We start from the raw sequence: 144,179 nt of genomic DNA, 5'->3' as shown, positions 1-144,179 counted from the left end.
CCAAGTAAAGACCACCTGGCTGAGTTCAGTCAGCCTACAGATTCATGAGACATAATGACACCACTATCTTTTGACATAATATTATATCATATATAATAATAACCTATATAACAATAAGTGGGCTTAGCCATTGGGTTATAAAAGGCCAGATAACTGGAACATGAGTTTCCTGCTTCACAAGCTATTTCCTGCCGTATGAGGAATGGTTAAGGGAAGAAACGATATTTAGCCTAGAGAAGGGAACACTCCAGAAAGAATAATAAGTATCCTTAAATATCTGAAACAATGCCGTGTGGGAGAGAGAATGCCTTTACTCTCCAAAGGACACATTGAGGACCAAGATCAGATGTGAATGGTGAAGCAGGCAGCATCAGGTTCCTGGGACAAGCACTGTCCCATAGCAGGGTAGTTCAGAAGGGAAAACCACACTTCATCTTCTCTGGACATGTTCGTGTGCACAGTTGTGACATCTGGTCAGGCTGAGCATTAAAATGAGCCTGGAATCAGAAGAGAGACCAGAAGCTGACGCCAGGGTGCTGGGTCCTACCACGTATTTGAGGGAACTGGCAATGTACAGGCAACTCCCCTCAGTAGGCTTGCTGTTCTCCATTTCTATTGTTAGAAAGTGCTGACTCGTGAGGATTCAAATTCAGGGCCTTGACTCCAATGAACTCCATGCTTAAACAAACAATGCTTCTATTTTTAAGAGGTTCATGGAAGTAGGTGGCATGGATGCTCTTAGGAACCTCTTCTAGTATTTAAGGAAAACACTTTATAGAAAAGCTTTAAGACGGAGAGAAATGGCCCTTAATTACCACTCCAGCTGCCTACTTCCTTGCATTTGATAACTCACCATAGCCCACAGACTGGTCTAGTCATTTCACAGTATTCTCTGATGAATCTCCACCCTGTACCCGGTACTGGGGATTGAACCCAGGTTCTCAGGCATGCTCGGCAGGTGCCCAACCACTGAGCTACACCCCCAACCCACAGTATTCTCCTATTTATGCCACATGAACCTCTATAAGATTAATGTCTTATATTTAATTATATCTTATTATCTTAAATTCCTACTTCACAGATGAAGAAACTGAGGCCCAGAAAGGTTAAGTAAACTGCCCAAATGCACAGTCAGTAAATCCTAAACTATTAACTCCAGTCAGTCCACTGCCTGGGTAGATCAAAGTATTCTTCTTACCGAAAGTTGTGATTTTGTTTTAACTAAGAAGTTCCTGGGGAGCTTCTTCCTTTCTTTCCAGAAACCCTTTTATTTTATTTTCAAGTGGATAATGAATTTGTAGTGTTAGAAATAGCAGAAAAAAGAACAGATTAAGAGTGAAAGTCCTCTCCTTATGTAGTGATGTCCATTTATTTGGGGAGTAGTGGGTGGGTCCAAGGTAGAGCTTAAGAAAAAAATGCTAACAATACTTTCCAGTTTTCTCCTCAAATCAGACAGATTTCACAAATCAGATAGATGCCATATAACACAACGCTCCTCAATGCGAACTAGAAAACCAATTACCCAAAGAGAACAAGATATGATAAACAAAGTCAATCATTATTATTCCTTTCCATTAAGAACAATACACATTTGAAAGAGCCTTCCCTACAAATAACCCAAACTTACTACTGTTATATTTAAAAGTCAGTTTGCCAAACCAGGAAGCCTCAGTATATCTATTCAGAAAGAATGGAAGTTCATTCCTTCAAGGACCAACTCGGGTTTATCATAAGTCTTGATATTGAAAAGTACCCAAAGAGCAATCAATGGGGACTCTGGATGTATATATTTTTAACTGTCTTTGTGCCGTGGGCAGTTGGCTACACGGCTGACTGTGGAGGTGTTTTCTACAGGGCTTTGGATGAAATGACCCTTCAAGGTAGTTTGGTATATTTCAAGTACAGGGCTGTGTTTATACTCAATCCCAGATCAGACAAGCTTCACTAACCACAGAAGTTGGGATAAGAGCCAGATGCATCCCACACATCTCTGTGGTCCTCCTGCCTTCTGGCAAACTCCAGGACCAGATTGGAAAATCTGTGCCCAGTTTGGGGGCCAAGTTTGGTGTGATCCGGGGATGATTTATATGGCTTTGGGCGGAGTCCACATGATATGTGCTACTTTGGCCAAGTTTAGCTTTGGAGTTTCTGACTCATTTGAAATAAAATGTATTAGGTGGGGACAGATGGGCTCCCCAACAGGGACCAACGGAGTTTCCTCCAAATCTTTTGGGGACCAAAAACAACTGATTTTCCCACCTCTTTGATTCAAAGGTCTAAAAAGCATGCAACGCAGGTGGTGTAGGGAGAAGGAGTTGGACGTACAAGTGCTTTCCAGGATTTGCCAAAAATAAAAATAAATTGCTTTTAATTTCTGAAGGGAGAAAGACTGGATTGATTTTACAGGCTCTCCTCTAAACAGCAATTTACATGCTGAAACTGTAAAGCTGAGGGTAAAATATCCCTTCCTGGTGATTTGAAATCCGTTGATTAATTTCAAGTTGATGACCTTGTTCCCCTGCAACAATAGAACTTTAATTCATCTCACTCAGGCTGCCTCTAACTAGTTTTCAACAATCGCTAAACAACCAGCAAGTAGTGGCTATCCAAGGGATGGAATCCCTATTAATAAATACAAATTAAATGAAGCATAGCAAAAGGACCTGATCCCAATACTAAACTAAATAAGGATTTTCTGTGCATTTAAAAGAGAAAAATACAACCCCATCAAAGGAAGAATCTCAGATACTCTACAGCAATGCTGTTCTGTAGAAATAAAATGCAAGCCACGTATGTAATTTTAAATTTTCTGGTAGCCACGTTAAAATGTGAGGTCTCATGAAATTCATTTTTGAAACATGTTTCTCTTTAACCTAATACATCCAAAATATTATTACTTGAACATACGATCAGCATAAAAAATGGATGACTTTTTGCATTCTTCTTTGCATACTGAGTACGTCTTCCACACCTAAGAGCACATCTCAATTTTAACTGCATATTTTGAGTTCTCAGTAGACTCATCTGGCTAGTGACTGCCATTGGACAGGGCAACCTTCAAGTAAAAATCATGCCATATGTATTTCTAAGCAGCTGTAATAGTTAACTCAGAAACCAAGCAACAAGCATGTAATGAACCATTATGATCTCTTAGGAATAACATCTAAGAAGTAGTTAACAGCAGCAGGCTGCCAGGAGTCAGAGATGAACCTTCCCCAAGCTTCAAGACCATGTGCCTCAGTTTCCCCATTGGAAAAATGATGACAAGAGCCTAAAGTATCTCATGCAGCCAAGTGGGTTGAATTAGTTAATACAAGTACAGGGTTGGCACTGTGCCTGGAATGTCATAGTAATCAGCAAATCTTAGCAAGAAGAGGCTGATGAGAATATCTTGAAGGTAAAATTGTTCCTTATTCATCACCACAAGTCCCAACACCCACCACAGTTCTGGTCTACAGAAGGTGGTCAATGAACAATTTATTTAAGATGTCCAGGGCGGTGGGCACTGTGGTGTGCTGTCCCGATTCTACTTTCAGAAATAAATGAAATTTTACTTAGGCTGCAGAGAGTGCCACCAGCAAGCAACCCCTGCTATTATCTCCCTCCAGGGATTGCCCTAGCTAAAGAGCAATAACATCCTTGGGGAAATGCAAATCAGAACCACAACGAGGCATCACCTCACCCCAATTAGGACGGCTAATTAAAAAGATGAAAATTAACAAATTCTGGTGAGGATGTAAAGAAAGGAGAACTCTCACATATGGTTGGTGAGAAAATAAATTAGTACAGCCATTGTGGAGAACAGGATGGAGTTTCCCCAGAAAACTGGAATAAAGCTACCATGTGACCCAGCTATCCTACTACTGGGTATATATCCAAAAGAACTGAAACCAGTAGGTTAAAAAGATCTCTGCACCGGTGTGTTGATTAGGACACTGTACATGATACCGAGTCGATCTGTATCCATCGAGAGATGAAAGGATAAAGAAAATTGAACATACTGCCCTGCCACAGAAAGAAATGAAATCCTGTCATTTGCAACAAGAAGAACAGAACTACGAATCACTGTGTTAAGTGAAATAAGCCAGATACAGAAAGACAAGTACTGCGTAATCTCACTCATGTGCACAATCTAAAAAAGGCGATCTCCTAGAAGTACAGAGTAGAACAGTGGTGACCAGATCTGGGAAGGATGTGGGCAAGGAGGGAGGAGAGAAGATGGTTAACCAGTTAGGAGTTCAGTGGGACAGGAATGACTTCTAATGCTCCACAGCACAGGAGAACAACTAAGGCTGACAACAATTAATGGGATACTTCAAAAGAGCTGGTAGGGAAGATTTTTAATGTTCTCAGCACAAAGAAATGATATATATCTAAGCTGATAGATTGGGCAGTTACTCTGATATGATCAATACACGTTGTAGATACGTATTGAAATGTCACAATGCGCCCCATGAAAGTGTGTGCATACTTCGTGTCACTGAATAATATAAACTAAAAAGGAGCAATGCCTTACCAAATCCAAGTCCCTTCTCCAGGGCTGTTTGTTTATAACACAACGACACTCAGGTAAGCTCTCCCCTCCTTGTGGAAGACAGATGTGAAAGACCATTCCTGCTCCGAAGCTCATCTTGTGTTTGTATCCTTGGCCATGCATCCTGGCCCAACTTCTCCATCTTCTCCCTTCCTCTGGTGTTGATCCCCAAAGCACTTCACAACAAACATCCTGCATATTAATACACAACCCAGAACCTCACCAGATGTTTAAAGAAGAGTTAGGACAGTGAATGGGGCTAGAGGTATAGCTCAGTAGTAGAGAGCACATGTTTAGCAAGTCCTGGACCCTGGGTCCCAATGGAAGGAAGGAAGGAAGGAAGGAAGGAAGGAAGGAAGGAAGGAAGGAAGGAAGGAAGGAAGGAGGGAGGGAGGGAGGGAGGGAGGGAAGGAAGGAAGGAAGGAAAAGAAAAGAAAAAAGCAAGCACCCATGTTCTTATAATAATTGCTGTTAGCCAAATACAAGTGTTTGCCCATATACCTCACATCTGCAACTCTTCCCACCAGGAACTCATATTTTCCAAGATACATGACCAATGACAGAAGAAATGAGAACAGCTGGGAACATTGAGACTCTTTCAAGAAAGCTTCTTTATGCTTTGGGTTATCCAAGACCACACTCTACACCCGGACGCATGCCAGAGTGAGCCCAAACCACTGAGTTCTCTTGCATCTCGGACTTTCAAATTCTTAAATTTGCCCTTTACTTAAAAAAGTCAATGATTTCACCAAGAAAGTTTGATTAGTTTCTTTTACTTTCTGTAATGAAGTGCCATCCTTTTTACACTTGAAAGGATCTTTGTAATAATGCAACATTGATCTTTTGAATACAGATGAGCTAACCTAGATAATAGGATTTAGAATGTGAAAGACTGGACCAGCAACGATATTTAAGGCTCCAGTGCCATCAAGAGGAATCATGGCACAAAACATCTGTTCCCTGGAACATTGTCTGATTCCACAGAAGTGAGTGTAGGATCATATTTCCTTCTGCACATGATTTCTGTTTTGTTCAGCATCCTAAGAGAAGTCAATATGCTGTGTCCCCAGATGTCAATCACCTGATACAAAACAAAAACAAAAACAACAGAGAGTGATTTGGCTCTCGGGTCTGTCTTCTCCAGTCTGCAGCGTTAAGCCTCAAATGTCTGGAACTAGGATTCAAAACTGATCCTAGAAGGTAGTTCTAATAAAACTTCAGACAAAATGGAAAGATGTTCATTTATACAGTGTTTTGCACTGGGGTCCATTAGGAACTGGGGATATGAAAATGGACTAAACTCACACCAAGCCCTTAAAGAACTCACAAGGGGAGATAAAAGAGTGAAACTTTGTAAAGTGAAGTGGATTCTTCAGGAAACAATACAGTATGGTGCTGGTCTTCCATCTCCCTACTCCTTAGGGAAAAAGAAAGAGGGGCTTTTTGCTGGTCCCACCCTCCAGGAAAGCTGAGCAGAGACATCTTTATATGAAGCCTCACATAGGAGGTGGCTCTTGTTCAGTCAGGGCCAATACCATGTCACCTATATATGGAGCAATATTAAACTTCATAGAGCAGCGTGAAAAAGAACCATCACAAAAGTCCCAATTCAATGACAAGTGTAAGAGGCTCAAGGCTACTGCTCTATTTATGGGCATGTCTGAGATTTTCCATTTGTTTAATTAAGTCTAAATCTAGGTTGGAACACAATAATTAATTCACGTGCAATATAAAGTGTTAAGTATGAGATACCAAATATAAAATATTTAGAAAACAGAGAGCTCTGTGTAGAATAAGTTGATCAAAGAAGCCTTTGGGATTTAGGTTAGATAATAACTGATCATTACTGTTCTCTTATTCTATACCAGGTATAAGAGAGCATATCTCATGCATATCATTTAAAACTCTCTAAAGAGTTTACAAAGGAGCTACCCCTGCTATACAAATGAGGAAAATGATGTTGAAAGTTAAGTAACTTACCCAAGAGTTTACCATTGTAAGACAGTGGAATTGGAATAAAAACTCAGTTGGGCAGGCCCCAAAACCTGGAATCTTCAACAAATAAATCATACCAAATACTTGACAAAGAGTTAGGATGGATCAGAAAGGCACAGAGGCATGAATGAAGACTTGGTTGACCAGACAGGCCCACAGGGAAAGGCAAATTGAGAGAAAATCAGTGGAGCAGGGTCATTGGGGGAGACTGGCAATCCAGAGTCCAGCTTGGGGACAGGGTAGGGTGCCAGACCTTCAATGACAAAACACACCAAAGGAATTAGGATAATGCAAAAGAAACCAAAGCAGAGATGCACTTAATGGGATACTTATAAGACAGGATTTGGGTTACCAGGCAAGATGTAACAGCACAACTCTGCAGAGCAACAGCTGGTCTCATGGGTTCCCTCATCATATCCAGCCCAGGAACAGATTAGTTCTAGGGTCTGCCTCCAGCTCACTCTGCCGATGAATTCAGTAACCTCTACTATGATGGTCAGAGCTATATCCTCCAAAACACAGACCATGTGTTCAAACCCATGGAATATTTTTTTAAAAAAGAAAAATAAGGGGCTGGGGAGATAGCTCAGTTGGTAAAGTGCTTGCCTTGCAAGCACAAGGCCCTGGGTTCGATCCCCAGCACCGCAAAAAAAAAAAAAAGAAAGAAAAATAAAGGATAGGAGGTAGGGGGAGAAGGAACAAAGGAAGAAGGAAGGGAGTGGAAAAGAAAGCAAAGAAAGATAAGAGGGAAGGAGAAAGTTTTAAATTCCTAGATCCAAGTAGTTTGGGGTACTCTATATGCAACAGCATCCTTTGAGGGATTTGTCACGTGTATTAGGGTAAAATTCCATTTAAACAAGCCATCATTTTTCAAACTTCTGTGACCACCAAGCCCCACAGGCAATCCCCAGGAAGGAATAGTTTGGGGGAAAACAGGGACACAGAACCCGGAAGGTGTGGATGGTCTGAGAGCAAATGGCATAAAGAAGAACATGGATTAGTCAGGCGTTATGACTGAAAAGAGTTGCCGATTCCATTTCAAAAAATAAGGCCAGATCATAAAGGAACTGCAAAGCCTGAAAGAACAGAGAAAAATTTCCTGAACTAAGGAATCAGCAGCAAAGATGGAGGGACCTAGAAGATCTAAGAGCTCAAAATATACATTAGGAAAAAAAATGTCAGGAAGAGCAGACCAGTGGGGAGGTGGGCTATTTTCAGCTCAATGGCAGTGTATGAAGTAGAAGTACCAGGGTTCTGAAATCAGATGTCCTCATTTGAATGTTAGCTTTTCATTTACCCCCCATGTAACCTTGAGTGCTTAATCTCTCTCCATCCCCTTTCTAGCAAAAGGGAAACTAAATTGTAAAGAAATGATGTAACTTGCCCAACACTGCATAGGTAGAAAATAACACAGCGAGGACTCAAAGCCAGATGTAGCTTCCTCCAGCATCCCTGGTCTGGACCACAGTATTTTCCCATATCTAAGACTTCAGCCCTTTGCCTTCAGCCCTTCCAGGACAAAAAAGTCAGTCACTCAAACAATCCTCCTGGGTTCCCACTGGTCCTTCTGGGTCTCTGTCCTCTTATTAGTAAGCTAAAATCATTTACCCTGGCCCACCACCCCCAGGAAAGATTTTATTGGAATATAAAGTCACATAAGATCTGTGGTACTGTTTTTAAAAATTCACCAAACTCCACCTTTAGGCAACATGTTTTTTAGTCCAAAAGCTAGTTGATATTACAGTTATGTTAGTTCAACCGAACAGATACGCTCAAGTGTAATAGTGGGAACTGTTCAGCAGCAGAACCAGCACCAGTACTTAGAGATATCTAGGTGGCCCCTATTCTTTGTGCATCTGGTTTAGCACCTTTGTGCACAGCAGTAATTACCCAAGGTCAGCACCTGTCAATTTCCATTTTGAATCACCTCACTGTAAGGTTGATTCTGCACTCTAGGACTCGCCAGAACAAAGGGCTTTTTTCCCTCATTTCCCTAATTCCCAAATTGAACCCCTGGAGGCCTGAGGTAAGCAGCCTGGCTCTTCAACAGGGAGAGAACTGGTCTCCATCCGTCATAGCCACTGGGTTATCCAGAGCCAACAGCTGTCACAGCTTCTGGTAGCAAAAGCCCCAGAGGCATTACCTGTAGAGGTGAATGTGCAAAGAAAGCTCTACTGAGCCTGGGCTTTGACTTGTAAACAGAAGCTTTGAGAGAACAAAGTTGTGAGTTTGTCTCCACTAAAGCAAACTTTCTTTGCTGTTTGCTTTGGGCATTTTGCTGATGTATCCACAGAACAAGAATGGATTTCCTGTCTGTTCCTGTAGCCTCTTCTCGCCATGCTCAACTCAGACACCACCTTGAGGCTGGAGAATAGGTGTGAGGAGACACCCAGGTCAGAACTTAGGATTCACAGGGCATTCATCTCGCTCCTCTTCTTTAACCCTTTCTTCCAGCCTAGCTATGCAGTGAATATGTGAATTGCCAAAGGAGTGCTATTTTAGGAGCCTAGTGGAACAGTGACCTGAAAAGTCACTGCTCCTTAGAGGAAGGTACAAAAAAGCCAGGGCATGGCCCATCTTTCAATGCGTGCCCTGCATCCTGCTAAGCAGTGTGCCCGTGTGCGCATGATTGTGAGGGTAAAGGAGGAAGGGATGTCAACCCAAAGCCTGTCAACCAACAAAGGAGCTCTCCCGGGTGCTGAAATCCAAACTCCAGCGGGGCCAGGCAACCTTTCCAACTGCTGTGCTCACAGGTCTACATTCAAACTCCGATTTCTTCAGACATGTTGCTCTAACATTGTATCTTTCATTTGTTCTACTTGGAGGCAGGCATGAGTATTAAATTCTGTTTCCCTTTTTATTGTGACAAAAAACCATACAAAGGCAAAACAAAAGGGGGACTTGTGTGTATGTGGTGACCACATAAGCCACAAGGAAGGAGGCAACCTGGCTGTTACCAGGAGACTAGCAATACCACAAAGCCCAGTGTTTCAAAATCAAGATCTTTAATAAGAACTCTTTGCATTTAAGGGTTACAACTAAGTTTTAAAAACTGTACAGATCAATAGAGCATGACAACCTAAAAATGCCCACCGAACAGTGATAGAACTGCCCACCTTTATACTGAAAGCTGTGTATTATCCCACCTCTGGAAGAGTGAGCTGATTAGCTTTAAGACCTGCAGAACCCACAGGGGGACAAAAGACATGAGGAACTCAGCTGGACTAGGCCCATCTGTGAAAGGGCCACTTTAGAGTTTCTGTGATCATGGGGTTAAGAAAGAGCACACAGTCCATTCTCAGAGAAAGCTTGTTGAAGGCAGAAGAAGATTACATGCAAGGATTTCCTAGGAACGAGATTGAGTCATATCTAAAGGGCACTGGAAGGTTTGGGGGAAGGATGGGTTTATGCATTATCTTTGTGACATTTCCAATTAAATGTAAAATCAACAGAATATTTTCTGTCAGGGTCACCAGTGATACTGAACACTCGCCTCAGCTTGTTAGCACACCAGTCCCTCAAAACAGCAAAAAGGAGGATAAATCAACAGTCTTTGCTACCTTTATCAGCATAAACAAAGAGATAAAAATACGGTATAAAATTTTAACTATCTTTCCCCATCCTACCTGCAAATGTGAAATTCCCCTGTGCTTCAATAAAGGAAAAATACATCCAATGAAGTCTAACAAATGTGCCATCTGTTCAGAAAGCAGGAGGCTGGCATTTGTTTTTACATGTGACACCACTGCCCTCCTGTGTTCAGAAATAATAGTGCAGCTGCTTTCCAAAGGAGTTCTAAAGGCTATCTGAACAAAAACAATACTTTCACAAATATAAATCACTTATAACATGAAGCAAGATACGAAGAGACTTCCATCTTAAATAACACAAATATCACTTGTAATAAAAACTCTATTCAAATCATATCCTGGATGCTGAGCTTTATACCACAGAGTTTTCCCATAGAAGGAAGAAGAGATCAAGAGAAAAATATATATATCATTAGAAAACTGCTGGATATGTAACATAGTGGTCTAGAATGAGCGAGGCCCTGGGTTCGATCCCCAACACCACAAAATCAATCAATCGATCATCTGGATAGCAAAGAAGTGAAAGTCAAGAATACTGAGACCTCAGTTACACATCCCTGGACTCTGAGCATGTACCTGGCTTCCCACTGATGTCTTCCTGCATGATTCCTGCAAGGAGATATAGTAGGACAACACTTTGCTTTCCACAATTATTTATTGGCCCTGCGCCTCTGCATTGACTGCACCATTTATGTCCATGGCGACAAGGTAATCCCACAGGGTATTCCTGGATAGGCATTCTTGGAAGGTCTCTCAGGAACTCAGTGCCTCAACAGAGCACAAAGAAAAATTCCCCCATCCAGGTGAAGCAGATAGAATGGTAACAACAACATGAGTTTTAACTCTACATCAATCATATCTCTGTTTTCTTCTCCCCAACTCCAACTATAGGGTCACTCAGCAGTGAACAACAATTTCAAATGGAGTGTCTATTGACAAAAATAAGGTACCAGGTACATTCAGGATCAAAATGCTTCCAATCCAATTTTTCTGTAAAATGGGGATAATTCCATCTATTCGATCCTTACAATCATCTTGTGGAGGGCTAAGATGTAATCAAAGTTTCTTCTCCTGAGCATCTAAATTTTCCCAAGATTGGCCAAAATCTGTAAGTTATACCATAATATTTCAGATTGAATGGAGGTGCAGGTGCTTGATTTAAATTTTCTGGACATGATGTTCACGTGATAATCTGAAACCTTAGTGACTAACCTCAGCTTGTGTCACCCAATGCAAAATGCAAAGTTGCTTCCTTACAGGTGAAACCAGTTCATCTGGTCACAGAAGAAAGGACTCTTGACCCCTTCTCAGGGAAACTTGACATAGCTCCTGGTCTATGCAACCACCATCAGTGTCAAGGAGTGACCAGTGGTAGGTTGTGCAAGGTACTAACCAAGAAGGACTCAAAGCACTGCTGAGCTCCAGGCTCCTGTGGCCAGGCCAACCCCACTCTCTGCACTTCCCCAGTCCTGCCACAAGGGGGAGGAGGACCTCCTGTCCCATTGGTGGACAGAGCATCCTGGCTAGCTTTGTTTTACAGATATCAGTATGTCTGCGGTTCCGTGTGCAGATTCACATCAAAGGTGGATATTTTAAAAGAGGGGACACAGTGTCTGAGGAATTAGGCTTTGGCATCAGACACACCTAAACTAAAAGCCCCACCTCTCCTCGTATTAGCCGTATGATCCCAGCAAACCAATCCATGTTCTGAACTTCAATCCAACGTGCATTGTGCCCCAACTCCTTGAGCTGAAGGGAGGATGGGCACATGCATGTCACGATTTAGCACAGCTTCTGACCCATGACACGTGCCAGAGGATGATCAGAGGGCTGGCACTGAAAATAATTGAGGCCAGGGTGAAGGCCAGGTCATGTTCGCCTGGGGCAAGCCAAGTCTCCAGGCAGGAAAGCTCCTGCATGCGGTTTTGACTTGGAGACCATGAGGGATGTACACTCCCCAGTGTCAAGACCAGGGGCAGGACTGGAGTCAGAGAGCTTGGCAACATGACCCGCAGCCATTTGTCAAGCATTTACTTCTTCCTCGGAACCTGTCAGGGCACGATGGATGTTTCCCCTCCCTCTGAGCCACCCTAGTGGTTGGCCTGGCCAGCTGCTCTTGTCTATTCACACCAGGATGACCAGCCCTCCTGCCCTGGAGTGTTGCAGATATGGTCCCCCGAGTACTGCTGAAAAGCAAGCCCATGACCTTTACTTCTTCACTGTCAAGAACTGGGAGACAGGTCAGGATTCCAGTCCCCGGTCTCCCTTCAACCTAGTGTCCATCCCTGCTTAGTATTCCAGGCCCTGGTTTAGCCCATTTCTGACAGAAATCTTGGCCCTTGAACCCTCATCACCTTGCCATGAGCCTCAGTCCAACTGCTCTAACAACCCACCATTCCTTTCATTCCTCTCCTTCCACTTTTGGTTTTGTTTTGTTGTTTCCCATTTTGACTTGCCTTGACTATATTCTTTTCCCCTCTCAAATCTGATGTTGCTTAAGGCCCCAGAAGCTGGTATTCTTTTTCAGATACCTTTATTGTGATATAATTTCTATATCATAATATTCACTGAGTTTAAGTGTATAATAAATGATTATAGGAAAATGTTACAGAATACAATCATCACCGTGATCTAATTTTAGAATTTGTCCTTCAACCTAAAACAGACCTCCTATTCACTTCATATTCCCCCCAAGATTCTGAACATTTCACATGGAATCATTTCAAGTGGAATTATAAACTAGGTACCTTTTGTGTCCATGGACTCTATTCCTTTTACCTACCTGGAATCTTAGACATCACCTTGGACAGCTGAAGCCACATACCCCCTGCTCTGGCTCCCAGCCTGTTGGAGAGGGTATCTGCATTTCTTGACAACTCTTTGAGCACTCTCTACATGCAAGCTGCTGGGTTCAGCAAAACTAGACACAGTCCCTTCCTCACAAAGCTATGCAGGTATTTATGTCACCAAAATCAATTTAAAGTTAGCAATGTCATATGTTCTATAAAAGGAGAAGAAGAAAAAAAAATTAACCTGAGATAGCTTAATGCAATTTAAAATATCTGCCTATTACCAAGAGAGTTAGTAAGACTTGAAAACTTGCTGGTGAAAATTAAAGTAATGTTGTTTTTCCTAAAAGTAAGCCATGATATTCAGGGCAATCCCTATGAAAATCTCAACTTCCATTTTTGGAAAAATTGACAAGCTGATCCTAGAATTCATAGATTCTACAAGGATGTATGCAATTGGAACCTTCAAACACTGCTACACATCATCACAGAGATGTGAAATGATGTAACCACTAGGGAAACTGTTTAGTAGCTCCTCAAAATGTTGAGCATAAGAGTTACCATATGATCCAGCAATTCCACTGCTTGGTATATATCTGATAAAATTGAAAACGCATGGTCACATGAAAACTTATACACAGATATTCATAACAACTTTACTCATAGTAGCTGAATGGTAGAAACACCCCTGACAACCCAAATGATAAACTGGTTAGCAAAATACGATATGCCATGTAACAAATATTATTCAGTCATAAAAGGAATATAGTACTAATACATGCCACAACATAGCTGAACCTTGAAACTATTTTAAGTGAAACCAATCAATTAAGACCATTTATTGTATGGTTCCATTTGTATAAATGTCCAAAGTAAACAAATCCACAGATGCATAAGTAGGTTAATGATTGCCTAAGGCTGGGGATGAGAAGTGATAGCTAAGAGTGCAGTATTTCTTGGGGCACTGATGAAAATATTCTAGAATTAGATTGTGGTAATAATTGCACAGCATTATAGATGAACAAAAACTCCACTGAACTGGAGATTTTATAAGGGTATGTGAATCACATCTTAACAAACAAAACGAAAATAAGGAAGGCTTGGTCTTTGTGAACTCAATACAGTGAAGAAGCGCATGGGAGGTGAGCCCGCCAGCGCCCCCTTCCCTTCCTGTGACCACTGCTAAACTGTGGACTCCCAACACCAGCCTCCTCCTTGCAGGTTCCAGCTAGGACCTCATGCCTCACATTCTCACTTGAGGGAGACTAGAAGGCAGGAAAAAAGGGAAGTTCCACTTCCAACTTAATTCTTGTTCTGACAGTGTCACTACAAGAAGGACACTGAGGTCCCAGAAGTGCCCCCCATAGCAAAGGCACTTTGTCCCAAAGCACAGCTAGCTCAGCTCAGCCCCCAGCACCCACAGGACCATTTCCCATGATGCTCCTTTGGAAGGCACCAGCACAGCCAGGCAGTGCTTACTCCTCAGAGGTCTGGTCTCCCCGGATTCACCCCCCTCTACACCCTTTGTTTCTCATTCCTAAGTAGCTGCTTCCCATAGTTACCATCTCTCCATACCTCAGTATTCCCTTCTTGTTCTTCAGCAATCTGTGTAAGCATTTTCCCATGCTAAATTTCTTACATTGAAATATTTGTATGGTTTCTTTTGTCTAAATTGCATCCTGATATATATGTAATCTTCTAACACTTCAAAATTCATATTGTAATACCTACCTACCATTTTCTTTAAATAATGGGATACTATGTAATGACATAACCTGCTTCATATTATAGGTATCTTTATCAATGCACTTCCACGTCATTTTATATACAGCTCAATATATCTTTTTATAGTAATTGAATCCATTGCATCCTCTCACATGATGCTGTTCATTGCTCTAAATTTGTCTCAAGTTATTGGTCTTTTGAGGAACTTTATTGCTCTGATTTCTAATTAAAGTCATTTATTTATTAAGCACCTACTCTCTGAAAACATTATACTGAATATTTGGGGGATATAATGATAAGTTAGACAGGCCCTTGCACTGAGGAGTTGGAATTTATTGGGGAGAGATGAGACAAAGCTGAAACTATTCAATTCCAATTTTAAGACATTTCCCATTTACATAACAACTTTACTCATAGTAGCTGAATGGTAGAAACACCCCAATAACAACCCAACTGATAACTGTTAGCAAAATTTACACCATTTACAATTTTAAGTAATCTGTCCTTTTCTCTCAAATAAACTAATTCTCAAGCTCAAATTTTTATTTTGAAGACAAGCCACAATAAACACAGATCTCCATTCACTCGCTTTCATGCAACTCTTTATCCTTCTGCTCATCTGCCCCATAAAAAAGGGAATTGTATTCATAGTTCATAATGCTTTGAGATAGAAAGACATACTGAGAGTACATGTAAGTTTAATTCCTTCCAGATAGAATGGTTATATTCCAAGGAGGTATAAGACTGATCAAGCTGGAAAACAAACAGTAATATAATTATACCCAACCGCACGCTGGTATTCAGAGTATTCAGAGAATTTTGTGAACCATACTCTTTTTGACCCTACTAGAACATCAACAGACTCCAGTTGGGGTATCAAAAGTCACTCTCTAGACATCCTTACAAGGTCATTTTTTTCTTGGTGAAGATTTTATTCAAGGGAAGATACCAATCCTACATTTCATTTACAACTGGGAGAAGCCCACAGGTCCAGAATGAATTATTAAGAATATTTTCTTTCCATAAGTTCTCTTCAGAAGTCCATAATGTATTCAAAAAGGAAAAAGTAGAATTAAATAAACTTACTAGTCTCACTGAAGGTTTCCAGACACCAGTTCATTATTTTGAAATATGATAGTGACAAGGGGGAAAATGGTCACCACATGCTACACCTTTCTAAGAGGTAAATAAATTTTAATGCAATGAAATAGACTTAGTGAAAGAAAGCTTTTCCTTGCAAAGAATTCCAGTCAATAAAAGTGGAAGAAATGATAAAATTCAAACATCACCATTTCTTGACCTTTATTAAAATACCCATCCAAGCAATGGTCTTTGATTTAATTTCCTGGTACTTCTATAACAAGCTACCTTCAACTGGGAGGCCTAAAACAGCAGAAATGAATTCTCTTACCTGTTCTGGAAGTTGGAAGTTCAAAATCAAGGTGTCAGCAGGATTGTGGTCCCTCTGAGAATCTAGACAGAATCCTTCCTTGCCTCTTTCTTGCTTCTGTCGATAAGCCCTGTCAGTCCTTACTGTTCCTCAACTTTCAGCTGTACCATTAAAGCTGTGTGTCTCTATTGTCAAGTGACGTTTTCCTATTTATAAAGACACCAATCAGGTGCTGCCCATAGTAATCCCAGATATTCTGGAGGCTGTGGCAGGAAGATCACAAAGTGAAGGCTGACTTGGAAAATTTAGTGAGAGACTATCTTTAAGATTTTTATAAAGGACTGAGGATATAACTCAGTACACAAGACCCTGAGTTCTATCCCTAGTAGCATAAAAATAAATAAAGATACCAGTCATGTTGGATTTCAGCCCACGGTAATGACCTCACCTAAACTTGATTATCTTGGCAAAGACTTCATTTCCAAATAAAATTACTTTCAGAAGCACCAGGATTAAGAGTTTCAACCCATTCTTTTGGGATGATAAAATTCAACTCAAAGTCATCAATAGATAATAAAAAGATTATTGAAATGATGGGAAATCTTACCTGGAAGAATAAAATCATGACCATCTGAATTCTGATCAATATTAGAATCACTGAAAGCTAAGCAAGCTAACCTCATCTATTACACAAAGGAATGAAGCACAAGCTATATGGCACCACTATAACATATTCTTCAAAAACAAATAAATAATGAATCAATATGGAAAATAATGTGCCTTTATTTCTCTCTTCTACTTATACAGAACCAGCACCAAGGGGAAGCACTGGCCACATCCAGCATGTGTAATGTTCTATGGGACAATTACCTTGTTTCTTTAATAAGCAAAGACATACGGGGAAAAAAAGGAACAGGAAATGTTCTGGGGGAGTTAAAAAAGGAGTTAAAAGAAAGCCAAGATTTAAGAATAAAAAGCAATAAACAGACCAAATTTGGAAATCAATTCAATACAAAGAAAATCATTTGGATAAAAAGATTATAATAATCAAAGCTATGTTCATATGCATTAAGTATTAGATAATATTAAGGACATCTTCTTACTTACCTGAAGCCTTATTTTGAAACCGTGTTCCTTTTTGAGGTTCTGAAGTACTTAGTGCCTTGCTAACAGGCATACATTATTTACTTTTAAGTGTTCCACAAAGTGGGCATCCTTGTATTGGATGAGCGAGTAAAGGAATGAATGACTGGGGGTTCCTAAGTCTCTCACCTGTGGGTTGGTTCACTCTGCTTTGGGTGTCAAAAGACCACATCCAGGTGAGATCTAAAGATTTCTTTTTACAGAAACAGGTTCAATTACTGAAAATGTCATAGCTCTTTTGGTCATTTGGTACTGACATCATAAACAGGAAAGAAAAGGAGCACAAGTGGAAAAGAAGTCACTTTCTGAGCACCTACTATGTGTCAGGTGCTCATGATGACACACCAACAAGTGTTGTCTCAGTCAGTCCTTCAGACTTCGACATGAGATAAGGATCACCTCAGTTTCCATTCTATAAGAGGAGAAATTGTGGTTTGGGGAGATGGAGTGATTTTCCCAGTGTTACAAAGATAATATTGGGTGTTTTAGTCAACTTTTCATCGGGGGTGACCAAAAGACCTGACAAGAACAATATAGAGGAGGAAATGTTTATTTGGGCTCCTGATTTCAGATGTTCAGTCCATGGTTGGCCAACTCCATAACTCTGGGCCTGAGGTGAAGCAGAACATCATGGCAGAAGGAAAGGCAGCTCAGGACATGGCCATCAAGAAGCAGAGAGAGGGCTCTGCTCACCAAAGACAAAACATAAACCCCAAACTCATGCCCCAGTGACTTACTTCCTCCAGCCACACCCTACCTGCCTACAGTTACCACCCAGTTAATCCATATCAGTGGACTAATCCACTAATTAGGTTACAACTCTCATAATCCAACCATTTTACCTCCGAAAATTCTAGTCTTACACATGAGCTTTAGGGGATACCTCATATCTAAACTATAACACTGAGAGAGCCATTTTTTGAATAGAAATCTCTGTCATGTGCCAACTGGTAACAATAGTGTGGAAAGATAAACTTGGAGGGGGACTTCTTAATCAATAGAATGCTTCGCCAACAAGGGAATAAAAGCATAACATGAAGTATCAGGAGACTTTCAATGAAATTCAGCAGATAGAATGTCTTCCTCACAAAGCCTCACTGTATCTATAGTAAAGGAATTTAAACAGAAAAAGGCATAAACTCATTGGGACAAAGAACAGAAAAGAAAATTAAAATTAAATTGCAGGATCTAGAAAAATTGATTATGGGGTAATTGATCTAGCAAACCGGGAAAAAAGACTCCTAAGCTGGCAGTAGGGAGTGTCAAAAAGCAACCCGTTGACACATCAGGCCCCAAATGCACCTGTGTCTGTGGCCTTAGATACCTTAGGGAGCAATAGGACTAAGACACTAGATAATTGACAGTCTATTTTATAATCAGTTAGATACAGATGGGCCTCCCCCGCACAGCACAGAGAGCCAGTGAGAGTCAGACTGAGTCTCATGCAGGCATCCTTCACCAAAAGCAGGGGACTGAAAGTTGACTTAGAAAAACCTGAGACCGCCCCCCAGTCCTCCTCCTCCACTCAACCCAGATTGTTGGCACCTTGAATAAGTCCTCCAAGCAGAACATGGCAACAACTTCTGTAGGGAATCAGGCCGGCCACAGTAAAAGCCTCACTATAGAAGTCACCCTGCAGTGACACTCAGAGCTGACAATCCCTCCTTTCACTCAGTTTCTGATTTTGTTGCGCTGTGTACTTAAGAATGGCCATAACTGTATGATTCTAGCTATGTGATATTCTGGAAAAAGCAAAACCATGAAGACTGAAAAGAATAATGGTCACCAGGACCTAGGAGGGAAGAAGGAAGGGAAGGAAAGACAGAAAAGAGTCCAGAGGATTTTAAGGGCAGTGAAATCATTCTTTATGATACTAGATTGGTAGATATATGTCATTACACATTTGTCAAAACCCAAAGAATGTGCAATGCCCAGGTTAAAACTTAATATAAACTTTGGTGAGAATTATCATTTATAGTGATAAGACATGTCAGTGTGAGCTCATCAGTTGTAACAATCATACCAACCTAGTGCCCATCAATAGTGGGAGAAGCTACAAGTTGTGAGGGGAAGGGGATATGGGGGAACTCTGTGCTTTCTGTAGTTTTACTATGAACCTAAAACTGCCCTAAAAAAAATTCACTTTTAAAAAATGAGCAGACATTCAAGGATGACCAGACATTTAAGGAAATCTACAGGAAAGAAGAAAACAAGCCAATAAAACACTTGTGTTTGCATATGTAATAGAAATAAAAAAAATAAAGGAAAAGGAAATTTCAAATTAAGCATTTTCACTAGCATCCTTGGCAAACTAATAAGAACTGTTCATGAAAAAAAGTGGGACAATTTTTATTTAAAATTAATAAAGTTACTAAAAACATAATAGCAGAAATAGAAATCTAAACAGCAGGGTCGAAAGGTAAAGTTCAGAAAATCTCCCAGAAACCAGAGAAAAAAAGACAAAGAAATGCAAAAAAAAAAAAAAAAAAGAAAAAAAGAAAAAACAAAGGGGGAGTGGGGAGATAAGAAAATTAGAAGACCCATTCAAAAGAACACTAAAATTTATTTTTTATATTATTCTTCAGAACAAAAGGCCCTAAGTTTCCAGGTGGAAAGGGCTTAATAAAAATGGAATTATACCAAAGGTCACTCTTACTTTCTACCAGAACTTCATGGGGACAATTAAAATTACTTTAACATTGAAGAATTTATTAGAAACACCCTGATTTCTAAACACCCTTCTCAAGCAACAGGAACTAGAACAGACTCCAGGGTTGAGGCAAGAAAAGTCAAGATAAACAGAGAACATCCTGCATCAGAAAGGGTGGAAGTGCTTAAGACAGGTAATGGACATACCAGAATAACAAAGTCGGCCTGAAGGATTCCCACTGAGCAAATCTGGGCACAATGTAAGTATTAAAAATACATGAGGGGCTGGGGATATAGCTCAGTTGTAGCATGCTTGCCTTGCAAATACAAGGCCCTGGGTTCAATCCCCAGCATCATCAAAAAAAAAAAAACAAAAAACAAAAAACAAACAAAAAAAAAAAAAAACATGAGAGTCAAAAGTTGATCATCAAATTTAACTGTAATAGTAATGTATTTTAAACAAGGGAATAAAACAATCCATGAGCCCATACTGATGTTAACAAATGAGTGAATAATTAAATGAGGGAAAATGAAAATACCTCCCTAAGGTGGAAGGCCAGGTAGATGAATCATGGAGTTAGAAAATCACCATTCAGCAGCCATCAAAGAAGAGATGCTAAAATAATGTCAGAAGGTCAGGGAGCAGTGGGATATTTACATAACCTGAGAGTACTGCCTAACGAAGTATCAATTACATGGAGAAAATAACCTTCCAGTGGAGAAATCAGGAAGATCCCTTTAACCTTCACTAAGGAATCAAAGATAACATCACCAGTAACACAAAAAGTCACTACCAAGCTTCTCCTGATAGTGTGTACTGAGAAAGGCAACATGATTTGGTATCTTACCAAAAAATGCATAAACTCAATCTACTTGTGAGGAAGATCTGGATAAGCACAAACAGAAGGACATTCTACAAAATAACTCGCCTACACACTTAAACAATGTTGACACCAAGAAAGATAAACAAAAAGTGGTTGACGGGGTTTTAAATAAAGATACATGACAGCTAAATTCAATGAAAGATCTCACTGGATCCCGCCCCCCTACCCCAAATCACAAAGCACATTCTTGGAAAACTTGTCAAAATTTCACCAGAGACTGGTTTAGATAGGAATATTTTATCTATGTTAAATTTCCTGATTTTGATCACAGCACATCTTTGTTCTCAGGAAATATAAACTACGCGTTTACAGGGTATAAGTGGAGGATGTCTATAACTTACTGTTAAGTAATTCAGGGGAAATTCATGTTTAAAGATTAAAAAAAAAGGAAGGAAGTGGCACAAAAGTTTCACCATGGGTGATTTTGAGTATATGGGAGTTCTTTGTATTATTTTTGCCAATATTTTTGAAAGTTTGTAATTTCATTAAAATAAAAATGGTGGAATGAGACATACATCATTACCCTATGTACATGTATGATACACGAATAGTATGAATCTACATCCTGCACAACCATAGAAATGAAAAGATGTACCCCATTTGTGCATAATGAATCAAAAGCAGTCTATAAAAATAAAAAATAATTTAAAAATTTTTTCAAAATAAAAAATTGCCCACCCTCAAAAAGATGTGTATGGAATTGATGGAAGAGTCAGGAGAGAGAAAGGATTTCAGGGTGAGATGGTTAGGGATTCTGAGATGGGCTTTTAACCCTGTAGCATTGTTTTAAAGACCCTTCTACCTTTCTGGGAATGCTCATATTCAAAGTTGACTTGCTCATAATCCCATAAAACAAACAATTTAGTCTATCAAAGAATTACCCAGCCCCTACTGGAAATATCCAATTATTGGAAAATAAACATTTTGGTTCTCAATGCAAGTGTGTAGAAAGCAATGGAAAAGAGGGAAACCCACAATCTTAGAAGCCAAGAAGAGGGATGTGCTTGAATACACTGTGGTCCAGCTATACCTTGAATTGCATGTCTTAATAAAGGGCATTTCTAAAGGTTTTCTATTTTCATGGGTAAATGTTCATGATCGCATGTTGAGTAACATCAGGTACAGAGAAACCCATACACAGGAACCAGCATTGTGAGTGTTTGTGTATCCTCATGTTGATTATGGCATATAGGAAGTCCGGCATTTTCCTTTGGTGTTTACGTGACACAGTGGTTTCTGAGAAGGGAGGTTAACAATTGCTATCTCTCAATGATTGCAAAGTACCTAATACCTGGCAAATACTCTATTAATTTATTATTAAAACAAAGACTGAATAAAAAAGCTCAAATGTTAACAACGGCTATTTCTGCCTGGTAAGATTGTGACTTATTTTTCTTTGTGTGTATGGTTTTCTTTTAATTTTCTTTCCTGTGTTCTACAATGAGTAGCTACAAGCTTTCTTAAATTTTGTTTTTAAAGACAAAAAAAAAAAACACCTCTCATAACTAGCCTGAGAAGCATCAAGATCCTGAACAGGGACCAAGTAACTGTGTCAAATGACAGTCAGGTCCAAGGTTTTGTCAGAACTTCTGAAAGCTCTCATTTCAGTTTATCATTTCCTACCCTGTCTGTTTAAAGGAAAGAACATAGAATTTTTCACAATTAGGACAACTTCTCCCAGAAATATCCCATGCAAAGTCCTTCAGAATTGACCCAAGCTTTTTTTTTTTTTTTTAAACCCATGAAAATTAATCGTGCCCCATTAAGGAAATAGATTCCACAATCATCAAACTAACCAGGGTTTGAACTTGGACTTCCTAACTCCTTTTCCATAGATAGGGCTGAAAATACATTTTCTTCTCATATGAAGAACATTCATCATGCATGCCAGTTCTCACTTTATTCTGACTTTGTTTGTCAGAGGAAATATTTATATAAGAGTCAAAATAACTTTCTCTGATCACCAAATAAAAGTAGAGTGTAATGAAAATATGCAAAAGCCATCTGGGCCAACACAAACCAATCCTAGATATCATCATTCCCTCTAAGCTTACATAGGTTTGAATTACAGAAAAATGATGAGAAAATCTTCTGAATGTTTAGCAGTGATGCATATAAACATATAAGAGATCATGGAGATTTTATTTTTAGCATTAACAGAAAAGAACTTTGTTGGAAAGTAAACTGTTTCAATGCTCTCTAACATGACCAGAAAGTCACACTTAAATTTATTTCTGAAAACCTCAGTCTTTAATGACCTCATGGGAGCCAGATTACTAGCTAAATAGAAGTTGTTCTATGAATAATCATTTGAAGTCCAATGAGGTACAAGAGCCACTTTGGGGACATGTTTCTCTTCATCTCTTGTCACAGAGCATACACTAGTAGGATTTGTCTCTTTCTCTTGAGATATAAAGGTCCAGTATTTTTCCACAATTTGCAGGCAGTGAGCCTGTGCCTCTTGAAGGGCAGGCTTTGGGTGGCTTCTTTTATTGATTTGCTTGACCCCAGAAATACACAGTAAATAGCATCTGTTCAACTTGAAAAGAGAAACTAAACTCCTGGTACTGCCCATACCAATGAAAACCCTTCATTGATTTAAAACAAAGAAAGAAGGAAAAGGTAACAAGAAAAAAACACAAAAACAATAGATACTCAGTCAAAGGCAAGGTCATTCTAAATGAAATTATCCACTTTAGAAAATAGGCCTGGTCATCAAATTAAATGACTTTGCACAGCAAAGGAAACAATAATGTGAAGAAAGAGTCTACAAAATGGGAGGAAATCTTTGCTGGCTACTCTTTCCATAAGGTATTAATATTCAGAATATATAAATAACTCAAAAAAACTAGCACAAATAATAATAATAATAATAATAATCTAATCAATAGGAAAGCAAACTGTTTCAGTGCTCTCTAACATAAACAGAAAGTCACAATGAGCTAAACAGACATTTCTCAAAAAAAAAAATACAAATGACAAACTTCCAATATCCTTAGCCATCAGGAGAATGTAACTCAAAACCACACTGAGATTTCATCTCACTCCAGTTAGAATGACAATCATGAAAATATAAATAACAATAAATACTGGCAAGAATGTAGGGGGAAAGGGACACTCTCCATTGTTGGCAGGACTGCTACAGCTACTTTGGAAAGTAACATGGAGAGTTCTCAAAAGACTAGCAATGGAAGCACCATATGATCCAGCTATCCCACTTCTTAATAATTTATCCAAAGGAAACAAATCAGCATACAGTAGTGATGCATGCCTACCAATGTTGGTAGCAGCATAATTCACAATAGTCAAGTTATGGAACCAGCCCAGGTGCCCATCAACAGATGGATGGATAAAGAAACTGTGGTGTGTACACATAATGGAGTTTCACTCAGCCATAGAGCATAATGGAATTATGTCATTTGCTGGTAAATGGATGGAACTGGAGAACATCATGATGAGTGAAATAAACCAGACTGAGAAAATCAAGGGTCAAATTTTTCCCTTATATGCAGAAGTTAGAAAGAGAGGGGAGAACGGGAAAGGATAATAAGGGGGTCATGAAAATAGAAGGGAGACCAATCTAGTAGGGGAATGGGATCAAGAGGGAGAGGGGAGAGGAGGACATGGGGAAGTAAGTATTGGGGAGCAAAATCTACTAAATTATGCTATGTCCATATACAAATACACCACAATGAATCCTGCTTGTATAATGATAATGATAATGATAATGCACCAATTAAAATAATAATAGTCGCCTTAGTAGTAGAACAGAGATCACAAGAGTAGAACAAGTAAGTGAACCAGCAGAGGAAGAAGGGAAAGAAAAGGGAGATTGCTGGGGAAGGAGATTGATCAAATGGTGTTATGTGCATCTATGAATATGGCATAATGAATCCCACCACGAGCTAACCCGCCAAGAAGAAACAAATAAAAGAAAAACTAGAATTTGTATTCTCCCTGCAATTTAAAAACGGTCATGCATCAAGCTATCATCAACCACTTTATGTGGTGCCTACGAGGGGACCCAGGAAGAACATCAGTATCTAATTAAGAAGTGCTGGGCTGGGGATATAGCTCTGTTGGTAGAGTGCTTGCCTGGCATGCTCAAGGCCCTGGGTTCAATCCCCAGTACCACAAAAGGGGAAAAAAAAAAAAAAAAAGAAGAAGTGCTACCTGTCAGAGAGCAGGGATCCTTGATCCCCTCCCTGAGCTGCCATGACTAACCTCAGTCTGCTGCTGTGATATTGTGGGGGAACTACGGGGTCTGTAATAGGACAGATGTCCTTCAACTAACAGTAATAAGTCTAGACCCACATAAAGGATTCCTATCATTACTCGGCATTATATCACATATTTATTTTTACTTGCATATTGCCCATGGGCTTCTCGAGAATGGAACCCTTGGAAGACAGGACTTGTGACTCAGGCACCACCTTTATTAATATAGACTGAATTAATTAATATGAAGTTCCTGGGACTGTTGTATTTGCCTTCGCCAAACCTCTAAGGATGAAATGAAAATTTAAGTGGTCCAGAGGGAGGGAAATTAAACAACTACTGCAATCAGAACCTTATCCCTTGATCATTAGGTAAGAGCTAAGGAAAACCAACTGGTGTAAAATAGGGTCTTTTTTGGAAATCATTGAATGATACTACATCCTATCACGAATGACTACATATATAAGCATTATCTGGTTTAAACACACATAAACATTAGATGTCTTTACCCTTATTGCTAATTTTATAGGTGTCTGCACTGGATATGTATTAAGTTCATAATCATAAAGAAACTCAGTAGAATTCAAGGAGAGAGACAAAGACTACCCCACCCTGAACTCACATTAGACCATAGGACTACATTTACTGCTCTCATATCATATTCTCTGATCTTTGGAGACAGACAGCATGGGTCAATGAAAGCAAATTTCTTTTTAGTAATCAAACTGAGAAAACAAACAAAAGCAAGTTAATCTCTTAACTTAGTCTTTTCCCATCACCCTCAGACCCTGATCCTTTTCTCATATGTATTTATTAAGTCTTTCCTCACTGACTCCTATTCATCCAGTATGGATCTCTGGACTCCTTGCAGGTGCCAAAGGTCAGCTCCTGTCACAGGTAGGGCCAAGTCCTTGCTGGTATGGGACCTTATGGCTGTGGAGAAACTGAGGATCTACTGAAAACCAAGTATCTCTTGACAGCTGCTGGCTTATCAATGCCTACACAGAGTTGCCTCAAAGATAACGTGTTAATCTCAAAGTTCAATGTGCTGCGTGGCTGGGGGAGAAGTTTCCAGAGGGTGTCCTTTCAAATGAAACAAATAAGATGTATCTGAGGCAATGGTTACATGATTTTCCAAGACCTTGATCTCAAGATTCTATTTTGGTGCATCATTTTTATTTTCTTTTCTGTGTCCCCGGGTAGGTGCAACGTCCCAACAGATCAAGGCAGCCACAGTACCCTGGAATGTCTCTCTGGCAGACAGAAAAATGGTAGGTCATCATTAACATGCACACAGAATAGCTTTCAAAAGCAATTCTGCTACAAACGGTGCGCAGATCATACTCTGAAAACACTGCTTTCAAACTTTATGTAATTACACCATGCAGATACTGAGATCTAAATTTTACCCCATCTCTGATTGAAAAGAAGTCAGGAGGTTTGCCTCTAGCTGGCTGTAAAAAGGTCAAAGTGATGAAGTAGCTTTTCTCAGCATTTGGGATTTAAATCCCAATTTCTCCTTTTAGGAAAGTGACTGCAATCTCACCTGGGAACTTCAGGCAGTGCTGTTTTACATTTATAGCTTATTTTGCTCAGTAATTATTCACAAAGTGTTTTATAGGGTCTATTTGGTCTCCCCAGCTTGATCATAAACTCCTGGGGTTGTTAGCAACCTTTTAAAAATTAAAAGAACACATGGAAAGAGAGAAATGCTTAGCACAGTGTTGTTTACAGAAGTGCACCCAAGGTCACCGGGGCTAGTTTTCTGCTCTCTCAATCAGCTCTAAATCTGGAGAATGATTCCCTTCAAATTGACCCTCAGGAGTATTAATTTGAGGTGGAGGATATCAACTTCTTAAAGTAAGGAACACTTATAAAAGTTGAGTATCCCATAACCAAAATGTTTGGGGCCAGAAGTGTTTCCGATTTGGGATATTTGCACATACCGGATGAGATATTTTGGGAATGGGACTCAACTCTAAGTACAACATTCTTTTGTTTCACAGACCCCCTTTGACACATTGTCTAAATGTGATTTGTACAACATTGTTAGTGCAACTGTCAGGTGTGGAAGTGTCCTCGTACAGTACCATGTCTACCTTCAAAAAGCTTCGGATTTGGGAGCATTTCAGATTTCAGATCAGGCATGATCATCTTGTATTTTATAATCAGGGAAAGGATTGTTTAAATGCAGTTGTTCTCAAAAACGTGATCTGCAAGAAGCATAATTAAGAAAGAAAGAAACCCAGTCAAAAATGCAAATTCTCAGGCCCCTCCAAAACCTACTAAATCAGAAATGCTGGGAATGGAGCCCAGCTGGGTGGGATCAACAAGTTCTCCAGATGATTGCAATGCAGGTTAATGTTTATGAATATGTTGGAGGTGACCCAGGAAATCTGTTCTATTATTACTTTAGAAACTGAAAGCAAAACAGAATATATGTTGAAGACTAAAAATAGTAAGGCTACCATGTAATCAAAGCATACAATCTGCTTACTAGAAACACTAACTGTAAACTGTCAAGTGTGCATGAAATGTGAGCATGTTCCTCTGTATGCTCACACACAATAAATCAAAAGAAATGTCACCCCAAAATCAAACTATTTCTGTTGCATTTTACAAAGTATTTTATATCATTTGATCTCATGGAGTCTCCTAACTTCCCTGAGATGAAGACTAATTATTGTTATCTTCCTAGTATATAACTAAAAATATAAAGTTCAGAGATGAACTAGGGGATGTCACATGGACACCAAAATCTGCCCACATTCAGCATTCCCTTCCCATTGCCAGAGAATATTTCCCTCTTTTATTAAGACAAATTGATTCCCCAGTTCTCTCACTCTGCTTTGCAAAGACTGGGGTCAGTGATAATTTCCAAAGCCCCTTGCTAATTTGCTTGTTGTCTGCAGACCTTTTTCTTCACTCACAAATTAACAGCTTGTCTCATATTAGCCAGATGGATGGATGCACCTGGCTAGATGGAGCTGTAGGATGGATAAACAGATTAAAGAGCGCAGTGGCTGCAGTGCTCGCTGCTGGCCAGACATAATTGAGAAAGGGGGAGTTTGTAAGTTCCACTGGAGCATCATTGAGGAAAGTCCCAGTCAACTGAGGTCTTAAAGCTGCTTAATTTTCTAAACGATGAGAAGTATTTGCCGCCATATTGGAGGAATGTGGACACTCTCCTGCTGAGAGGACACAAGTGCTGCTCTTTCCCTGTGATGCTTATTCAAATCAATGCTTCTCAGAGTGTATCTGCTGATCATCTATCTCAGAATCATCTGGATGTTTATTTTAAAAATGCAGATTTCTGAACCACTTTCAGGACCCATTAATTTCAGTTTCTCTTATTTGTTTGTTTGTGATGGAGATGGGGGCCAGGAATATGCATTATTTAATAATCTCCCTTTAACATAGAACTACTGAGTTAGAATCCTTAGGTATGTACAATTTCTAAGATCATCCCCAAAGACTGCAGAAATCCACACACATTCTGCGAACAATAACTCTGGTTATGTCTTTGGCTACCAAAGCCTTCAATCAATCAAACCTCCAAACCCCAAACTCTAGATAGAGCAAAGAGTCTATGACTGAAGCCAGGAAGGCTCTGTCTCAGACACCTCCTGAAACACTTGCTGGAAATGCAAATTCTCAGCCTCAGCTCGGTGCTACCAGAACACCAGGGAAAAGGTACTTTCAGATGACTCCGCATGCTGCAAGTTCAGGAACACTGTTGCTGACCCAGGTTATGCATACTTTAGTGCAAAATGAATCACTTGGAAAGCTTGCCAGAATGCAAATTATTTTGGGAAGTTTAGGAATTAAGTGATACTGTCCCAAGTGATATTGATGTTACTGATTCATAGACCACACTTCAAGTATCAAAACTCTAGGTTAATCTTTTACCTAATATCATGAAAGGAAATCTGTATATATATATATATATATATATATATATATATATATATATATATATATGACTCAGACGTAGGTTCCCAGCCTGGGCTAAAGTGACTGATTACTAAACATACTGTAAGCATAGACATGAATAGCTACTGAAATCCCTCAGTTGGCTTTGAGTTGTTAAGTATGAAGGATACATTCAAACTGATTGACCCACATGCCATCTTCCGAACCCCTGACAACTAAGATCATATAGTTTTATGTGCCTGGGAAAAGAGACTTTAAAAGTGGCTTCGCAGGGAGCAAAGTCAGCCTTTTGCCCAATGTTCAAACATAAGAGTAGCCAAATTACTGTCTGTAAGGGACACCGTGTGGACAGCCCTGCTCCCAGCTCCACCAACTTGGAGTGTGTCACATCCTATCACGTAACTGGGGTCTGTTTTCCTCACTTATTGAGTGATGGTCTTTGCCTGCCCTGAACAATCTGGTTCTATGACCCTTCGGTCCTTTATATTATTACACTTGAGCCGTTGCTCTCGGTGCCCGAAGAGTCAGTGAAAGCACAAGGGTTCTGCTCCTTTGAGTCTGCTTCTGTGCTGATTCCGGCATCACAGCCTTGGCGACACGTGTACGAATTCAGACGCTACATGCTTCCTGAGCTTGTACTTTTCACCTTTACCTTGATATGTTTTAAATTATTCATCCTCGATGTTCCATCTCACTAAAATCGCTAATTTGAAATATGGTCACATCCAGGATTAGTTTGCCTGGCTGTCAAGGGTTTACTAAGTAGCTCATGTCCACAGAGATGAGGAATGTGTAAATTAGAGAGTGAGGATTTGCTTATAAGAGGGACCTACCAGAATAATTTGTGCAATAAAGACTTTGAATAGCTAGTAGGTTTATAGAATTTCTCTAGTGTAATTAGGAGAGGCATTGTTGTGTAATGAAGAAAATTAATTAGAACGAAACGTTTAGGGAATGTGTGGTTAGGTAACCAAAGGCATATTTGCAGCCTAATTGTTTTTTTGGCAGCTGGAGGCGTTTTATACCCTTTCAGGATGTTTAGTTAATGGATATTTTAACATGCCCTACTGTTTGCTTTTCCTTAAATTTAAACTACTTCAATATAGAAAAACAGTTCATCAAAGGTTTAAACCAAGTGTATGTTCCATTGGGGAAAAATGCCTCTGCTATCTGGTTTATTTGATCATACTGTTTGTCAAATGTTAATTATTTTTAGAAGTCCAAATTGAAGCTAATTGGCCTGCCCTCCTGCACCATGTAATTACTGAGTTTTACTGTATGCATCTAAGACACAAATACCAAAATGTTTTCTAATGTTGCGCCATTATTTCTCCTAACCTGCAGTCAATTCTCAAGTATTCTGCCTCTCTAGTCCTGTCTGGAACAAAGCAGATTTTGGAAGTTCAGTAAACTTAAAAAATAAGAAGGATTACTTATCCAGTCTGCTGATTGTTTTTATAATATTCATATTCTGAAGTCAAGCAGGCATAATTTAAATCCTCACTCTATGCGATTTTTGGAAAAGTTATTCAAACTACCTAAGACTTGGTTTTCATGATCAGTCATTGAGGATAATAAAGCCAATATTAAAAATCATGGTAGGGCTGGGGAGATAGCTCAGCTGGTAGAGTGCTTGCCTCACAAGCACAAGGCCCTGAGTTCGATCCCCAGTACCGCAAAAAAAAAAAAAAAAAAAAAAAAAAAAAAAAATCATGGTAAAAATTAGACAGGATTTACAGTATACTTTATTAAATTGGAGCTGTTTTAGCCAGGTGCAGTGGCACATGCCTCTAATCCCAGCAACCTGGGATTCTGAGGCAGGAGGACTGCAAGTTCCAGGCCAGACTTGGCAACTTAGCAAGACCCAATCTCAAAATAAAAAATATAAGGGACATATAGTTTAGTGGTAGAATGCCCCTGGGTTCAATGCTCAGTACCAATAAACAAATAAGTAAATAAGGGTATTTTGAGTTTCAGATGAGAAAAACAGCATTAAAATCACTTAAAATGACAACAAAACAGGAAAATAGATTTTTTATATAGAATAACTTTAGAATTCAAAAAAATTGCAATAATATCACACAGAGTTTCTACACTCTTCATCCAGATTCCCCAAATATGAAAAACTTGATAACTGCTATAGATTATTTAAATCCATGAAATTGACATTGGTGAAATGCTCTTTTTAATAATTGTGTGTGTGTGTGTGTATGTGTGTGTGTGTGTATGTGTGTGTGCTGGGGATCCAACATGCTAGGCAAGTATTCAATGCACTGAGATATACTCCCATCCTGATAAAATACCCTTAAACTAAAGACATGATTTAATTTTTGGTAATTGTCCTGTTAATAGTGTCTTTTTCTGGTCCAGCATACCACACTGAATTTAGGTTTTCTTATCGCCTAAGTCTCCTCTAGTCTGAAATACTTCCTCTTTTTCTTGACCTTGAAAAGTCTGAAGAATAATGAACAGTTATTTCATGGAAACATCTCAATTTGAGTTTGATATTTCCTCATGATAAGGACTTGGACGTGAATTTTTGGTAAGAACACCACAAAAGTGATAGGTCCTCCCCAGTACATCACAGCAAGACACGAACATCAACATGTCTCATTGCTGGTCTTGTTAAGTTTGAACACTTGATTGAGATGATTTCCTCACTGTGCCCTTTCTATTTTTTTCATTTTTAAATAATAAGTATTTTGTGGAGTAATAAGTTGAGATGAGGCAAATATGCTCTCTCTCACACTTTCACCTACTAATTGTAGCGTCTATCATTGCCTGCAACAATGTTTACAGTGGTATTTAGCACAAATAAATGGTGGGTTTCTAATTCTACCAAGCAGCTTACATTTATTAATTGGATCTACTGTAGGGAAGAGTTGTTCCATCTCTCTGGTTTGTTCATTCTCTTATTTATTTTTATCAGTGTAGATTCAGATATTTATTTGATGGGCTATAATCCATCACTATTTTTACTTATATTTTGCTAAAAGTACCCCAGATTTGGCCAATGGAATTTTTTTAAGTTAGTTGTGTGACCTTTTGACATGGCCTTTATTTCTGAGCACCTCCTTGTTTTCCTTCTTCTGTTCATCACGTGCTTCCAGGTCTGGGATGAGTCATTTCTCCAAGGACACTGATGTCATCATAAAGTCCAAGGCAGTAAAGCTGACTTCAGGAATGGCTTAATCAAAGGGTTCAACTGATGTCATTAAACATTCAAAGTTTCCCCCCAAATACTTAGCTCTGCCTTTCTCATTCTTAGACACAGGTGGTGGCTAAGATGGTCACTAATTCTTTCCTGACAGCTAGTGTTCCTAAGAAAAAAAAGAGAAAACTCCTTTCTAGAGAGTCATCAAAAGTTCAAATGAGGTCAGAGGCCTACCCCTGATTCAATTTAGCCAGAAAAACTGGGTACCCTGCTCAGGAGATTATGAAATGACTACCCCTTGACAGGCAGGAAGAGAAGTTCAGCCCATGAGTACCACGTGGAATAGTTTTCCTCAAGAGAAGTGGGATTCCACCTGACATAGGTGGGCTTCCAGATCTTTTTAAAATGAAAAGACGAGTGTAATGTCATCATGTGCATGTCTAACCTCTTCTCTATAATGAAAGGTTACTGCAAGTGGCTCAGGGCTACCATTTTAGTTAATACCTGTGGAGGGCTGTGCACGTACATGTGATGCATTATGAGAATGACATTCAGATACAGTTTTCAAAGATTGAGAGGTAGTGTGGCAAGACAGAAATGAAAGGCTTGATATAAAACCAGACCTCAGTTCCAGTTAGGCTACTTGCTGTAAAACTATGGTGGGTTACTTAGTTTTCCCAAGTGTATTTCACCTGTAAAGAATAATATCTACTTTACATGTGAGGATTCAATGACATAATACATGTAAATTATTTGACACAATAGTAAGTGCACTAAAAAAATTGAAATTAAGCATACTTATGAAAAATAGCATGGATTTCATCTTTTTTGAACAATAACACAGCCATCTCAGAATTTCTAAAACATTGTAATAAAAATTAGCTCTAGAGGGCTGGGGATATAGCTCAGTTGGTAGAGTGCTTGCCTCCTAAGCACAAGGCCCTGGGTTCAATCCCATGCACCACAAAAAAATGAGCTCTTGTTATGCTAAAGATGGGAAATTACTAGTTAAAATTTGCTGAGCATGCGATTTCTCTTTTATGTTGCCTTAAGCAAATAAAGCAAAAATGAGACTATCTGGGAAAGTAAAGAATCAACGGAGGAAAAGATAGTCTAGAGAATGGGAAAAACATTTGCAAACCAAAAAGACATAAAGGGTTAATTTCCAAAGTACATAAAGAACTCCTACAACTCAACAACAAAAGCAAAAACCCAACAAATTATCTAATTTTAAAATGGGCTGGGGGCTGGGTTTGTGGTTTAGTGGTAGAGCACTTGCCTGGCATGTGTGAGGCACTGGGTTCAATTCTCAGCACCACATATAAATAAATAAAATAAAGATCCATTGACAACTAAAAAAAAATCTTAAAAAATGACTTTTAAAAAAATGGGCTGAAAAGTTGAATAGAAATTTCTGCAAAGAAGACCTACAGATTACTGACTGGTATATGAAAAGATGATTATTATTACTAAACATCAGGGAAATCCAAATCAAAATCACAATGAGCTATTATTTCCTCATACCTATTAGGATGGCAAGTATCAAAAAAGAGAAAAAAGGCACTGAGTGTTGACAATGATGTAAAAGAATTGGAACACTTTTACATTTTTGGTAGGAATGCAAACTGGTACAAGCACTATGAAAATCAATATAGAGACACTTCAAGCAAACAAAAATAGAACTCCCGTAAAGTCCAGCAAGCTTGCATCTGGGTATTTTTCCAAAAGAATTGAAGTCAGGATCTCAAATAGATATTAGCACTCTCATCTACATTTCAGCATTATTTGCAGTAGTCAAGATGTGAAAATAACTGAAATGTTCAATAAAAGATACAAAGGAATATTATTAGGCCCTAAACAAGGAGGAATCCTGCCATATGCATCAGCATGGATGAACATAGAGAACATTAGGGTACATAAAATAAGCAAGTCAGAAGGCCAGATCTATGTGGCTCATACTGAAGTGGCTAAATAGCCAAACTCACAGAAACAGAGAGTGGAATGATAGCTGCCAGGTGCTGGCCGGAGGGGGAAATGGGGAGCTGCTTGTCAACAGGCATAGAGTCTGAAATATACAATAAGTGCCATTTCATTCAAAATAGTCACAGAGAAACACGTAATTCTGTGTGTGTGTGTGTGTGTGTGTGTGTGGTGATTAAACACTAGCAAATGCTAGGTAAGCACTCTATCACTAAGCTACATTCTCAACCCCTTTTGTTTTATTTTGAAACAGGCCTTGCTAAGTTGCTGAGACTGGCCTCAAACTTGTGATCCTCCTGCCTCAGTCTCCTGAGTCACTGGAATTACTATGTGCACCATTGCACTCAGCCACAGAACTAGTTTCAATAATGTGTCAAACTTGTCTGTCAAAATCTTCAATATTACTAAAATTTTCTCCCATAAGAGTATTTTTAATCAATTAAAATTGATATAAATCCCAGACTGATATGTGAATGATCAAGTTTGAAGTACTTGTTTGGGGTTAAACCAGTAAGGCAATAACATAACTGGTTTCCATACAATGGATACTATGAAGCTACTAAAAATAACAGAGCAGATATATCTGTATAGCTATGAAATGACCTACGAAATATATTGTCCAGTGGTGGGGGAAAAAAAAAATCAAAGAACATTAAAGTATGTACAGCATATTTCTTGTTGTATTTTGAAAATGAATATGTTTATAAACCTATGCTTAATCTTCGCATAGACTACTGCTGGACAGATATCAAAATATTTTGTAGTTTGCAAATAGTTGTTCAAAAATATGAATTATTGATTTGTGTAGCATTTTTACATGTTAGATACTTAGCTCTTAATAGGTTTCAGTACCTAAGGACACTGGTGGTGTTTTATTCTTGATATTCCCACAAGCACAGAAAATTCCATGTGGGAGATACTCAATAAATGTGAATTAAGATGTTCCGATTTACACCTGGTAAAGCCAAAGAAAGAAAGGGATGTAGAGGAAAAGATGTCTGAGCTGATCATGAAAATAATAGAAGAGCTCATTTGAGGAAGTACTTGGTTTCCGCAAGACAAACTTTTCATATTATTAATATCTCATACAAATAAGGACTCCTGAAACATGACAAGAGCTGTAATTCTAATTGCTACTGTGATAACTGTAACAGAAAAATTAAAATGCCCCATTTTGTCCCCCAAAAGTGTGCAAGCTCCTCACGCTCATCCTGCAACCCTGTCTTGTGCACAGCCATCTGCAGTTTTATCTGCCTCTGTAAAATTAATAGACTGTGTGGTTCCCAGAAAAGATCCAGCTTGGAAAGAGAACTTCCCACCACACAGTGCAGTGTGGTTAGAAACAGCTGGCCTCACGGCCAGAGAGGATTGTGACTGCTGCCCAAGCATTTGCTATGGGTCATTGCCCTTTTCAGAATACCAAACCAGCCCACCAGCTCTTCATGATGATACGAAGCAGAAGCAGGAGATTGCAGCTTCACTTCATTTCTTCATTCAAAACATTTTCTGAAGATCTCATTAATAAGCACATGTAAGTGAAACATGAACGTTTCTGATCAAAAATAAGTATGCCCAGGAACATGTGACTTGGTACGATTTCAGAGATGAAACCTTTGCTAGAATGGATTAGAACATTGAGAAATCTACCAACCTGAAAATATACCAACTCAGAAAAAGGCAACAAAATAAAACACTTTCCTCATCCTCCCAGACAAATCAGCTGATTTCATTTGCAATTTATGTAACTAAGGAGAGAACTCTGAGGAGTTAGGGTTACCTAACACCTTAAACTTTCTTAAGCAACTGCTATGGCCATAGACGTTTATTTACCTTCTGTTACTATAACAAAATACCAGAGACTATAAAGATTAATAAGGTAAGAGGTTTGATTTGGCTCACGATTTCAGAGGTTTCATCCATAGTAGTTTGTCCATATTGCCTTCAGGTCCACGGAGACACAATGTATTGTGGTGGGAGGGTGTGATGGAGAACTGTTCCCATCCCTGGTAGCCAGGAAGCAAAGGAAGAGACAGGAACTGGATGAGGTTTCAATAGTACCTTCAAGGGACACCCCCAATGACCTAATTTCCCTCCACAAGGGCCCACCCCTTAAAGGTTTCACCACTCCTGACAACACCACAAGCTGCGGAGCATACCTTTAATATGTGAGACGTTGGAGCACATTTCATATTCAAAATATAGCAACTTTTATGTGGGTTATTTCTGTTTTCTTCACACAAGTATCACTGTTTTACTGCTGAGGACAATAAAGCTCAGAGGGGTTATCTTGCCCAAGGTCAAACTTCTATGATACTATGTGTCAATAGCAGGATCTGTATTTCAACAAAGTTCTCTATGCACCGGAAGCGGGTGCTCTCCCACTCCAAGCCAGCACCAAGCAGCACAGGGTGGGCTTTGTAGCCAGGTCACGGGGCATGAACCCTGACTCCACCACTTGCCAGCTGAGACTTAAACCACACCCTTACCTTTATTTTCATGAGACTCAGGTTCCTGCACTTGTAAAATGGGCACGACAATAGTTAACTATCCTGTGGGGTTATATTAAATAAAAATTGGACTGCTACAAGAACTTAGCTATTTAGTAAGCACTAGCACAGTGTCAACTGATGAATCTGGAAAAAAAAAAAAAAACAGAGAAAAACATATTTTGTTAAGAGAAAGATGTATAATCAAGTAGTAAATCTGAGATGGAGGTAGACATTCTGGGGAGATGTCCGTGTAGGTACCTGTGAGGGTGGAGTGCGGAGAAGCCTGCCAAGAAAGAACCTGGGCCAATGAAAGTGGAATAGAAAATAAATGAAGGCAAACTAAGAAATCAGAGTCATCCTGCAGATAAGACCCTGAAGTCAGCGTTCGTATTGGCTTTGTTGTTGTTTCCGAGTCTTTTAACAAAAGAGACATCACTTTGTTGAACCAATCTCAAAAGGAATTGTGTATAAAATAAAGTCTGTACAATGTGAACTCCTGTGAGGGATTTATTCCACTTGCTCTGCTCAGGCAAAGGCTTCAGGAAACAAAGCACCAACTTTGATTCCTAAATGAGCATCCGTCCCTGTGGTTCGGTTACTGAAAGTTTCCAGCAGCACTGGGCCTAATAGTTCATGCTGCACAGCTGGGTTCTGAGCCTGGGGCTCCCAGTGACTTTTCAGAGAGCTTCATGATTGGTTTGCTTCCATGGGATTTGGATCAAGATGAAAAATGAGCCCAAGGTTATTTGGAAACAGTTCATATTTAAGAGACCTTCAAACACTTCACAAATAAAAATGTGGTCTATAAATATTGTATGATAACCCTATAATAACTTCCCACTTTCTAATGTTTATCGTGGGGAGGGGGACTAGCAATGGGCACACCCATACTTCAAAAGTTAGAAAATTGAGGATAAAATCCAAGTCACTTGGAAGAGTTGAAATCGTTTTACTCAGAGGGGAAATAGCAGTTCATACAGGAAGGAAATTGCATCTGAATTCCCCAGCATTGTGATAAAGGTACTCTATCTAGGTGATAGCTCTTTCTAACTGAGGATCCCCAGCCTCTAGCACCCAACCCACCAAACCCTGCCCCCGCCAACTCATTTTCTATGATCCATGGAATCTGCCTTGTTCTGTAGTGACAAGAATGGGTTTATGCAGATTGAAGAGCATCTGTCTGTCTTCAGTCACTGAGTTGCAATCAAATGCAACCATCTCAGGGACACCTCACAACTAAAATAGCTTTCTGGTTGCCATCCATTACCATCCTTCAGTTTAAGGGCCTTTGTGTTAACCCCTGCCCTTCATTCAGGCCCAGAGCTGCCCTTTCGGACAGACTCTACATTGATGAACCAAGTCAGCCATTTTTCAGTGCAGACCTGCTGGCTGAATAATCAGCATTTACAAAGCAGCTTGTGATCCAGTGAAGAGCCCAGACAGAAATGTAATAAACAATGTTTTGAATTACATTTTGGACATTTAAAAATGCTCTGGGCTCAATTTCATAAGACATTTGCATTTGTAATGAAAGAAAAAAAAATCCATCACTGCGCTTCCAGTCTCAGGTTAACAGGCCCTTTTATGTTGTAAATTTTTTGCAGGAGCAATTACAAATCGTACACAGATCCATTATTTCTAGAGTACTTCATCAGGACATTTCCCCATACATCTAATTTGTCCTGTCTGAAATGTAACTTGACATAAGGGATTTTCTTAATTGCTTTTGAAGCCCTTCCAAGATAATCAACTGCTTTTTGGAGCATGATAAAAGACAGTAGACAATATTGCCAGTCTGTCTTAGGATCATACACTGAAGTTTTGGGGTAAGAGATAGCAAAGAAATGCAGTATTTACCTTTGAAACTATGCAATATCTCCATTTTAATTTCTTTCCCATTTAAATGACTTTGTTGGTGCCTAAAAATAACAAAGAGAAACTGTCCCATCACAATAGCTGCAGTTTGGGGACAGGTAGTCAAATAGTTATAAAAAGATAAAAGTATAATTTTTGTTATTCTCAAAGAATCTTAACCAAAGACTACATAAAGATTAAACCAAAAATAAAATAACTAAATTTTAGGAGAAGGAATATGATTAAAAACTGCTGGTGATGTACTGAAATGTCACACATATCCCAAGTATAATTACTATGTATACATTAAAAACAACTAAATAAAAATAAATAAAATAAGGTATTGTGTCCATCTACAACTAAGAAATATATTTTTAAAAGAAAAGGGGGTGTGCTGGGGTTGTGGCTCAGTGGTTGAGTACTTGCCCAGCACATGTGAGGCCCTGGGTTCGATCCTCAGCACCACATAAAAATAAATAAATGTCTATTTTAAAAACTGGTTGTGTCTCTGCTATCTTCCTTTTAACACATTTAAATAAATGAGAGTAAATTTATTCATTTTAGGAGAATATTTTTACCTGGAGCTTTGAAGTTGCTAATTCTAAATAATTTCACATTTCAGTTACAGGACAAATTGCATTTACTATACATGGTAGGCAGATGATGGTCCTTCATACCCTACCCATCCACACCTCATTCCCAGAACCTGACATGGCAAAATGGACTTTGTAGACGTAGTCAAGTTGATGTAATCAAATTCCTTGAGATGGGAAGATTATTCTGGATTATTTGTGGGTACCCAATTTAATCACACATGCTGAGAATTTGAGAGAATTTCCTGACTGTAGCCAGACAGAGGTAAAACAGAAGCATGGGAGAGTTTTGACGTGAGTGACCTGCTGCCACTGGATTTTAAAGTGGAGGAAAGGGGCCACAAGCCAAGGAATGTGGTGGCCTCTAGAAGTTGAAGTTGGGCACCATCCTCAGTTTATGATCATCCAGAAAACAGGGACCTCATTCCCACAGAATCAAGGAACTGAATTCTAACACCACCCAAGCGCAGTGGAAGTGTACTCTGCCATAAAGAAATGCAGCCTGCAGAACCTCAATTTTAGCCCAGTGAAACCAGTGTCAGAATTCTGAACTATAAATAACACACATGAATTTTGTAAGCCACTCTTTGTAGTGACTGATTAAAGCTACATAGGAACCTCATGCTATCTACACCATAATATCCTGTTCTCATACCCTGAACATTTGTGAAGTGCCCAAACAGAAGAGATAGAATATTAATTTTATTTCATTTGGCATCTAGTTAGCACCACCCTATGCAATGGACATTCAAATACTGCTTGTTAAAATCAAATTAAACCACATTTTATAAATGGAAAATAGACTTTAGTCTCATGTCAAAAAACCACCATTATTAAGAATACTGATTGGGACATTGGGTAAAGGATGAAAATTAATAACTTTGTTTTAGACTCACAATGTTAATATGCATGCTGACCCTTAATCATCCTCTAAGAGTTGCTCTTGGCAGGAATCGGAGAATTGATTGTTCTCTAGTTCAAAGCTTAGCTTTGACAGTCTATAATAAGAAGTCCACAGGAGTTCAAGGAATGTTCAGATCTTTTTAACCAAAGATACTCCAGAAACGATAGGAATCATGAGTAATAACGGCATCTCTTCACCCAGGTGAAGGCAGCCAATATTAATAGCCCAAAATAAAATGGCTAGTTCAGGGCTTCTTTTGTATTACAGGATGACCTTATCTGAGATACTTAATGTTCCGGTTGTAGTTAATTAACTTTCCCAAAGACATAATGGCAAAGAATAGTAATTCAAGGGAGCCAGAGGATCACAAACTGCTATGTAAGGTATCAAACTAAAGAAAACAGAGTTTCAGCTCATAAAGGAAGTCAGGAAGTTCGGGATCCAAGCCCATAAAATCAATAGTGAATAGCATCCCATATTAATGTGGTGAATTGAATACATGTATCAAATTTTGTTTCTTTCCAAAACAAGATTTAGTGGGGGAAGTTTTTTGTTTGTTTTTTTTAAGATAAAATAACAATCAGAGACAGAGCAGGAAAGGAGATGAAAGGAACAAAATTTGGGGAACAGAAAGGCAAGGAGACTATTGGTAAAGGACTTAGCTGACCCACCCAAAGCTGAATTTTAGCCAGTGTGGAGAGCTAGCTAACTCTGCAATGTCTCCAAAGCTCAGAAACATACCTCTGAATGTTGGGTGAAGGGGAAGTGATAAAGAGAAAGGAGTCAAATTAGATCCCCAGAGCTGCTCTCCACTCCTTCAGATGACAGGCTTCTATTCTCTGGAGAGACCGACACAAATGAGGCCTAGACTGGGGTGAGGTGACAGGTGGACTGTCAGGTTGATGTTAGAGATACTGCACTGAAAACAGATGAAGTGAACACATGAAGGCCGAATGCTGATCACAGCAACCTTGAACTGTGTAACTCTAACATTATTTTGCAAGAAGTCCAGCATGGTTTGTCCTGCATCATGGGTCTAGGCCTCCACTGGATAAACTGTAGACTCTTAAGAGAGAAAACCTATTATGTAAAAGATAAGTTTGGTTCTAACAATGGCCCTCTACAGTACTAATTATGGAATCCCCATGGTCTGATCGACCAAAGCAGGAAGACAAGGGTTTGGGAGAAGTCCTGGCTGGTTACCCCCTAGACCAGCTATCTCCTGCCTGTCCCAGAAGCTTAAAGGAATGACAGGGAGATGCTGATGTGCTTTGTTCTATCCTTCCGGCATCATTTTGCTGTGGTCCACCTCTATCTTCTTGCACTCTCACTGTGGGATCCCAGGCTGCTTCTTCCATCCAGTCGCTGGATCTTGGGCTGTCAGACCTTGATCCTGTAGGGAGGGTCTTGGAGGAAACCTGGGGAATTTGATCCTAAGAGGGAAAACTAAAATCTACACTGGTGATTCTGCAGCTGAAGAAACTGCTCACACTATCCTAGAACAGTGGTTCTTAACCAGGGAGATTTTGCTCCCAGGAAACATTAAACAACGTCTTGATGGTTGGGGCTGGAAGACATGACAAACCACAGCTGAGGCCAAGGATGCTGCTCATCATCTCACAATGCACAGGATGGCTCCCGCCCACAACCATGAGCACTGCAACACCTCGGGCTCAGAGATTCTTTTGTCTCATCCTCAGTCCTGAGCAGAGACTGAAAATTACCAGATTGCTATGCAAAGCCAAAACGAAAACAGACCAAAACCAAGCAGAAGCAACTTGGCAAGACCAGATATCCCACAGACCCAAAATATAAACCCCAAAACAACTTCCCCGCCAAAAAAGGCTTTGTCATTAATAATTCAAAGAAATAAGAGAATTCTCACATCTGTGAAACTGATAATGATGACTCTTTTGGAAAAAAACAAAGGAGTCAATAAGAGAACAAACAAAAGTTCTTGAAACTAGGAATTGGGGGAAAAAATTAAAAAGGCAAGGCCATCTTTAAGAATATAGACTAAAAAGACAAAAGAGCTGAAAAATAGGGAATAAAATAAATGAAAATCAAAGCATCAGTGTGCTAGTTTTCTTTTGATGCTATTGCCATCTTGCCAATTAGCATGTTGCCACAAACCTGGTGGCACAGGTAACACGAGTTTATTATCTTACAGTTCTGGAAGTTGTTAGTGTGAAATGGGTTTCACTGGGTCAGAAGCAAGGTCTTCCTAAGGTCGTGCTCCCTCCAGAGAATCTTCTAGCTCTGGGGGAGGCCTGAACCACTTCTGACCTCTTTCTTGCACCACTCCAACCCTTTGCTTAAAAACAACAAAAACAACACACACACAATTATACCACAGGGAACAAATTAAGTTCAAAGATAGCAGAAGGAAGGAAATAGTAAAGATCAGAACAGAAATGTATCTGTATCTAGTAACATACTAGAAACATAGTAGAAAAGATCAATAAAACTGTTTTTTTTTTTTTTTTTTTTTTTTTAAATCTTTTCTAAACTTTATTTTAGTTTTGTATGTGTTGCTGAGGATCAAACCCAGTGCCTCAGGTGTACTAGGCAGGCACTCTACCACTGAGCCACAATCCCAGCCCGGTTTTTTTTTTTTTTTTTTAAAGATAAATGAAATTAACAATTTTATCTAGCATTCAATGCATTTCTTACTTCCTCTTTGATTCCCTGTCTTCCTTTAAAAGGATCCTTGGACATACCAAGATAATTCAGGTAAATCTCATTTCAAGATTCTTAACTAGAGACAAGGGAAAGTCCTTCTTCCTATATATAATAACAGCTGCAGTTGTGGGAATTTAGACAAGGGCATCTTGGGAAGGGGCATTATTTAGCCTACCACGATCACAACAGACGTGATATTCATAAGGTGGAAGAAAGAAGAAAAATCCAGAGTGTTAAATAACCATTTAATAGTGAAGGATTTAAGTTGGAAGTTTGAAGGGGCTTCCCAAGTGCAAGGCAACGTAAAAGCAAACCACTGCAGGGCACCCCAGTGTGGCAAAGAGGAGAGGAAAACAAGCGAGGAGCAAGGAGTCTTGGTGGCTCTGGAGTTTCAAGTAGCAACACTGGAAACACAAACAACGGGGCAGTGTCTTCAATATTTGGTGAAAAAATTATTTTCCAGCTAAAATTTTTTTACCCAGGCACTCAGTTAAATCTTCACATTTTTATCTCATATGGATCCCTTCTCAAGAAGCTACTAAAGAACGTGCAGCTAAAAGAGAAGGCACGAAAAACAGAGAGAGAGAAAATATAGGTAGCAGGAGACCCAACAGAGAGAGACAGGGAGTTTTGGACAGCTGTGAAGGGAGATCAACTAGTCCAGACTGGAACAAAATGACTAGAGAATGAAATGAAGGGCTTTTACCATTGTACCATCTATATGAAGTCAGCTTTTCATGCCGATGACCCAAATACCTGAGAACTTAAAGGAGGAAGGCTTTATTTTAGCTCACATTTCAGAGGTTTCAGTCCATGCCTGCCTGGATCCATTGGGCCTGAGGCAGATCATCATGGTGGAAGGAAGTGGCAGAAGAAAGAAGAAAGCTACTCTGCTCACAGGACCCAGGATTCAGCAGGTGGGGTGGACGAGTGGGTCTGCAGACAATAAATACCCTTCCAGAGCAGGTCCTCAGAGACCTACTTCCTATAACATTTCCCTGCTGCCTAGAGTTTCCAGGACCTCCAAGTAGTCCATTCCACCATCAGAGGATCAGAGTCCTCATGATCTAATTACTGCCCCCAAAGCCCCATATCTGAACACTGCTATATTGGGAACACATGAGCCTTTGTGGAACATTCTGGGTTCAAATCATAACACCACTTTTCTTTTTTTTTTTTTTTTAAGCTAAGAATTCTAGATGAGCCTGGCTCAGGTTACTATTCCCACTCTGTTCTCCATGCCATGACACCTGGAATAGGATCCTTACTTCACCACTGACAAACCCAAGTCAGATAAGTAGCTTAAAAGCAGAAAACACAGAGCAACCCAATTCCATTTACAACACTCTTACTGCCTGTAATATAAAGCCAATACCTGGCCTCCCAACCACTTGTCAATCTGTGCTCTGCCCTCCTCTTACATTACAGGAATTTCCCGCCTACGCTAGTCATTTCCTGCTTCCCACGTTATGTCCTAACATGCTAGCTAGCTATTCACCAGTCAGCTTGCAAGTATTCTCCTCTGCCACTGGTTCCTTCCAGCCCGGAAGATTCCAATATCTGGGAGAAGCGTCCATGCCATCTTTCTCTTTTCCTTTCTTTTCAACCTGGAGCTGACGCGCTAGTCGTGGGCATAATAAAGTCTCTTGCGTGAGGCCTCGTGTCTGTGGTGCATTTTTCTGGGAGCTATTGTCCATCCGCAACTGAGACGGGAGTGCAGTGCCCAGCAGCGGCTAGAATTGCTGTGGGTCCTGAGCTGAGCTGCATTTTTCCTTACACTGCCAACCCAATCCCTTCACAAAGTACGATCTTGTATTAGGCCCGGTTTTCCCAAGACTCATTCATGTCCTTGCCATTTGATTTCCAAGGAACTCTGGAAACTTTCAGGAAAAGCTGAAGCCACAGACATGCAGTTAATCTTCCAGGAGCTGTCACTTAGCAGTGGAAATACTGCCCCTTTTCCCCTTGGTTAAAAGTGTGCTTGTAACTGTTTTTTTAAAACTAAATAATGTACACTGGGAAATAAAGGCATAGATTGTAAATAACTAAAAATAATGAAGATACTAATACAGAAGTTTGAATATTGCCTCACACCTGTTAAGGTGGCTACTATCAGAAAAACAAGAGAATAGCCAGTATTGGTAAAGACACAGAGATACTGGAAACCTTATGGCCATTTTGGTGAAAAAGTAAAATGGTGCAGCCATGGTGGAAAACAATACAGCAGCTTCACAAAAGAATCAGAAATAGATCACCATAGGATCCAGTCACTCCACTTATGGGTATTATCCAGAAAAACTGAAAGCACAGTCTCAAAGAGATATTTGACATCCATATTCACTGCAGCATTATTCACAATGGCCAAATAGGTAGAAGCAACTCAAATGACTATCAACAGATCCATTAAAATATGATATATATGTAGAATACAATGTTATTTGGGGTTTGAAAAGAAATTCTGAAATATGCTACAATATGAATGAACTTTGAGAACATTAAGTGAAATAAACCAGACTTCATATAGATATGAGGTATTTATAAAAGTTAAGAGACAGAAAGATGGTAGCTGTCAGTAGCAAGGGAATTTAAGAAAGGAATGGTTCTTGTTAATGATTATGAAGTTTTGGTTTTGCAAAACTAAGAATTCTGGATATTGGATGCATAAAAATGTAAATGTATTATCCTACCGAACTGTACATTCTGAAGTCATTGATATGGCAAAGGTCATGTTAGATATGGTTTACCACATTTTTTACAAAGTATAAGATGGGGAGGGGCAGAAATAGTCACCTCTAGGAAGAGAGAGACATTATGATGGTTAATTTTATGCCACATTTGACAATTTGTTTGGGTCACAGGATATCCAGATATTTGGTCAAATATTATTCTGGGTGTTTCTGTGTATTTTGGATATTAACATTTAAATGAACAGACTGCCCTCTGTAGTGTGGGTGGGTCTCATATTATCAGTTACAGGTCTAAGTAGAACAAAAAGGTTGGCCTTCCATAAGGAATAAAGAATTCTCCAGCAGACTGCCTTTGGATGTAACATTCAACATCAGTTTTTAACTTGAGTTGGAAAATCAGCTCCCCTAATTCTCCAGGCTGCTGTCCCACCCTGCAGATTTTAGACTTGCTAGCCTCCATAATCATGTGAGCCAATTCCTTACAAGACACACATACACACTTGGTTTTTCTCTCTCTCTCCAACCCTAATACACACAAACTAGGGGAAAAGTACACGGGAAGCTTCTAAGGTATTCATGAAGTTCTACTTCTTAACCTGGGTGGTGCGAGAATTTATATTGTACCTACAATATAAACTGTACCTACGTTTATGCACTTTTTTTCCTGTTATTCTCTTCACAATAAAAACTGTTTTTAAAAAAGTCTAAGGTTGAAATGAAACCAATCCATTCAGCACAGTTCACATTTTATTAACACCTTTTTACTGATCTATTTTCAATCAGTGCTTTATAAAAGAATTCAGTGTGACACATTTTGGTTAATTTCATTCTGCTGTCCCTCCCCTTTCTTATCTCTTCTTCTTCTCATTCCCCTTGCTTTACTCCACTGTTCTCCCTTCTATTTTCATGAGATCCCCTCACCTTTTAAAAAAATTCCGTATTTCTATCTTCTGCATATAAAACATTCAAACTTTGACTTTTGGAGTCTGACTTATTTCACTCAGCACGATGTTCTCCAGTTCCATCCATTAACCAGCAAATGACATAATTTTGTTCTTTATGGCCGAGTAAAACTCCGTTGCATATGTGTGCAACATTTTCTATATCCAGCTGTCTACTGAGGACACCTAGGCTGGTTCTACAATGTGGCTATTGTAGATTCTGCTGCTACAAATGTTGGTTTGCATGTATCAATACAGTATGTTGATTTTAGTTCTTTTGTATAAATACTGAGGAGTGGGATAGCTAGGTCATATGACAGTTCCATTCCTAGTCTTTTAAGGAATTTCCTGCTTTCCAAAGTGGCCGTACCAATTTGCAGTTCCACCAAGAGTGTATGTTATTGTCCCCTCACATTTTTACCAGCTTACCTCAAGGTTTTCAATAAAAGAAATAGCCTAGGTCTGATAAACTCTTCTTTAGCTAGAGATCATACAAAGTTTGGCAGACTTCTGTAAATCACACATAATGGATCTGTAATGGGTTATCAAAAGAAATTAAGAGGTTTTTAGCTGTCATTAGGAATGATCAAAATCCCTCATATTACTGAGAAGACATGTTATCCAAAAGATAAAGGAGGTCAGAAAATTCATGCAGTATCATATAGTATGCTTTTCCATCATTCATCCTCATCCTCTACTTTCAGTGTGAATTCAAACTATGGAAGAACACCTCTGAAAACCAGAACAATTAAAACATTTTTAATTTTCTGAGGACATAATGGGTACTAAGCATTTAAAGCCTAGGGTGATAGTGTAGAACAAATAATTACTCCCAGCACTCCAAACTGCCAATGTGCTTGAATTATCATGGATAAGTTTTAACATCTCACATTAGAATATTTTGAAGCCTTTATATCAAATTTACATTTTAAAGGCCACATATTTTGAGTTTTATAACAAACTGGCAAAAAAGTTAGAATTGTCCAATGTTATAAATTAGGTATGTTATCAATTAGAATCAAGGTGGGGACTATGGAAAGCAGAACAATTTTAAGTAGAGCTCAGCCGTTTCATAGCCATCTTTCTATAGAAATCATTTGTAATACATGAATTTGAATGTTTCCAATTTCCAGAGATAAAATTATATGCATATAAATTCAAAAATTTTACCATTTCTGTGGCAAAATACAGAACTTTCAGAAGTTATTAGGCAAAAGACAATGCAAAAATAATTTATTATTATATTATTTTTTATTTTTTTATTTATTATTTATTTTTGCAATCTTTCAAATTTGTTTCCAGAATATTAAAAGTAGACTCATTGCAGAAAATTTGGAAAATAGCTTTAAAATCACAAACAAAAACCACCAGCGATCTTATTTTTGAAAAAAAATTTTTTTTTTTTTAATTTTTAACCAGTGTCTTTTGACTAAAAGTGAAGGTAATACGATAACAAGCACAGCACCTCCTTCCAAAACCTCATCTTTACATTTGGGAATTTCACAGCCACATTTGCAAATACCTCTGTTCCGAGAATTTCTACAATAGGAATAGGTCTGCAAAAATAGGAGATATTCATTTAATCTAAAAAAAAAAAAACCTTGAAGTTCATAAAGTAGAAGTAACTTGCTGCTACAGCTTGGCTGTTGAATGTCCCCCAAATGTCCATATTTAAAAGGGTTGGTAAATAGGTGGTGGGATTTTTAGGAGGTGGAGCCTAGAGGGAGGTCTTAAGTCATGGGGGACAAGTCCTTACAAGGGATGGTGAACTACATAGCTTTCTGTTCTCATTTCTGCTTTCTGGTTCATGATATAAGTGATTCACTACACATGCTCTCTTGATATAGCATGCTGCTCTGGCCAGAGGACCAAAGATATGGAGTCACCTAACCCTGGACTAGAAACTTCAGAACAATGAGTCAAAATAGACTTCTCAAGTTAACTGCCTCAGGTATTTTGTTATAATAACAACGTGAATGTGACTTATACATTTGCTACTAGCACCTGGTAGAACCACATTCAAACCCAGATTCGATAATTTCTTGTGTATATATATATATACACACACACACATACATATATATATAAATGTATATAAAATGTTGCCTTCCAAGTCAAAAAACTCATGACCAGCCTGACTTGAATTAAAACCTGTCATATTTTTAAGAAAATGATTTATTTTTCAAAGACTTAATTTAGACCCCAATATGACAGTGTTTCAAGCATACAGACTGAGAAATGCTTAAGATGCTATAACCCTCACGTATTCAGACACACTATCTTGAGCTGCTTTCCTATAATAGTAATGACTTTTTTTCTGGAAAAAAAAAAAATCTCATCCTTTTTGAGTCAGGGTCTCACTAAATTGCCCAGGTTGAACTTGAACTTGTGTTCCTCCTTTCTCAGTCATGTTGCTGAGATTATTTACAGGTGTGCACCACTGTGCCCACTCCTTTTCTTCTGGTCTTATCCTGCAGACTGATATACATTTGGGATGTGTAAGCACACCCCAAATGTATATCAGAAATGTACACACAGAATGAAGTCTGACAAATGTGAAAGCTTTACACAGCTCATTCAAAGCACAGTTACATAATGATTAAATTGGTTTTGCTTATTGACATAATGGAATGATCAAAAGAATACTTAGCTCCTCCTTTTGGCGCTTCGTTGGTACCTGTTGGCCTGTGTGGCTGTTAGTGCAATGTGCCATGGGCTCTGGGTCAAGTACAGGGGTCTGCATAGTCACTGGCATCAGGGAGTCTAGGAATGCTCAGCTGCCTTGTGGAGACCTGTGTGTTGAGTGGGAGTGGACTTAAGATCTGTTGGGTCTTACAGATGAGTTGGGAAAATAAATATATTGAGAATAATGGGAGATAGGTTTCTGTAAGAGAAAGGAGCTGCAAATATGCAAAGAGGGAAGCTAAAATAAACCCCGAGGATAAGACTGGAATTGGAAGTTACCAATATGAACTTTCTGGCTTCTTATGCAGGGAGATGTCAAGATCAAAGAACTCGAGATCGAAGCTAATGCAACATGGCAACAAATGCCATGAGTAATTGTGGAACTGACAGCTCTATAAAGGACATTACTGGGTTACCTAATGAAATTTGAATGGGGGGGTCTACACTGTACTGAATCAAAGTTAATTTTTTTAAATGATTTACATGTAAGTGCAGTTCTATTCTTAGAAAACACACACTGAAGTATATACACTGAGTAATGAGGCACCATGACTTCAACTTAAAAGTTCAGGGAAAAAATAAGATCCATGTATATAACATCTGACATATGAAAGACCAAAGGGACTAAAGGTCCCTGTACTTATGGCAACTTTCTGTAAGAGTGACATTTCAAAATGAGGTTTTAAAAAGACTCTTTATAATACAGAAAAATAAAAGGTGGCAAAACATATCATGCCATTCTTGTGAAGAGGGATGGGGAGAGTACGAACACACACACATTGTCTGAATATATTCTTGTATATGCAAAGCACCTCTTGAAACATGCAGGGACTGATTTATATCAGTTTCTTGCACAGATGGAAAATGGATGGATAGAAAAGAGGTTTCTATTCTCTGAAATTTTTGAAATTTGTACTATATGATATGCAGCAACTTAAATTTATTTAGTGTTTGCCAAATGCAGTGTTACACTGGTTACCTTAGAAGCACCCAGAAAAGGTTGAAAACTAAATGAGGCTGGGTGCAGAGGCACATGCCTGTAATCCCAGCACCAGAGGCAAGACGATTATGAGTTCAAAGCTAGTCTCAGCAACTTAGCAATGCCCTAAGCAACTTAGGAAGAGCCTGTCTCAAAATAATGTAATTATAAAAAGGGCTGGGGATATGGCTCAGTGGTTAAGGGCCCATGGGTTCAATCCCTAGTTAAAAACAAACAACGCCTAGATTCTGAGTAGGCCTCAATTTCCAAAATTCTATTTCAGTGGGTCCAGGGTTAAGAAATCACTATCAGTAAGATTTCCCCAGTTAATTCCAAAATATAATGGGATCTGGGAATTGCTATTTTAATCAAATACCCAAGTCTGATCCACTTTAATCCCCAAACTGTAAATAAATCAGGAAGTCAGAACACCGTGTCCCATGACAGAAATAAAACAATCGGGGGAAAGAATACTCCAAAAGTAAAATTATAATATCTGTACTGACCACTGAATACAAGCAGCCAAGTCATAGGAGTCAATATACCTTCCTGGATTCCCTTACTAAGAATTTAAATACTATCCAGGCCAAGGTCACTTGAAAATTACATGGCAATTTACAACATATTCCAATACTCTGCATCTTAAAGGTCTATTCTTTATAAATATATAATATAAAAGATCAGTTATTTTTATTCAGTTGGTACAAGTAGACAGTAACTCACATTGTAGATCTCCAGTGGTGGTTTCTTCACTGTTTAATTTATTGGTGTGCTTTCTCTCAACATATATAAACTATTTTTTGTATGCATCAGATATTACATAAGAATGTAATTAAAAAAAAAAAGTTAGAAAAACAAAAGAACAATTAGTTTAGACCCTACATTTAGAAAGAATACAATAAAACTAAGCATTACATGCCAGCAGTACATATTTATTATTGATGAGTGGTCAAAAGAATTACAAGATCTATTATTATTATAACCACATATATGAAATACCACTTAGCAACATGGGGTGAAAAGAACATTTCTATATTTATATTTAAAAATACACACACAACCTCTCTCAAGCGCTCACCATACAGGTAGGAAAGCAGGAGGCATCAAGCTGTAGAAGTTTCCATATACATAACATATTGAAGTATCTCAAGCATAAAAACTGTACTTAGGTTGCAAAAATAAAGTTTCTTTCTTCAAATATTTTGATCTGAGCTCAAGCAAAGCAAATAATGAACACCAATGATTTTTTGTATGACTTCACACTTTAAAACAATCAACATACAAGAGTCAACAGCTTAAAAAAAAAAAAAAAAAAACCTGAAAACACAGAAGTTGTAGCAATGAACAATGCATTTCATCCAAAATAAATCTACAGCAGATCTGTTTCATCCTGGCTCTCAAATATTTAAGAATCATAATTTTATTTACTCAAACCACAAATTAAGCCAGAACAAAAATGATAAACAAAAATCATCACTAAACAAAGCATCATTGCCCTATAGTTTAGACAATTTCACTAGTGCAAGAGCATCATTTACCTGAAAGATTGTAAGAGTCACAATTAAAGAGTACCCATACAAAACTATTTCCTTTTTTCTTTAAAAAGTGCCACATACTATATACTTTAAAAAAAAAAAAATAACACAAACTAGTGAAAGACTGTCTGTCTCCATCTCTTGTCAATGAGGAAAGGCCAGAGTGATTCCTTGATTCCAATTCGAAATGGCGTTCGCTGGCCAATGCCCAAGGTCTCCAATTTGGAGCAGTCAAGCTGAGCATTGCGTGGACGTTGAGCTCCTATGACTGGACTGTCAGTGATCTTTAAGGAGAGAGCAAAAACACTGTTAGTAAGGGAAGGATCCCATCTTTAGACTTTATGTTCATATTTCATTGTGCATTTATTCAGGAAAATACATGTGTATCATCTCTGGAAAAATAAATGCCATCGAGGTGATATACTTTCCTTTAACATCAATACTCGTGTTTTTTTTTTCAACAGACAATTTAGAGAAAAGTACTACTACACACTGAAAACATGAGCAAAGTTCACTCTCATTAGTACTAGGAAATGAAGTTATCTAAAACAATAACATACCACTTATCAATAATACACACTACAGTGAGGATTTCGGACTTTTAAGGAGTCAGGAGTTTACAAATACCATGTACTTACAGGTCTTAAGTGACTGCTGGGGAGGTTGAAGGCATCTGCAATTGCACATGCCATTTCATACTTGGTCATCTGTTCATTACCAGACCAGTGAAAGGTTCCCTTAATTGATGGGTCCTATGAACAAGGAGCAAAAAATTCTAAATAGTTTCAGACTTTTGAACGGCATGATAGGTTTGACAAGAAAGCTAATTTAAAAGATCCAAGAACTAAAATGCAACACTGATTTTCTGGAATGCTTTCCATAATTATCTAAAATCAAACTCCTATCAATATTACCAGCTAAGCACATATGAATTTTTTCTAAAATGTAGTCAACAATTTTTCTGAAATAATAAATGCCAATAAGAATCCTGAAAATTAAAGCATTTTTATGGAAAGTCAATGCGTACTTTAAATTATTCTAAAAAGATAAAACCAAACTTAATAGAACCATTTTTCAAGATAAGCCAATTAAATATATTTTTTTTAATAACAGACCAGTCAAAATACGTATACATTTATGTATACATAATGAACGGTGGTATTAACACCATAAATCTGTCCCTAATCCTATGGACCTTCCATTTAGTGCCAACTTTCTCATATGTTTAAAATTCACTGCTATTCAAACAACAAAGTACAAACTTTTTTTTAAGGCGGCACTGGGGACTAATTCAAGGGGCGCTTTATCACTGAGCTACACCCACAGCCCTTTCTCATTTTCTGAGACAGGGTCTTGATAAGTTGCCAGCACTGCTCAAATCTGTGATATGCCTGCCTCAGACTCCCAAGTCACTGGGATTACAGACACGCACCACCATGCCCAATTATTCTCAACATGGCTAAAATGACTAAATCCCTATTTAGAGGTGTGCACCACCAAATCTGGCTGGTACTACATATATGGTAATTAAAAAAAAAAAAAAAAAAAAAAAAAAAAAAACTCCTGAAATCATCACACTGTAATCCCAGTAGCTCAGAAGGCTGAGGCAGGAGGATCATGGGTTGAAAGCCAACCTCAGCAACTCAGCAAGGCCCTAGCAACTCAGCAAAACCCTGTCTCAAAATAAGAGCTGGGTTCAATTTCTAGTACCAAAAAGAGAGGGGGGGAAAAAATTGGGTGATTAGTTTGTTACCTAAAAGAACAACTACAAATTTTCTGTCACCTTGCAATTAAAAAAAAATAATGAGGTCTAGAAGTATGTTAGAAATAAAAAATATGAGAATATTTTCATCTTTATGAGTATTGTGTATTATCTGTAGACTATATTTTTTGATCTCCTAGTTTTAAAAAAAAGGCACTTTTAACTTTCACTCTGACACTCCAAGTATAGCTATGAAAGTTTAAGCATGGAAAAGACAAAGTAAATCTTTATTAAGATGGATGTTAGAAACCCTTCCTTCCAAAGACTCACCAGCATTCTCTTCTCTGCCAGCTGCCGACACACAGTAGCCACGTCTTTGACATGTGTGGGAAACCTCTGCTGCCAGTGGTCCATGTTTGCTGACTTGTTGCTGAACTGCACTTTATCAAACATGACCGTCACAGCACTTTCTTCAAGCTTTTCAACTTCCCCATACAGAACAGGAATTCTCAAAACAGCAGCTCCTAGAGATTAATATAAATAGATATTTTAAAACCCACTGATTGTTTCCTAAGTTTTGATATAAGAACAATGTCTGGATTAAGGAGTATCAAAATAAAAAACTTGCCTTTTAACAAAATACACCAAAATAACACAGCTCACCTGTCATCATGCCAACAAACATGATCCTGAATACTATGAACACTTTTGTCACTTGAGATGTTTACAGAACTTCTACATTATTTTATCTGTACTAGAAATTGAACCCACAATGTTTTTACCATTAAGCTACACCCCAGTCCTTTATTATATTTTATTCTGAGAAAGGTTTTGCTAAGTTGTTGAAGCTGGCCTCTGATTTGTGATCTTCCTGCCTCAGCCTCCTGAGTTGCTGGGATTACAGGTGTGTACCACTGCCCTGGCCCCCAAGTTCTATACTATTATAATCATTAAAAATAAAACCTATGGGACAGCAAAATGCAATGAATAATACTGATTGGAAGCCAGATTAAAAGAAAAAAGGCAATAAAGAACATTTTATTCAAAGTAGAATACACAAATTACAAAGATGAGCTGGGCATGGTGGTGCACACCTATAATACCAGTGACTAGGGAGACTGAAATAGGAAAATCACAAGATACAGGTCAGCCTCAGCAATAAAGGCGAGACCCTGCTCAAAAAAAAAAAAGAAAAGAAAAAGGAGGGGGGAAAAATAGGCAAGGGTGACTGGGGATATAACTCTTGTAACTCAGTAGCAGTATGCCCCAGGGTTCAATTCCTAATACCTCAAAAAAGAACAAAAGAAAGTTACAAAGATGTACAGGCCTACACCGATAGTGAAGGGAAAAGCTAGGATGCACAAATTCTTTAGGATTTTTAAAAATTCTTGTTTTTCTTTATTAACTATAGTCTCCATTTTTTTCTCTAGTTTATATTCCTTGATTTAAAAAAACAAACAAACAAACAAACATGTCTCTCCTAGAAAAAGAAATCACTCTGTAAAACTCTAATCAGGGGCTAAAGAGAGATGTCTTACCTAAGTTATTCTCCAGGACTGCCTTTTCTCCTTCTAATTTTGTTTTACCATACAAATTTAGGGGACTTGGTATGTCTTCCTCCCTGTAAGGTGGATCTGTTCCATCAAATACATAATCTGAGCTAATATAAATGAGAAATGCTCCAATTGTAGCTACAAAAGAAAAAAAGAAAAAAAATGAATCTATTAAGTCTTTTACAAGACATTACTTTTCGGTGGAATTTAGAACAGTATGTTCTGTGCAATATTACAAATCTCTTATAACTGGTCTACAAAACTTTAATCTTTAAAAACTCAGTGATGATTTAATATTTTACAAAGATTTTATAAAGTCATCATTACCTGCTTCCTTAGCTAAATTCCCAGAAGCATCCACATTAAGTTGAGAAGCAGCATCTGGCTGATTCTCTACAACATCTGGTCTTCTCTCTGCTGCACAATGTACTATGACATGAGGCTGGAAGTTAAGCATTAATGTATTTTTAACCCAAAATGGAATAAAATGGAGGAATTACAGCTTTCCTAGAGTAAATTAATTCAGAGAAAAATGTTCCTTAAATCAATATTCCTTCAACTAAGAACAAACTGATCACTGTTAATGTAGTGTTGTCATTATTTCCTTATTTGTCCCAAAGTTCAAACCTCAAAATATACACATAAGCCCATGAAAAGAGCAATTCTATAATCCCTAGACAAAAATGTGAAGAAAAACTCTCCCAACTGTGTAGAAACAGAATTTAAATCTATCAGAATAAATTTAATCTCCCAACTTGAATGGGAGGCCTAAATATTTAATACATTTATGACAAAGGGAGACTACTATCAATTGCAAATTAAATTCCAATTTTTGACTAATCACCTAATGAAAATCAAGTATGCACAAGTATGTACTCCTAGTTGCACATTCAGACTGCCACCTAAAAAACAGACATTTTGGGAAGACCAAGAATTTCATAATCCAGTGGAAAAGACGTATGTAAAGAGTATTTCATTATAATGTGACAAAGGTCCATAAAAGGTCCTCTTAGAGAAAAGGCACCTAGTTGCCAGAGGAGCTGAGCAAAAGCTAAGATCTGACAAGGCAAGCGACAGAGGTAGTGGATTACATATCGAGCTTACTCCTCAACAATCATTTAAGAAGGCATAATCTTTGAGTGCTTCCACGCCTGTGAGTGCACAATCTAGGGTGCTTTTTCAAATGCAACATCCTGGACCCCATGAGAGATGATTTCCTGAGTTAAAATCTCAGGGAATGAGACCTAAGAACATGTTTCCCAAATGATTCTGATGTAGGTGGCTCCACGTATACATATAAAAACATTTTTCAAAAATAGTCTTACTTAGAAGTCACTCACAAATAAGAAGGATTTTATGAAAAGCTTGTATTTGTCTTTGCCAACCTGTCTCAGCCTAAAACTTTTTAATAATTACATATACCTTTGTCATGCTACAATAAATTGCACTATATACTGTAGCTCCTTAATACATTACAGTTTTCAAGTATATCATTTTTTTTCCAGAGCAAGTATATTTTCTGTATCATCCAGAAAATTCTTAATTCATGTTTGTTTAAATAAACAGACAACCATACCTGAAATTCATGAATGATGTGATGAACTGCATTAGAATCCAACAAATTAACCTGTTCAAATTTTGGTCTTGCTCTTCTAAAACCACAACCAACAGCATGCCAATTATTCTGCTGAAATTCTTTGTACACAGCTCTGCCAAGAAGCCCAGTGGCACCAGTAACTAGAACCCGCCTACTGGGGATGTTTACTTCTTCCTAAAAACAGGAGGAAATGCGATTACTTACTTTGAAAATAATTCCCTCAAAGAAATGAGTCGCCATTATTCATGAAATACCTCAAGTCTGAGTAGTTTTTGATTCTTGTCTCACATTTACAAGACAATTAAAAAAATAAGGACTCAAACTGCATCAACAACTTCATCACTTCCAACTTTTAATAATCGAGAAAAAAATTGATTGCTTTATTAGATTTAGATGTTATGGTAATAAAGGACGATTCCATATTTGATTGCTGATGCCCCAATGAGTAATAAACAAACTTTATGTTCAGTTTATACAAGTCTTAAGCTTTTTTATGGTCTAATTATTTAGATTGTAACTGCTAATATGTTTACATAACATGACATTTCTAGTTTTTGGTTTTTAATCCCAAACTTTCCTTCAAACCTCAATTTATGTATCACATTACGATGGTTCTGAGAATTGGCCAACATTTCAAAAGCTTATGTAAAAAAATAAATTGGGTCTTTGGAGCACAATATGCTTTCTAAGTTTTACCAAACTGGTTGACGCTCCCAAGTTAACTTTATATTTGTCTAGATAGAATAGCTACAATGAACACAGACGGTAATGAAAAAAATATTTTAAATTGTAGGTCAATTTGCTAGAGTAAAAAACAGTTATACATAGAAATTTAAAAGAACCACTAGTTAAGAAAATTTAAATTCTGGATATCCAAGACAAAAAAGTTTCAAAATTTCCCTCTTCCCAAGCTGAGTAACACTAAATTTCTTCCTAGACTCTAGAAAAAAATTTCACCATCTGACAAAAGATATAACTGGTTGTGATTGGTGGTGTACACCTGAAAACCCAGCAACTCAGGAGGCTGAGGCAGAAAAATCTGCAAGTTTGAGGCCAGCCCCAGCAACTTTAGCAAGACCCTGTTTTAAAATAAAATATAAAAAAGGGGTAGGAGGATATAGCTTAGTGGGTTCAATTCCCAATAGTGCAAAAACTAAACAAAATTTAAAAATACACACACACACATGTTAATATTAAAATATTTTTAAAAACTTAAGTTTTATCAACAGGAAGCCTTTTTATTTCAAGTGTTATTTTAGACATTTAATTCTGAGTGGTCAAAAATCATGTATACATTTCTTTTTTTAAGTCCTGAATTACTTAGCAGACCTATATACTTTTAAAAGAACACAAAAGTCAGATATTTCTAGCTTATGAAAAACCTGAAATAAAAGGGCTGACAGGAAAAAATCAGTAGAGGGTAAATCTTAATTGTTGTTTAGTTCTATCAATTTCAAAAGTTTAAAGTAATTTTACCCATGCTCTCAGTTGCAACATTGGGCTCTAAACCAGTTGATTTATGCAAAAACGACATCAGTTGGCAAAATATTTTCTTTGAATTTTGGCAAACAGTTCTACAAAGTTTCAACTGCAAGGAGGAAAAAAATTCCACCTCTAGTAAAAATTAGATTTAGAAAATAACTTAGGATAAATTTTCCAGACTACTGGGAAGATACTATGAAAGAGGTATGAGCCAGGCCTGGTGGCAAAACCCTATAATCCAGCAGCTCAGAAGGCTGAGACAGGAGGATTAAGTTCAAGGCCAGTCTCAGCAACTTACCAAGATCCTATGCAATTTAGAATACTTGTCTCAAAATAAAAAGTAAAAAGAGCTGGAGATATAGCTCAGTGGTAAATGGCCCTGGATTAAATCCCCCCCCCCCAAATGATTTGGTTTATTCCAAGTTTCTCACTCTTTACTTCACTCTAAAGGACCAAATGAATAGTTAATAGTTCTTAGGTAGTTCACAGGCTTCAGCAGGATAGTAGCAAATGCACTCCTGGGCCTTCGCTCATAATCTGACAGCCATTAAAAGGTCCCACTTTGTTAGGAGAAAAGGCACACACTAATAATCCTAGGAACTCAGGAGTCTGAGGCAGGAGGAGCAAGGTTCAAGGCCAGCCTCAGAAACTACCCCAGTCTCAAAAAATAAAAAGGACTGGGGGTGTGGCTCAGAGGTAAAGTGCCCCTGGCTTCCATTCCCAGTACAGGGGGAAAAAAAAAGTCCCCCCACTTTTGTTCTAGTAAGAAAGGCTGACACTTGTTGGAGCTGTAACTCCCTTCCTAGGTGAGGCCATAGTAAAGGTTTTGCCTATGTATTTGTACTTGGGTCACTCAAATTCATTCCTCTCATCATCAAGTTCCCAGGGTCCACCATTACCGTGTGGGCCAGAACCAACTGGCTGGCTTTTAGAACTGGTAGGTCTGATAACAATTTCCCAGGTGATGCTGGCCTGGGGCCTGTATTTTGAGAACCACTTGTAATCTTCATCTCTAGGAAAGTGTAAAGCTTTTCCTAAAGATACATTTCTCTTATCCAAACAAACCAAAATACTGCCATTACCTTTCTAGAAATGACAATCCTTCCCTTAAAAAGGAAAACTGGAAATAGAAATCAAAGTATTATGCAATCTACAATGGTTACTAAACAATGAAATTTTAATTTTTTTTTGAGGAGGAAAAGTTTATTTGACTCATGGTTTTATAGGTCTTAGTCTATAGGTGGCCAACTCCATAGCTCTGGCCCCAAGCTGAGGCAGAGCAATGAATCTTAGGCTCTCTGTACTTTATACTGATTTTTGTGGAGTACATTTTCTGGTGAATGAAAAAGATGGATTTTATGAATGTGTCACAGTCTGGCAGTGTTTTCTGCTATCTTAGAGCATCTTAAAATAAAAGCCCAGATGATCTTATGAATCTAAAAACATTTTAGATTTGGTAAAGTATTAAGTTTCAAGAAGGCGGCAGCTCACTGGGTGTGAAGGTACATGCCTGTCATCCCAAAGGCTAGAGGGGCTGAGACAGGAGGACCAAAAGTTCCAGACCTGCCTTAGCAAATTAGTGAGGACCTAAGCAGGTTAGCATGATCCTGTTTCAAACTAAAAAATAAAAAGGGGGCTGGGGATGTGACTCAGTGTTAAAGCACCCTGAATTTAATCTCTAATACAAAAAGAAAAAAGTAAAAGATCAGTTACTCTCATGGAAATATAACGCTATAGTGCACTATATGGGGTCTAGGTGTGTAACTCTGATAGGGCTCTTGCCTAGGGCATGCACTGGGCCTTGGGTTCAATTCCCAGCACCACAGAATTTTTTAAAAAAATATGTTTTAGTTTGAAATAGAATACTTTAAATAAAACAAGGACTAGGGTTGCATGAGTAAAATACAACTTTGTATCCTTATACCTTGGAATAATATATAAGGTCCCAAGAAGAAAATATCAAATAATATGCATTACCCAGTGGTTAGATGTTAATGCTTAAGAATTTTGTTATGAAAAAATGTAAGCACTTACTGAAAAGGGAATGACACTACACAATCTCATATTTAAACACATTCAAGTGTTATTATATAAACATAGGTTGTTCCACTTTGTAATTTCCAAAGGGAGGATCCTGAAGTTTAAAGGTGTTAAAGATTTTGTCCATGGTAAAAAGAAAAAAGTTGGGACTAGAACTTGAGTCTTATTATTTCCATGGTCAAGCCAAATACAGTGAATTTTGTTTCATCTGCTGAACCTACATTTGGTTTCATGAGTGATCAAAGTTTTATCTATCTGCCACAAACTGTCATTTTGAGAAATTACTACATAATATTCATCTCATTCCTCTTTGGCAAAATGAGGCACGTGGACTAGATGACTAGGGCTCTTTCACCTTTAAGTTCTGTAAGTCTACCATTTTCCAAATTATCTTTCCCACAGAGGGTCTGAATAGGGAGAAAAGAGCTTCATTTACTTAAGGTGGCTTTTTCCCTTTTTCAAATAGTTCAAGTCTCTCTAGAGACTCAAAAAGCACCTTCTGTCATCTGTATAAGAGCAAAATCAAGCCCCCCAACCCCGCCATTTGGATTGCCAGTTTACTGGTAGTTGACAAACAGAATATGTACTATATTACAAATTAAAAGTATCAAAAACATCTCTATTTTCCAGTTTATAGTTCCAGATAAACTGAACTGTGCCTGAAGCTTTTTGAAATATGCTGTTTTGTTGTTTTAGGAACATAACTATCCCTTTAAATATTACTTTGGATTGTCATAAATTTAGTTCCTGCAAAACACAGAAATGTCTGAATACTTCAAGGAATATGGAAAGAAAAAAAAAAAGCTTCCTAGTTCACCCAAACCACAATCAAAATTAAAAATATTTTGTCTGCCTGAGAAGTCTATTTTACTCAAAAACAATTCTTTTGTATGGGTAAAGCAGATCAAACACCAGTTTAATGCCCTAAGCACAAGAAATAAACCAAGAATCAATAAGTGTGATGCCATAAAACCAAAAAGCTTCTGCAGAGCACAGGAAACAAGAGTATGAAAAAAGTGTTTATAGAATGGGAGAAAGTCTTGGCAAGCTATCCCTCCGATAGCATAATATCTACAATATATAAAGAACTCAAAAAACATAACAGTAACAACAAAAATCAATAAACAGACCAAAGAACAGAAACTTCTTTAACGAAGAAACACAAAAGGCTAACAGATAAATTAAAAAATCATCAACATCTCTAGCTATCAACGAAATTCAAATCAAAACAAGTGGGGTGTGGTAGTGCACACCTGTAGTCCCAGGGGCTTGGAATGCTGAGTAAAGAGGATGGCAGATCAAAGCCAGTCTCAGCAACTTAGGGAGGCCCTCACAAAAAACAAATGAGAAAACCTACACTAAGATTTCACCTTGCAAGAGTTGTAGCTCAGAGGTAGAGCACTTGCCTAGCATGTGTGAAGCACTGGGTTTGAGCCTCAGCACCACACATAAAATAAAGGTTCAAACGACAACTAAAAAATTAAAAAAAAAAAAAAAAAAAAAAAAAAAAAAAAAGATTTTATCATGCTCCAGTCAAAATGACAATGATCAAGAATACAAATAACAAATGCTAGCAAGATTGTGAGGAAAAAGGTATACTCGTACACTGTTGGTGGGACTGCAGATTAGTACAACCACTCTGGAAAGCAATATGGAAATTTCTCAAAAAACTAGGAACTGAACGACCACATGACGGAGCTACCCCATTCCTTGGTATTTTCCCAAAAGATCTAAAATTATCAAACTTCAGTGATACAGCCACCTCAATGTTTATAGCAACACAATTCACGAGAGCTAAATTATGGAATCAGTTCAGGTGTCTGTCAATAGATGAATGGATTAAGGAATTGTGGTACCTATACACAAAGGAGTTCTACTCAGTCATTTAATGGTAAATGGATGGAAATGCGAGAAAATGCTAAATGAAATAAACCCAACTCAGAAACTCCAAGGTCAAATGTTTTCACACATGTGGAAGCTAGAGTAAAATTGAGAAAAGGGGGAGGGAAGGATAGGACAACATGAAGATAAAGGGAAGATCAGTAATATAGGATCCAGAGGTAGAGTAGAGGGATGGATAAGTGGAGGCAATGCAGAATGCGGTCTTTAAAATCATGTTATATGAATATATAAATATATCACAGGGAACTTCACCTTTATGCAAAGGTAGAAAGAGTAAATCAAATATAAATGAACAAACAAAAGGAATTAGAAGAAAGGGAATGGGAGAGGGGAGGGAGGAGGGGCAGGCAAAGGGGAGGGATCATAAACTGAAACCAAATTCCACACATCGCTGAGTTTGTTAGGATGAACTCAACTACCATGTATAACTATAAAGCTCTAAAAAACAAAACACACCAGTTTAAGTCACTCTAAACGTATCTGCTATATTGTACAAAGTCTTAGTCATATGAAATTCAACCATTTCAGGTGATCAAGATTCTTAAAATATTAAGTACATTTAAATAAATACAGAGCTAGTACTCACACTAATAAAATTATATCGAATTGTATAGGTATTCCAAATGGTTCAACAGAATACTCTGGGGCAGTGATTTCTCGAAAAGTAAAGTGAAATATTACAAATATCTGGAAGGAGTTAAGAAATTTAGCATCTTATGACTTTTAGAATTTTAAAATTTGGCAAATTTTCATAATTTTTAGTGAATTCTCACAGTATTCCCAAAGAGGTAGATACCCCTGGGATTTAAGAAACTAAGATCTCATGACTCCTTACATGGGAACGGTCTAACTTCTACTGTCACCCTATTATGGTACCACATACAGTACTCTTAACAGGAATTACTACTGGCTGCTTCTCTATCATCAACTGTTTAAGAGTTCCCATGAGTGTATAAATTTAACTCCTAAAGGTTTTGAGAGAGCAACAAGTGGGTGCCTACTTCTTATACCAGTTTTAATGAAGGAAAATACAAAATGCCAATTTTCATTTCTTTACAGAACTCTGAAAATACAGGAAACTTTAGATACACACAAATAAATACATGTACACAATAAATATGTATGCAGGCACACAAATGTAAACAAAGCAACAGGTAACATGCACTCAGCAGTTTGGGATACTAGGAAGATTGGTGAAGTTATGATAGATGGGTTAAACTTCAATCTCAAAGGGAATTGAAAACAATATATTACATTTCGGAAACAAAAATGTTTCAGTACTAAAACAGTCATATCCTACATTCTTTCTCATACCTATAACATACTGACACAGGGATGAGCAGTCTTTCATCCTCAGTGCTGGCTATAGTCTGTGCATGGATGAATGCTAAGGTGCCTGAAACGGAATGGGGGGGAGGATGAGGGGTACCAGGGGCAGATCTCCCAGACATCACTAACCACCCTCCATCATGCAAAAATGCAGTGGTTCAAAGCCCTCGACGGGCAACCTGACCTGCCATGCCTCAGTTTTCCCTTCTGTAAAACGAGGGAATGACGATCTCAAAAGATTAATGTGCGGGACACACGCAGCCCGAAGTGCGGGTACAAACCAAGAGTTCAGAGAGTTGCCACAGCTAACACTGACGTTTCTGAAAAGCCACCTTCCCCTCTTTTACAAAGCTACGAACTTGTAAGATCAAGGAATACAAAAGATGAAGAATGCAGAATCAAACCGAAATAACTGCAAGCCCCGCCCCTTGGTCCCCGGGAGCGGAGACAGAAAACTCGAAAACAAATCCCCGACCTCGAGCTTCCTGCCGCAGCGGCTGGAGAGCAGAGCGACGGCTGCGCTCCGAGGTAAACAAACCCGGCGGCGCCCCCGCGGCTCCGCCACTGGGGAGGCGGCGCCAGAGCGCTCCGGCCGGAGGCTGCGACTCGGACGGGCTGCGCTCGGAAAACCACCCGAGCCCCCGGAGGTGGCGTGCCCCCTCTCAGTCCGGGCTCCCACTGGAGACCCCCAGACCACTCACCTCCACCAGCCGGCAGCTCCCGGGAACGAAGTGGATGGAGAGCTCTTTCTCCCGCCCCACCATGCCCGCCGTCTTCGCGCCGCCGCCGGAGCGGCCGCCACCTCCGCCAACCCCCGACCGCTGCGGACAGCAGCTCTGCAGCCCTCGGCCCGCCTCCCCCAGGCCCCGGCCGACCCCCGCTCCCCGCTTCCGACTTCCGCCGCCAAGGCCGCGCCTGCTGATTGGCCACGCTCCGCGGACGCTCCGGAAAGGGGGTGGGCCCTCGCGGGACGCTCCCAGCCCACGCGCCAAATCTTAAAGTGACACACAAAACAAAGACCCTGACCTGAACAGTGAAGGCAAGTTGTTTTGAGAAACTGTTTTATTTTCTCCTTCTACTTATTTTTTCTTCTTACCTGGGAAAGGATCGGATTAAATCGCCTAGAATTTCAGGTCTGCAAGCCGTGCACTATACACCAAAATCACGACTTGCAACGTACAGAGTAGGATAAAACAAGTCCCTGGAGACAACACAAAGGACATAGCATAGGTGTGGTCTTTAAATGATTTAGTGAGAGACAAGGAATAAAAAGTGCTAGCATCTGAAGTTACTAACACCTCAGGGATCTATTTGTTTTTTCTAGGATACTGAAAAAGTAGTTGTGAAATTTTCAAAAATTAATTCTTCACTAATTAAAAATAAGGTGTGGGAGAAGAGATGAATCATCTGGGTACTTCTTCAAAACATTCTTATTAGACTTTATCCATAATTACAGAATGAAAACTGGTAGTAGATCCTGGACTTGACTTCTTAGTATCTTTAACAGGAGCAAGGTTCCTGGCTTGTAGGGTGCCTTGCTTGCCTCTGGGAACCAAGCCCCGCACCTACTTGAAGGAGGGGAAGGTGTAATGTTGGGCTTTTCTCCACCTGTATCGCTTTTTAAAAGTAAATCAGAAACAGCAGCCCAAACGATTGAGGCTGACCAAGCACTTAACTGAATTCCCTTCCAGTTCTAAATCTCAAATCCTCCACGAGCCATGCCTCTGAAATTTACTCCGGACAAAAAAAGCCAGACACAGAGCACATAGGATTCTTCCACTTTTAACCAAACCGTGTGAGCCTTCTAGTTCATACACCGAATGAAAAATTTTTAAAAGTTGCTCACAAACGTGACCATGGCTTGGATTTGCCTAAAAAGGTCTTGTTTTAAAAATCCTTTCTAGTTTATTTTAGAGCTGAAGATTAAGCACCCTAAGAAAGTTTTTCAACCTTAGTGCCCCGTGACTTTCCTTCCTCCCAACCTCCAAAATAACTCATTTCCTTATTCACGTAAACACAAAAGATTTTGTGGGACAGTAACTAAAGGCAGGCTGAAATTTCTAGCTTTTCAATTTTTTTTTTTAAATTCAGACCGTTAGTACTCATGAATTTAGCATTATTTAGGAAATTCTAGAGAGGATCGCCCAGGCACTAAACAAGCATACTTTGGAGACGATAAAGAAAAAGGCTGGGGAAGGGAACTGACCCAAGATCCTCTTCTTCATTATCTTTCCTTTAAAAAGTGAGTTTTGTTTAAAGTTGTTAATTTAAATGTGTGATGCAATCTTATCTTCCTAGAGGGGGAAAACTGGGCCCCATCTGGAAGATTCAAGGGTTTAAATATGTAATTGGCGTTTTGATTATCAGAGCATACTTGAGGAACAAAATATTTCTCTCTATATTTAAGAACGTGGTTTGATACTCGCCAAGTAAAAGTTGGGTATAAGGGTTGTGGATGAAGCTGAGTGGTAGAGCACTTGTCTAACGTGCCTAAGACCCTGGGTTCAATCCCCTGAACTGAGAAAGCAAGCAAGAAAAAAAACAAACAAAAACAAGAACAAAACAACAACAAAACCCTGGGCGTAGTTCTAGGGAGATAAGTTTGGATACGATTTCTAATCATTTCCTTTATAGAGGATAGGTTCTATGTGCATTAACAATTCTTTTACAGAAAATATGCAACTTCACATGGTGGCCAAGTCCAAAGGGAACAGCCTGTAACTAAAAGTTAATGTTAGCAGATCCAAGTCACACAAAGGCAAAAGCTGGAAAACACGACTAAGAATAAAATCCTTATTTCTATAGAACCTTCACACATCAATACATTTAATTTGGTAAATGAAACTGCGGTAAGATTTTGCATTTTATTCTTGTCAATGTTATTTAGCTGAGGGCTCCATTACCAGGTTTCCTGGGTCAGTAACTCAAGTTGGTTCATTCCTCAGTGTCTTAAGGTTTATGCTTTAAGGAAATGAATGACGCCAGTTTCTATTTTCTTTACATATTCATTCCGTTTTTAGCAGGCGTTCGCTGGAATGCTTTAAAACACACTCTTAATCCATAATTGCTAGCTCTTACCTGTTCCATGTCCTCCGGCATTTCAGGCATGATTCCAAAATTATTTCGGGAAAACAATCGGGATAGGTCTCAGCAACTGCCTTCTTTGGCTGGCTCTTTGTCTGTTCTGCCTTCAGAGAGCGCAGGCACGCTCCAAACGTGAGGCGCAGCTTCACTTGACCTTTTAAATTAGCATTTTGATTCCAATCCCGGAACCTCGTGCAGTTTTCCACAATGCAGTAAGCTGGCAGCTGATTCCCCGTGGTAGTTTCGAAAATACCCAATGAGAAGTTTCATGTTTCATTGCCAACCAAGCGAGAATATATATGGCAGAACTAGCTATTAAAAAGAAAACAAAATAAAACCCTACAACTTCCTGTCCAGGTTTGTTGAAATTTTCTCTTGCAGAAAGAAAGCATAAGCAAACTTTTGCAAAGCACACAGTCCCTATAAATGATTCCTGTTCTGAAATAGGTTATACAGTCAAACTTTATCTTAACAAAATGTATTTTGTAAAATTCTCCGGAGACTTTCCCCCAGTGATATTTAATTATTTCAAAGGATAATAAAGATTACGGGTGATAACAGCACACGGATGTGTAAATGCAAACAGGTCATTTCTATTAACATCCTTCTGCCCTCTTATTGTTTGAGAAAGTGGTAGGTGAAGTGGCCTTAAATTTAGCCAAGCATTAAGGAGTTCTAGCCAGTAATTTCCAAACTTGACCGCACCACAAAACCTATGCAAGGAAATCTTTCTCTAGAAGTTAAGCACAATAATTATATTTTTAACAATTAAAAAGGGTGATGAATATGCTCAGTGAAGCTTTGAACAGCTGTTTTGGATTATGGCTCTATACCAATTTAAAGAGTAACAAAAATTGCCATTTTAACTGGGCTTGAAAAAGAAATCACTTAATTCTTTATATTCTGCTCATTTAGAACTATAGCACATGGCAAACTCTAGGAGGCAAAGGGTCTATATATCATGAATTTTTGGGGGTGTTTACTTTTTTTTAACTTTTAATTTTTTTTTTTCAGTTGTGGATGGACACAATACCTTTATTTTATTTATTTTTATGTGGTGCTAAAAATTGAACTCAGTGCCTAACACCTGCTAGGCAAGTGCCCTACCACTGAGTTACAACCCAGCCCCTGGTATTCACATTTAAATATGTATCTTAGAAATCAACTTTATCAAGATACAAAAGCTAACATATCAAGTTTAGAAGAAAATCTAGGGGAACATCTTCATGATCTAGGTAAAAATAAATAACTATTTCTTAGATACAATAGAGAAATCAAAAGTACACAATTTTTAGAGAAATCAAAACTACACAATTTTTTAAAAAAGATAAAATTAATCAAAATGAAAAACTTGTACTAACTAAAGGTATCATTAAGAAAATGAGTGGGGGGGAAGGGAAAAAAAATAACAGAATGAATCAAACATTACCCTATGTAAATTTATGATTACACAAATGGTATGCCTTTACGCCATGTACAAACAGAGAAACAACATGTATCCCATTTGTTTACAATAAAAAAAAAGGAATTTACTAAAAAAAAAAAGAAAAAGAAAATGAATTAAGTGCTAGATGTGGTGGTGCTAGACATTGACTATAATGTAATTGCACCAACTCAGGAGGCTGAGGCAGAAGGAATGCAAGGTCAGTCTCAGAAACTTAGTGAGACCCTGTCTCAAAATTAAAAAAAAAAAAAAAAAAAAAGGACTGGGGATGTAACTCAGTGGTAGAACACCTCTGGATTCAATCCCTAGTATGAAAATTAATTAATTAATTTTTTAATTATTAAATTAAGGAGAATAAACAAACTACAGACTAAGGAAAAACAATTTCAGTACATGTCTGAGAAAATATTTAAAGAACTCCTTCAACTCAATAATTTGAAAAATAAATTTTTAAATGGACAGAAGTTTTTAACAGACCCTTCACTAAGGAAGTTATCATAATGACCAACAAACACATAAAAAGAGGCTCAACATCTAGGAATTTCAAATTAAAACCACTTTGAGATACTGTTTCTCACCTAACAGAAGAGACAAAATTAAAAACACTGATAATATCAAATACTAATAGGAAAGGAAAAATTTTAACTCTCCCTTTTAGACTTTTTCAGCTGGACCCGAGACTAAAATTGACATAAGAAAAGCATACAGGATCTGGAAATATGGCTTGATGGCACAGGGCAAGACCCTGGATTTGATCCCCAGCACCACCAAAAGAAAAAGAAAAGTATATATGTATACTTTATATATACTAAAAGTATACACACACACACACACACACACATTACACATTTTTTAAAAGCATACTAATATATTTAAGTACAAATTTTACATGGTGCAGACACCTTAGTAAGGATTGAGGATGAGTAGAAAGTCCTCAGTGAAGTAGCTGGGGAGAATGACCTGTTAAATTCTGATGAATCTTCTTTGCTGTTGAAGAAGCTTCCCTAAGCCCAGTGGAAGTGGCTTTCTCATGCTTGGTAATAGCACCATTCCAGCCTAGTCTAAGGGGATTAACTGTTGGTTTTGATTGCCTTCTACAAGATATTACATTAGTCTATTACACTGATGATATTATCTGACTCATTAGTGAGGAATGGACGAGGAATAGCAAGCAGTTTAGAATAAGAGAAAGCCCTGCAAGTAGTCCCTTCTATCACACAAGCTATTCTGTTGCTCAGAGCCTTGAAGATTGTAGGCAAGCCCTCTACCCTGAGCTACATGCCTAGGCTTCTCCTAAAAAAATCTAACAAAATTTGACCTGTGATTGTAGCTTGGATGACTTCTGATTTTTCTGATTTTTTTTACTTGAGTGAGTTGGACTCAAATAACCTTTGTAACAAGGTAGATGTCTCAATATCCAGCTCCACCCACATATAGGAACTGGGATTTTCTGTTTTACAATGTCAATACTGTTTATATAGTAGTCATGAACAGTAGCCAGATGAGTGGATCTGGAGGAAGGTTACCAGGGACAATGAGGAACAAAGCTATCCTAAACTCTGAACGATCCTTCTTATCACCAGCAAAAACTTGGGCAAGTATTCAAGGTTAAAAGATGTTATAGACACATAGGGCATGAGTTGTACTAGATATACACTGATTAATTTTGTGTGTAAACCTGAAAGGATCTTGGAGTACCCAGATATGTGGCTGAACATTATTTCTGGGTGTGTCTGTTTCCAGATGAGATTTAACACTTGAATTGCTGGATTTAGTAAAGTAGATTCGAAGTCTATTCAGGCCCAAATAGAAAAGCAGAAGAGAGAATTCATCCCTTCTACCTGTTTGAACTTGCAACATCTGACTTTTCCTGTCCTTGAACTTGAACCAAATTGCATCATAGGTTTTTTTGGGCCTCCAGCTTGAAAACAACTGATTGTAGGTCTTCTCAGTATTCAAAATCATATGAGTCAATTCTTCATAATAAACTCTTTTCTATATATCTCCCAGTGGTTCTGTTTCTTTAGAAAACTCTAATATGGATTTTGGCATCTAGAGTGGTTCTAGAGGAACAAAATTTTAAGGATGAGTTTTCTGAATTGCTTTCAGATATTCTGGAATTAGCACTCTCATTAAAGATGTAATAACACTCTTTCCAGTAGTGAAAGACAGTTCATGGCATGATTTGGCAATAGAGATACATATTTTCATTGGGTAATTCTAATCAACCACATATAAAAGGCAAGGAGCTAGGTGACTATGGATAATATTTTCAAATATTTTAGGAAAACTGTCAGGTAAAATGAGGTGGATTGATTGTCTCTGATATCACTTCATAAAGCGATGCAAACAAAGGATGAATTCAGGAATTCCAATGCTCAGCTCAAGTGACCAAACATGACCTAAAAAGTGTTTATGTGTGCCCTTATGGAGAATTTATTTCTTGGCACTGCACGGCTCAGACTGATGAAAATCAAATGCAGAATCTCATCTTCCCATTGGCTGAACTGTAGCTCAATTTGAAATCCCAACTTTTCAGGGTGTCTATTATTATAGTGAGGGCACTAACTGGGAAAGAATGGAATCCTTTAGGTTGTGATGAGAACACATGAAAAGTCCTCCATGAAATTGAGAACACTGCCACTGAACTCTGGTGTTTGCCAGTAGAAGAGGCTTCCCTAAGCCCAGTAAGAAGCCACATCCCAGTGTTTGGTTATAACACCCTCCAACCTTGTCTGGGAGGATTTACCTCACATTGCCTGAGGAAATTATAATGGCCTCTCCCTCCCATCTCCCAGTCATTTGCCATGTGAGACAATGCTGATTCCTTGAAGGACTCATCCCCAGGACCCATCTTTGCGAAAACTAGATCTACAACCAGACTCAAGCCTCTGTAGGCTCCTCAAGATAAGAAGTGTTACCTATGGAAAGGTGCACCATACTCCAAAAGAAATTACTTGAATTTGCTCATTTAATATGAACAGAAATCTGGGAAAATGTGCGAGGAAGGATACTAAGGATGTGAGTAAATGATGGGAGGAATACAAAGCTGGATCCAGTCATATTGCTGCTTGGGAAGTCAGGGCTTATAGTTTGGGTAGGTGAACCATGAATAAAAAATGGTCCACAGTGAGCAAACTGGAAAGCTGGTCTTGCCTTGGTTTAATATAGAGGAAGGAACTGAAAGACTTAGGGAGATTGGAATGTTAGAGTTAATTGTCTCTTAAGCCCTATTCACTGACACTGGAAAAGCAAAGATAGATATACCTTTCAACAATAGTGTGAGAACTAAGTATGTCAGCTTTCAATCATTTGGACAGAATACCTTGGAAAATCATCTTAAAGGAGATTTATTTTGGCTCAGTTTCAGATATTTCACTTGGTGTTGCTTGCTTGGTCCTATTGCTTTGGACCCATGATGAGGCAGAACACCGTGGTTGGCAAAGCAGATGCTCGCCTCATGGTGACCAGGAAGTAAAGTAAGAAATGGTTGGGGTCCCAATATCCCCTTCAAAGGCACATCCCCGTGGCTTGACTTTCATTAGACTCTGCCTCATGAAGTTTCCACTACCTCTCCTCAGTACCACCAGCAGGTAACCAAGTCTTCAACAAAGGGTCTCTGGGGGACATTTAAGATCCAAACAGTAACAGTATCCCGGTATTCTTTTCAGAGCTTTACGATCAGTCTTTGTAGAACAGACCTCAAACTGTAACTGTAGTCACTAAACTGGGAAATTTAAATGCAAGGGAAATAATGGATCCTAGGGTGGTGGGGGGGCCAAATGATTGGGGAAAAATAAAATCACCAAACTTCATGTGGTATGGTTTTCACAATAGACATCAGAACCAGAGGAGTCATCAGAATAGTCTGACTTGCTATACTTATGGCTTCATGATCACGGTTTTCCTGTAAGTAAAAGAGACAGGAAGCCTACTAACTTCTTACCTAATCTGCATAAGCATTAAAGTTCTAGGTCAAGTGAACAAAACCCTAACCTGAATCATATGATCAAAGAATCATGGACCCTGAATTAATTCCCAGACTTCAGTCAGTGTACAGAACCTCTTGAATGAAGCAGAGGCTGGGTCCCTTGAGGAAGACTTCTAGTACATTACTAAAAATCTAGTGTTAAGTCTTTCCCAGTCTTTCCCAAAGGGACCTACAGCCTTTTGACAGGGTACTGTAAAGGGTAAAAGAGAATAATCAGAACTTTTGTGGACTACTGGACACTGGCATTGTACTCACACAAATTCCAACAGACTGAAAATGTCAATATGACCCACCAAAGTAGAGGCTTATGAAAATCAAGTGTTCAACAATGTCAGTGCAGGCCCATCTCCCAGTGTGTCCTGTGGCTATTTCTCTAGGTCTAGAATACACACTTGACAGATGGCAAAACACCCATATTGATTCTTTGACCTATGAAGTGAAAGTTATTACGTTGGGAAAGGCTAAGCAGAAGCCACTAGGACTTCTACCTATTAAACCAAAAGCAATACAGATGCTCTTCAACTTAAGATGGGATTACGTTCTGGTAAATTCATCCTGAATTGAAAATATCATTGTGAAAGATGTATTTAATATACTTAACATACCAGACATTATAACTTAGCCTTACCTACCTTAATTGGGCTCACAATAGCTTACAGTTGGGCAAAATAATCTAACACAAAGCCTACTTTATAATGAAGTGTTAAATATCTCACATAATCTATTAAGTACAGTCATGTGTAGCTTAACAATGGGGATATCTCTGAGAAATGTGTAGTTATGCAATTTCATCATTGTGCAAACATCAGAGTATGCTTATACAAACCTGGATGGTAAAGGTCAACAGTTGATGTATCCTTTTGAAACAATCCAGAGACATGGTAAACATGAGAAGTGTAAAGCTGCTGTCAGCATAACATGGTGTAACTGTATTTTTATAAGTAGGAGTATATGCCTAAAAACTTATTTAAAAAGTATAGTAAACACATAAACCACCAACAGTCATTTATTATCCAGTGTTATGTACTGTACATAAGGAATGTGCAATGATTGGCACATTTCCCATGATCAGCAGCGCAGGAATTTCACCATGAACACAAAATGCTCTGTGCTATGATGTTATGATTGCTATAAAGTCACTAGGTAATCAGAAATTTTTCATGTACAATGGAACAACATATATGCAGTCTGTCATTGACTGAAAGATTGTTTTTCTGAGTATGACTATACTGTAATGAAAGTGAAAAAACAGAATGGTTGTGTGGTATAGAAGACAGACTGGTATTTTGTAGACATGATGTATGAAAACACAATTGCTAAAAAATGCTGGAAACACAGCACACTACAGAGTATTGGTTGTTTTCCCTCTTTATCATATAGATGACTGAGAGCTGTGGCTGGCTACTAATGCTCTGCATGGAAGAGAGTATTGTAACCCACAGCTCTAGCATGGGATCAAAATTCAAAATTTGAAGTGCTGTTTCCATTTAATGTGTGTCACTCTGGCACAATTGTAAATTTGAAATAATTGTAAACCAAGGACCATCTGTACTGAATTCTTAGGGGAATTGAAGAGATTAGTGCTATCAAGTATTTGAAGGATGCAGGGGTGGTGATTCGCACCACATCCCCATTCAACTCACCTATTTAGCCAGTGCAGAAGACAGATGGAAATTGGAGAATGAGTGGATAATCATCAGTTTAACTACATGATGGCTCCCACTGCAGATGCTGTACCAGATGTGCTTTCATTGTTTGAACAAATTAATGCAGCTCTTGGTTCCTAGCATGTAACTACTGATCTGACAAATTTTTTTTTTCTCCATGTCTATCTATAAAGCAGATCAGAAGCACTTAGCTTGCAGTTGGCAAGGCCTAGCTCAGAAGTATATTCACTATCTACCCCGATGTCATAATGTAGTACACAGGGATAGTAATTGCTTTTTCCTTCCACAAGGCATTACATTGGTCCATTACACAGATGACATTAGGCTGACTGGACACACTGAGTGGGAAGTAATTTAGACTTATGGGTAACACATTGCATGTCAGAGAATGGGAAATAAATCTGGCCAAAGTTCAAGGACCTTCTACCTTAGTAAAATGTCCAGGGGTCTGGTGGTACATGTTGAGATATCACTTCTAAGGTAAAGGGAAAGTGGTTGCATGTGTCCTTTCCCATAACCACGAAAGAGGTACAGTACCTAGTGGACCTCTTTGAATTTTAGAAGAAATGTATTCTTCATTTGGGTGTGTTACTGTGGCCAATACTGAGTGATTTGAAAAACTGCTAGTTTTGAGTGGGGCCCAGAATAGGAGAAAGCCCTGTGATGGGGACAGACTATTGCTTAAGCTTCTCTGCTGCTCAAGCTACATGATCTGTCAGATCCAATAAAATTTGAAAAGGCCAATTGCAGATGGGGATGTTCTTTGGAGCCCTTAGCAGGTCTCTATAGGTAAATCATGGGATAGATCCTTAGAATTTTGGAGCAAAGACCTGCCATGCTTTGTAGATAATTATACTCCTTTTGAGAAACAGCTCATGGCCTGTTGTTTGGGCCTTAGTGGAAATTTAACACTTGTCCACAGGCCACAAGTTAGCACACAACCTGAGCTACTAATTGTGAAGTGGATGTTAGCTCCCCACCAAGTCATAAAGTTGGATGTGAACAGCAGCACCCCATCATTAAATGAAAGAGGTGTATATGTGATAGAACCAAAACAGGTCACAAAAGCACAAGTTACATGAAGAAGTAGCCCAAACGTCCGTGGTCCCCACTATTGCTACATTGCCTTTTCTTTGCCATCCTGTACCTGTGGCCTCATGGGGAGCTTCCTATAATCAGTTGACAGAGAAGACTTGGGCTTCATTTGCAGATGGTTCAATATGATTTGCATCCACTATCCTCTAAAGTGGCAGCACTGTGGTCATTTTCTGGGACATTCAGGTATGACAGTGGTGAAGGGAAACCCTCCCAGTGAGCAGAACTTCCAGCAGTGCATCTGGTTCTTTATTTTGCTGTTACTTCAGATTGACTAAAAGCAGTCTTAAACTATTTATCAGACAATTTTTCTAATTTCTGTCTTTATTCTAAACCTATTTAAAAAAAAAATCACAGTTTAAAATTCAACCAAGTACTAATATTTGACAAAATAATTTATTAAGAAAAACTATTCTGTGATTGTCTACTGGTCCATCAACATTACAAAAATGGTGATTTACTATCACACAATTGTACAAATAAGATATAGCAGAGGGAGAATTACCACTTTCTAAACAGTATCATTTGTGATTCTGGGGACAAGGTTCACTGTAGGGGAGGGGGTGCAAAGACAATAAATATATCTTAGAGAAGGATTAATGTAGTTTCATAAAATGAAAACTTAATAATTAATCGAGTAAATGACTTACTGTATGATTTTATTTCATGTTACACAAATATTAAAGTTTCAGAAGATACACAAATGTTAAGTTCTCTAAAGAGGTTACATGTAAAGTCTTTAATTAACAGAAGAGTTTGTAAAAATGCAGGTTTGTAAGCCCAATTACAAATTTTAATTTAGTAGAACTGAGATAGAGTCTAGGAATCTGTAAATTATTAAATAACTTAGTAACTTTGATAAAAGATAATGAGGTGACTGGGAGTTAAGCCTGTCTTTATTTCATGTTTGAACTGGACAAATAGATGGGTGATGAGTAGGACAGAATGAACATTATTAGTAAATCAAAGTAGATGCAAGAATGACAAAGGCATGTTAGCCTTTCAAATCCTTTTCAGATTAGAAAAGACTTGAGAATCAAGTTAAAATAATCTGATAATTAGAACCTTGAAACTGAGGTTATAGAATAGGAGAATAATAATTTGACAGTTATTTTTAAAGAAATGTTGATTTGACGGTGTGCACCAAAAGCCAAAAAGCCAGTGAGAATGTTTAGAATGAAATATTAAAGGTAAGTAAGTATTAAGGAGTTACTTCACCAAAGAAAATAAAATAACAACAATATCAACAGAAATTTTGGTTAAAAAAAAATGTTGAACTCCCTCTTAACTGAAAAAAGTTGAACTTCCTTTACATATCTGAGGATAGGAAGTTAAAATTCACATTAAAAATAACAAAATACCCATTATAAACATAATAACAACATCAAAAATAATAGCAGTATGTATAAAATAATCTTCAACAGGTTTTTCATATATTTACTTGCATGATTCTTGATACTGCGTAGGAGTTCAGTAGCAGTTTGAATTGCCTGGGATGATTATTAAGAAGTATTAGTTTAAATTAAAACAAATTTCATCAAGTTTTTTTTTTTTTTTTTTTTTTGCGGTGCTGGGGATTGAACCCAGGGCCTTGTGCTTGCGAGGCAGGCACTCTACCAACTGAGCTATATCCCCAGCCCCTTCATCAAGTTTTATAAATTAAAAAGAGGCAGTCCATGTTCTGGAAAGTAGATGGAACAATATTTACAATCTGCAGGATAATTTTGCTTATAGTTCTTTATTCACTATTTAACCTACTTGGATTTATAGTAAAAGACACAAAGGTTCAGTCCAAAAGAGATTTGCTTCTCCAAAACAACAAATTAGAAAATTATTACTAATGGCCTAAGAGACATTAAGGTTAAAATGTAAATGTTTTATACTGGGAATAATTTGGGGGGAAGGGATAGGATAGGAGCAAAACTGTCAGATAAGGCTTCAAGGAAGATCCAGTTTTAAAGGGGCCTGAAAGACAGGCAGAGTCTAGATATACGGAAAGAATGAGACAGGAGGAAAAAAGCATTGTATGAATCAATCTCAGGAAGAATTTCTTATCTATAAAGGTATCAATATATTTTCACAGTTCATAAAAAGGGTGAGTTGCTAAATGCTGTGAAAGCAAATCCAAAGGAAGAGGACAGTTCTATACATGTACTCATTTCTTACCTTCCTTTAATGGAGTTTTCAGGGCAAAATTTTCTTTACTTTCATGATGAAAGGCCTTTGAAGGATCAAAGCGTTTGATACCCAGAACTTTATTCAATTCTTCCTGAAGTTTTCTCTCATTTTGTTTCTTTTTAGCAAGTTGAGATCGGAGTTTTGACACCTCCTACATGAGAAAAGTATAGAGAAAAACAATTATTAAAAATCGTATTGGTAGAAATGTATTGTTACCAATGTTGCAGGCAAATTGCAAAGTTGCAATTTTAATGGCAAAAATCACTATTACACTTTAAGAATGAATTACAAAATGTCTTTGAACAGTTATGACAAGTGACATAAAGTCTTTTAAGTCTTCTTGCTTCTCTGTAAGTACAAAGTTATTTTTCTAATAAAAGTTCTCAAAAGAAATGCTGAAATCAACTACTGGCATGATACCATGAAAGCTCTGCTAGTAAAAAAAAAAATTTATAAAAAGACAATCAATTATGGCCCCTGAAAATGGCTACGAAGGCAAAATAGCAAATGAAGAAACATCTATTTAAAAAGAGCCACAAAAAAATCTGTAGGAAACCTGAAAGTCTGTGGCATTTCAACCCCAACTCCTCTAGCCACAAACACAGGCCTTTCTTCTCTCCCAGCTTCCGGAGACTTCTTGTTTGGAGGATCAGGACATCAGACTTTCTCATCTTACCCAAAGTTTCTTATTGCTATAGTTATGTCCTGTGCAAATTTAGTTGAAGGCTGGAATATCCCTTCCTCTGCTCAGTCCCACTTGTGGTATAGGAGCTTGATTGGGGCACAGTGTGTTGAAAATACTGTGACCCTGATCACCTGTGCCCTGGTTCAATTTTGTGCCAGAAAACACAAGCTGAGAAATCCTGAACTATTCTTCATCCCCTTTCCCTGCAAGACCTCACCTTCAGGGGTAGATGTGAAATTCAGAAAAACCTGTCACTATCCCCAATTTCAGCTCTAGAATTCTAGCTCAGAGATTGAGAGAAAAACAGACCATAAAATAGCTCCTAATTTCTTTACAAAGGAATTGATTTCACCTTGAACAGATCATGTAGAGATAAAGACTAAGAATACTCTAAAGAGGAGAGGTGGTTGTGGTGAAAGGGAACTTGAAGGAGATTAAAGGGGTAGGCTAAACTGTAGGCTGGCTGGTTTGTAGGACAGAAATGGGGAATAAGACAGCTGAGAGGAGCCTTTCCAGAGTCAGAACAAGTATCAAGCAGTAATCTCTGATATAACTCCTACAAATGAGACAGAATTTTTTTTTTTTTTTTTTGATACTGGGGATTGAGCCAAAAAACAAACATAAGAAAAAATGTTCATCATCTCTTGAAATTAGAGAAATGCAAATCAAAATTGCTGTGGTGCTTTTGTCTAGTATGAGACAACCTTATCTTCCAACACTGTTGACCTCTGATGTAGCTATTCAGGGGGTTGCAGTTTGGGTATGCCTAGTCACCCTGGGGTAAGCTTGCTTTGGCAGTGCTACCTTCCTGTCTTTCACTGACCACATGACTGATTGTTCTGCTAATTGCTGGTTCATGGCTGTTTTCAGTAGTGTTCTAAGGCATACAAATTGCCCTCCATATTAATCCAATCAGATTCTGGTTCATTGTCGGCTGGCGCATACTTGTAATTCCAGTGGCTCTGGAGGCTGAGACAGGAGGATCTCAAGTTCAAAGCCAGCCTCAGCAAAAGCAAGGTGCTAAGCAACTCAGTGAAACCCTGTCTTTAAATAAAATACAACAAATGGGCTAAGGAAATGAATAGATACTTCACAGAAGAAGATCTACAAGCAATCAACAAACATATGGAAAAATGTTCAACATCTCTAGTAATAAGAGAAATGCAAATCAAAACCACCCTAAGATTCCATCTCGCCCCAATTAGAATGGCAATTATCAAGAATACAAGCAACAACAGGTGTTGGCGAGGATGTGGGGAGAAAGGTACACTCATACATTGCTGGTGGGGCTGCAAATTAGTGCAGCCACTCTGGAAAGCAGTGTGGAGATTCCTTAGAAAACTTGGAATGGAACCACCATTTGACCCAGCTATCCCACTCCTTGGCCTATACCCAAAGGACTTAAAATCAGCATATTACAGAGATACAGCCACATCAATGTTCATAGCTGCTCAGTTCACAATAGCCAGATTGTGGAACCAACCTAGATGTCCTTCAATTGATGAATGGATAAAGAAACTGTGGTATATATATACAATGGAATATTACTCAGCCATAAAGAATGATAAAATTATGGCATTTGCAGGCAAATGAATGAAATTGGAGAGTATCATGCTAAGTGAGATAAGCCAATCTCAAAAAAACAAAGGACGAATGATATCGCTAATAAGTGGATGATGACACATAATGGGGGGTGGGAGGGGTTAGGGTTAGAGTTAGGTTTAGGGAGGGGGGCAAGAATGGAGGAAGGAAGGACTGTATAGAGGGAAAAGAGGGGTGGGAGGGGTGGGGGGGAAGGGAAAAAAATAACAAAATGAATCAAACAGCATTATTCTATGTAAATTTATGATTACACAAATGGTATGCCTTTACGCCATGTACAAACAGAGAAACAACATGTATCCCATTTGTTTACAATAAAATAATAAAAAAATAAATAAAAATAAATAAATAAAATACAATATAGGGCTGGGGATGTGGCAATTATCAAGAATACAAGCAGTAAGTTTTGGTGAGGATGTGGGAAAAAAGGTACACTCATACCTTGCTGGTGGGACTGCAGATTGGTACAACCACTCTGGAAAGCAGTATGGAGATTCCTGAGAAAACTTGGAATGGAACCACCATTTGACCCAATTATTCCACTCCTTGGTTCATACACAAAGGACTTAAAATCAGCATACTACAGTGATGCAGCAACATCAATAGCAGCTTAATTCACAATATCCAAACTATGGAACCAACCTAGATGCCCTTCGACAGATGAATGGGTACAGAAAATGTGGTACATATAAACAATGGAATATTACTTAGCCACAAAGATTTATAAAATTATGGTATTTGCAAGTAAATGGATGGAACTAGAGAATATCATGCTAAGTGAAATAAGCCAATCCCAAAATATCAAAGACCAAATGTTTTTTCTGATAAGTGAATACAGATTCATAGTGGAGGGTGGGTAGGGAAGAATGAAGGAACTTTGGATTATGCAGAGGGAGGGTTGGGGCAGTGGCAATGCTAAAAAGATGGTAGAATGAGACAGTCATTATTACCCTATGTATATGTATAATTACACTACTGGTGTGACTCAGCACCATGTACAGCCAGAGGAAAGACAAGTTATGCTCCATTTGTGTACAACATGTGAAAATGCATTCTGTCCTGTATAACCAATTAGAATTAAAAAATTTACAGAAAAATAAAAGAAATGGATGTGTAAAGTTTTATACATTCTTCCAACTACACCAGTAAATTTCAGTGTATTATACCATAGTTGGAAAACCTGAGAACACTGAACATACACCTGGTAAACACTAAAATAAACCCATTAATTCTCACACAGAATTTTCTCTATAAACCATTGCTGTTTTTCAATAGAAAAGACTTTTATCATATTTAAATATTATAAATAAAATATTAAGACCTTCACTTCAATACCCATTAATAAAATTAAATGCTATTTTACATACCGATTTGAGTTGGCTATTTTCATCTTTCAATTTCACAACATGCTTGATTTTTTGCTTCAGATTCTGATGACCCAATAATTCTGCATATGAATCTCTTATTTTATTTAGCTGTTCCTGAGTTGCACCATGTTCACTCAACAAAGCCCGTTTCTCTGCTTCAAATGCATCCAGTTGAAGCTGGATTATTTTTAAAAATGAAATTAAGACTTCAAATTATTAAATCTTACAGGTTTCATATAAAATGTAAAAAAACTAAAACAAGAACAACAACAACAAAAACACAGTATATTTACCTTTTCTCAAGGATCTCAACAGATTTTCTAAGAAAATCTTTAAAATTTTTTAGTTTTCATTTTAAATAATATTGAGACAGAGGTAAAAAACAAGGAAAGAAAACCAACTAGGTCTGTCTAATACAAATAGACCTCATATTATAACCAATGTGTTTCTACTGTATTTAAGTGCCAAAATTAGAATGTATCCTTAAAATGATACTATTTGATCATAACGAAATGCACATCACAAAGTGATTATCATAAGTTCATTTGAAGCAATCTGAACTATAAGTTCTTTATTAGAAAGCAATTTTTAACCTGTAAAGGTTACATTAAAAATTTATGTTCAGCCAGGTATGGTGTCAGACACCTGAAATCCCAGCTACTCAGGAGGATTCCAAGTTCCAGGTCAGCCTGGGAAATTTAGTGAGAACCTATCTCAAATAAAAAAAGGGTCATGGCTGTGGCTCAATGGTCAAGAGCCCCTGGGTTCAATCCCCAGGATGAGGCATAAAAATTTAAGTCTAGTAAAATTTTAAATTCTATTTCAATACAGGTGGAAAAATATTATAAACCATAATCCATTTTATAAACTTTTAACAGGATGGTAAAATAAACACATGTAAGTTTAATTCTAAATGACAAACCTCAAAAGGTTTTGTTTTCTTATATAGATCTTCATAAAGGAGACGCCACTTATTAACTTCCTCAGTTAATTCTGCCATTGTATTTTCTTTCCCAGCTTTTCTATATGGGAAAATTAAATTAAGAAAACATTAATTATGAAATCAGTTTTAACTTCAATTAGGAAAAAAAAAACTGCATTACATGGCACTCACTTTCTCATTATAGCTTACCTTACTTCTTCCTCTTCCAGTTGTTTCTTAAAGTCTTCATCTTGTTGTTTGAGTTGGTTCTGCAAATCAGTTATCTTTTTAAGAGAAGAAACTGTCATTTCTTTGATTTCTACTTCTTTCAATGCTGATCTGTTCTGCAGATCTACAAGCATCCTTTGAATTTGAGAGAAAAGTCACTAAACATTTTACAGATATTTTTCTCTTTCCCTTCTTGCTTTTTAAAAATCAAACCAAAAAGATTCCAAATAACTCTTCAAATATCATACTTTCTGGATTTTTAAAAAAAATTACTATTTAAGATGACCAAAAACAAGCCATGGCAAAATTTCCTGCACCATTTGGTAGTTGGCTTTTGACAACATTAAAATGTTTTAATGGTTCTAAGGTATTAGTGTGGGCAGGCATGCTTATTCATACCTTGCATATTCTTGATTTGTGTTCTCAGTTGTCAGTATCTGATGTTGAACATCCTTTGCTCTTTTTTCAGCCTTGGCCACTTTTTCCTGTAGTGATGAGTTCTCCAGTCTAAGATCTTCTAGCTCACTAATTATTAATGCTTTATAGCTTATTAAAAAGAAAAACAAAGAAAAAGTATTTTTCTAACTACTACGAAAACAACAAATAGAGCTAATCAGTTTATATTTTACATATCTTCAGTAAAGTTAACAAAACTTTAATATATTCCTGCACTTACACAGTAAGAATTCAGGCTTCTAAGATGAGTTTATGAAGGAAATATACAAAGAACTTTAAGCTGGTAAAATAGGGGAACATACATATTAGTTGGTGATTCATAAAAGGTCTTTCTAAGGAATTTATAATTAAGCTGAGACATGACAGGTGAGGAGGAGTTAGCTAGGCAGTTACGGCAAAGTATTTCAGAGTGATATCAGAGTGAGGTAGAACAAAGGCCACTAAGAGGTCAGACTGGAGTCTGATGAACAAGAGAAGCAGAAGCAGAAGCTAGAGGCATGGGGCTGAACACAGGTACAATGAGTTTACCTAAGGAATAAGGGAGAGCCATTAATTTGTATGTAGATTACTCTAAAGATATGAGGAGGATGGATCCTGGAAATTGGAGGCTGGAAAACCAGGAGTTCTAAAGTAAGACAACTATTTATCAGCCCAGGTGAACAATAATGGAAGCGTAAACTAAGGTGTTAGCAATGGAAAGATGGGACATCTCTTTTGCAGACAGAATAAAAAGATACAAGAGAATGATTGGATGTTGGTGGTAAGGGAGAGAAAAACAAGTCTAGGATTTATGGAATGAAAGTCTAGAAGATGAAGATGTTATTGACTATAATTAAAAAAAAAAAAAAATAAGCTGGGTGTGGTGGTGCAAGCCTATAATCCCAGTGGCTCAGAAAGCTGAGACAGGAGTATCATGCCAGCCAGTCTCAGCGAAAGTGAGGTTCTAAGCAACTCAGTGAGACCCTGTCTCTAAAATACAAAATAGGGCTGGGGATGCGGCTCAGTGGTCAAGTGCCCCTAAATTAAATCCCGCACTCCCACCCAAAAAAAAATCATAAAACAATGAGAGGCGGAAAGAGTAAGAAGATTTAGAGTTGTTTTAGGCAGGTTATTATCAGGCAATAATAAAATATCTACTTGAATATGTCAAATTTGCAGAGATGTACGCTATGGAGCTGAAAAGATAAGTGTGTTTGAAGAAATAAATTTTAATGCATTAGCATATGACTGATAACTAGAATGGATTAAAACCTCCTGAAGCAATATTTTTAGGACAGTTTGGGGGTTTTATTTTTTTGGTTTTTTTGGTGAAAGGGTTTAAGTTGCCAGGCTGGCCTCAAACTTGTGATTCTCCTGTCTCAGCCTCCCAAGTTGCTCTGAAGCACTATTTTTCAAACCATTGAAAAGAGAAATTCCTTTAGAGGATACTGTGTATGTTTTATACATATATGTTCTAATATATAAAAAAATTTATCTACATGTTTACCAGAATGTATCATATATAGGAATGTATCACTAGGGAAGGAAGTAGTATTCAATGAATGATTGGTAGGCAATTAGTTATCCATAGGGACAAACAAAAAGAAATTTAATCTTTGTAACACTATACACATAGTAATTAGTTCTAGGTGGAAAAATGAAAAGTGAAAGCTTTGAAACTTTTAGAAGAAAAATAGGTAAATATCTTCATGTTCCTGGGATAGAAAGAAGCTCTTATGTGAGACACATAAAAATTTATAAATTTAAAATGAATATATTACAATTTCCAAACTTAAAATCAAGAATTCATAAGAAACCATGAAGAAAAATGCAGACAGGTCACACTGTGGAAGAAAGTATCAACAATGCTGAAGCATTATCTACTGTACACTTAGTATACTGGTAAAATTTAAAAAGTCTATAAGCTTTGGTGAAGAAGTAGAACAGTGGTTTAAGTTTTTATCCTCACTTTGGAAAGTGACTGGTATTAAATTTTAAAAATGAACATTCACATAGAAGGATTCTTATACATGTGTACTAGGAGACTCTAAGAATTTTCATAAGAATACCACCAGTAATAACCAAAACATAAGTTAATAAATAAAAAAAGGAAACAACTCAAATGTCCAAAGTAAGAATGGACAAAAAAAATCTGATATATTCATACAATCAAATATTCACAGCATGACCATGAACAAACTGTATTCTCATGCAACAATTCAATTCTATCCTATCCTAGAAATACATAATGCACAGGGAAAAGGCAAGTCAAATCACAGGAAATGGCATATGGTATGATGACAATTTCTGGTGATGCTAAGAACAAAATTAGATAACATGTTATTTATATGGGTATACATGTTATAAAACCATAATGCATGGGGAAAAAAGTGAGAAAATACTAAATAGGGGCTTTGAGACAATGTTAGATGTTCAGAGATGGCATAGAGATGAAAATTCATACACAGATAAACAAGTTGTTGAATATCTTTATAATTAATGGTTGTCTTTTATGGTTCATGTGTATTGATTATATTTTTATGCTTTATTACTTATGTATAGAATTATATATTCTTTTGTATCTATTACATATATTAAAATAGGATAAATCTCCTCCCAAAATGGTCTAAATTATGATAAACAAAAATATTAATATTAATATACTGTTATATTTTGCAATTAAACTTTTTTTTAAAAGGAAAAATAGTGCTTGGCATGGAGGTATACACTTGTAATCCTAGTGGCTCGGGAGGATGAGGCAGGAGGATAGTGAGTTTCAGGCCCTAAGCAACTCAGTGAGACCCTGTTTCTAAATAAAAATACAAAATATGGCTGGGGATGTGGATGTGGTTCAGTGGTTAAGTGCCCCTTAAGCACTGGGTTCAATCCTTGGTACCAAAAAAAAAAAAAAAAAAAAAAAGAAAAAAAAAAAGGAAAAATAGCAAGTAGATGGAACATGAGGTTAAGAAGTAGATATAATATACAGACAGACAAGTTTTTATTAAGAAGATGGAATGGGAAGAGGAATAGAATTTTAGGTTAAGACAGATGTTAGAAATGAGTTGTACTGGACAAGTGCAGAAGCAAGCCAGAGTCAAGGAGATTTTTTTTTTTTTTAATTATGCATTTTAAAGATGACTGCATGTTAACATGAATTCATATTGATGGGGAAAATTCCAGTAGAAAGGTTAAAAATTTTGAGAGACAAGGAACAAATATATAGTGATGTCACTGAAAGTTAAAAGAAATTATTTAGTAGGTAAAATGCAGGAGTAGTATAAATGTGGGTGTTTTTAAGTTTGATTATAAGTTTTTCAATTCAAGCAAACAACATCAGGGAAGTAAAACAGAAGTATCAAAGGTTCAAGAATGCATGAAATTTAGGGGCTGGGGATATAGTTCATTTGGTTGAGTGCTTGTCTTGCATATACAAGGCCCTGGGTTCAATCCCCAGCACCACACACACACACACACACACACACACACACACAGAGGAAAGAGTGCAAGAATGCATGAAATTTAAACTGGATGGTGGGAGAAGGAAGTTCCCATATAAATACAGAGACACTAATGCCAAATTATGGCTAGTCATTATGGAATGGAAAGATATAACCAAGAGTAGTAGAGAACTCCTATAATCTCAGTAACTTGCGAGGCTGAGGCAGGAGGATCACAAATTCCAGACCAGCCTGGGCAAGTTAGTGGAACTCGGTCTCCAAAACAAAACAAAACAAAACAAAACAAAAAAAACAAATAAAAAGAGCTGGAGCTGGGGATATAGCTTAGTTGTAGAGCACTACTGGGTTCAATTACAAGAAACACAATAACACAATACAAAACAAAACAACAACAATAATAACAATTTAAAGTTAATACCAGCCATCCTCTGTGTGATTACTTTGTTCACAGATTTCTGCAGATAAATATTTCTCCCCGCTCTCATTATATTTGAGAGTAAAGGTTCCCAAGAAAAATACCTTTCAAATTGAGCAGTAACATCTTCAAGGTTTTGCACTGTACTATTATACCTTTCTTGCAAAATTAGGGTGGCCTGCATATGAGCAGCATCATTTTTCTCCATTTCAGCTTCTTTCCTAAGAAAAGGAAAAATTTAGAAGATAAAATGCTAACAATAAATCATTACTCTAAGTTAAGGAATATATAGGAACTGTGAATCATATAATCTCCTATCTTCATCTTTGCATGAGCTGCATTAGTTTAGATCCAAGTTTATGACCTAATTCTTATATATTTTTCAGTGTACTAACGTGTACTAGTTTCATCTTATTTCTTCTGCTCTTATTTTACTTGTTTTCATCCAGATTTAAGTTATTACTAAATTTGTCCTTTCATATCATATGGATTTAAGTGGGTGTTTAAAATTTGGGGGAAAGAAGGTGAGTAAAAGCTCTGAAACAGATCTTAACAACAGAAGCTAAAAATTGCCAGTTAAAAAGTACCCAGATTTTACTCATTTCATTCTCTGCACTTAGATTATACTACTAAGTATAGTTAAAGACACTTCATTTTAAAAGTTCTTTTGGAAAAAGAGTTACAAGATTATATGGATTTATTCTGGATAAGTGGCTAATCCACATAATTCATTGTTATGCAAAAATTCAACACTTAAATGGATTATTTTGTATAGACAAAATAGAATTTTAAATTATCTTTATATACTATAAATCTCAGAATTACAAACTAGATGGGACACTGAAATAAGATAAATAGCTGATCAGATATTAAGCAACAAGTTTAGATTTCTAAAATATACACATCACAGGAAAAACAATTGAATGTTACTAAAGGTTTTGTAATAAAAAATATTTTCTTCCCTATACTTTAGAGGAATTACTTTCAATTCTTAGTTGATATTTTCTTAAGCCTGAAGTTTCTAGTCTAGAAGAGACTTTAGAGATCATCTTACAATTAAATACCTTTATTTTATACCCAATGAAATAGAAAATGACAGATCTGAGGGCTGTTTTGCTCAGAATCACCCACTTATTTAACAGATATTGTAATAAAATTCTTATGTCATGACTGCTACACCAGTTCTTTGTCTTTAGGATAACTGTCTCAACTATCCTCTGTGAAATTGATATCTATCTATGCAGTTTCTTAAGGTTCCTGTTATTTAGACTGGGACAGTACAGAACAATTCTGCTAATTATACTTTTGTACTATTTCCCAAAACACAGGTATAAAATCTTAAGTGTTCATTGTTATCACTAATCACAAGAAAATAGAAAGGAGATTAACCACAAAAATGCCCAAGAAGAGAAAGTGGGAGATTTACTACAATATTATAGGTCCATATCTCATTCATGGTTCCTTACTAATAAAATGCTTCAGTGATGAGATCCCAAGGATTTAAATAACACAATTACTTTATTTGCAATTCAAATGCAAGAATCAAACTGGATATTTTAAGTACATGAAGTGGTGAAAGAGGTATAATATGATGGAAGTAATATGAAATCAGAGTCAAAAACCAAAATGACATCTGTCTTTCTACTTTGAATGATAAATTTCTTATTTTTCAATGCTTTACCATTTCTGGTTGTTTTTCCCCATGATGCTTTTTAATTGCTCCCTTGTTAAAGTTAACAAAAAATGTAATTTATACTATGTAAACTGATGTTCACATAGACAAAATATGCAATTCGTTTTATTACTAAAGGGTAGTATTACTAGTTTTTTCCTCTAAATTCATCACTGTAATGCTGACGTCCAGTGATTTCTAGAAAATATAAGAGCAGTAAAATAGCACAAAACTTCAGTCATTTGTTTACTAAAACTACTTTAATTGAACTTCTGGCCTTAAAAATTTAAAGACAATATTTTTTACTTTAGGTGTCTTATTGGCTTGCATAGACATTCTTTGCCTGTACTTTTTCTCTCTTTGTCTATTCCTTACTTATAAAGTAATTCCAATCTCACATATTCACAATTGAGGTGAGAATCTTAAAAAAATATACCAGGAAAAAATTCTCAACATCTGAAATCATATATAAATAAGAGGTACTATTAATACAAACTCTTTCAGCTGTTCTTCTAGGAGTTTTAGTTCTTCAGCTGTAGTTTTTGTTTCCTCTTCTAACTGTTTGACCAATCTTTCAGTTTGTTCCTCCTTTTGCTGTACTAGATCTAGTTCTTCGAGTGCTAGCTTTAATTCTTCCTTAAAAAGAGTCTTCTCTTTAATCATTTCTTGTTGATAACAAAACAGCTTCTGCTGAAGACTAGAAGATAATTCCTATATCCAAACAGACAATCACCAGAACAATTTGAAATGGCATTCTCAGGTTTTATGAAGACACCACCCAAAAAAAAAGAAAAAGAAAAAAAAAAAAGTATAGATAATGAAGTATGAGAACTAAATTCCAGAGTTTCATGGAAATATTAAAAAATATATGTATTTGGATGGGCATAGTGGCATATGCCTATAATCCCAGTAACTCAGGAAGGTAAGGTCCTAAACAACTCAATGAGACCCTCTCTCAAAGGTAAGGTGCCTCTGGGTTCAATCCTTAGTACCCCTCATATATATAAAAGTATTCCTATATGTATATAAATTATATATAATTAGATATAATATATAAATAATATAATAATATAATGAACATAATGGCACACACAAAAATCTTCTTTCATGGACTGTATTCCACATCTTAATGCTGTGGCAAGTGTCATTTCAGGATCTTTTTCTATGCAACGTACACAAAAACATAAAACTAAAATTTTATTTATCTGTTTGCAATTGGCTTTTACACATACTTTTCTCCTATAATATTACACCAAAGTGTATCATGATTTCAACATTATACAAAGTATTTTAAGCTATATAATACATAAATTACATAAACACATTATAATTATGAAAAATATTCTAACATTACAAATGAAGTAACTATTATTTTTCCACCCCAACTTCAGTTCTCTCTGCCCAGAAACATCTACTAGTTTGGAACATGTACACCTTCTGGTCTTTGTCAATATATTTATACATATGTATATACATAAATATTTTTGAAATATAAATGATATATACATATGTAAAGGTCATTTTAAAAAATCATAGAGGGCTGAGGCTGTAGCTTAGCAGCAGAATGCTTTCCTAGCACATGAGGCACTGGGTTCCACCCTCAGCACCACGTAAAAATAAACAAATAAAAGGTATTGTGTTTATCTACAACTACAAAAAATAAAAAAACAAATTATAAAGATAGTTGAGATATTTCTAACTCAACATGGTCTGATCTACTTACTTCATCTGTTTAGGTTGCCCCAAAATATACTACTTCATGTCAATGCATCTAAGTACCAACTGTCTCAACCATTATGAATATTTTATATTATCAAATGTTTTAATTTTCACCAATATTTTTTTGGGGGTGGGAGGCAGATACCAGGGATTGAACTCAGTGGAACTTGACCACTGAGTCACATCCGCGGTCCTATACTGTATTTTTATTTAGAGAGGGAGTCATCACTGAATTGCTTAGCGCCTCGATTTTGCTGAGGCTGGGTTTGAACCTGCAATCTTCCTGCCTCAGCCTCTGGAACCACTGGGATTAGAGGTGCGTGCCACAGCGCCCAGTTAATTTTCACCAATCTTTTTTTTTTTTTTTTTTAAGCTTTAATTAGTTAATTAATTTCTAATGTGCTGAGGACCAAACCCACTGCCTCACACGTGCTAGGCAAGCAGTCTACCACTGAGCTACCACACTGGCCTTGATGTTCACCAATCTTGTAAATGAAAAAAATTTATTTCCATTTTCTTGATTACTACTGAGATGGAGTACATTTCATGTTTATAGGATATGAGAGAATTATCTACTTTTACCTTATAGTTTAGTTTTCTTATTTATACACACACACACACACACACAATGTTCTTAACATAGTCTAAATTTTACAATTATTTTGTTTCCTGCAGTCATGCTTTTATAAAGACAACTCTAAATGTCCAAATGGCCTTTATAATACAAAAATATAATAATAAAACAATGTTAAATGATTTACCTACTTCGCTACATCTGTATTTTAATTTTTTCATATTATTAATAACCCCAAAGTGAACACACTGTGAAGGTGTGTGATTAAATCTTCAGCATATTCATGGTCATTTCCTCAGGATTATATTTTTAAAAAAATTAGAATTGTTGGATCAAAGGATATATAACAAAGTTTTCTGACACACAGAGATTTATGACATATAATAAGCATATTTTTAAAGAAACATTCCAGTTAACTACCTTCTCTTGTTGGAGAAGTGACTCAATTTGCAACTCTTTTTGTTGTAGCCTTTCATGTTCTTGTTTTTCCAGAATAAGTTTCTCTTTTAAGTTTTGCATCTCTGCATTTAAACTTTCATCCCTTTCTGTTTTCATGTTGAGAAGGTCTTCTATAAAAGGAAAACATTAAAAATACTGTAACTACATACAAATGTTATCTTTAAAAAACCCATATATCCCAAATACTTCATTATACTGGTTTTTAACATATTATATATACAGATCAAGTGTTTCCAAATGAAAAATGCAAAAATTGTGAAGTATGTACAATTATACATGATATGTCACATAACAAAATCTTCAAAACTAGTTCTAGGTTAGAATAGCCAGTCAAGGGAAGTTATGAACTACACAACTGTTTCTTTTCTACCAAAGAAAGCAAAATACTGAAATAGAGAAGAAACATTATAAAAGTAAAAAAATTTCAAATACAGAACAAGGTTTTCTGTTGTTGCTTATATAATTATAAAAAAAGGTTATTTTAACATAGCAGTGCTTTTCTTAAATACAGTATGCAATAACTATGAACACAATACCTTTTTCTTTTTCAAGCAGCTGACATTTAGCATTTAGGTCTTCCATTTGTTTAGACAACATAATATTTTCCTCAAGAGACTGCTTAAGGATTAAAATTTCATGACTCTTCTCTTTCACATTTTCTTCTAACTGGGCAATATCTAGCTTATATTTTTCCACTTGATCTGAAGCACAACTGTATTAAAAATATTTGGAAGAGCATATCTCTTTAGGCACATGGAAAATTAACATCAAAAAGATGAAAATGATATATTCATAAATGTTTAACAAAATAAGGTACAATTTAAAGCTATTTTTTCCCATTACCTAATTTCTTCGATGTATTCTAAGAGTTTTTCTGTTTCAGATCTTTCATCAATCTTTTCTTTCTCTATTGAAACACTAAAAAAAAAAATTGGATGTTAAAACATATTATTTAATAACTGTACATGATGCTTACTATGTATAAGATACTGCTGTATCAGGCAAGCTGACTCCAGAGTTCAAACTCAATCATTATTCTATGTAACTTCTCAGGCTGACAATTTGTATATAAGCAGGAGACTGAAAATTTTACTTAAGTGAAAAATTTGACTTTCAAACATACTGTGCAAAAGAGCTATGATAATGAGAATCATATCATAAACATCCTAAATCAGAGATATAATTTTATTTTGTAGCTTTCTTGGTTTCCCTACCCAACCAAATAGCATTGAATGCCATAAAGCTTTTGTTCCAGGCTACCTGGTATTCAATTACTTATATGTTCATCTCTTCTAAACAACCTAATTTAAGAAATAAACAAAAGACTTAACTAGACATTGCACAAGAGAAGATGTAGAAATGATCTATAAGCACACAGAAACATGTTCAACATTCATAGTAACAAGTTCACAGATTATCATTTCACATTCATTAAAAAGGCCAAAGTAAACTGGATACATCAAATGGTGGTAGGAATATAGAACCAACTTGCTAGTGGAGGTACAAAATGATACAACTTCTTTAAGAATTTTTAAAAATATTATATATATATATATATATATATATATATATATATTACCCTATGACCGAAGAATTCCACTCCTAGATATTAACCCAAGTAAAGTAAAAATAAATGTTCACAAAGACATATGTGTTTATAAGTCTTTTTTTTTTTTAATTTTTCTAGTTATAGATGGACACAGCTTTGTTTATTTTTATGTGGTGCTGAGAATTGAACCCAGTGCTGTGCACATGCGAAGCAAGTGCTCTACCACTTAACTACAGCCTGAGCCCTATAACAGTATTTTCAGAGTAAGAAAAAAGGCCTAACAATGATGATGAAAATAATAGTAAACAAAGATGTACTCATAGAGCAGAATGCTACTTGGAAATAAAAAGGAAGAAATTATAATTCACATGAGTATATATTGATGAATTGAGAAAAATTATGTGTTACAAAAGAAGTCCCCAACACATACCAAGACAAACTTCCCAAATTTATAATGAAAAATAGAAAGTAGCTGCAGGAATGGGCAGCATTACACAGGTAGCAATCAGGTAACAAGGAGCATGAAGGAACTTTCTGAAGGGATGGAAATGTTTTCTATGTTGTTTGGTTAATGGTTACAAAAATGTATATAACTGTCAAAAGTCATCAAACTAAATATTTAAGATTTTTCATTATTACATGTAAATTACATTAAAAATTATAAAAGGGATATTACTATACACTAAAAGCAGCTTCCTATACCAGTGTTTCTCAGTTTAGTTCTGATTACCACCTCTGTAAAGATTATGCTGGTAGGAAGATTTATAAGCTATTTCCTCATCAATGATACTGAAGATGTACAAAAGTAATATATTCATACAACTTTTCTAGCATTAAATGTTTGGGAATGATTAGGGCCTCAATTTCACTTAGAAAGAGAAACAGGGAAGACTGGAGTATAGCTCAGTGACAGAGTGCTTACCTAACACACACAAGGTCCTGGGTTTAATTCCCAGCACTACAAAAACAAATAAATAAGAACAGACTCCTGGATCCCAGTGTGTGCTTTCTAAGTAAACCATGGAGGACTGAAAAGAGGCGGAGGGCGGGGACAGGAAAATTAAGGAGGCAATAAGTACTGAGGAATGATTAAAATCTCACTAAGCAATAATTTGCTTAGAAAAGCCAATGAAGAACTGTAAACAGCCCATGACTGCATCTCTACAAACTAGAAAAATAAAAATGAGCACAAAATTAGTAGAAGGAAAGAAATAATAAAGATCAGAGTGGGAATCAATGAAATGGAAACTAAATAAAACAGAAGATCAACAAAAGGAATGTTGGCTCTTTGAAAAAATTAAAAAATATTGACAAACTCTCAGTCTAGTTAAAAAAAAAAGAAGACTCAAATAAAATCAAATACATTCATATCATAAATAAAATGAAAGGGTATGCTGCAATTGACACCATAGATATACAAAAAACTCACTGGAGATTATTATGAACAACTATAAGTCAAATTGGAAAACCTAGAAGAAAGGGATGATTCTGGACACATTCAGTTTAACCAGATTGCATCATGAAGAAATAGAAAACCTGAACAGACCAATAACAACAAGACTGAGTCAATAATAAAGTGTCCCATCCAAGAAAAGCCCTGATCATACAGTTTCACTGCTGTATTCTATCAAACATTAAAAAAGAACTGATATCAATTCTTCTTAAATTATTCTCACACAATGAAGAGGAAGATATTCTTTCAAACATATTCAGTGGGGACAGGATTACCTGATACCCAAACCAGACAAGAACACAACAACAACAACAAAAAACTACAGGCCAATAACCTCATGAACAAAGACATGAAGATCTTCAGCAAAATATTAGCAAACAGAATCCATAGCATAACTGAGAATGGTGGTGTTTGCTATAATTCTAGCAACTTGGGAAGCTGAGGTAAGATGATTCCAAATCTGAGGCCAGTCTCAGCAACATAGCCAGATCCTCAGCTATCTTGTCTCAAAATTAAAATTAAGAAGGGTTGAAATGTAGCTAAGTGGTAAAGTGCTCCTGGGTTCCATCCCTGGTACACATACTACACACCCACACAAAACTGGCAACAGAATCCATAGTACATTAAAAAGACTATTCAGATGATTCACCATGATAAAGTATAATTCTTCCCAGGTATGCAAGGATGGTTTAGCAGAAGCAAATCAATAAATCTGACAAACCATATGAATAAAACACAGGACAGGGGCTGGGGTTGTGGCTCAGTGGTACAGCACTTGCCTAGCCTGTGTGAGGCACTGGGTTTGATTCTGAGCACCACATAAAAATAAAGAGAGGTTCATCCACAATTTAAAAACAGAAAAATACACACACACACACACACACACACACATATATATATATATAAATATTCCCAGAAAAAAAAAAGAATTCTGTATGTTTTTGTAATAAATAATATATATAAAAGACTTAAAAAAAGGACAAAAACCGTTTCATCTTTCAAGAGATACAGAAAAGTTATCTGATAAAATCAACAAGTGCTGAGAAAAGGAAATACTGGTGGTGGGAATATAAATTAGTTCAGTCATTATGAAAAACTGTAAAGTTTCTCATTAAAAAACAAAACAAAGGAACACCTCATGTTTGCTGCAGTACTATGCACCACAGCCAAGAAATGGAATCAAAATGAAGAACTAACTTTGCATCAACTGATAAAGGACAAAGAAAATGACACGTATAAATCATGGAATACTGTGTAGTCATAATAAAGAATGACATCCTCTCATTATGACAACATCATTCTGTTAAGCCAGGCACAGAAAGACAAATACTACATAATATCATTCATATGTGGAATCAAAAATAAAGCTTATTTCATAAAAGTTGAAAACAGAATGGTTATCAGAGACAAGGAAGAGTAAGAGTAGGTTGGGATAGGGAAAGATTGGTCAACGGGCAGTAATTTACCATTAGGTAGGAGTATGAAGCTCTGATGTGTTATTGCACAGAGTTGACTACATATAACAATTACGTGTTATGTACCTCAAACAGAAGAAAAAGCCAGGTGTGGTGGCACACACCTGTAATCCCAGTAACTCAGGAGACTGAGACAGGAAGTTCACAACTTCTAGGCTAGTTTTAGCAATTTAGTGAGGCCCTGAGCAACTTAGCAAGACACTGTTTCAAAACAAAAATAAGACATTGACAAAGTGTCCCTGGTTTCCATCCCCAGTAAAAAAAAAAAAAAAAAAAAAAAAAAAAGAAAAGAAAGAATTCTGTATGTTTCTGCAATAAAAGTTTAAGATTATGTTTAACCTGATTTAAACATTACACAATGTATACATATATTTAAACAACACGTCATCCAATGAATGTGTTTCATTTTTATGTTTTATGTATCAGTTAAATAATGAAAACCAAATAACTGATTACACTTTATAATTTCATTCAGTCACTTACAGTTTCCCCTCAAGATGTGCTATTTTCCCCTGAGACTCTTCTAGATTCTTCTGAGTAACCAGCAGCTTCATTTCCATGCCTTCTTGTTTAGCCATCATGCTCTACACAAAAGAGAAACATGTTTTAAGAAATTTGAAAGGTTTAGATCTACAGATCTAGACATAGTAATTTACCAAAGGTAGTACTCACCCTCATTTTTGTTTCTCTTTTGTTTCTAAGTTTCATCAGCTCTAGGCTTAGAATTCTTATATTTTTCTGGTTGCCATCTTCAGAAAACTAAGTACAGTAAATATGCAAAAAATTCAGAAATATTTTCTGCTATACCATATACAAAATCATTTAAATACTGATTGTTCTAATTATTGTAGCTATTACTTGCCTACAATGTACTTTGGTTAAAAAAAAGCAGCATTTGATCAACCCAATTACGGATTGCATACTAGTACTGCTTTTGTCCTTTCTTTCCCTAATGTGACTTTCTGGTTTATTTCTAAAAGCATTTGGGTGGTTACTTAAGTTTATATGCCATAAAGTCCACTGTAAACCTCTAAAACAAGCCTCTTCAAGAGCATTTATTGAAATGTGTTGACTTAACAAAATTAATCACTTGGTAAATCTGAAATATGCAGAATACCGGGTCCAACCCCAGCCTACTAAATCAGAAGCTCCTTGGGAACGGCCCAGGAAACTGCTCCTTTCCCCATACTTGAGTCTAAAGCACTTTGACTCTCTAAGTGAAGAGTCCTGAACATTACAGGCTCTGAATAAATGATTCCAATTAAATTCATCACAGATTTACATCCTCCCTCAACTTCTATAACAAGAATAAAGGGAACATGTTCAGCTCTTTAAGATCACAAGTACATTAATACTGATAAATGCAGTTTATTTATTGAACATTATTATTCCATTAATTCATTTCCCACTTTATTCCCATAAGGACTAGAGACAGAAGCATGCTGCTATGCTATTATGTATTTCAGAGAAAAATCTTTAAAGTGACAACAAAATGTAAAGTCTGTGATTTTTACTGATGATATTTAATGAGAAAATATGAAATCATTAAAACAAAAAGTAACTTGTTTGTTTATAACCACTTATATGCCAGACAACCTAATAAAAAGAAACACTAGATACTTGAAGTGGGTTAATATTTAAGGTACATTCAGTGCAAGAAAGGGGTCCAAATACAGCCTCCAATTCCCAAACAAGAGTAATAAGAAAAAACATGCTTATTATTTAATTTTAAGTGTTATCATGAGGTTCAAATACCTTAGATTTTAGTAGTTCATTAGTTCTAGTTAATTCAATAAGCTGTTTTTCCAGTGAAGCATTGTTTGCAGAGAGAGATGTCTTTTCCCTGACTACAGCATTTAGCTTTGCTTCCATCTTCTCTAATTCAGTTTCCATATCCTGAATTCTCTTGTCCTGAGCACCACGCTCCTGGACAAGGACACGAATCTGGAGGAAAACAAGATCATATATGAATAATTTGCCAGTCAATGTAAAGAAATGCTACTGGTAACAAAAGCATAAAAGCTTCTAGAAAAAGCATGAATTTTGACATTATGCTCATAGATATTCTTATTTTACTAACTATTTGAGTAAGAACATTTACCTTATTATAAATCTTAAATATCTGTATGCATCTTAAGAACTGAAAAACTTTAATTGCCATAAATTCCCAAATGCAATTAAGTTGTTTATTCACTTTAAAAAAGTATTTCTATTTGTAAGAGTTCTTCTTTTCTGTAGTTCTAATTACACACATATTAATTAGATAAATATGTTTCTTATTTTGAGAAGGTGGAACTAGGCTCCTAAGTAGATATGTAGTAGGCATCAGCAAGTCATCATTCCTGCCATTACTAGTAGATTAAACAAAACACCAAAAGATCCTAAAAGGCCTACTATTTGTCAACAGGAAATGTAGAAGCCAAAGACAAAGTAATTACATCTTTAAAATGATTGGGGGGGAAAATCTGCAAACCTAAAATTCTATACCAAATGAAATAATGATGCGACTTGTCAGTTTTGATCTTGACACTACCACTCATTCACCAATTAGTTTATCGAAACTCAGTTTTTACATGTATTAAGTATCAATTGCATGTATCCACAATAAAATAAGTCAATATTATGAAATACAAAGGGATCGAAGCAACCAGAGCAAAGATTCATAATTATCTTGATACATTCTTGGTTCTAAGCCACCATTTGACTACAATTAAATGAAAAGTCTTAATAAATAAAAGATGTCCACCATATTCTGGTTAGTTATGGAAAAGACTGGCAGAGAAGCAAGGAGTGCAGTGAACAATTTAGTACTGTTTAGAGAGATAATTGGGTTCTTTAGGTCAGCACTGCTCATAGTAATTCCTGCCATGTTACAAATGTACTGCCCAGTAGGGAGGCAGCTTATCACATGTGGCTATGGAGCAGTTAAAATGTGACCAGTGCAACTGAGGAACTAAGTTCTTAAATCTGTTCAATATTAATGTAAAACAACCACATGTGCTGGGCACAGTGGTGAATGCCTCTAATCTTAGCAACTTGGGAGACAGGAGAATTGCAAATTTGAGGCCAGCCCCAGCAACTTAGGGAGACTCTAAGCAACTTAGTGAGACTTTGTCTGTAAAGGGCTGGGGATGTAGCTAAGTGGCAAAGTGTCCCTGGGTTAGATCCCCAGTATACAACCCCCGCTCAAAAAACAAAGCAAAACAAAAACAGATGTGGTGAGTATCTACAATATTGGACAGTATGGTTCTCAGCTATTTCATCGGTGAGGAAGGCATACACCCATTATACAGAACAATGTATCAAATTAGCATAACTTTATCATGGTCCACTTAACATGCTAGAATTGTATGTTCAACAAGTTGATTCCCTAGCTATGTTGTCTTAACAAAGAATGGCATACAAGAAGAGTGTTCACTATGAATAAACATAAATATTTGACCTATAAATGTAATTTTAAAATATGGACACAGATTGCCCAAACTACAACAAAATCTTAATCTCTCAGCTCTATGTAATTCTTTTCCATAATATAACAATTTACTTTTCAATAAAAGTACTGCTCACCTCTTTTTCTAATATCTTCAAATCTTTATCATTTTTTTGAGATTCCTTCTGTTTAAAAGTCAAAGAATAATTATAATCAAACTTAAGTAAAAGAAAATTTTATCACAGTTAAATTTGATTTTTAGTTATCTGAAAAAATTAAGGGTTCCAAACAGTTAATTTCTATTTTAAATACTGCATAGAGTCTATGAAATATTTTGCAGGTCACATATTTGGTAAGTGAAAGAAAAGGTTCTTAAAATCTCCCTGGGTGAGGTGATGTATGTCTACGATCCCAGTGGTTCTGGAGGCTGAGGCAGGAGGATCACAAGTTCAAAGCCAGTCTCAGCAACTCAGTGAGGCACTAAGCAAATCAGTGAGTCCCTGTCTCTAAATAAAATACAAACAAGGACTAAGGATGTGGCTCAGTGGTTAAGTGCTCTTGAGCTCAATTTCCTAGTACCCCCCCCACAAATCATCTCATTCTAATTTTCTCATTACTTTTATTCTAAGACACATAATTTTGCTCTACTTCTTTCTATATAAACAGCTTTTCTGATGCAGTAGCTACAGTATTGATCTTTGCCATTTAAAAATGGAAAAAAAAATCTTAAAAAAATCTGTTTATTTCTAAATTCAGGGGAAGGCACAATGATCTAATGTTTCATTAATTTTGAAACTAATAAAATTTTCTATTAGAAAATTCTGTTCTTTGGGGGTTCTACACATACTTGTATGCTTAGAACTGTAGTTTCCTATTGGAGTTTGTAAATTCTATAATTAATTCAAATTTTCAGAATTGTTTCTCCAAGAAATTCAGGTCAAGCCATTTATATCCATTTCTAAGAGTGTCTATATCAGTCTGGTTCAATAAAATACAATGCAAGTCATATATTTTTAAAAATTTCTAATAGTAATTTTTTAAAAAATCAAAAATATTTTACATTTTTCATAATCTAGTATATATTATTTCAACATCAATAGTAAAAATTAATGAATTGCTTTACATTTAATACAAAGCTCCCATGTATTTCACATATAGCACATCTTAATTTAGATGCAAGGTTTTCATTAGAAATATTTAGGGCTGGGAAGATAGCTCAACTGGTAGAGTGCTTACCTTGCAAGCACAAGGCCCTGGGTTCAATCCCCAGCATAGCCAAAAAAAAAGAAAGAAATTATGAGGTATTCCTGAAAAGCTGGAATGTGAAACAATCCAGACTTCTTCAGATAACAATATTAGATCATGAGCTCTGTGAATTAATCAGTGGATTCGTCCATTTGATGGTTTAATTTAAAAGGACTACTATACTGAGTGGTAACTATACGCAGGCAGGGTGTGGCTGGAGGAAAGTAGGTCATAGGGGGCTGGGTGCCTTTGGGGTTCTTATTTTGTCCAAGGCATCTTGCTTTCTCTCTCTGCTTCTTGGCTGCCATAGTCTAGCAGTTTTCTTCTACCACACCCTTCTTTTATGATGTTCCATCATGTTTAGCCCAGAGCATGAAGTCAATAAACGGGAGACTGAACCTCTGAAACACAGCCAAAATAAAATTTTCTTCCTCCAAGTTGTTCTTGTCATGTGTATTAGTCATAGTAATGCAAAGCTGTCTAACATAACTCAGATTCAGATTTCATGAAACACACTGAAGAAAGAAAGTTGTTCTAAAACCATTTGTAGTTTTTCACTAACGGAATTGAAATGTTTTCTTTTTTTCTTGGTACTGGGGATTGAACTCAGGGGTGTTTAAATCACTGAGCCACATCCTCAGCCCTTTTTTATATTTTATTTTTTGAGACAGGGTCTCTCTAAGCCTCGCTAAGTTGCTTAGGCTGGCTTTGAACTTGTGATTCACCTACCTCAGTTTCCCAAGCTGCTAGGATTATAGGTATGTGCCACAGCAACCAGCTTTGAATATGCTTTTAAATGTACATTAATTAAAATAATATTAAAAATTCAGTTCTTCAGTAGCACTAGTCACATTTCAAATACTCAATAGCTACATGTGACTAGTTACTTCCATATTATACAACATAATTCTAGATTACCAAGAGACCGTAGGTAACTGTCAAATAAGTAAATAGTCAAAGCTTAACCTGCAGCTTTGGATTCCCAACTCCAAATCTGTCACATAAAATTTATATAACGCTTAAGAAAGTACAGTTGCCTCTTATGAATTAATGAAAACAGTAATAGTGGCTCTTGCACAAGCCATATTATAAAACTATTAAGAATTTATTTTTCTACCATTCCTTAAGATTTTCTGAGTTGAAATTCTCTTTTAGGAATCAGAATTTTTCTTTTTCCTTTTTCTTTCACCAATACTTACCCTTCCTCAAAAAAACAAAAACAAAACCACACAACTCAAATGGCAGTATCTAATGAAAGTATCATATAGTTTGTATCAGTTTGAGTAAAATTTATCTAGATATAGATATGACTGAGAAATAGTAACCCCTTTGTAATTGTGAACTAAGGGCACATTTAAACATAGAACTAGTAAAGTTCTAGAGATAAGGTCCTAATAACTTATTCCACCTATTTACAGATTTACTTATATATATAACTCATTCTAATTAAATACAATATCTTTCAGATATGTTTTCAATAATAATTGATAGCAATAAAAGCTCCTCACCTTTAATCCCAAAGTCTTAGCTTTTTTAGCTGTAGAAGGCATGGTACTATCTTTGTCAACACTAAGATTTTGTTGAGATTCTGCAGAAAAATGAATCGTACCAATCATTAGGGTTTACATGTTTCAACCACACAAAACATAATTTCTATATCACTGCCAATTAAACCTTTCTGATTTTCCTAATATTCTCTGAGAGAATGATTAAGGAAATAACCAAAAAGGAAACTATATATCTCTGAGTATCTTGCTTAATCTACCTGATTATTTACAGGTTGATGATGAAAGCATATTCTGTACTTGATCCTTTCATAAATTCATCAAGTTACAGTAAAAACAATTCTAGTTTTATATCTTTAGATATGCAACATCTTTAAATTTAAATAATGTTATTTATAACTTTAAAACTTATAAAATCATATAACCATTATTTTACTTTGAGGCCCATTACCTTTTTGTTTTTTAAATCTTTGTGATTTCTGAAAGGATACTGGTCCTTTAGATATTTCTGAACTGTTAACATCGTAAGCACCTGGAGATGGTGCACAGCCTAGAAAAAACAAAACATTAATGTATCATCTAATGTTATTTATGATGTGAAGTTAAAAACATGTCATGATAATGTAAATATAAATGTAAAAATAGCATCTATTTCATATTATAAAGGATTCTCTATGAAGAACAGTATCATCACCTTGCCTTTTATATAGATTGGGTAAAAGGAACAAGAATAGGTCATATGGTTTTGTTGTTCTTATTGTTTTTTTGCAGTACCACTGAGCTACATCCTCAGCACCCGTTCCCACCTTTTTTGAGACAGTCTCACTAAGTTGCCCAGGCTGGCCTGGAATTCATATGATCCTCTTGCCTCAACCTAATTAGTAGCTGGGATTACAACAGGCATGTGCCACTAAATCCAGTCCATAGCTTAGTTGTTAAGAACTGAATAAAATGAAATAAAATATTTCGTGTCAACTCTCTTCAAATAGAGTCACTAAGGTAAATACCACTGGATTCTAGGAATCATAATTAAAATGATCTAGCCTTTAAGAATTAATCTGTAATAAAAATTTAGAGGGATAATCTATCTCTGGCTAATATCAACATGTACAGATGATGCCTACTGCAATTTGAATTCAGAGACTGAAAGCAACTGCACTAATAACAACTAGAAATTTTTAGTACTTAAATGCCAGTCATTGTGCTAAACAGTTTGGAGATTTGATTTTATTAAATCCTTACAAAAATTTTACATGTTAATTTATAGATAATGAGGTTGAGGCTCTAGAAATTTATAGTCATATTATGTGAAGTGCAAACTATACTCTTTTTATATTCCAAAGGTTTACACTGTGTAACCTCATTTAATTGGAGTCCCAAATTTTAGGGTCTTGAGATGGGACTCCCAGGATTTAAATATTAGCATAAAGCTTCAGCTGATTTGAAATTAACATATTAAAACTATTCTCTGAAAAGCTATTCACTTGTTTAGATTCTCATGCATAGCAAAGATCTTTGAACATTTCAAGCAATTACTACTGTCCACAAAATATTTTTTAAATAGTAGATAAGCATTCAGAGGATCCAACTAGCATTTTAAAAAAGTAAAACAAAATAGAAAATATCAGTGTAGCTCACATATAGCAAGATTAGGTATTATTTTCTGGAACTTTTGTTTCAGTTATATGTGAAGAAATATAAAAGTATATCCTATGTAAATATTATATAAATTATATAATTACATATAAAATTTATATCTCACTCTGGAATATAGTTTTAAAAACATTAAAGTTATTGCTTTCATAAGTAGACCATAAAAATTCTATTAAGGATAATTAAGTTTCAACTCCTCTATCCAGAATGATTTATTTATAGGTACTGACACAAAGAATCCAATCCCGGTACTTTCAGGTCTTATTAAGGTCAATAAAAGGTAAAAGTAGTGGATTTCCAATAAGGAAGGAGAGTCTCAAAATGCATAATGCATTGGAGTAAGGTAAAGGCAGGTTTCACAACAGTATTCATCTTGGCTAGCTCAGACTTCCCACACCTCACAAACTATTTACACTGTTAAGTCAACAGCAGGATGATAGCAATTCCCCCAAATCAGCTTAAGTATGGAATATCTTGGAGTATCTTATTTTATTCACTTTGGGTAGGCAAGGCAAGGTAATGGAGAACATATTGTATTTTAAAGCGTAAGGGAGACAAGAGAAAATTACTATGACTACCTGTTAGGCCTTCTTGGGAATGTAGAAATGGAGTTACACTGCTTGGTCCTCTGCTATTAGAAATGCTGCTATAGAAAAGTGAGAAGTAGAGCTGGGGAGATAGCTCAGTTGGTAAAGTGCTTGCTTTGTAAGCACAGGGCCCTGGGTTTGTTCCCCAGCACCACAAAAAAAAAAAAAAAAAAAAAAAAAAAAAAAAAAAAAAGTGAGAACTACTGTTCTCGATTTGGTAAGCGAAAGATGGGTGGGTGTTTTATCTACCAAATATGTTGCAGTGTCATTTAAGTCGAGATCTAAGATCATACTTAACTCTTCCCGTGAAGATTGTTGAACGCCAAATTTGACCGTTATGGGAATTCAAGAACTAGACTGAAATTCAGCATCAACACTTACCAATACTACATAAGACAGCAACATATGCTATTTTTATGTTCTACATGTTTTTCTTACCAAACTTAAATGTATTACACCATAGATATGATTTGTTAGAAATCTGGGAACATTAACTAACAGGAATGGCAAACGGAGAGATGGTAAGCTTTCCAGAATAATTTATATCTTCATCATCGATTCAAAGTGAACTGAGAAAGTTCACTTTGTGTTTGTATGCAAACCAAACACAATATGTATTACATTAAATAAATCTGTCAAATGTCTAGATTTCTGTATTTTCTATTCTTTCTTTTAGTGCTGATAGTTCACCTTTCATTTTGCTTGGCTAACTCTCATTTTTCCTCCAGATCTCAGTCAGTCACTTCTAGTTTTCTCTGACTCCTCAAAGCACGCTAGGAAAAATCCCTCCATGGCAGTATTTATATATTTTCTTGTATCATAGAACATCTCAGTTTTATAATAGTCTATTTACTTATTCATCTTTGACACTGGACAAAACTGCCTGAAGTTAGAGAGTATCTTAATCATGTCCATATCTTTAGTATTTAGCTCAAGGTGGAGTTTAGCAGTATGAAAAAGAAAACCCAGGGGATGGGGTTGTAGCTGTGTGGTAAGAACACTTGCCTAGTATGTGTGAAGTACTGGGTTCCATCCTCAGCACTGCATAAAAATTAAGTAAATGAAAGTTTAAATAAAAAAAAAGGGCATTAAAACACAGAAAATGCACTTGGATGTGAGAATAGAATGAGGGTTCAAATCCAGCTGGCATCCAGTGTGTGCCAGTCTATAGAAAACACTGTAACACTGTGACAGATACTTTGTAGTCAAAGGGAGAATATGGTGAATGAGAGAACATTATACTCCCTCCTTTCCCCAGTCCAGCTTTAAGTATCCTAGGATATTTATATCTGAGGCTTGGATTCTTCATTCATGAAACAGGAATAAAAAGTAGTACCTATGTCACAACACAGTTGTGACAGTTACTGGGATGAGAAATCACCATAGTGCTTCATACATACTAAGCATCAAATAAATAACTGCTATTTACACTGCTGACAGAGCTTAGAGTATATTATTTGAAAACCTGGGAAATAATATGGTCCTTGAGTCCTTTGATTAAGGAAATAAATTTGTGCTAATCCACTTACTCACTTGATTATCCTTTGTGAGCAGAGTGGTATACTTTCCCATTTATATGTTGGTAGAAATTACAAATGACAGTTATTGTATATTACACATATATATAGTTTTATAAACAGGGCAATATATATATATATATATATATATATATATATATATAAACACACATACAAATCATGTGATTTTTCAGATCTGCCACTTACTGGCTGTTCAATACAATAACAAAACCTTTCAGTTTTCTCATTTGCAAAATGAAGATAATATCAGTCTCTTGCTCACATGTCAGAAGGAATAAACAAGGTCTAACAAGGAAGACCTTAGCAGAGTCACAGCACATGTTCAATATCTGCTAAGTGACAAATGCCTACCAACCACATCTAAGGCTTGGTTATGGTGCATGTGCTCTAAAGTGGTTAAGAGCATGGGATGGATTCTTGAAGGACTAGTTATATACCCTAGTTCTGAGAGTTTGGTGTATAATAATGAGCAAATCTCTTTCATTTTCGCATCACTTTTCAAAACATTTAGATTGACACATAAACACATAAAAACTGTGCGTATCTGTGAAGTCCCATATGACGTTTCAACACTTGTATACATTGTTCGAAGTGTAAGATCGGGCTAACATCTCTCTCTCCTCACACTCTGGTCGTTTCTCTGCTTTTCTTTTAAATGGTAGTGAGGACTGAGCCCAGGACCTGGTGCGGGCCCTCGGACTCCTCCACTGAGCTGCATTCCCAGCCCTTTGAAGAAAAATGCGTCGTTTTTTACTTTGAGACGGGTCTCCCCCTAGTGGCCCGGGGGGCCTGGAACCTGCGCCTTCAGGGCTCCGCCTCCGGAGCAGCTGGGCGCAGGGGTGTGGGCCAGCGCGCCGGCTGATCCTCTTCTGCACGGAGCAAACATTCTAAATCCCTCCGCCTAGCCTCCGGAAATACGCGGCTCGATACCTCCACCGATACAGTCAATTAGCGCCCCAAATTTCGGGGTGCTAGCAATAAAATTACGAAGAGAGAGGTCGGGCGCGGTCGGCGCGCCAGCGATCCCTGCGACTCTGGAGGTCGTGGTAGGAGAACCTACCAAGTTGGAGGCCAGTCTGGACAACTCGGCGAGACTCCATCTCAAAAAAGAAAAAAAAGAAAAGGGCTCAGAGGGAAAGAGCCCCCGGGTTCAATCCCCATTGTCGCCTTAAAAAAAAAAAAAAAAAAAAAAACTACTTGGGGATCGTGGAAGACGAACGCCTCCAGCCCCGTCCCCTTCGCCCCGCTCCTTCGTCGCGCTGGCTATTACTATTACTCCCCGCGTGAACGAAGGGTCCTCGGGGCAGGGACAGTGTCACTGACTGTTTATCACTCGCATCCTGAACAGTGCTTGGCGTGTGTCAGAAACTTAATACGTCTGCGAGAAAGTGAAACATGAATCCCGGCCTGCCTTGAAGTGGCCTCAGGCTCGCCCGGGTGAAGAGGACCGAGAGGGGCGAGAAGCGGGAGGGCGTCTCCCATCCCTCCGCCGCCACCCCGCGCCTCCCGACGTACACACCTGAAGGGTCATTGAATCGCTTCAGCCGAGCCTTAGGAAAAGACATGCTGACAGCCGGCTTCACCAACGAAGCTAAGATCTCCTCAGCAATTGCTGGCAGATTACCGCCTCGTTTGAATTCAAATCATCCCGGAGAGTCCCCGCCCACCAACACATTAGCCAATTGGAGAAAACTAAAACCTCAGGGCAGACCAATCACGTACGGTAACACCGAAGGAGCATGCGCACTGGCGTTTCACCGCATCCAATTAGGAAGCCTGTACATTGAGGTTGCCAGCCAATGGGAGACTGGTTTTTTCCGCTGCTTTCCTCGCCCAATCACTTCTGGGGTTGCTCAATTGCAGCCTCAGCACTAGCAACATTTGCGCAAGCGCACTTCCAACTGCAAAGTTAAGTTTGCATTTTGGCGTCATATAAGTGAAGGGGTAATGAGTTCCTACATCACTGGTTCCAACCTTCGCCCATCGTTCTGTGGATGACACCTTTCCTGGATTTCAGTTCTTTCAAAGCGTTCCTGCCAGTGTCCTAAATGGCCCTCGAAAGGGAAAAACGAGCACAGAGGGAAGCGCCAGACGGCGCCCCTGCGCATGTGCAGTGACCCGAGGCGGAACCGGAGCGTGGGGATTTCGCGCCTGCGCTCGGTTGGCTTGGTGCGGCTGTGCTGGGCGGCGGCGGGAGCATGTCAGCCCCGTTTGAGGAGCGCAGTGGGGTGGTTCCGTGCGGGACGCCCTGGGGCCAGTGGTACCAGACCTTGGAGGAGGTGTTCATTGAAGTGCAGGTGCCGCCAGGCACACGAGCCCAGGATATCCAGTGCGGTCTGCAGAGCCGGCACGTGGCCCTGGCCGTGGGCGGCCGCGAGATCCTCAAGGTAGCGGCAGGTCGGGCCGGCGCTCTCCTCCTCCCTCTGACCTCCGGAACCCCGGGGCCCTAAAGCCCGCCGGACCCGGGGAGTGGTGGTTGGCGGGCAAGCAGGCTCCTCAGGCCGGCAGCCAGGGAGAGCGGTGAAGTTGGCCGCTGTTTGCTCTGGGCAGGGTACCCAGCCTTAGGGCAAATCTTGGAATCGTGGAAATTTCGAGATTGCCACTTTTCTGCTTAATTCCCCAAACAAGTCAGGCCGCTGCTTCTGATTCCTCTGGGGGCGTTAATGGTGAGAAAGGGTTAACTAGGTCGTTAAAGGGACCAGCATTTGTCCTACGCACTCTCTTCTCCAGTCTCTGATCTCGGTTTGGAGAGACAAGACCGGTAAAGTCCCTGCGCTGCAGGGCGGGTTCCGTTCCTAGTAAATAGGGAGTCTGCTATGGGAAAGCACAAAGCAGAAGGGATGGGGTAACGGGGCGAGGGTTCAGGGGTGATGTCAATTGACTTGTCACCTTGCGAAGTAGTCAAGCCAGTTGTTAAGAGGAGTGGAGAAACTAATTAGCTCTCATTTCTTCTCATCAATGCTCTTTGGGTCTGGGACCCAACTTTTCCTTAAGAAACCCATAGTAAAGTTCGCATAATAGTTTGAAGTTGCGTTCCTAGTTTAGATGCCCAAGACGTTTTGATTATCCTGTTAGTGTAGAGGTGAAGGGAGACTACTTGGTAATACCCTGCCTCTGCTAGTTTTCCGGTTTTGTAACGTTAGGCAAAAAATTATTCAGTCTTTACGACCTCATTTCTATGCAAGAAGTGGTAATTATAGAACCTTTATCCGGATTGTTTTGATCATAATATAGCATCCATATGATTTAAGAGCTTGCAGAGTGCTTGGTATAGTGTAAGCTCACACTGCACATGGGTTACAGTTATTTTGTATAGAAATGCCTTGAATGCATGGGATGATTTTTTTGCGAAAGACATTGATTTATCCACTTGGATCTTAATGAGCTTTCCGAATATCTGTACAGGTCTTAGTTTTCCCGTACAATGATTTAAGATTACAATTCAAATTTTGAAAATTTAGCAGGGATTTTAGATGTATGTATAGACCTAAAGGATTTTTTTCAGTAGTATTGACATAGTACTAAGCGTGTGTATGTGTGTTTTGTTTGGGTACTGGGGATTATTGAGCCCAGGGCACTTTACCACTGAGCTACATTCCTAGGCCTTTTTATTTTTTACTTGGAGAGAGGGTCTTCCTGAGTTGCTGAGGCTGGCCTTGAATCTGGATCTTCCTGCCTCAGCCTCCTGAATTGCTGGGATTACAGGCATTAGCCATCATGCCAGACTAAATGGATTTTTTTAAAGTGACATTTTAATTTCATTTACTGTAACTTACATTTGGCAACAGCTTGTATTTGAGCATGGGTATATTCATTTAAATTTATACTTTACTTATTTCATTATTGAAACAAGAGTTTGTGAAAAATCAGTCACCACACTCTCTTGTCAGAGCTATAGTATATACTTTAAGGGTTTTGTTTTTAATGCAAACTGCTCAACGAAGAGATTGATTCAGTTTTTACATTTCTTTTAAACAACCACTTCTTCTTATTTTTAGCAGGAAATCCCTTCTTGTGTTCTTGTATTTAAATTTGATTTACAAATTCTTGTATTAAATTTGATGCTTTAATTTTACATTTGACCAATCAGTGATCAGTACTACTTCTTCATCTTCTAACAAGTAAAGTGCTGGGCACAGTAGTGTATGCCTTTAATCCCGGTGACTCAAGAGGATGAGGCAGGAGGATTGAAAGTTTGAGGCCAACCTTAACAATTTAACAAGACCCAGTCTCAAAATAAAACACAAAGTATAAATGACTGGGAATGTAACCAGTGGTAGAGCACCCCTATATTCTAATCCCTAGCACCACAATAAGTAAATAAATAAATAAGGGCTCTGGTCTTCTTTAGGGAATTTCATGTTGCTTGTCATAGTAAATATTTCAAATTCTATAACCTAGATTTCATTTCACTCTCTGGGAGAAACTTAAGGTTGAGCATCTATAAATGTGGTGAAGTGATGTAAGATGTGTTCAAGTTGAAATTAGCTAAATCTTAATGAAAACTTTGTAAAACTTAATGAGAAACTTTATTTTTAGTACCTTGTATGTTTATTTTTCAGGGCAAACTCTTTGATTCTACAATAGCTGATGAGGGAACCTGGACTTTGGGTAAGAGTAATCTTTTAAAATTCCTAGAATCTTTGTTAAAATTAATTTTGTGTTGGAACTTAGTATCTTTCCCCTTAAGGCCCTTCAGAGCTTTGAGAGATAAAGAAATACATTGAGAATAAATGTATGCAAAAATTACATAATGGTTTCTGGCATATGTAAAACTTAATGATGAACTCCAGTATTTTTGTACTTTTTTTCTTTAGAGGATAGAAAAATGGTTCGTATCGTTCTTACAAAGACAAAGAGAGATGCGGCAAATTGTTGGACTTCTCTTCTAGAATCTGAATATGCAGCTGATCCTTGGGTACAAGACCAAATGCAGAGAAAACTTACATTAGAGAGATTCCAGAAAGAAGTAAGTCAGATGACTATATGAATGGATATGGTTAATTTTACAAGTAATAAAATAATTACTATTTGAAATTAGAACTTAAATATTTATAAAAGCTAATAAAAATTCTTTAATATAATTTTTAAGGTAAATGATTAGAAAATTTGTCTTTATATATTTTTAAGATTTCCTTGAAAATAACCTATTTGTACTGTTGCTATGATTTTGTTTAAATTTACTCACTATACATCAATACATCCTGAGTAATAAATGGTTATTAAAATAGTATGCATAAATGGTATAAAAATGCATAAGGCCCCTTCACATTTCCTCCATTCCTTGCTTGTCTCATTTTCATCTCATATTTTGGCATTTCTGTTTCACTTTTAGCTTAAGTGGAGGCTCACACTATGGTGGTGATGTTTTTAATATTGAGAGTTTATTAGTCATCTGGCCATGATCCTTTGATTGAATACATAATGCAAAATATTCATATAGCAAATTGCTACAAGGGATGGTATCAAATCAAGATGGAGAATACAAAAGGCAAAGCAAGATTTTAGTTAGTGAATAGAGTGTATTAAATACATTAGATTTGAGAGCCAGAGATACCCATACCTCTCTGAGGCATGGTGAAAATATCCATGATGGAAAGGAGAACTGCTTGAAAGACAATCTGTTTCACTGTTTGGGATAGAAAAATGAGTTTTTAATCATCATTCTGCTGTGTACTCTTTTCTCATATTTACTGTGATATAGTTTGTATACCATAAAGTGGAATTATTTTAAGTGAACCGTTGGGTTCCACAGTGTATTTTTTTTTCATGTTTCCTTTTTGTTTAATAGTATATCTTAGGTATCTTTCCGTACTAGTACCTGTGAATAAAATTTTAATTTGCTTCAGAGTGTTCCCTATTTTAGGTCTGTTAATTACTTATTTGGCTCTCTTTTATAATATTTTGATTTCTCTATTTTCCTCTATTTTAAGCAGAGCTTATATCTTCATCTCTGTAAAACTACTTAAATGTTCCAAGATATGTATCTTTAAGATAGATGTCTAGAAGAGGAATTACTGAATCATTTTTGATGGATAATTATTTTTATATGATGGTTTCCAAATCTATATCTCTAGCCTAAGCTTTTCTTCTGAACTTTGGATCTGCATATTCAGTTACCTTTTCAGCATCTCCATTTGGCTATCTCACAGACATACAAAACTCAGCATGTCCAAATTGAGTAACTTAATTTCTCCCTAAATTTTTCAGCCTCCAGCCTTCTTATCTTAGTTAATGGAAACTGGAGCTAGGAATTTCGCTCAGTAGTTGAGCACTTGCCTAGCATGTGCTCCAGGCTCTAGGGTCAGTTCCCAGCATTGCAAAAAAGACGTTAAAATCAGTTCATGGAAATTAGTGGCTCAGGTCAGAAAAATTGGTAATCCTCTTTGATTTCTCTTTCTGTGGTATCACAACCTCTCCAATTTGTTAGGAAGTCTTATTAGTGCTACCTTCAAAATGTATTCAGAATTTAACCACTTATCACCACCAACACTACTACCACTCTGCTCTGTACCATCTCAAATGTCTTCCCTCGGTTACTTTAATAACTTTCTAACTGGCCTCTTTCCTTCTATCCTTGCCCAGACAATCTTCTCAAAATAGCAACTGGAGAAGTCCTTTTACAATGCAAGTCAGATCCTATCATTTCTCATCAATGCAAATTGTTCCTCTTAGTGGAATAATCTAATCGGTTACCCTATTATCTCCCCAACCTTCTCTTACTGCTGCCCTCTCAGTCATCCTACTCTAACCATACTGTTCCCTATTATTAAGTAAGCTAGCCTTTTCTTTTGTTGTCTTTCTGACTGGAATGCTCATCCTGCAGAGCCTAGCTAGCTTCTTCATTGTTTTCAAATCATTACTCAATGAAGCATACATATGTTGATCAGTCCTCCCATTTAATACTGTAGTTTTCTCCCATTACCTTATCCATTCTTTTTTTTTTTTTTTTTTTTTTTTTTTTTTTTTTTGCTGATGGCCTTTAACCAACTTTTAACAAACCAGATCAGTGATCGGCAAACTGTGTCCTGTGGGCCAAATTCAGTCCATTGCCCATTTTTTAAGTAAAGTTACTTGTATACATTCGTGCTCATTTGTTTGTGTGTTATCTTTTATGCAGCAGTTTCATGTAGCTGTATAATTGTGACAGAAACTATGTGGTCTGCAAAGCCAAAAATATTTGCCATCTGACTACTTACAGAAAATTTGCCAACCCCTGCACTCAATTTTTATGGTTTATTATTTATCTCTTCTTCCTACAATGTAAGCTTTACTAAAACAGTTATCTTTGTTCACACTTGAACTTCACATGCCTTTAATGGTGTCTTTCAAACAGTAGTAATTCAGTAAATTTGTTAAATAAATCAAATTGCCCAATGAAAAGACAAAGGCCTGAAGTAGTACATACTTTATAGAATTTTTGTGAAAGTTAAATGTGTTAATATGTATATAGCTTTCAGAACCCTGCATGGCAATACGAATAAGCTCTCAAGATAACTTTTAAAATTGGTTTTCACATTGATATTCAATTGTTTCTTTATAAGCTTGTCACTGTAGTACTAGATGTATCCATCTAACTATTTTTAAATTGTAAACTTGAAAAATACTTCACTGTTTTAAATTTTATTTTGGTGAGTACCATGAAGTTTGGTATCTTTTCAGTTTTGGGCCATTTAGATCTCCTTTTTTTGTCAATTGCCAATTCATACTTTTTCCTAGTTTAAATTTTACTATATATATATATTTTTTTTTCATGTCTTTTAGAATCCCGGTTTTGACTTCAGTGGAGCAGAAATCTCAGGAAACTACACTAAAGGTGGACCAGATTTTTCAAACCTTGAGAAATAAATGCTGGTTTTTTTTTTTTTTTTTTTTTTTTTTTTGCTACATTCTGTGGATCCTAGCAGATGTTGCCAACTGAAAGAAACAGATGATGTGCTAGAAGAAAAATACGGATGCTTACAGTTAAATTGCAAAATACATTTAAATATGGTTTTAAAAATTGCATTTAAATATGATTTACATAGGAAATGCATAATGGGAACTGTGGACATATGGTAATTTTTTTGAACTTATTTTTGCTCAGCATGGAGTTTTATATGCTACATTTTACCAGTTTCATATTTAAATGCATTTTTACTATAAAAAACATTGGGGTACAGATCATATTAAATGAAAGGGTGCCTTCAGGGAAAATTAATTTTTCTTTTGGTAAGTGTGATGCAGGAATAATGTTCAATAAACATTTTCAGAAAGAGGATCATACGATCTAAGTACACTAATTCACTCAAGTACTGAAAAAAAATTTTTAACAACAAAAAATTCCAAAGATATTTTGGATAGTAATGTTAAGAGTAAATGAAAATTTCTTAATGAGAACATTATGTCAAGAAATTGAAAAATAGTTAAAGGCTAATTATTAATACAAATGAGAAGTATTAATACAACAGAGAAGCAGCTAAGTTTTTATGGTTATTGGACTTGTCATTTGTAGTGGCAGATGCAAATTTAGGTCACTGTTAAGCAGTGGCATTATTTTGATTCAGAAATATAGATAGGGATTTTCGTTGTTTCTTGTTTTGTTTTTGGTAATGGGGATTGCACCCAGGGGTGTGCTCTACTGCTGAGCTGCATCCACAGCATTTTTTTTTTTCCCTCTAAGACACAGGGCCTCACTAAGTTGCCCTGCTGGCCTCAAACTTGTGATCCTCCTGCCTCAGCCTTGGGAATTACAGGTATTACAGGTGTGTGCTACTGTCCCTGGCTATATAGGAATTTTCTGTTGAGATTTTCTTTCATCCTGTGTGTTTTTTTTTTTTTAAAGGATTCTCAAATGTATAGCAAATTTATAAGTAAAGTACACAGAATTTATTTCTTCCTGAGCCATTTGTAAATAAATTGAAGAGATGATTCACCTCAGTACTTTACTGTGTATTTGCTGCAGAGAAGAATATTCACTTCCATAACTACAACCTAACCATTAAAATTAGGAAATATACAGTGACATATTACTACTGTCTATTCCTCATACATTGACTCTTAGCAATGAACTGATGTCTCAAAAATGTCTGTCATAGCAAGAACTCTTTCACAATCATGACCTGCCTGTAGATGTCAGTCTGGAACAAGTTTTTTTTATTTTTTTATTTTTTTTTTTACCTTGACTTTCAAAGCTTTGGCATTTTTGAAGATTATGTTCTCACTTTGTATGATATTCCTTTTATTAATTAATTAATTTATTTGTGGTACTAGGGATCAAACCCCTGGCCTCAAAGCATGTTAGGCAAACTCTCTAGCACTGAGGTACATCCCCAGCCTCTCTGATATTTCTTCATGATGAAATTCAAGTTATGTATCATTATCAAGAATATTACAGAATTGATCTTATTGCATCCTATCATACATTACTGATTTCAATTTGTCCTACTCAAGATGGTGTTATTTAGATCACTGAATACGATGGCATCTGCCAGACTTCACTGTAAAGTTCTTCCGCTTTTAAGATTATAATTATTTTGGGAGAAAGTAGTTTCAAAGTACTACATGTTTCTAATCAAATTTTAAATTTATATCTGTGTAGTCTCAATGTCTTATTTGGTGGGATAAAAATCTATTATTTTTATTACTTTGATGTTTTAATTCTCAAAATTAAAAAGTTGGCCAGTAGAAGACACATACTAGGTGAATTCTGTTGTTGTTTTAACATATTCCCATGATTATTTGAGCAATTTCTTACTCTTGTCTAATATACACCAGGCTAATTACACATTCCCTGCCCCAACCCAAGAATCAGTCATTTTTCCAAGGAACCCATGTTCTTTTTTTGGGGGGTGCTGGGGATCAGACCCAGGACTTTGTGCTTGCAAGGCAAGCGCTCTACCAACTGAGCTATCTCCCCAGCCCGGAACCCGTGTTCTTTGTAGTGAATAAGGGTATTTAAAAGCTAAACTCAAAAAAAAAACCCCAAAAAAACGGAGGTGTAGCTCAAAAGTAGAGCACTTGCCTATTATGCTCAAGGATCTGGGTTCAGTACCCAGCACCACACACACAAGACCCAAGATCTGTGTGCAAGTAATTACTGTTAGTTTGTGTATAATATGTATAGTACCTGTGTGTGTGTGTGTGTTATAATGTATATGTAAAACCATGAGTTCATACCTAAACTTTGAGTCCAAATCCCATGAGGTTCATTTTAAGTTTTGTCCCTTCGCATCTTTATAACTCCCGTAGCAGTAAGAAATTTCAGTCCTGTTATCTCTAATCTATTTGACTTCCTATTATAGGTCATCTCTCAGGAAAATTCAGTGTTCTATGCTGAGCAGGGAGATCCTTCTCACCTGAGTCTTTGAACCCCAACACTTAACTGTGGACCACTGTACCCTCTGATGCCTACCTTGCTCATTTTGCCCAGTAATTTCAGGAATGAGTTGTTGAGGAAGAGCCTTTATTTCTATTTTTTTTTTTTTGCAGGGGGGAGGGAGTTGATTTTTTTTATATATATATTTTGAATAAACATGCAGGAAAATTTAAATTTTTCTGAAGTATAATTCAGTGAAATTTAGCACATGTATAGATATGTATAAACAACTTCATAATTACCCTAAAACAGGTCAGTTACTAAAAATACCTCCATGCTATCTCTGTAGTCAGCCCATACTTCCCAATCTCTAAACTTTGGAAACCACTGATTTCCATCTATAGTTTTGTCTATAGATAATGTAGGATATATAATATAGGCAGGCATGTTGGTGCATCCCTGTAATCCCAGCAGCTTGGGAGGCTGAGGCAGGAGGATCACAAGTTCAAAGCCAGCCTCAGTAAATCGAGGCACTAAGCAACTCTGAGACCCTGTCTCTAAATAAAGTACAAAATAGGGCTAAGAATGTGGCTCAGTGATTGCTTGTCCCTGAGTTCAATCCCTGATACCAGAAAAAAAAAGTATATAATATAGCCAAAAGAATATATAATACAGCAAGGCACAGTAGTGCATGGCTGTAATCCCAAAAACTTGGGAGGCTGAGGCAGGAAGAACACAAGTTCCAGGTCAACCTCAGCAACTTCGCAATGGATGGGAATATGGCTCAGTGGTAAAGCACTCCTGGGTTCAATCCCCAGTACCAAAAAAGGTATGCATATAAATTATAAATGATATCATTTAATTTAAAAAAGCTTTATTGACATAATTCACATACCTTTCACCCAGTTATAATTCAGTATGCACAGTATATGCAGCCACTACCATAGTCAATATTAGAACACTCGTCATTTGAAATAAAAACCTTGTACCCTTTATCATCCCTTCCCACCTCACCAGCTAAGCAACTATTAATTTATTTTCTGTTGTATAGATTTCCCAGTTCCAAACATTACATGTATATGGGATCAAATAATATGTGGTTTTTGGTTATTGGATTCTTTCACAACAGTGTTTCAAAGTTCAGCCATATTCTAGCATATATCAATATTTTTTGTCTGAATGTTCCATTGCATGGCTGTATCACACCTTGTGTTAATTCATTTGTAAATTGATAGATATTTGGGGTTTTCCCATCTTTTGTCTATGCTGAATATTGCCACTATAAACATTTGTGTAGAGGTTTTTATGTGCATACGTGTTTTCTCTAGGAATAGAATTTTCAGGTTATATTTAATCATTTGAGGAACCATCAGATTGTTGTCCAAAGCAGCTCCATCATTCATTCCCACCAGCAGTATACCAGAATTCCGGTTTCTCCACAGTCTTGCCAATACCTACCTGGCTTTTTGAATCTGCTTATTCTAGTGGGTATAGAACAATAGTTCTTTGGTTCATTGTGGTATCTCTGATTTGCATTTCCCTAAAGACTATGTCAATCTTGTGCTTATTGAACATTGAACATTTGTGTATCTTACCTGGAGAAATATTGTTTCAAATCCTCCCCCCTCGCCCCCCCTCCCTTTGGTTTTTTTTTGTTTTTTTTTTTTTTTTGTGCCAGGGATTGAACCCAGGGATGCTTAACCACTGAGCCACAGCTCCGTTTTTATTTTTTATTTTGAGAGAGGACCTCACTTAGTTGCTTGGGGCCTGGTTAAGTTGCTGAGGCTGGCTTTGAACTTGTGATCCTCTTGCCTTAGCCTTCCAAACCACTGGGAGTATAAGCATGCACCACCACTCTGGCCATTTGCCCATTTTCGAATTAGGTTGTCATTTAGTAAAAGTTCTTTATATATTACTTCAAATATCCAGGATATGGTTTGTAAATTCTCCTGTGGGTTTTCACTTTCATGATGGTGTCTTTTGAAGAAGTGAAGTTTTTAATTTTGATGTCTAATTCATCATATCAGTGGATCATAGTTTTGGTATATCAAAGAATGTTTTCCTTAAACTCAGTCATAGGGTCTTTGTTTTTGTCTAAAAGTTTTATAATTTTGTTTTACATTTAAATCTGTGACCTGTTTTAAGTTAACTTTGTATAAGCTATGAAGTTTAGGTGGAGGTTGATTTTCTTTCTTGTGAATGTTCATTTATTTCAAAATGATTTGTGAAAAGACTGTCCATTCCCCAGTGAATTGTCTTTTCACCTTTGTTCAAAAATCAGTTGTTTATATTTATGTGTTTTCATATGCTCTTTTCCATGGAGCTCTGTGTAGATCCTTTAAAAATACCATGCTGCCTGGATTATTATGAGTTTATATTAAAATTGGGTAGCATGATTCCTTCAACTTTATTCCTTTTCAAAATTGTTTTGGCTCTTTTATTTATCTTTCCATATAAAGTTTAGAATCAGCCAGTCAATATCTATGAAAAAAATTCTTATAGCTTTTTTTCTTTGTTTTTTTGACAGTACTAGAAATTAAACCCAAGGGACCTCTACCACTGAGCACATCACTAGCCCTTTTTATTTTGAGACAGGGTTTTGCTAGGTTGCCCAGTCTGGCCTGGAACCTTGGATCCTCCAGCCTTAGCCTCCTGATTCTTGCTGGGGTTTTGAATGGAATTGCCTGAGTATTCCAATCCAAGAAAATTAAGTATCTCTTTGATTTCAGTCAGCATTTTGTGTAGTTTGCAGTTTACCTTTTTCATTATTTACTCTGTCATTAGATTTATTCCTAAGTGTTCATTTTGGGGCAGAGATGCTGTGTTATGTTTTTTGAAATTAGGTTTCCATTTGCATAGTACTAGCATATACAACAAATATGTTGGATTTTTGTTTGTTGACCTTGTATTGTTGTCTTACTAAACTCAATGATTAGTTCTAGTTTATTGTTCTTATTGTTATTGATCCCTTTCTTGAGTTTTCTACATAAACCATAAATAGTAAGTTTTATCATTTTTAGTCTATAGACCTTTTATTACTTTTTCCTGTCTAAATGCTACAGGTAGAACTATAAAGTGGAAGTAACCAGCCCTATCATATCTGTTCCTTAGGGTTTTGAAAGCATTGCTTTTCATCATTAAGTAGAATATTAGCTGTACAGTTTTTTGTTGTTGTTTGTTACTGGGGATTAAGCGCAGGGGCGGGGAGGGGTACTATGCCACTAAGCTACATTTCCAGTTCTATCTGTACATTCCCAGCTTTATCTTTTTTTTTTTTTTTTAATTTTGAGACTGGGCCTCACTAAGTTGCGGAGGCTTCTAACTTCAGTCTTCCTCAGCCTCCTGGGTTGCTGGGATCACAGGCATGAGCCACGGTGCCCAGTTAGCTATATTTATTCTGTGCAGTTCCATCAGGTTGAGGAGGTTCCCATCTATTGATTTCTGGTTAGCTGAGTTTATTATCTCATCAGAGGATGTTGACTTTTCTCAAATCATTTTCTCAAATGACTTTTTCTGTATGAATTACTTTGATCAAATGTTTTTATTCCCCCTTTAGAGCATTAATATGGTAGCTTTATATTGATTTTTCAAATTTTGAAATTGCTTGTCTCTGCATCCCCCCTTGCCAGCCATATCCTTGGTCATGGATATTGTTCAGTTGATACATCTAGATTTATTTGTTGAGGGTTTTGGGGATTATGTTTGAGATATTTATTATTCAAAAAATTTTTCTTCCTTTGTATTTTTTTCCTTCTGTTTTTCCCTTGTATTATTTTTTATCTTGCTTTAGTGTGTTAATTCTGGCTTTATAAAATGAATTGGGAAGTGATCATTTTCTGTTTTCTGAAAGAGACCTGTAGAATCTTAATTCTTTATGAATTTGCCAGAAAGATTTTAAACAAGCATTTAGTTTTTAAAAATAATTATATAACTTATTTAAATTATCTAGTTCATTTTGGTGGAGATTTAGTACTTGTTGTCTTTCAAGGAATTGGTTCAAGCCTGGTATGATAGTGCTTGCCAGTAGTCCCAGCACCTCCAGAGGCTGAGGCAAGAGGATTGCAAATCCAGGGCCAACCTCTGCAACTTAGTGAGACCATCTCAAAACAAAATACATACATACATACATAAAAGGGACTGGGGCTGTAGCCCAGTAGTTGAGCAATACTGGGTTCAATACTTAATGCAAAACAGAAACCAAAGAATTGGTTCATTTATCTAATTCTATGTGATTCGATTTGTTCATTTTTTTCTTGGTGTCCTTTTAATGTCTTTAATGTTTGTAAGTGATATCTTGGCTTCATTCTTAATATTGATAATTCTTATCTTTGTTAGTCTTGCTTGTTTATCAATTTTATTTCTCTTTTCTTTTCTTGGTACTGGGTCTTCAACCCAAGGGTGCTTTACCTCTGAATATTTTTTTGAGACAGGGTCTCACTAAATTGCTGAGGCTGGCCTGGAACTTGTAATCCTTCTGTTTCAGTCTCCCAAATTGCTCAGGTCATAGACATATGCCACTGCACCCAGTGTTTTTGCTCTTTTCAAAGAACTGATTTTTAATTTTCCTGATTTTTCTCTATTGTTAATTGGTGTCGAGTTTCATCGATTGCTCTTTCCCTGGGTTTTTTTTTTTTTTTTGCTTGCTTTGGGTTTTATATTTTCCCTGAAGTGAAAACTTATTGACTTAAGATCCTTTTTCTTATTCAATAAAAGCAGCTGATGCTGTAATTTCCTGAGTATTGGTTTAGTTGCACTCCACAGTGTTACTTTTATTTACACTGTTTAAATTAATTTCAAATTCCTTTTAAGGCTTCCTTTTAGAGCCATGAATCATTTGGAAGTCTGTTTAATTTACAAGCACTTGGAGATTTACCTATTACTAATTTCTATTTTATGTTCAGAAAACATTTTATTATTTAAAATCTTTTAAACTTAAGATTCTTTAAGGTCCATGATAAGGTCTACCTTGGTGGCTATTTACATGTACTTGAAAAGAATGCTTAGTCAGTAGTTTTAGGATTAAGTCAGATTTGGTTGTTGAGTTTTATTCAGTTCTATACTTTTGCTAATTTTTTAATAATTCTATATATTACTGACAGGAATGTTTTAACCCTAAGTGTGATTTGACCACTTCACCTTTCAGTGCTGTCAGTTTTGATTGATTTATTTTTAAGGTGTGATATTCTGTGCCTACAACTTTAGGATTGTCATTTAATCAATCAATTGCTTTATCATTATATGTCCTTTATCGTTAGTACTTTTGATTGCTCCTAAGTATACTTTGTTGAATTGACATAAAAATTATTTTATTTTGTAAGTTAGTTCATTATGTTTACTGTTTTGGTTTATGCAAAATTGTGTCACAATTTGGCAATGTATAAGCAATGACACATTTTACAAGAATTCTATTACTGTAAAATTCTCCATTATTATTGTCATGATCATAATAACCCTGAAGTTAATGTGTCTAGAATATAGTTTTGACTAGAAATTACACAATTTCACGAGTCCAGTTAATCCTCTACTTATAATTAACCTACATTACAAGGTAATGTGCAGACTGATAAGAGCATGGCCTCTCAAGTCAGAACTGCCTGGATTTGAACCCCCCATCCAAGTACCAAGTATGTGACCAGAGACAAATCATTTAGCTTCTTTGTGCCTCTACTTCATTTGTAAATTTGGATGACCTCATTCACTTTAGAGAATTATACAATGTGATTCATATAAAATACCTAGCAATAGTACCTGACAATAAAAGCTTCCATTGCCGGCTTTAAAATGTTAGATCAGGGTTGGAAATGTAACTCAGTGGTAGAGTGCTTGTCTAGCATGCAGAGCCCTGGGTTCAATCCCCAGCACCACAAAATAAAAGAATAAATAAAAATGACTTTATAAAAAAAAGGTAGATCAGAAATGGCTCTAAGGGTAACGTGTAGTATTATCATAATTTAGAAAATTTGTCTTATAATTAGAAAACATAACATTTAAAAAAATACACTGAAAAGTTTATTAAATGTCTAACAGGAGTCAAGTGCAAAACAGTTTTTTCTTCGATCAGTAATTTCTGGCAATGTCCACATTATAAGATATCTTATTAATTATAGCTAAATATTAATAGTTTGAAATCATATATTGTTTCTATTCAATAATAATTACCAATTGATCCAGGCAAGATAACATAATACATAACATACTTGGTCACTTTCCTGCTGGAATGCTATTTAATTAGGTTAAAAGTGTTTGCACAAAACTTTGGGTGAGAGAATCACAGTCTTTGGGACAGAAGTCCCCTGTGTTTCTTCTTTGCTAGCAAAGTAATGAACCTTCTTTTTCCTTTTTCTCAAAAAAACAAAACAAAAAAGACTTCGGGTGGGTGGAATATAAGGGGAGCATCCACAGAAGTGATGAATCTAAATGACAAGTGATTAATATTGCATAAACATCTTTTTAATATGTATTAAACTTGTTATATCAAAATATCACAAACTGTCAGGTAATGGCTGTACTATTAAGAGAGATTTTAGTATCTGCTTCTAAGCATCTTACTTTAGTACAAAATTTCAATATACTAAGTAGAGACAGCTTTTTATTATTTTATGATTTTATCACTATGCTAAAATAATCAGAAAATGAACAAATCCACACAAAGGATTGCATTTCAATAATTTTTATTGAAAGGTATATTCCTTAGTACCAAACAAAATGGTAGTTGGTTAGGTTACCTCTGCCAACTCAAAATTAACACTAATGTTTTCAAAATATGGGAAAACTGAAATGTTATCTTTGACACAGCTTACAAAAATTAAGAATAAAATAAACTGTGGTTCTTTGGTTTATTTTTCAGTGCTTGTTTATCCATAACATTGACAAATTTGGTTATAGCCTTTCTAGATAGACTTGAGCTGCACACTGCACAGAGTCATTGCTTACAACACTTCAACATGGTATGCCTCCTTACATTCACAGGCTGACCTGGAGAATACTGAACACCACCTCAGTGCTCTCATAATTATGAAGGTGCCTACTATTTTTCTTAAGACACAATAGGGACATTTGTGGAAGTATATTCTCTTCCTTTGAACCCATTATATCTCATTGTCCTACACAGAGAATACCTATAAAAATTAAGAAATTTTATAGGGGCCCTATAAAATTCTATAGGTTTTCATAGGTGTCCTGTATATTGGATGATGGGACATAATGGGCTAAACAAAATTTTACATTAGAAGCAATGGCAGTTGTATAAAACATTCTGCAGTAAAAACTTCTGGAGTGCTTTATCTAGACTGAACTTTTAACAGGGTAAAGCAAGTTTTCAAAGTTTTAATTTATTTTGAGTTACTAATACAATAGAAACATTTTCTCAGTGGGACTCGACTGAGGCAGTAGATTCTATGTAAAAATTTTTTATCATGAATACAAACATCACCTGTTTCTAGAAGAAATATTAAAGATAATGATTATGCCAAACTTACTAGGTCTATGTTTTTTGCTTTATATAAAATGCCCTCAAACTTAAATGTAATTCTCATATAGCACTGAAATCCTCATCTCTGAAATATCTATTACTTGCATTATAGGTGCCAAGAAACCACTTATATTGCCTAGATTATTAACCCTTATCTTGCCTTAAAGTGCTTTTGTGAAATGTTCATTTTTGATGTAAACCTCATAATTTAACATTTTAATTAAGTAGGTTACCATTTTGATACCACCTAAATACAACCTACTGATCCATATAGAAAGATCAATGTAAGAAATGAAGATTCAATTCTTTTTCAAGCTTTTTCTTACTGTTTCACATTTATGCCTTTAGCTTCATTTGAATGTTTCACAGATGAATTTAAATCTTTAAACCTAATTTTACTATAGCATACTATTAGACAGTTTTTATAAGTCTCTTCATTCTATTAGGTTTCATAGCTTAAATTCATTATAACATTATGGAATCCATATCTCAGGGTTGTGGAGAAAAAGGCCTCAAGAGAAGAGGTTTTTTATTGCTACAGAAATAGAATTTAAGTAAACAACAACCAGAACAAAAAACCTCCAACTTAGCCAAAGTCTGCCTAAATATTACTATTAAAAGTAAATCATTCATCTCAGATTCATAATCATATAGATGTTAAATATTAACATTTAGTTTTAAGAGGAAAAAGATAAATCATTATTGAGTTAAGAAATTTAGATGGCAAGACTGTATAACATTTACAGTGACTAAGTTTACATTTTTTTATGCACATAATTACTTTCTAGTAGTTCCAACTGCGATAGCAATGAAACACTGGCAAGTTCCCAATGTGGAGATCATCTCCCATATACTACTTTTTCTTTAAGTATGATATCCAGGTTCCAAATTATTATTATTATTTTTAATATGGGCCACATTTTTGGTCCTTTTATCCTACTCAGGCTTGTATAACTTTAAATGAGTCAGAACTTGGGTCCTACATATTGCAAGATGATAGGGGAAAAATGTACTATTTCAGTGCTATTTGGGTTATTAATGTTATTTTCTAAGCTGACAATTTAAATGGTTATTAAATCGTCATTAAATGAAACAAACCTATCAGTGGTTGAATAATTTCTTTGTCTAAGGGTGTTGCTCCGTATGTGTAGTAAATGCCTTTAAATATTAGCTGACTAGGTCAGTGTCATTTTTCCCTTTGCTATTCCAACTCTATTTTGTTTGAAAATAATATTGCAATTTTTCAATTGTAGAAGAAAATTATATCATTGGAAAAATTTCTCTACATGAAGAATAACAACCAAATTTGCAAGTTAAGGAACCGTTTCAGGAATTGTTGGAAGGTGAGTTATTCTATAGTAACTATGCTTCAGTTGCCGTGCAGTACGCCCAGAAACGATCCATTTCAACTTCTGAACATTTGGTTTGGAACACTTGTTTGATGAATATTCAGTTAAACACTTGGATACAAGCTCCTGCCAGAAGGTCAAATCTCTGCCATGTATCTGCACATAAATTTTTAAAAGTTATTAATGAATTAAAATAAAAGTCCTGTATTTACAGTAAAAAGTACAACCTACTAACGTGTCTTTCCTTGTCAAAAAATTCAAGGCTAGCTGCTTAAGTTTCAGATAAACACATGACATTTCATTTTATTTCAGGAGATAGTACAAGTGGTCAAATTTCTTTCACAGTTGTTAGTGGGATTTAAGCTATGACCTTGACATACCTTGGAATGTTTCTGAAGACATTCTACTCCTTCTGTTAACTCTACGTAGTTCTGTGCTTGGATCTCCAAAGCTATGATAGACAAAGCCAACACAGAAGGCTGAAAGAAATAAATATAATGTAAATGTCAAACATAAAAACAGATCTACATAAATGTTTACTCTTTATAAAATATTTACCTTTGCTTTAGAAAATATGATCCTGCAATGACAAGCCTTAAGTTGAGCTTCCAGTCTTTCAAAATTAAGGCTATTTCTCCTTTAAAAATAAAATGAAAGTGATTTTATTACATCTAGTTGAAAGAAACTTTTAGAAAAATATTGAAGTCAATTTTCAAAAATGATACTTATGCATGCTTATCATAGAAAGTCATCTGAAGTAAAGAAAACTTCCCTTTAATCAGAGACATTAACTTCTTAAGGGAACCAAACCTGAGTTTTAAATGATTTGGGCCAAAAATAAAAAAAAAAAAAAAGAACAGAATTATGCCACAAATACCAAGATTTATTTTCACTTTATTTCTGTACCTATTGAATGTCTTTTTCCTAGAAATCTGTGCTAGGTGCTGCATTGTTAAGAATACTGGTTTTATGCAATATATAGACAATATCATTCAAATTTTTAAAGCTCATTTGTTCAAAACAAAGGGCACATACCTTTCAAATGGCAAGTTCTCTTGAATGAGTGAATAATAGAGTTGTAGAAATTGAAAGGCAGTAGTAGCTTTAACTTTCCAACACACCTTCTCCAATACAATCTTTTCCATTCTCATCAGGTCTGAAACTGTGAACCTATATTGACTTATTCGGATCAAATCAGTTGCCAATGGGACATTCCTTTCTTCTTCTATTGATTTTACAGCCAAATAAAAGCAGCTCAGTCCAACACACCCAAGATGCTTGGGCTGTACCTAAAAACAAAAACCATGCTTCTATCATATTTCAATTAATACAGCATAAAGGATAATAGAGAACTCGGACTCATTATTATACCTAAAATGTAGCCTGTCAACACTATGCACCCCACTTGGAACTACTTTTTAAGCAATTTGATAAAATTTCAGTATAATATTTGGTTTCAGCATAACAAAATTCTATTTTTTTAAATCTTTGTGGAACTGCAAGCAAACACTGTGTTCTAATTTGACCAAATAAGTTAACTGGTGATTTAACATGAGTACTCAAACATGTTATAGCTTATACACAAATTTTCCTTCCAGGATGTTATATTTTTTCCACATTGTTTTTGCAGTGACAGATATAAAACATTTTTAAAATACTGCTATAACACATACCATTTACTCTGTAAATTTCTATCTACAACAAATCCTTTTTTTATATTCATTATTTTCTAAATGTCTACAGTATGAGGCACAGTCACAAATCTATCCAATGTTTAAGTTCTGGCTTAAGGGAAACTTAAAGGTTTTTTTTTTTTTTTTTTGGGTGCTGGGGATCGAACCCAGGGCCTTGTGCTTACAAGGCAAGCACTCTACCGACTGAGCTATCTCCAAACTTAAAGGTTTTAATCAATATCTGTGCTCTTTCTCCTCCTCTTATAACCTTTACTTCTTTTAAAGCATAATTTTTTTTTTTTTTTTTTTTTTTTGGGTGCAGGGGATCGAACCCAGGGCCTTGTGCTTACAAAGCAAGCACTCTAATAATTATTTTTCTTATTATGACTTCTATGATGGTTATCTGTTTAAACATTCCCACATAAGACTATTTATTTATGTTTATTTCACAACATATATAAATTCAAAGGTAGTGCCTACACATGGTGTATAAAGAGTTATTTATAATCAATTTGTTGAGCAAGTTTTTTAACCATTCAACAAATATCAAATTCTTTCTATAAATGAAGCATCTTGTTAGCTACTGAAGACTAAAATGTGAGTTTCATTCTATTTTTGATATTATCCAGTGATCTTGGTACAGAGAAGGCAGATGTATTTTTAACAGTTAAACTCTGAAAACTACACAGATGTCTTATTTTAGAGAAATAACTACATCCATGCTCCTTCAAATGATACTCCTTTATTGCCTGCAAACTGAAAAAGAAATGGTTAAAACAATTAGAATTTTTAATTTGATTAGTGAAGAAATATATCCTAATTCTTAACCATGATGTAGCATTCTGCCTTTAACAAACTTCATTAAATTAAAAAAACTGTACAATGTATAGTAGGACAATTCACGAAAGCCAAGCTAGGGAACCAACCTAGCTTACCCTTTAACATAAGAATGGATAAAGAAAATGTGGTATATATACACAATGGAGTATTACTCAGCCATAAAGAAGAATGATTTCATGGCATTTGCTGGTAAATGAATGGAACTGGAGACTATCATGCTAAGTGAAACAAGCCAGTCCCAAAAAGTCAAAGGTGGGGGGGTAGATTTAAAAAGATAGAAGATCAGTGGAGTAAACACAAGGGAATCAGGGAAGGGAGGAAGAATGGGCTAGGGAAAGACAGTGAAATGAATCTGACCTACTTTCCTGTACACATATAAACATACTACCATGAATCTCACCATCACGTACATCCACAAGACATTGATTAAAAAGCAAAACAAAACTATAAATAGCAGAAAGACCAGGGGAACAGGTAAGGACAATGGGAGGGGAAGGGGAAATATTTGGGACTGAATTAGGACAAATTATAGTCCATGATTTTATAATTATGTGAAAATGAATCCTATTGTCATATATAATTTAAAAAGAACAACAAAAAAAAAAACTTGAAAAGTTTAATATTAACCTATCAAGAAAGGTTTTTAAAAACAGCCAATTTTCTACCTAGAAGACTCTGCAATTATTTGACATTGGACTATTTTCCATCTCAGAATATAGCTAATAAATGATACATTACTCTTATGATAAGGAAGCATATTAATGCAGTAGTGCACAAAACTCCTATAGTGTTACTTACCGAAAATACAAAAGGTTAAGGCAAAAGCTAGCAACTTACATCTTTAACACAACTAGCAAAATTAAGAAATACTCAGGGACATACCTTCATTTTAGAAAGGAATCTGTCCAGCAAATTCACAGCTAGAGAAAATGTCTCCGTGTCGAAGCCAAAGAACTGAGTTAGACTAAGAAGATCTTTTACTTCAAAGTCCCTTAGTCTTGCAGTCATTCTGAGGCCATTATCGTGTGCAGACTCAATTAGCCTCAAGCCACAGACCTTTGGCTGACTTCTGGACTCCTGCTCCAACAGGGTATTCAGCTGGTGTAGCAGTTTCTGAGAGTCAGTTGTTGTCAGTACCTCTATCATCTATATATGGAACAAATCCCAGAGAGGAGTAAGAGTAGCTCTTACTGCTTTCCTTGGCTATCTTTGCATTATGCCTAGAGGTGTTTTATAATACATATCTTCCCTCCCTCAACGGGCTAGTGAATCTAAGTCATTGCAAGGTGCTGTTCCCTCTCCCCTCTTCTATAAGTCGATAACATTCTAATTGTGAGTTTCTAGAGCACAAGAACCATACATTTTTTAAAAATGCAAATCTTCAAGAAATGCTGTCCAAGTTATTCATTGTCAATGAATAACCCGAACAGACATTGTAAGGCAGGATACCAAAACTTTGGGATGGGACAGTAGCATGTATTCTGTCAAGTATTAACAATGTGAACCATTCAAGTTACTTAATTTTTCTTACTTCCTCGTCTGTAAAGTGGGGAAAGGTTATTACCTAATTCATAGACCTGTTTGGAATACAATGAGATCGCTTAGAGCTTAGCGCATAGGTCGATGCTTAATAATCATTGGACAATGAGCTTATTTCTACATCTGTAAGATGAAGGTAACAATATCTGTGTCTGACTGTAACGATTACACAAGATGATTAAAGAGTGTAGCACAGTGCTTAGCCACAGGCTACGTAATAGTTGATTTTTAGCAGTATTAGGAAAAGAAACTTAAAAGAGTGCTGTGGGAGCACATAGAAAGCGAGGGTCGGGGCGGGGGGAGTAACCTAGGCTACGAGATGAACCCGGAAATTTAATTAATGTAACTGTGCGTAATACAAGTAAAACCCCGCAACAACTAAGTCTAGTTCTAGACCCTCATATCGATTTAACGACGGGAAGCCGGGGCATCTCAGGGTTGATCAGGTGAGGAATCACTAACTTCAGGGGTCCGGCGCGTTGGCTCCTGGGGTGGTCGCCAGGACTGACAGCTCCGGAGCACAGAGCCGGCTCCGCCCCCCGGGCTCAGACAAGCCTGGGCTTGTGCACACACTGGCAGGAAAAGGGCGCGGGCCGCCGGCGCCTCCACCCAGCTCCCCACCCGCCCCGAGGTTCACCCCAGAAACCCCACCCAGCTCACCTTGATAGAGACTGCGGCTCTTCAGCAGTAACCACCCTCCCCGGGCCTACTCCCACTTCGCCCCAGGATAACGGATCCGGGAGGTGGAGAAGGCGAGGGGATTTGCGGGCTAGAGTGGAAAGGCCCGGGGAGGGGGAGCTGTCCTGGGTGGTGGCCTCGGCACCGCCGCCGAGACGCCTCTGCCCTCCTCAGGGTCAGCTCGGAGCCGAAGGGGCTGCTCCTGACCTCGGGAGTGATATATTGGAGGGCGGGCCTTTTCCGCAGGGAAGCATTTTTGCAGCTGATTGGTGTGGTTCTTTTGATGGATGGCCTCGGTGGTCCAAAGAGGGCTAGTCCGTGGAGGCAGAAAGCTTGGCCAATCAGCGCACACTTCCTATTATAAGGACCCCGAATTCTCCGCCCCGTTGAGGCCACGCCCCTACGCCGAGCCTCTCCCATTGGAGGGCTTTCTAAAGCGGCTTCACGCGCGAGGGGGCCGGGCTAGATACGAAAGGCCCGCCCTTGCCCGGGCGGGTCGGTCTGCAGCCAGCCAAATTGTCTGGAGTGCAGTTCCAGAATGTGCTGGGAATTTTCTCTGCAGTTTTGTAGTTGCATAGTGGTTCTGCCTCCTCTTTCTAAAAATACAATGACAAGTTTAAAAAAAAAAAAACAAGTCAGGCTTTGATTTTTCATTACAGATGGAGAGTTGGTAGATTTTCTGTGGCGCGGTTTAATATAAATTCCAGCTAGTTCGCTGTGAACTTTGGAAATTGATTGTCTTTGTCTTGTTTTGCTTTGTGTGTAATTTGTCAAATACTGTGATGGAGTTGGACTGTGTAATTTCTTTTGATCCCCTACTAACTTTTTTTTAATGTGCTTTTAAAACAAATGTAAATAGAAATGTAAAGAGTTAAGGTGACTTAAAATGAAAATTGTTTGGCGGACCCTTAAGAGCGATACAGGAATATCTTCACTGTAGTCAGTGTGAATTTCAGTCTCCAATCTGGGTGTAGCGTAAGATTACTCTTCTTATTTAATATAATGAACTTAATCTATATTGGTCTTTGCCCTGCCAGGTTAGTGGGAAAATAATTAGTCGGAACTCTTTCAGGATTCTTTTCCTCTCTCCCAGATTGTCACAAGTGATAAGGGTCTGTGAGTTAAAAAAGTCTAAGGAAGAGGCTCAGTTCTCAACTGGATGTCTCTGTCTTCATGGTCAATTCCTGTTCCATAGTTCTCTGGAGCACTGAAGAAGTGAAAATCTGAAAGATTTTGCTGGTACCTCTGCTATTTTACCTGCCATGTACTTACCTGAGGCAGCGCCCGAAGACCAAGCCCTGGAATTGGGGACTGTGATATGAAGAGGAAGGGGAGAAAGGCTAAGGGAGAAAAAGTTAATACCTCAAAATAATACCTCAGTCAAACAATCAGATCAGTTTTAGAATCTGGGACACAAATGTGGAAGGGGTTTTGGTTCCCCTTGAAAGTAAACAATGAAAATAAATTGACACTTTATTAATTTTTTGTGGTTTTGGGGATTGAACTTTGGGCACTCTACCACTGAACAGATCCCCAGCCCTTTGTATTTTTTATTTTGAGACAGGGTCTGGCTAAGTTGCCAAGCTGGCCTCTAACGTGCGATCCTCCTGCCTCAGCCTCCCTAGTATCTGGGATTGCAGGCCTGCACCACCAGACCTGACTTAAGCTGGTAATTTAAAGCATTTAATTTTAATTAAAAATACTTCCTGCAAAAATATGTGAGTTTACAAATGTACCATTCTCCTTTCAGTTTTTAATTCCTGTTATTCCTAATTATTAAATTATCACTATATAAAAAGTTACCACTATATAGAAAACAGTTTGGGAACCATAAAATCTTTATAGCAATGACAAGCACACACATGCTTGTTAATATTTATTGAACTTTTAATTTGTGCCAGTGAAGAACAAACTAGAGTAGTTCCTGATCTTGTAGATCATGTAGTTTTGTGGGTAATATGAATACATAGATTTATGAATAAAATAGACTTATTCTCATATCCAGGAATTCTTATTAACTAGCTTTGTGACTTTAAGCAAGTTATTTATAACATTGAGCTTCCATTTTATCAAAATATGAAGTAAAAGTATCTAAGGGTAATTGAAAGGATTAAATAATGAAAATAGATAAAGAGTTAGGCAATATTCCCAGAATACAGCAAATTACTTGATAAATGGTGACCTTTATTATTAACTTACAAAATTACAAACATTTCTTTTTACCCTTCCCCCCCACTCCTTTCTTATTTGGTTTTTGGTGCTGGAGCCTGGGTTTTAGGTAGGTTAGACAAGCATTTTAAAACTGGGCTATATTTCTAGCCCCTGATGTGTGTTTGTTTGTTTGTTTATTATTTGTGTATTTATTTATTATTTATTTATTTTTGCAATACTGGGGTTAAACCCAGGTTGCTGTACCTCTTGGCTACATCCCAACCCATTTTTATTTTTATTTTTTAATTTTGAAACAGGGGCTCGCTAAGTTGCCCAAGCTGGCCCAGAAATAACAATCATCCTGCTTCAACCTCCTGAGTCACTGGGATTAAAGGTATGCACCACTGAGCCTAGTTAATATGTCTGTTTTAATGTCTCAGTTTGCTTGTTCTCTATTGTCAGACCGAGTCTTCTATTCTCAGCCTAGAAGGAAAATCAGAGTTGTAGAGTTGTTTAACAGGTGTAAAAATATCTTAATTGCATATATTAATTTATACATCTTATTTACACTTGATTTTCACTTGAAAGCTTCAGGAAATATATCATTGTTTCTATAATATGTTTCTTTCAGATTCAGATCCTTTTACTCTTTATGAAAATCTCAATTTCCTTACATGAAAACCATTGTTTCCCTAGCACTGAAGAAATAATAACTAATTATAAATCAAATCAAATGGACATTCTTTTCCTTTTTGCCTTTCCCTTCCCCTGCTATTTTATTCCATAATATTAAATATAGACTATCACTTGAATAATTTAAAAGACCTAACTAGAAAAATCTAAAAATTGACAATTATCTACTCTTGGAAAATAAGAAAAATGAGTCCTTCATTACTGATGATTTTATTTTTAAAGAAGTATAGATTTACACATGAAATTCCAGTGAGAGAAGAATGAAGGAACTTTAGATTATGTAGGGGGAAATGAGAGGGAGAGGGGCATGAAAAATGGTGGAATGAGACTGATATCATCACCCTATGTACATGTATGATTACACGAATGGTGTGAATCTACATCGTGCACAACCATAGAAACGAAATGATGGCCCCACTTGTGTACAATGAATCAAAATGCAGTCTGTAAAAAAAATTTAAAAATTAAAAAAAAGAATTGTTTAAATGGCTGACTTCTAGAGTATGGTCTAGATTCAATGATATATTCAACTCCTGTCTTTGTACTCTCCTCTCCATCAACAGTTAAATGCAATAGGAACCAATGCTTAGAGTAATGACCTTGAAGTTACGCAGGAATCCAGGCAGTAACAGGAAGGTTTAATCATATTCTTTACATGGTAGACTCCAGAACTGCCTTTGAGCAGTGAGGGTTATGACAGGCAGGTGTAACACTGGTGGTGTGTCTAATGCTCTCCTGACTGACAGGGAAATTCCTGTTTCTATTTCCATCTTGGAGGTGATAAAGGATTTGCCTTTCTCTCTTGCCACCCACATAATGTCCAGGTACCTTACCCTCTGTTCAGGCTCACAGACAAATGTCTAGAACTTTTAGTTATACAATTATCCAGCTATGAAGAGGACCAAGTAAATGAGGATCAAAAAGAGCTTCAGGAGAGGATCTACTTCCTGATCATTCCGGCAACTATAGCCTCCTCTCCAGGGATGCTCTAGTGAATCTACTCTGTTCTGTGCCTTTGAAGATAAATTGCTTGGCAGTGGCTTCTTTGATTCCTCACTCTATCTAACTTTCTTTCCCCTTTGCATTGTACTAAAACAAGGGTCCTTCTAGGTCAGAACCTTTGTTCCTTAGGGTGGCATTAAATTGGTGATGTCTTCTTTGCTTCAGATCACAACTTTGCTTGTCTCTTTAACCTTTTAACTCTTCTCTCCCCTAATTTTGCCTGTGCTCTTTCCTCTACCCCTACCTCATTATCCTAAGAATTAGCAAGTCCCAAGTTGCTTGTTTACCACTGCTTCCTGTTGGTGGTGGGTCAAAGCCTCCTTCCAGCATGGACTTATGCTGTTGGTAGAGGGCCATGGGAACCCTCTTCCTCAGAATTCCAAGAGTGACTTCATGAGTGTGGAGGGAAAACATGTAATTAAGGTAACATTACATGTTTCAGTTAGTCTTCAAAACAAAACCAGTCACACAAAAATTTTGCAGGAAGAGATGGCAAACCCTAGAGTAAGTGCCATGCAGAGGTGGGCTCGCTCATGTGTGCCAGAGGAGCACATGAGAAGATTTAAACCAAGTCAGTGGTAAAGGTAGGTATGGAAGAAGGGGCTTCTTAGAGATTTCCAAGATGCTGTAATTCTTGATCTGAGTTTTGAAAGTTTCAGCCAAGTGAAGGGGCTATTGGAAAAGACAGTGCAGACAAAAACAACAGTATGTGCAGAGACACAGAGGAAAGAATAAACTGATTTCTGTGAATGGAACATAGATCACTCCAGCTAACATTCAAAGGGTGTGAGAGTTGGTCTGGCAAGGAGACTGGGTAGAGAAGCAGTTATTCATCCCGAAGGGCTGTGAATACCACATCCACTGTTCTCAGAATATAGGAACTTCTACAGACTATGAGGAACCAACCCTAGATTTTAAAGAAATGACACAATTGAGTGTGGATTTAGAATGACCACTTGGCATCAGGGTAAAGATTAAAGAGAGGAGACCAAAGCCCAATCAGGAAGAAAAGGTAAGAGAACATCGCTTTAGCCCAGGAAAGAAGTGACAAGGTCACATGGAGGGAATCAGGTGGAAATGGTGAGATAGATGAATTAAGAGGGACTTTAGGAGATAGAATGATGGATTGAGGTCAGTGATCAAATATCTTAGTTTCTGGTTTAAGCAAAAGGTTGAATGGGTGTTCTATTTATGTATTTATGAGGAAATATAAGAAAAAGACCTGGTTTTCTAGGTAAAAACTTTGAACTGGATGACCTTTCAGTAGAGATTTTAAAAAGTCAGCTAGAGAGATGCTGGGATCCACAGATAGCCTGGGATTCACCAGAATATAGGGGGTAATTTGAATCATAAAAATAGATCAGTTAGGGAGTGTTATGATTTAGACAGGAGATGTCCCCCCAAAGCTCCTGGGTTAATGCAGTAATGTTTAGATATAAGATGACTGGATCCTGAGAACTGTAAGCAAATCAGTCCACCCCAGTTTCAATGATCTGACTGGGTGGTAACTGTAGGTAGTTTGGACGGAGGTAGGTCATAGAGGACATGAATCTTCTCTGTGGCCCCTTTCTCCCCACCCTCAACTCTGCTTCCTGTCCACTATGATGTGAGCTGCTTTTCTTCACCATGTCCTCCAGTTGTGATGTCCTGCCTCATGTCCTTAGGCCCAGAACAATGAACTTAGCCATCTATGGATTGAGATATCTGAAATTGTGAGCTCCAAATGAATTTTCCCTCCTCTACATTGTTCTTGTCAGGTATTTTGGTAACTGCAATGCCAAACTGACTAAAACAGGGAGAGTTGAAAATGGTAAGTCTGAAGAGAGACCAGGGAAGAGAAGAGAGTAGCTTACAGGAACCAGGAGAAAGTGTCTCAAGGAAGGAGTGAGCACAGTATGAGATGCTGCAGAGCAGATAAAATGAAGCTTGAATGAGATAGAAAATGAACTGATGAATATATGAACCACTCTTACAAGGAACTTGACTGCAAGGGGTAGAGGCAATAGCCAGAGGGTGAATGTGAATAGAGATATTTTACTTATAAAGATGAGGTAGACTTGTGCCTGTTTAAATAATGTCAGGAAAGAGCCATCAGAGAAAAAGAAGTATGTGCCTACTGGAACAATCTGATGTCTCATGTGACTGTAGTCAATTTACTTGATACTAGTCCATTTACACTCTGGTAAGCTGTATTGTCATAGAAATTTCTAGTCAAAACTCACAGACCACAATGGAAACAAACAACACAAAGGAGCAGTAAGTCTATGTATTTGGAATGCTTAAAGTTCTGTGGAATTAGTGTTATTCTGTGAAACACTAATTGCTTTATAAATGTTTATGGTGCCTACAGTTATTTTATGTGCATAATTTCAAATTATTCAAAGGACTCTTCTTAATTTAAAATATTTTCACTTGAAAAGGAAACCCTTAAACACTATTGGTGGAAATGTAAATTAACACAGCCATTATGGAAATAGGATGGAGATTCCTCAAAAAGTTAAAAAATGGAACTAGCACAGCATCCAGCAATCCCACTACTGAGTATATAGCTAAAGGAAATGAAATCAGTATGTTGAGAGACATTCGTATTCTCAGTTTTGCTGAAGCACTATTCATAAAAGCCAAGGAATGTAATCCACCTGACTGCCCATCAATTGATGAATAGATAAAGAAAATGTGGTACATGTACACAATGGTGTACTCTCATCCACCCAAAGTATGAACTCTCATTTGTGACAACATGGATGGAAATAGAGGCTGTTATGTTAAGGCATACAAGCCAGGCACGAAAAGACAAATTCTGCATGATCCCACTCATATGTGGAATATAAAAAAGTTGATCTCACAGAAATTGAGAGTAGAATCATGGTTACAAGAGTTTGGGGAGGTAGGGGGAAGGGAGAGATGGGCAACTGTTGGTCAATGGGTAATAAGTTACAGTTAGGAGAAATAAGTTCTAGTGTGCTGTTGCACAGTAAGGTGACTCCAAATAACAAAAGATAAAGTACTGTACTATATATTTCACAAAAGCTAGAAGAAAGGATTTAAATTTTTTCATCACAAAGACATGACCACGATGAATTTTTTGAGAATATTGATATGCTTCTCTTTATTTGAATATCATACATGGATTGAAACATCACATGGCACTCCATAAACATGTACAAATTTTAATGTCAGTTAAAAAGATGAATAAAAATTCTCACATGTCAAACTTAGGAAACTTTCTGAAGTCTTGATGTAGACTTAATAAATAAAAATGTATATTTTATCTACACATATGTAGTTAAAATATGATGGAGCAGTACATTAATCTGTCCAAGACTTCTTTTATATCTAGCTTTTCATTGGAAGTCACTTATTCAAAGATTAAGCTCAAATAGTATAAACTGTTAGGTATATTATAGGTGTTCCAAATTAATTAATTAATTAATTAATTAATTAATTAATTTCGTTGTGCTGGAAAACTGAACCTGGGGCCTCACATATGCTAGGCAAGTGTTCTAACATTGAGTTATACCTCTGGTCTGGTATTACTATTTTTAATGAAAATATTCATTTATTTATATCATGAAACTATAAATATAGTGTGAGAGAGTATAAAAACATGTGGATGTGCTGGGTGCAGTGGTGCATGCATGTAATCTCAGCTGCCTGGGAGACTAAGAAAATTCACTATTCAAGGTCAGCCTGGGCAACTTAGCAAGACCCTGTCTCAAAGTAAAATTTAAAAATGGGCTGAGGATGTAACTCAGTGGTAGAGTACTTACATAACTTACGTGGAGCCCTGTGTTCAATCCCCAGCACCGCAGGGAGAAAGTTTTAAAAACTTGGATGTGATAAATAGCACTGTCAAATTCCATGATGAAATATTATGTCAATGCTAGTCTTAAAGAAAAGTTTTTAATAAACTAGTAGTGATTAGGGTGAGATACTAAGGAACAGACTACAGACTGGGTCTCAGTTTCCCTAGTTACTAGCTGTTAGCCTCAGTACCTTCATATTTTAATCAAGGAATAATAGCATTGTGACTTCCAAAGGTGGTTGTGAGGATAAATTGAACTAATAATACATGCAAAGAGCAAATGTAGGCATGTAATATTACTATTATCTTTTAACATAAGTAATCTTCTGAGAGAGAAATAAGCAATAATCCATAGCCCTGCTGTCATCATTGACTAACTATATTTAAGCAGAACAAAATATCAGCGACTTTGCCTTTTATTACTTAGAATAATGTTAATCTTCCAGTTACTTAATCTAAAAGTGGAATCAATCTGCCAGACATAAGACTCCATAAACTTGGAGGAGCTAATTTAATACAAACTAATAAATATAAACCATTTTTTAATGTTTTTCTTTAGTCTTTTTCTGCTAAGTTTTCTCTTTGAGTGGACTCTACTTTATATAGGAAAGTGAATGAGTTGTGCATGGTGATGCAGGTCTGTAATCCCAGCAGTTTAGGAGGCTGAGGGAGGAGGACTGAAAGTTCAAAGCCAGCAAGGCACTAAGCAACTGAGTGAGATGCCGTCTCTAAATAAAACACAAAATAGGGCTGGGGGTGTGGCTCAGTGATGGAGTGCCCCTGAGTTCAAGGCAAAATGGTATCTTCTATTTTCAGTAAAACTCACAGTTTACAAAAGGCTACTCACATATATTTTCTCATTCCAACTTCTCAGAATCTGTGCCAGATTTTCAGGGCAGAGATTGTGTATCAATCTGCTAGAGCACTATAACAAAACTCAATGAGCTAGGTTGCTTCAACAACAGAAATTTGTTTTTTCATAGTTCAAGAGGCTGGAAGTCTTGAGATCAAGGTGTCAAAATGTTTGTTTTCTCTTGGTTCCCATGTGGTCACCCATTTCCTTACATAGTCTCTGTGTGTCTCTTCTTCTTATGAAAGCACTCGCCATACTGAGTTGGGGCCCACCCTTGTAAGTACATTTTACATGAACTATGTCTTTAAAGGCCCTATTTCCAAATAGAGTCATAGTAGAGGTTAAGGCTTCGACATATGAATTTTGGAGGCTTCAATTCTGTCCCTAACAGATTGGAATTCGTATTTGGGGAGGAAAGGAGAGCAAGACTACAGAGGTACAATTATTTATTCATGATCGTTTGGTTTATGACTAACGAGTCAAAACTGGAAACTCTTCATTCTTCCATTTCCCCCATTGCGCAATTCACATTCCTTTCAGGAATTGCTTTCTTGAGGACGTGTGTGTGAAATGATTTCAAATTCATGTTCATCCATTTTGTAGCATGTGTCAGAGTTCTTTCAAAGACTTAGTGGTATTTCATAGTATGTACGTACTTCATTTTGTTTAGCCATTCATCCATCATGGGCACTTGGGTTACTTCCACCTTTGTCTTATTTTGAATAATCTGCTATGGACCTGGGTGCACAAATGTCTCAATAAGACTGTACTTTCAATTCTTTTGAGTATATACCCATAAGTGGAATTAAGGGATCATATGATAATTCTGATCTTAATTTTGTACTGGATTACCATACTGTTTTCCATAGCAACTGCACATATTACACTCCTACCAATACTGTTGAAGTGTTCCATTTTCCATGTTCTTAACAATGCTTGTTATTTATTTATTTTTTTACTGATTATCCTATAATTGTGACTTGATATATCACTTATGGTTTTGGTTTAGAATTCCCTAATAGTTAATGGTACTGAAATTTTTTCATGTTATAGTCATTTATGTATTTTATGTGAAGAAACTGTCCATTCAAGTCCTTTACTCATTTTTAAAATCAGGTTGGTTGTGTTTTTCACTGTTGAGTTGTAGTAATTCTTTATATGTTCTAGAAAATAACCCCTTATCATAATATATGAGTTGCAAGTATTTTCTCCCATTTCATGGGTCACCTTTTACTCTCTTGAGAATGTCTTTTTATGTACAGATTTTAATTTCAATGCAGTATCATTAATGTATTTTTTGTTATTGTTGCCTGTGCTTTTGGTGTTGTATCCAAGAAATCATTGCCCAATCCACTATTATGAAGCTGTTCCTTTACATTTTATTCTAAAAGTTATAGTTTTAGCTCTTACATATAGGTCTTTGATTTATTTTCAGTAAATTTTGGTGTATTGTATAAAGTAAGGGTACAAATTTATTGTTTTGCATGTGGATATATGATTTTTACAACACCATTTACTAAAAATGCTCTTCTTTTCCCATTTGCATGCTCTTGATATTCTTGTTACACAAATAATTTGAAAATATGTTCAAGGGTTTAGTTTTTTGTTCTCATTCCTGTTCTATTTGTCTATGTGTCTGTCTTTATACCAGTGTCACCACACTATTATGACTACCATAGTTTGGTAACAGATTTTGAAGTCCTGAAGCATGAAATCTCTATTTTTATTCTTCTTTTAAATTTTTTTGACTCTTTGAGTTCCCTTGAGACTCCACATGAATTTTAAGGTAGATTTGTTTTATTTCTGCAAAAAATATTGCTAGGATTTTGATAGGGAAAGCTTTGAATCTGCAGATGGCTTTAGGTAGTAGGAACATTTTTAACAATATTAAATCTTTCAATTTGTATACACAATATCTTTCCACTTATTTCTATTTTCTCTAATTGCTTTTAGCAATATTTTGTAGTGTTTAGTATACAGGTCTTCCCCCTCCTTAGTTTAATTTATTCCCAAGTACTTCATTCTTTTTGATAGTTTTATAAAGGAATTGCTTTCTTAGTTTCTTCATTGTTAGAACTGCAACTGAATTTTGTTCATTTTAAAAAATCTTGCGGCTTTGCTGAAGTTGTTTGTTATAGCAATTTTTCTTCTGTTGAATTGTTAGGGTTTTCTTCATTTAGGATCACCTCATCTATGAGCCTGGTGCAGTGGTGCATGCCTGTGATCCCAGAGACCTGTGAGGCTGAGGCAGGAGAATGCCAGGTTCAAAGTCAGCCTCAGCAACTTAGTGAGGCTCGAAGCAACTTAGTGAGATCCTGTCTCAAAATAAAAGATAAATGAGTAAATAAAAAGGTTGGGGGGGGGGCCCTTGGGTTGTGGCTCAGTGGTAGAGCACTTGCCTAGCATGTGTGAGTCACTGGGTTCGATTCTTAGCACCACATATAAATAAATGAATAAGATAAAAGTTTATCAACATCTAAAAATATATTCAAAAAAAAAGGTTGGGGTATGGCTCAGTGGTTAAGCATTTCTACGTTCAATCCTCAGTAACACCCCTCCAATCATATCATCTGTGAACAGAGATAATATTATGTTTTTCGTTTGAATTTGAAATTTGTATTAATCAGAGTTCTCCAGAGAAATAATATTAATAGGTTCATATAATCACGGAGGCCAAGAAGTCCCACATCTGCCACTTGCAGGCTGCTGCTGTAGTTCAATCTGAATCTGAAGGCCTGAGAATTGATAGGAGGAAATATGGTATAAGGCTGGAGTCCAGAGGCCTGAGAAAAAGGAGCTTTGATGTTCAAGGGTAAGAGGAGATGGATGTCTCATCTCAAGAAGATAGAGTTTTCCCTTCTGCCATTGTTGGATTCTGTACAGATTGTTTGGTTATGATGCCCACGTATACTGGGAAGGTCAGTATACTCATCCTGCTGATTCAAAGGCTCATCTCTACCATAAACACTGACCAGATATGCCTGGAAATGACATTTTACCAACATTTTGGCCATCCCTTAGCCCAATCAAGTTGACATAAAATGTTCATCAGCATTCCTTTTATTTCCTCTTCCTGCCTAATTGTTCTTCCTAGGACTATGTTGGATAGAAGTGCTGAAAGTAGGCATCTTTGTCTTTTTTTCTTGGAGGAAAAGCTTTCAGGCTTTTACCACTGAATAGTATGGTAACTGTGATCTTTCCATATATGGTCTTTGTCATGTGAAAGTAATTTTCATGCTTTCCTGGCTTGTCGAGTGTTTCTAATCATGGAAGAGTGAGTGTTGAAATTTCAAATCATTTTCTGTTCACTCGAGATAATCATGTAATTTTCACCTTTTATTGTGTCAATGTGACATATTTCATTGATTGATTTTCACAAGTTGAGCCATCCTACACTCTGAGGTTAGATTCTACTTGGTTGTGGTGTATAATCCCTTTAACATGTTGCTGGATTTGTTGTGTATTTTGTTGAAGATTTTGCTTTTCTTGTTCATGTCTATTCAGAAGAGATACTCATTGATTTTTTTCTTTACTTGTGATATCTTTGAGTATACTATCACGGAATTACTGACCTTATAGGAGGCCTTGGAAACTGCTTTTCCTCTCTTTCTCTCTCTCTTTCTTTCTCTCTCTTTCTCTCTCTTTTCCTACTGGGGATTGAAACCAGGGATGCTTAACCACTGAGCCACATCACCAGCCCTATTTTATATTTTACTTTGAGACAGGGTCTCACTAAATTTGCTTAGGGACTCGTTAAGTTGCTGAGGCTGACTTTGAACTTGAAATCCTCCTGCCTAAGACTTCCAAGTCACTGAGAGTGTGGGTGAGTGCCACCCCGCCTATTTTTTTTTTTTTTTAAATAGTTCTGTTTTTTATTTGTTTATCCTTTTTGGTTTTTTCAGTGTGGTGCTGAGGCTTGAACTCAGGGCCTCACATGTGCTAGGCAAGCACTTTACCAGAGCCACAGCCCCAACCCATATATATTTTTTTAATGAATGTATAAAGAATTAGTATTAATTCTTTTAAAAATGCTTTCTAGAATTCAAGAGTGATGCCATCTGGGCCTGGATTTTTCTTATGGGAGGTTTTAGTTTAGTTTAGTTTAGTTTAGTTTTGCTTTGTTGTTTTTGGGTTGGGTTCTTGTTATATTGCACAGGCTGGCCTCCAACATTTGGGCTCAAGTGATCCCCTCCTGCCTCAGACTCCCAAGTAGCTGGGACTACAGGCAGGCACTACCATGCTCAGCTTTCTTGTGAAAGGATTTAAAATTACTAAGTTCATTATCTTTTCTTAGCAAAGGGCTATGTGAATTTTTGTATTTCTTTTTGAGTCAGTAGAAAGAATTTTTATGTTCTAGGAATTTATCTGTTTCATCCAACTTATGAAATCTGCTATTCATATTATTCTTTTTTTTTTTTGGTCTGAGATTAGACTTTTATTTTTTAAAAATTTTTTAATTAAAATATTTTTTACTTTTACAGACACATTTTGACTCATTGTACACAAATGGGGTACAACTTTTCATTTCTATGGTTGCACACAATGTAGATTCACACCATTCATGTAATCATACATATATATAATCTTTCTGTGAGGTTGTCAGTGGTGTCCTTTGTTTTATTCTTGATTTTTATAATTAGTATTGTCTTTTTTTTTCCTTACTTAATCTAGCTAAAGATTTATCAATTTGTTCATCTATTCAAAGAAACATTTTTTGGTTTTAGTTTGTGGTTTTGATGATTTCTTATTGCTTTTCTATATCATTTATTTCCACTCTAATCTTTATTATTTCCTTCCTTAGTCTTGCTTTGATTTTAGTTTTCTTTTTCTACTTTTTTAAAGTGAAAGGCAACAGTGTTGAGTGAAGATTTATTTTACAATAGGCATTTAAAGTTATAGATTTCCCCCAGAACCCTGATTTAGATTCACCTCATAAGCTTTGATATGTTGGTTTTTAATTTTGTTCATCGCATGGTATTTTCTAGTTTAACTGTGACTCATTGGTTATTTAGGAGTTAGTTGTTTTATTTTCACATATTTGTAGGTGTCTCAAACTTCTTCCTGTTAATTTCTACTTGACCTCCTTTGAGGTTGAAGGATATACTTCATATAATTTCCTTTAAGCTATGGGATTTGGTTTGTCCTAGTCAGTGGTCTCTCTGGAGAATGTTCCATGTGTGCCTTAGAACAAATCATATGTTGTTGTTGTCAGCAGGAGGCTTCTATGGATGCTCATTATTTTTTTTTTTTTTTTTTTTTTTTTATTTTTTTTACGTTTACATAGGGTAATGATGTTTATTATATTTTTCCCCTCCCCCCCACCCCTCCCACCCCTCCCACCCCTCCCACCCCTCTTTTCCCTCTACACAGTCCTTCTTTCCTTCATTCTTACTGCTCTCCTTAGCCTAACTCTAAACCTAACCCTAAACCTAATGCTAGCCCATCCCACCCCCCATTATATGTCCTCATCCGCTTATCAGCGAGATCATTCGTCCTTTAGTTTTTTGAGATTGGCTTATCTCACTTAGCATGATATTCTCCAATTTCGACCATTTGCCTACAAATGCCATAATTTTATCATTCTTCATTGCGGAGTAATATTCCATTGTATAAATATGCCACAGTTTCTTTATCCATTCATCAACTGAAGGGCATCTAGGTTGGTTCCACAATCTGGCTATGGTGAATTGAGCAGCAATGAACATTGATGTGGCTGTATCTCTGTAGTATGCTGATTTTAAGTCCTTTGGGTATAGGCCAAGGAGTGGGATAGCTGGGTCAAATGGTGTTTCCATTCCAAGCTTTCTGAGGAATCTCCACACTGCTTTCCAGAGTGGTTGCACTAATTTGCAACCCCACCAGCAATGTATGAGTGTTCCTTTTTCACCACATCCTCGCCAACACCTATTGTTGCTTGTATTCTTGATAATCGCCATTCTAATTGGGGTGAGATGAAATCTTAGGGTGGTTTTGATTTGCATTTCCCTTATTACTAGGGATGTTGAACATTTTTTCATATATCTGGTGATTACTTGTACATCTTCTTCTGTGAAGTGTCTGTTCATTTCCTTAGCCCATTTGTTGATTGGATTATTTGTATTCTTCGTGTAGAGTTTTTTGAGTTCTTTATAGATTCTGGAAATTAGCGCTCTATCTGAGGTATGGTTGGCAAAGATATTCTCCCACTCTGTAGGCTCTCTCTTCACAATTCTGATAGTTTCCTTTGCTGAGAGAAAGCTTTTTAGTTTGAATCTATCCCAGTTGTTTATTCTTGCTTTTATTTCTTGTGCTATGGGAGTCCTGTTAAGGAAATCTGATCCTGAGCCAACAAGTTGAAGATTTGGACCTACTTTTTCTTCTATAAGATGCAGGGTCTCTGGTCTGATTCCGAGGTCCTTGATCCATTTTGAGTTGAGTTTTGTGTAGGGTGAGAGATAGGGGTTTAGTTTCATTCTATTGCATATAGTTTTCCAGTTTTCCCAGCACCATTTGTTGAAGAGGCTATCTTTTCTCCATTGCATATTGTTGGAACCTTTGTCTAGTATGAGAAAATTGTATTTATTTGGGTTTGTGTCCATGTCCTCTATTCTGTACCATTGATCTACCTGTCTATTTTGGTACCAATACCATGCCGTTTTTGTTACTATTGCTTTGTAGTAGAGTTGAAGATCTGGTATTGCAATACCCCCTGCTTCGCTCTTGCTACTGAGGATTGCTTTAGCTATTCTAGGTTTTTTATTCTTCCAGATGAATTTCATAATTGCTTGCTCTATTTCTGCGAGGTACATCATTGGGATTTTAATTGGAATTGCATTGAATCTGTATAGAACTTTAGGTAGTATAGCCATTTTGACGATATTAATTCTGCCTATCCAGGAACATGGGAGATCTTTCCATCTTCTAAGGTTTTCTTGAATTTCTTTCTTTAGTGTTCTGTAGTTCTCATTGTAGAGGTCTTTCACCTCTTTTGTGAGATTGATTCCCAAGTATTTTATTTTTTTCGATGCTATTGTGAATGGAGTAGTTTTCCTAATTTCTCTTTCTGAAGATTCATCACTTATGTATAAAAATGCATTGGATTTATGAGCATTGATCTTGTAACCTGCTACTTTACTGAATTCACTTATGAGTTCTAAAAGTTTTCTGGTGGAATTTCCAGGTTCCTCTAAATATATAATCATGTCATCAGCGAACAGGGATAGTTTGAGTTCTTCTTTTCCTATTCGTATCCCTTTAATTTCTTTGGTTTGTCTGATTGCTCTGGCTAGAGTCTCAAGGACGATGTTGAATAGAAGCGGTGAAAGAGGGCATCCCTGCCTTGTTCCAGTTTTTAGGGGGAACGCTTTCAGTTTTTCACCATTTAGAATGATATTAGCCATGGGCTTAGCGTAGATGGCCTTTATAATGTTTAGGAATGTTCCCATTACCCCAATTTTTTCTAGTGTTTTGAGCATGAAGGG

At 36.9% G+C, this 144,179-nt stretch overlaps 4 protein-coding genes and 1 non-coding gene across 10 annotated transcripts; 1 reads left to right on the top strand and 4 right to left on the bottom strand.

The window, feature by feature from the left end:
• Window positions 1-26,102: 26,102 nt before the first annotated feature.
• LOC124987760 (small nucleolar RNA SNORA77) lies at window positions 26,103-26,238 on the bottom strand. Its single transcript, XR_007109270.1, has one exon. It is a non-coding gene; the product is annotated as a small nucleolar RNA SNORA77 (small nucleolar RNA).
• Window positions 26,239-50,709: 24,471 nt separating this feature from the next.
• On the bottom strand, window positions 50,710-66,207 carry Mat2b (methionine adenosyltransferase 2B). 2 transcript variants are annotated; one of them, XM_047556963.1, is made up of 7 exons: window positions 66,017-66,207; window positions 56,165-56,359; window positions 54,916-55,030; window positions 54,574-54,726; window positions 53,366-53,559; window positions 51,972-52,085; window positions 50,710-51,617 (listed from the first exon to the last, which is right to left on the bottom strand). In XM_047556963.1, exons 1-7 carry the CDS (start codon window positions 66,044-66,046, stop codon window positions 51,447-51,449), a joined length of 972 nt encoding a protein of 323 aa, XP_047412919.1. In that variant the 5' UTR covers window positions 66,047-66,207; the 3' UTR covers window positions 50,710-51,446. The 2 variants fall into 2 exon arrangements, with proteins under 2 accessions (XP_047412919.1, XP_047412918.1); XM_047556962.1 differs by lacking the exon at window positions 66,017-66,207 and adding an exon at window positions 63,640-63,796.
• Window positions 66,208-74,602: 8,395 nt separating this feature from the next.
• Window positions 74,603-106,756, bottom strand: Hmmr (hyaluronan mediated motility receptor). Of its 4 annotated transcripts, none has more exons than XM_047556451.1 (18): window positions 105,888-106,755; window positions 101,042-101,140; window positions 100,594-100,673; window positions 97,978-98,025; window positions 96,166-96,354; window positions 95,083-95,169; window positions 94,894-94,994; window positions 90,777-90,851; window positions 90,470-90,645; window positions 89,895-90,043; window positions 87,678-87,892; window positions 85,614-85,730; window positions 81,601-81,747; window positions 81,184-81,336; window positions 80,974-81,073; window positions 80,052-80,228; window positions 76,386-76,548; window positions 74,603-75,709 (listed from the first exon to the last, which is right to left on the bottom strand). In XM_047556451.1, the coding sequence occupies exons 1-18, from the start codon at window positions 105,931-105,933 to the stop codon at window positions 75,690-75,692; spliced, it is 2,142 nt and encodes a 713-aa protein (XP_047412407.1). In that variant the 5' UTR covers window positions 105,934-106,755; the 3' UTR covers window positions 74,603-75,689. The 4 variants fall into 4 exon arrangements, with proteins under 4 accessions (XP_047412407.1, XP_047412408.1, XP_047412410.1 ...); XM_047556452.1 differs by having other exon boundaries at window positions 106,091-106,755; XM_047556454.1 differs by lacking the exon at window positions 95,083-95,169 and having other exon boundaries at window positions 105,888-106,756.
• On the top strand, window positions 106,310-114,802 carry Nudcd2 (NudC domain containing 2). 2 transcript variants are annotated; one of them, XM_047556456.1, is made up of 5 exons: window positions 106,310-106,755; window positions 108,931-108,979; window positions 109,186-109,337; window positions 112,133-112,184; window positions 114,652-114,802. In XM_047556456.1, exons 1-5 carry the CDS (start codon window positions 106,567-106,569, stop codon window positions 114,684-114,686), a joined length of 477 nt encoding a protein of 158 aa, XP_047412412.1. In that variant the 5' UTR covers window positions 106,310-106,566; the 3' UTR covers window positions 114,687-114,802. The 2 variants fall into 2 exon arrangements, with proteins under 2 accessions (XP_047412412.1, XP_047412413.1); XM_047556457.1 differs by lacking the exon at window positions 114,652-114,802 and having other exon boundaries at window positions 106,316-106,755; window positions 112,133-113,280.
• A 6,517-nt stretch (window positions 114,803-121,319) lies between these two features.
• Window positions 121,320-128,513, bottom strand: Ccng1 (cyclin G1). Its single transcript, XM_047556374.1, has 6 exons — window positions 128,198-128,513; window positions 126,881-127,144; window positions 124,521-124,774; window positions 124,044-124,122; window positions 123,866-123,964; window positions 121,320-123,641 (listed from the first exon to the last, which is right to left on the bottom strand). Exons 2-6 carry the CDS (start codon window positions 127,142-127,144, stop codon window positions 123,450-123,452), a joined length of 888 nt encoding a protein of 295 aa, XP_047412330.1. The 5' UTR covers window positions 128,198-128,513; the 3' UTR covers window positions 121,320-123,449.
• Window positions 128,514-144,179: the final 15,666 nt, after the last annotated feature.

The sequence above is a fragment of the Sciurus carolinensis genome, chromosome 6, assembly GCF_902686445.1.
Source record: "Sciurus carolinensis chromosome 6, mSciCar1.2, whole genome shotgun sequence".
In the NCBI taxonomy this organism is placed as follows: Eukaryota; Metazoa; Chordata; class Mammalia; order Rodentia; family Sciuridae; genus Sciurus; species Sciurus carolinensis.
The sequence above is the reverse complement of the archived record's forward strand: the minus strand, read 5'-3'. Positions and strand labels throughout refer to the sequence as shown.

What these genes read in the sequence shown, in the direction of transcription:
- Mat2b (XM_047556962.1), bottom strand. Translation starts at nt 63,702, where the DNA reads ATGGTGGGGCGGGAGAAAGAGCTCTCCATCCACTTCGTTCCCGGGAGC. An exon ending in ACATCATTCATGAATTTCAG is followed by an intron (nt 55,031 to 56,164) that starts GTATGGTTGTCT and finishes CTTAACTTCCAG; the next exon opens with CCTCATGTCATAGTACATTG. An exon ending in CCAGCAGTCACTTAAGACCT is followed by an intron (nt 51,618 to 51,971) that starts GTAAGTACATGG and finishes CTCTCCTTAAAG; the next exon opens with ATCACTGACAGTCCAGTCAT.
- Hmmr (XM_047556451.1), bottom strand. Translation starts at nt 105,933, where the DNA reads ATGTCTTTTCCTAAGGCTCGGCTGAAGCGATTCAATGACCCTTCAG. An exon ending in GCGATTCAATGACCCTTCAG is followed by an intron (nt 101,141 to 105,887) that starts GTGTGTACGTCG and finishes TGTTTTTTCTAG; the next exon opens with GCTGTGCACCATCTCCAGGT. An exon ending in AAAATAGCCAACTCAAATCG is followed by an intron (nt 76,549 to 80,051) that starts GTATGTAAAATA and finishes TTTCTCATGTAG; the next exon opens with GAGGTGTCAAAACTCCGATC.
- Nudcd2 (XM_047556456.1), top strand. Translation starts at nt 106,567, where the DNA reads ATGTCAGCCCCGTTTGAGGAGCGCAGTGGGGTGGTTCCGTGCGGGACG. An exon ending in TGAGGGAACCTGGACTTTGG is followed by an intron (nt 108,980 to 109,185) that starts GTAAGAGTAATC and finishes TTTTTTCTTTAG; the next exon opens with AGGATAGAAAAATGGTTCGT. An exon ending in TAGAGAGATTCCAGAAAGAA is followed by an intron (nt 109,338 to 112,132) that starts GTAAGTCAGATG and finishes CATGTCTTTTAG; the next exon opens with AATCCCGGTTTTGACTTCAG.
- Ccng1 (XM_047556374.1), bottom strand. Translation starts at nt 127,144, where the DNA reads ATGATAGAGGTACTGACAACAACTGACTCTCAGAAACTGCTACACCAG. An exon ending in GAGAACTTGCCATTTGAAAG is followed by an intron (nt 124,123 to 124,520) that starts GTATGTGCCCTT and finishes TTATTTTTAAAG; the next exon opens with GAGAAATAGCCTTAATTTTG. An exon ending in TCATATTTTCTAAAGCAAAG is followed by an intron (nt 123,965 to 124,043) that starts GTAAATATTTTA and finishes TATTTCTTTCAG; the next exon opens with CCTTCTGTGTTGGCTTTGTC.